Genomic DNA, 127393 nt, shown 5'->3' with positions numbered 1-127393 from the left:
GCTGTAATATTAACGTTAGTGGAACAAATGCTTACATAAACATTTAAGAACCTAATTAACTAACAAAATTGATTATACGCAGTCCATAATATAAATTCAGTAAACTGAATAATCTCCTAAAACGCAATCAATTTATTTGTGCAAATTTGCAGCAAGTGTTAATATATAAAACGATTTAGCAGGACAATAAAAATTATATTACTAGCTAAAAAAAATTTAAATCTGTTAAATTCCGAAATGATTCGGAAAACAGCTTTTTTCACCGAGAATTTTCTTAATTCTCTATGTGTGTGAAGCCTGCCAATCCGCATTGAGCCAGCATGGTTGACTAATTAGCCTAGCCCCTGTTATTCTGATAGGAGACTCGTGATCAATAGGGAGCCGAACATGGGTTGTCAATGTGATGAAAATGTAATGTTAAAATCACTATAAGCGCACCATGACAGTAAAAATCACCTCGAATGCTAGTAAACGATATGATGCCATCATGCCGTGATGCCTTTGGGCTTTGCAACGTTGCCGATAGACTTTTTACTATGAACTTTTGAAAAACATCCCTACATTTTAATTTCTGTTATTCCACATATATTATTCTTCACACTACAATAAGATATAATACAAAGTGTTTATATAAACTAATGCAGAGGTCTTACTGCTTAAAATACCTTTTGCAAACATCATTTAAAATATATTAATTAAAATATATAAGCTAACTTATCCTAATAGGTAACTATACAAATCATGCCCACGTGGAATGGTGGCAAGAGTACTGGCTGCATTTTCGGGACATCCAAGCCTTTGCGCAAAAAATGAGCCAGCCATGTCACCAGTCAAGGCGACTAGCCGCGGTGACATGATTCGCTAAAATATTTTGGCACTGCGACTCCATGGCCCAAGGGTCTCCACGGCAAAAAGTACAAATATGTAATCTCTGTCAGAGAGGCATACTTGAGCCACTTACCGGTTATAATAAAAATATACGAAATTAAATATAATTATTATATTATATTTAATTACGTATCCAAAATGAATTTTATGCTACACTAGAAAATATTTATCCTAAATACGTAACGCAGCATTTGGTTACCCTAACCATTACTGAACAGAACTAGAAATAAACTGGCAACGAAGTAATTATTCACATAAATCACGTGAATCCAATCACTATATTATCAGTGATATAGATTATTGTAATAAGTAGCACAAACTTCGTTATCAACCCATAATCGGGTACTGCTGAGCTCGAGTCTCCTCTCACAATGAGAAAGGTTAGAAGCCTTAGTCCACCACGCTGGCCAATGCGGATTGGCAGACTTCACACACGTAGAATTCTCAGGTATGCAGGTTTCCTCACGATATTTTCCTCCACCGTTTGAGACACGTGAAATTTAATTTTTTTAAATGCACATTACTGAAAAGTTGGAGATGGAGCGAGGTTCGAGGAGAACCCAGAGCGGATTCGAACCTGCGCTCTCTGTAACGTAGACAGATGTTATATCCATTGGGCTATCATGTCACTAAACTCAATAGACATAAATTTAATGATCTACCACTGTTATCTATTGAATTTAGTGGTAGAGTACATATATGTAGATAAAAATAAATGTAATTGGAAAAGAAAATGATTGTATACTAGACAAATACAGTAAACTATGTATTTCTATTTGTCAAATATTGAACAATTTGTGTTGTGTACGCAAAGATTCTCTTCAGTAATCCGATTTGGCTTGTTAGGCTGGCGATACTTATTCACACCTGTTTTGAAATTTATATATGTGCAAATGCTATATTTCCCTTGCTATATTTCTCGTATATACCTAGCCGTGATATCCCAGTGGTGGTGTGGGTTCGAATCCGGCCCGGGGCGTGCACCTCCAACTTTTCAGTTATGTGCATTTTAAGAAATTAAATATCACGTGTCTCAATCGGTGAAGTAAAACATCGTGAGGAAACCTGCATACCAGAGAATTATCTTAATTCTCTGCGTGTGTGAAGTCTGCCAATCCGCATTGGGCCAGCGTGGTGGACTATTTGGCCTAACCCCTCTCATTCTGAGAGGAGACTCGAGCTCAGCAGTGAGCCGAATATGGGTTGATGACGAACGAAATGCTATATTTATATATGTTATATGATAAATTTTAAGAGGGTTGAAATAGGGGTAAGCCCTTGTAAAATCCTGACTTTTGTAATTAGAAGTTTCATGGATTTTTTGGTTGACGTTTACCTAAAAATCGCTGATTTTAATAAATTAGATACATAAAAGTTTACCTACTGTTATTAAAAAAGTAAGTCCGAAATGCAAACTGAAATAACAATTTATAATTTTAATAAGAAATAGTGATTGAAATACGGTTAAAAAGGCTCAAGGTAAATAAAAATGGAAGGCTAACATGATGCTCTAGTCAGCAAGCAAACTGTATAAAAAGGGCAAGATACTCATAGTAAGGATGTATTTCAATTAACCGGGACTGTGGACCAGGACTGAGCGGATGCTCACCCTGCGCGGACCCTGCCCCTAATTCCGGAGGGTGTGGGTTCGAATCCGGTCCGGGGAATGCATCTCCAACTTTTCAGTTGTGTGCATTTTAAGAAATAAAATATTATGTTTCTCAAACGGTGAAGGAAATCATCGTAAGGAAACCATGCATGCCAGAGAATTTTGTTAATTCTCTGCGTGTGTGAAGTCTGCCAATCCGCATTGGGCTAGTGCGGTGGATTATTGGCCTCACCCCTCTCATGTTGAGAGGATACTCGAGCTCAACACTGAGTCGAATATGGGTTGATAGTGGTGTGCTATAACACCGAATACTGTTAAATTGTTTCACTGTATAAATCGTGAACTGAAATTGACTCGAACCTAAGTTAAGATTTTATTTTAAGGTAAAGTAAAGTACCTGTAAATAAAATCAAGATTAATGAAGCCTTACCTTTTGAACTCGGAGTAGATAATTTATATTGACTTCTTTTAACTTAAAGTAACTTTTAGTTCGAGCCCGCAACACCTTTTCAAAGCGAAAAGATTTAAGAAGAAAGGTAATTATAAGTTACGTATTTTAAAAGAAATAACATCAACACCTTAACGTATATTGGAATCCAAAAAGACCTGAGTACCACTCTGGCCTGCTGGCCTATTCACTAATTTGGTCTTTATTAACAACCTATTGAAAAAAAAAGAATTTTCAAAATCGGTCCATAAATGACGGAAATATCGCTGGACAAACATAACAAATTTTAGCTGAGTCAGGTCCATTTTTTTGGCACAACATATTTTTTATATTTATATATATATATTAGTTTTAAGTTATTATGTAGTTATGTGTTGTGCTGACAAATAAATGATTTCTATTCTATTCTAATAATTATTCGAAAACTTAAAATTAAAGTTACGAGGGTTCCAAACGCGCCAACTAACATACGTCAAAGTTAGTGAATTAGCCTACTGATGTTAAGTGCAAGTAAGTAATATACATCATTACAAAGCAAGTTATCAAATGCGTAGCAGTGAGAAAACTTTCAGGAAAATTACTATGGCCAAGAGGCATTCCTCTATTCCAGTCTGAAGGAAAATTATTGTCGATAAAATTACGGGCTTATGAGGCTTAACATCCGTGCTTTAGTTTGGCTGGCGTTTTTTGCGTTTACTGTGAAGTTTTCTCTGTTAAAGGAAATGATTTTCCACTTAACATCAGGTGAATCATTAGCATAGCTGGGCACCGTTAACCAAATAGTTAACTTCGTTAATCGTTAATCCGCTACAAAAAGTTAGCTTCGTTAAACGTTAAAGCGTTACATTCCATAAGAATTAACGCAAGTTAACGTTAATCGTTAATTCGTTAATATGACTGTGTAATATTACATTTTTATATCATTGTGTGAGATCACCATTGGAAAAATAAGGATGAGCACTGGGGAAAAGTGCCATAATTTGTTTTTTGTTGATTTTATCTATATTTAACATAAATATAGCAAATTTGTTGATTTCTTTGAAAAAAAAATCATTCATCATTTCTTACTTGTCTGAACCTGTTTTTCGCGTCGCGCGGTAAATAGTAGGCATTGGATTAACGATTAACGGACTTCTGCATATTAACGGAAGTTAACGTGTCCGCTAATATTTTTAAAAGTTAATCCGTTAATCAAAATGTTAACTTCGTTAATTAACGATTAACGGATTAACGAGTTAATGCCCAGCTATGATCATTAGTTCCTTCAACTCTTATTATAAAAAGATAATATAATACTAATTTATATTTATTCTTATTTTCATTTTATTCTTAATCTTTTCTTTTCTTTAATTTAAAACTAATTTATTGTAAAAAAACACGGCTAAAATTCATGTGACACAACGTCGGAGTTTGTTTGAGTTTGTAAAGGGCCCCGTATGAGTCTCTTACTCATACGGGCCCTTTATCATTAAGGACCCGTATATACTAAAAATAGGGTGTACCCTCACGATATGTAACGTGAATTTTACCCATGTTTTATAATAAATACGATAGTTTAAATAATAAAAAGGCAAAAGAGCCTCAATAGCTCAAAGGTAAGGGCTGCAACAGTCGGACTCATCATCGAGGGGTGGTAGTTCAATCTCCGCCCTGTTGGTCTATTGTCGTACCCACTCCTAGCACAGTATTTCCCGACTAGTTGGAGGGGAATGGGAATATTGGTCAAATTTAAAAGATATGGCAAATATTCTTTAAAAATAAAAGTAAATGTACAAGTAGTTATCCACATTCACATCCAATACCCATATAAATTAATGAAAGGCGAATCAAAATCCACGAGTACGATGTCAAAGTCACTAATGTGAACGAAAACAGAAACTTGCCTAGTTTGGCTCACTTTATGTGTGAAACCAGGTCACGGCAAATCCAGTTTCGGGTAAAGCATTTCACAGAATGTACCGTTTGCAACGGTCTTTTAAATTCTGATTTTGGTGACTAATTGGATTCAGAGCATCGTAAATATGTAGCAACATTTACTTATTTATTATATAAATTCATCATCACCATCATTATTAACACGTCCGCTTCGGTACAAGGTCAATTGACCTCGTAAGTATAGCATCTTCAAGAGTTACGAGGTCGACGGACCTCGTACCACACCACATAAAGTTTTATTATGAGGTCAAAAAACCTCGAAAAATCAGTGCCGCAGCGAACGTGTTAACCCATATTCGGCTTACTCAGTGGCGTAGCGTGTCTTAGAGGGGCCCTGTATCAAAATTAGTTGCGGGGCCCAAAAGACGAACGGCAAATCACTATTATTTATTTACACTACCCCAACTTTTTCAACACAACGTATTGCTTTTTTTACTTTGTCATTTCTGCAGTTTTTTTTTGTTTTTTTTTTACGGGGAAGCACCACTAGATCAGGTGATATTCTAGATTATTTTTTACAAATATTTGCTTTTACAAGTCTGCTGTATGGTCCTGTAGTACGTAAGGGGCCCGGGTAGTTCGGGGACCCCGTATCATTGCCATACGGCAGATACGGTAGCTACGCCCCTGGGCTTACTGCTGAGTTCGAGTCTCCGCTCAGAATGAGAGGGGTTAGGCCAATCCACCACGGTGGCCTAATGCGGATCGGCAGACTTCAGACGCGCAGAAAATAGTAATAATAAAATACTATTATTTTTTATCTTTTAGCATCAATTAAATTATTAACATACTAAAATATTGTCAGCGCGGTAGTACAGAGGGCCTATACTGCATGGTACAAAAGTGAGGACGAGATCACTTCACACAATTGGGGATCGGACGTCACTAGGTAAGCTAGTCCGATCTTTTAAATTAAATACAATTTTTTTTTTAGCATCATTTAAATTATTAACATACTAAAATGTTGTGTCTAGTTTTCAATATAATTCTTATTTTAGTACCTAGGTACTGATTTTACCAATAAATTGTAAAAATTTGCACATTAAACACATAAAAATTATTTGTTACAAAAAGTATTGAATGAACAAAGCACTATGTTGATTGTTTGATTAATTTATCATAATGTCGTATGGTAGATTTAATGCACATATAGGTACATGTAATATTGTGTATGTTTAGCTATAGTATATAAATTTATATTTATGACACTCGCAAATAACGTGGCTTTCCTTTAGTAAAATATATTTCAAGTAGATTACAGTAGATTTAACTACCTAAATAGTGTAACTTTTTTGATAAATAGTGAACTATGTATAATAGTGACTAGGTATATCAGTATTTTCCTAATCAGTCGTTATAAAATTAAAACGTTTTATTAAACCACCAATATCAATTTCAAATGATACCGTCTCTATCAAAGCTGGTCGCTAGACCCATTCGAAACTTTCAAAGAACTTTTCAGGGAAGTCAATCTAAGTTGGCTACTTCTTGAAAGTAGAATATCATGAAACTTAATTTACAACTTGGGAGTCTTGTTTAATTTAAGGGGTGGCTAGTATTTAATTTGGAGCGCTGTCCAAGAAAAGAAAATATTGGCATGTTATTGGCAAGAAAGGTTTATTATTTTATTCATTGATTGATAAATTAACCCTTCAATCTTAATATATCTGTAATCTCACCTAATATTAAGGGACGATAAAGTCTGTCCACAGATACCCCTTAATTAAATTTAAATCTCCTAAATTAAAATCACCTCATGCCATATATATATATGCGTTGATAGGTTTGAAAAACCAAACTGCTCGCAATTTCTTTCGCTGGATGTGTAGTAAAACATGTTATTCAGTGTGCATAGTGGGAGTTTTCAATATTTTCATACTGTTATCGCGTTGACGTAAACGCGATTTTATATGGAATTGAAACAGTTGTGCATTAGTGCCACTAGATGGCGCTGATTCCTTAGAAATTCGCGTTTACGTTAACTAGAAATTGTGGATTACTTATATTTTGCTTTCACACGTAAGGGATCCCTGTAGTCCGGGGACCCCGTATTGATACGGCTGATACAGCGGTAGCTACGCCCCTGCTCAGTAGGTATCTCATATAGACTGACCTAGGATTCGAACCCAGTATCTGAAATCACAAACTTACCACTGGACCAACAAGTCTAAACGCATAATGCATACTCTGAATAAAAACTAATGTACGAAAAGTACTGCCCCTGTAGCCAAGTGGCACGTCGATTCTCTTTCTACGATCGCTAACGCTTCGAAAACTAGAAAAATGTATGGAAATGACATTTGTTATCGATAGGTCACGTGATCAAGATCTGTCAGTCCCATACATTTTTCTAGTTTTGAAGCGTTTGCGATCGTAGAAAGAGAATCGACGTGCCACTTGGTTACAGGCGCTGTAGATCGCACGTAGTACCGTAGACTACCAACCTACGCCGTAGCACTCTCTACGGAAGAATTGCCTCTATGATTTTTATGGTAATAAACAAAATGCTTGGCGGCGACCCAACCTCGGCCGCAGTAGTGTTGTACTCAACAGCTCGGAATGCCTCTTAAGCGAAAAGCGAGCTATTCTTAAGGACATTAGGAATATTTCCAGGAATATTTTCCCACGTCCGCTGTTTGGGTGCCAAGTCGTTTTTCGATTGAACAGTAAAGATTTATTTTCTGAGTATTTACAATATTGCCTCTATTGTAAAATCATTGCAATTGTTTTTAACCCGTAACTAAATAAGAGGGGTGTTATAAATTTATGCCGCTATGTATATGTATGTATGTCTACCACTAGCACCGTAGTCCGTAGCTCTTCAACGGGTGAGTCCATTTAGATGTGAGTTTTTTTTTTATTTGAAAACTATTCCAGCAATGTTTTTTTAAATAAAGATTTCATCACAATTGATTCAGCCCTTGGAATTTGAATATTTTCAAATATATCTAAGTAGAAACGTGTACTGTACAAAACTGAATAATGTAGGTATATGTTAAATTAAAATCGATCAAATTAACAAAAAGTCACTTAAAAACGGACAAATGCGAGTCGCTTTCGCATACCAAGGGTTCTGTACGTAGAATTATTTATAAATAGTTCAGGAATCGAATTGCGTTTTTCCCGAATTTCAGACTCCCACTTTCTTAAGATTTAAAGTTGATTCTATCAAAATTTAATGGAACCGTAGACTTGATTACCCATTCGTGAAATAAAGGGTCTTGATAGACAGGCCGACGGACAACTAAGTGATCTTAAAGGGTTCCGATTTTTCCTTCTGAGGTACGGACTCCTAAAAACTATTTTTATTTCCACATTTCGTATTTTTTATAACCTTTAGTCCAGCTTACATATTGCAACACCATTTAAACAGTTATTATAAAAAGTAAAAACGAATAGTTACAAACTTAAATAAAAAAAAACTCATACATAAAACTTATATCACAAACCTGTAATTAGAGTGAAAAAAGATATCTAAGCGGCACTAAGCGATGGCAACATTTAAAATCGCTTACAATTTTCATAAAAGGAAACCGTCGTATCACGTAGATATGTGGGGGTGAAATTCATTGTAATTACTATGTGGGTACGTTCGGAGTTCCGCGATGCATGAATGCTTTTATTTTTATGAACATCATTACCATTTCATATCAATTTCGACTCCATTTTCGGATGTAACTTTCGTCGTCGTTATCAACCCATATTCGGCTCACTGTTGAGCTCGAGTCTCCTCTCAGAATTAGAGAGGTTAGGCCAATAATCCATCACGCTGGCCCAATGCGGATTGGCAGACTTCACACACGCAGAGAATTAAGAAAATTCTCTGGTGTGCAGGTTTCCTCACGATGGTTTTCCTTCACCGTTTGAGACACGTAATATTTAATTTCTTAAAATGCACACAACTGAAAAGTTGCACCGGCAAAGCGGTCTCCCGTCTCAAGTCCGGACTCAAAGAAGTCTCCCTTTACGGAGCACCCATCCCCTGGCAACGTACTGCCAAGTACCTAGGCGTTACCTTCGATAACCGCATGAGCTTCTCCATGCACGTTAACAAAGCGAGAAAAAAGGCCGCATACGTAATGCACCGCCTTTACGCTATGATAAATAAGAAAAGTAAATTGTCCCTCCGCTCAAAGCTAACGCTTTATAAAACTACGATCCGTCCGATCTTAACCTACGCTAGTGTAGTGTTTGCCCACCGTCCCAAAGCGACCCTTAGGCCGCTTCAAACCCTACAGAATCGTTTTCTGCGTCAAATCACGGGCGCGCCGTGGTTTTTACGCAATAATGACCTCCATCGAGATCTAGAATTACCGACAATAGCTAAGTACATGAAACAGCTCTCTCAAAACTATTTTGACAGAGCTGCCATCCATCCCAACCAACTAGTGGTTGAGGCCTGCAATTACACTCCCAACCTAAACGCTAACTGCAAGCAGAGGCGTCCCAAGAACGTCCTTTACGATCCAGACGATGACATAACAACCGACAATGCTTCCCAGGTAACACAATCACAAGCTACACAGCGTCTTCGCCGGCGAAGACGAGGTCCCCGATATCTAACGTCACCCGGACGTGGGTTTTCTAACTCACGATCTTGGGGGCGTCCGGACTGATTCACTCAGGTCACGGTTACCTCCTCCAGAATGGCCTTCTAAGCCGAGATCCGAGTCTCATAGGAGACGCCCTTAGAGAGCCGTCCTCTATCTTTCTTTCAGCCTTCGGGTCACATCAGGCGATGCTTCTGCGCTCGCCCAACCCCCCCGGTGACGCCGTAGTGGTTCCGCAGGGAGCTATCGGCACCTACTCAGACAGAAAAAAAAAAAAAAAAAAGAAAAGTTGGAGGTGCATGCCCCGGTCTGGATTCGAATCTATGCCCTCCAGAATCGGAGACAGAGGTCGTATTATTATGATGCAGAGAATTAAATTGGCTACAAAGCCGATTAACGCAATGTATATTTTTTCTTCAATGTAACACGAAACTACTCACACTGTCGAGTTATAAGAATATCTTTACATAATAGAGATACTGATAGTGATGTTTTCATTCGTCGGTTCCTCGTGACGACGCAAAAGATTTAATTAAGATTCGCGTCCCGTATAAAGGTCGCGCAGATTTACTTTAACCGTGCATAAAGCTAAATTAAAACAGTTTTGCGCTTCATTATATGTGACAAATTAGTTTTGGGAATAATGAGAGGAATTCAATTAAATTATAATTTAAAATTATTATGTCGGTCTAGTGGTAAGCCTATGTGGCTGGCTCAGAATCCGGATATCGGATATTTACATTAACACTATGAAATTAAGCCTAACCAATGTTCAATATAAACCACAGTTGGTTTTAGTACTGGTAAACATAAAATAGGTAAAAAACTAATATTATAGCACTACCGGATACCCGCGACTTCGTCTACGTGAAATCGATGTACAACACCCCAATTTCACCCCGTTCTATTTATCATCGTCATCATCAAATCAGCCGATGGACGTCTACTGCAGGACTATACTGAGCCGCCTGCATCCAGCGAATCCCTGCGACTTGCTTGATGTCGTCAGTCCACCTGGTGGGGGGTCCGCCAATACTGCGCTTACTAGTGCGGGCCGCGGGGTCGCCATTCCAGCACTTTGGGACCCCAACGTCCATCGGCTCTTCGAACTATGTGCCCCGCCCATTGCCACTTCAGCTTCCCAACTGGTTGAGCTATGTCGGTGACTTTGGTTCTTCTGCGAATCTCCTCATTTCTGATTCGATCAATTCGGTCACGCAGAGATACTCCTAAACCAAGTCTCGGACCATAGGTCATCACTGGCAACACGCACTGTTTCTTCAGGTTCTATTTATATTTTATAAATATTTATACGGAACCCTCGGTGTACGAGTCAAACTAGCACTTGTCCGGTTTTTCTGTTTTATTAGTAAAATAACGCATCAATATTGCTGGTTTACAGTGCTGAAACTAAGCACTAATCTTCTACACCCTAATCTCATTAGATCGCAGATCAAAGACAAAGTTTGTGCTTTTACTCGCTGTGGCACCTTAGGGCAAAAGTTGGGGGACTGTGGACAGGGCGCTTCGTTAAAGTGAGGGTACTTTTGCAACTACGTTAATAAGGAAACCTTCTATACCTAACTATATGCTGACTATTTCCTAACTGGACTTCGTTACTAAAACCATAGCTTTACTGTATATTATAGGACTCAAAGGTGATTACAAATATAAGAAAACTAATGTCGAACAAAGGTTATGATTCACAACACTTGTCAGGACAACTTAATTAACAAATCAAACTGTAACCAAAATAAGACCCTAGAATGGCAGAGAATGACCTTGAGTGGAGTCACGCACTTGTGAACGATGTATGTAGGGTTAAAGGATCCTTTGACTGATATCAAACACTCCCCTTTTCCACTCAAGTCACTCTCCCCGCCTATTCCAAGTAAGCCATAAAGAATTAGACAACAATAGATGTGGACGGTTCGAACGCCACGAGCACACTGAAGCCAACACCCAACACGAGATTGTGCGACGTCATATCCGTCACAGACTACTATTTCCAACACTAAACGGTGATAACATGTACTTATGCTTTAATGGTAGGTGTCCACATATCCGCGTCGTACGTGTCGTACGATTCTTATCGAACTGATTTTACAAACTGTTTAATTTTACGGTATATTCGTGCGATTCGTACGATGCGGATCAGTGGACGCACTTGTACGACTTTCTATTTATATTATAACTAGCAGACGCCCGCGACTTCGTCCGCGTGGAATTTAGTTTTTCACAAATCCCTCGTGGATTTTTCCGGGATAAAAAGTAGTCTATGTTTTAATCCAGGCTATAATATATCTTAATTCAGCTAATCCAACCAAACTTCAGCTAATTCGGTTCAGTAGTTGAGGCGTGAAAGAGTAACAAACATTCATATCATCAAAATCATCAGTTTTCGCAAATTTCGGGAAACCATGGATTTTTTCGGGATGAAAGGTAGATTAGGATGTGTTAATTTAGAGTAAAATCTATTTCCATTCCAAATTTCAGCTCAATCGCTTCAGTAGTAGCGGCGTTATAAAGTAACAAACATTTAAACATCCATACAATTTTTCAGGCAACACTTATCATCCATTAAACGGTGAAGCGTGAAGATCGTTTCTAATACGAATCTTTAACTTTAACTTGCAGGCCTAAACTCAGAGATTCGATAGAAATAAGCATGGCGGTAATGCATCCCCAGACAAGTTCTATTATAGGTTTTCATGTTTGTAAACTCTGATTATGGCTTATGGAATATATAATGTCCTTTTTATTATTTTAGAGGTCATCATTTTTTTCAATATGGAATGACTTTTAATAAAATACTCGCAATATTATATTCAAGCTAAGCGCGATAAGCCTCGAAAGTTCCCGCAATATTCCGGCTAGGTGTCTGCTGAAAATAATAGCATTATATTCTTTAAGAAATGGGACATTGTTATCCATCCATCATGGATATTTTTATATCCTTATGTAGTGGTAAGTGACTACTCGAATAAGGTACCTACATCTATACTAATATTAAAAAGCTAAAGAGTTTGTTTGTTTGTTTGATTGATTGAACGCGCTAATCTCAGGAACTACTGGTCCGATTTGAAAAATTCTTTCAGCGTTAGATAGCCCATTTATCGAGGAAGGCTATAGGCTATATTTTATCCCCGTATTCCTACGGGAACGGAAACCACGCGGATGAAACCTCGCGGCGTCTGCTAATATTATATAATATACAAAATATTGTAGTAGCTATAGTAGTTCCTCAGCCCCAAACTCATTCAAAACTTAATAAAGGAATTTATTTTTATTCTAAAAATAATAAGCAGAGATCGAACTACTGCCAGTTACCTTGAAGGATTAGGCGGTAATGCCATCTAGCATCGACGGACTAAATTACGTTGAAAAACGAAAAAGCAAAAAGCGGCAAAGTTTAAAAAGTCACCCATATAGTAATCAGTATGTTGTTTATACCTATTGTATTTCGTCCTCTAAGAGGCTGAGGATTAATGTTTTTTTTTAGGTTTTGAAGCTAAGTTCTAGCTATTTTAAAGACAATAACATTAAGATCAAATACCGCTGTGTTTGATCTTAAGGTTATGACGAGTAGCAGTAGTACGTGTACAACAGGAATCGTTTTCAGACAAACTCTATCATAAAGAACGCGAGCACTACTACATACTAATTACCTGAAATACATTCAATATTTTTTTTTTTATTTTTATAACAATAAAACACGTGATATATAATCAAAAGAATTTAATGAGGACAAGTTTACAAATGTAAACAGAATGTCAATTTATATCAACTTATAAGTGCTGTAATGAAATTTTATTTGACGTTACCCAGATAATTTTATATTTTTCTAATCAAGTTATGAAAGTACAACCAATTTAAACAAAATTTATATATACGAGTATAGTAATATAAGTACAAGTATAGTCTAAAATAAAAGAACTTCGTCAAGTTGTGAAAACGTAGAAAAGAATCAACTTTTGATACTAACACGCTAAATAAGTAGGTTTGCAATAAAATCATTTTGGACAAGGTGCTTATATTTTCTGTTTGCCAATACACTAACTTTGACGTATGCTAGCTACCAAATATAATTAACATAAAATCAATTACAAAGGCTTTTTCCGTATTCTGTAAAGCCCATTGTTAACTTTAATCACAATATGTATTCCACGAAAGGTTGTCACCACTGGATGACATTTTTTACCTATAATCTCGGTTTTGATCAGTAATTAGCATTAAATTAATTGATTATTAATAATTACAGTTCTAAATATTGTGATAATGATATTTCAAGGTGGGAGGCGGAATTTGGCGTTTAATTCAATAATATCTGACTAAAACCTGTTTTTGCAATAAATATATTTTGATTTGATTTAATTTGTAAAGTGAATACGAAATCACGTGACTTAAGAATTACTAACAATCAGTAGTCGCTAAATTTCGTATATATCCACTGTTCACTAACACCTATAAGTCAAAGTTAGTAAATTGGCCAGCTGGTCCGGCTTTAGGATTTTAACCAATTCAAATAATTTAAAAAGTGCAAGTAAATAAGTAATACAAAATATCTATTTGAAAACTAGAACTTCTACACCATATTCTTTGCAAAGTTTGGCGACATGATGCGCCGCGACTGCTGCACGGCGGGGTAAAGTCGCGACGTCGTCGCCTGTCGCGAGACGAACGTTGAATGCTTGGAAGCGATTTGTTCCTGGCATCATGCGACCTATAACCCTGCAAGTAATCCATAAAGAATAAACCATAAAAAATTGATTAAAAATTCAAAGGTAGTTATAAAATAAGGCTCTTAATAAAGAAATCATCCCTTGTGATTATTGTTGGAATATGCCTAAATAGTTTCTAGCTAATGATTAAGGCATTGATTAAGGCATTGTAAGGCATACAATAAGAAACCTTACAATAATGCCTTAGTCTACTACCACTTTTATTATAAAAATGAAAAAAGGAAAGTTAAATAAAACTGGAAATTGCGACGAAATCTGATTCAATGTCAGTTTATTGGCAAATGGCAAATCTGGTAGAAACCTTGCTTTCCTGGCATTCAAAACGGCGACTTATATAAGGTAAAAGAAAATCTAAAAATTGGTTCCAGTATAAAATGCATTATTGATTATTTGAATTGTTCCCCCGAGGTACCCTAAGGTAAGGTTAGAAAAGATGATGTGAGGTCATAGATTTAATGGGTGAGGTAAAGTGACGTACACATTAAATGCAATTTCATCTCGTAAATATCAATTTACCTGACTGTACACGGCGGCTTCAGTTCTGGTAGAAAGAAATCGATTTCATAGTAAACTACCTGGATAGCTGGACCGTTGTCGTCCCTTACTACTAAGTTCTTAGCACAGGCTTCACCTGCTCTCACATTCACGCATTTACCTACAAAACAAAGAAGTCTTCAACAATAAGTAGGTACACTAAGTACGCCGCAACTAACGCAACAAACGCGTTTGTCTTGGCGTCTGCTCTTTACCATCTACGACGAACGGCTATACGCAAGTATTTTTTTATTCAATGACAAATTAGCCCTTGACTGCGATCTCATCTGATTTTAAGTGGCTTAACTATAGGCAGTTTGTAGACAATTATAATTGTTTAATTGGTTTCTTACCAACAATTTCATACATCACCATGATGCCTATATCTTGAAGGGATTTATGCCATTTGAGAATTTTCTCAACAGGCCCTGAGAAAACCCTTCCACCAGATTTCTGCAATTCCTGTTTTGACAAGAAAAATGCATACAATGAAACAATAACAAACAATAAATCTAATAATTTAGGTAGATACAATGACGAGTTTATAGTAATGATAAGTTTTAAAAAATATTTTAGACTATAGGACAATATGATAACATTATTTAATGTTTTCAATGGTAATGATATGTTTAAAATTAAAATTAAAAGCAGTTAGATAAAACTTTAATATTTTGTAAAGGAATATGACGTTATAACCTTTACATAGTAAGGTATATCCAATCTCAAGTCATTGAAATGCTATCCGTTTGTGGCGATATTATTTTTAATCTTTAGGGCTGCGGATCGTTCGACGGAAGCTTATAGTTTTTTAAAGAGAAAACGACGAACCGGATATTGCGAGCGCCACCCTACTTTCGACTTCCCCAATGAACTTTATTTACTGGGACAAAATCACTCGCTATTACCAAGAACGACAAAGGAAAAGTGCTGCATTCACTTTTATGACGGGCAATTTCTTTAAGTTTTCATTTTATGAGTGGATCACAACGATAACATGGACCGTCACGACGCAAAGATTTCATTAAGATCCAAGTGAATGCCGCGCAGATATTATTTATTATTTTATACTCAATAACATTAGCCCTTGACTGAAATCTCACCAGTGACGATGCAGTCTAAGAGAAAAGTGGAAGAGGTACAGGTTTTACAAGTTCCTCGAATACACGATTACAAGGGGTATTAACATTCATTAGTTATTTTATTGCAGAGGGGGGGGGGGGGCAAATGAGTTTTGGTATGAATTCTAAGAGGATATTTGATGACTTGAGCTAAGTCCTTTGTTAGGCAGCGTAGACACCGTCACGCTGCCAGTCGCATTAGTGATTTTGTGCAATAATGTTTTGTGTTGTAATTATTGCTTAACATAAATTGTTTAGTGTGGGCATGGAGAGCATATCGGGCAGGGAAAGTGAGTGATGCATTCTAAAGAGATTCCTTAAACCTACTCTCAAGGTCACAAGTCCTGGGACCTACTCGAGGTGTTTCCTCTACCACAAAATAATGGTACAATCACTGTCACTGCTACCCGTCACGTCACACAGGTTTATTCTACCCATACCTCTGAAGATTTTTACGCGGTATTGTACTGGAACGCTAAATTGGTTGGCGACTGATTGGTACGACTAGCTGGTAGGGTGGTAACTAGCTACGGCCGAAAATAGAGGAAAAGTATTGCATCCACTTTTATGACGGGCAATTTCTTTAAGTTTTCATTTTATGAGTGGATCACAGCGATAAACATGGACCGTCACGACGCAAAAGATTTAATTAAGATCCAAGTGAAGGCCGCCCAGATTTTAATTTAATTTATCGCGCATAAAACTAAATTGAAGCAGTTTCCCATACAACTCAACGCGGCTAATTACTTTCAATAGACAAGAGGGGAATTAATTAAATTTTAGTGCTTTATAAACTTTGGAACTCGTTTCTTTCGTGGATGTAATAAGCTGAAGTTATTTCATATTGCGAAATGTAAGAGAATATTTTTGGTCCAAACTAAATTTTGTATCTCACAAAGTAGAAGCGTCTAAGGTCAACTTTTTTCTGACTTCAACTTAACTTATTTCGTGTTTCATGTTTATTTATCTTGAGGAAATCTGCATATCTAAGAATTTTCTTAATTCTCTACGTGTGTGAAGTCAGGCCAGCGTGGTGGACTAAGGCCTAACCCATTCTGAGAGGAAACTCGTGCTCAGCAATGAGCCGAATATGGGTTAAAAATTATGAATCACCGTTCCGTAGATCCAGAGTTTACTATAGGGTGTAGAATAACTGGGTGTTATTTGTGATATTTTGGCCAGGAGTTTTTTACTCATCGATATTTTTTTTAATAATTCAGTTTTACTGAATTTGATTTATAAGACCATTTCTAATTCGGATCTTCAGCTATTTACTATATTCTATTTTATTTATGTTTTCTACCCACAGCATGATAAAGTTGGTGATATACAATGACACTTGCCTTAAGTTTCTCCGCACGAGTTTTAACTTGGTTTGGTTGTTCGGACTTTAATAAATCATTATCTATTTTCTTCTTGATATCCACTGAAATACAAAGAATGGGAATGGATGATATAAATATAAAGATATATATTTATTTGTATAACAATGTTATTCTAATACGTTATTGCCTGCATTTGAAAATCCACCACCACGGTGGATTTTCAAGTGGATTTTCAACAATCACTTTAGTTCAGCTTTTTACTATAAAACCAAATTTATCTGTCTTCTATACTTATAATAAATCTGTAGAGAGGAATTCTGTACATTTAATATATTTCCAAAATAACTATCAGGGGGTGATTAGTGATCGATACTGATGCCAAAAATGCAATCAGTAAGATTTTTGTGTCTGTCTGTATGTATGTTATTTATAGAAACAAAAACTATTCGACGGATTTTAACGAAACTTGGTACAATTATTCTACATACTCCTCGGCAGGTTATAGTATACTTTTCATCACGCTACAATCAATAGGAGCAGAGCAGTGAAGGGAAATTTTGGGAAAACGGGAGAAGTTACTCCATTTTTTAAGCTTCCGTCGCGTGTACAGCCTTAATGGTTAAAGCTACAAAGAAATCATTTATTACGGAAATGTTCTCCTTAAAATTATATAAAAAAACACAATAGCATATATATGTCTATATTTTATCGCGGGCGTCCGCTAGTACTTATAATATAACTGGTCGAATTCTATACATTTATTCGCAATTTGAGATTTTACTTATACCATTTGTAACACCAAACGTTACCGTGGCATAACTGACGCCAAGAATCTATACTTTTAATACGAATTCTGTACATTTTGTACATTCTGTTTTTTAAAATTGAAGATATTTTTAAAATTTTTGTTGGGGGCATTATTAGCTAAAAATATTTTTTTCCATTTTGTGTCTGTCTGTCTGTCCGTGTTTTTTTGTTATTCGGGCATCACGCTGAAACTACTGAATGAATTCAAATGAAATAGCACGGTTTAAAACCATAATGAATTAGTTACCTCAAACTCTCTGACGTATTTATAAACAAAAACCCTTTGTCATCCAGATATAAGTAAGTAAGTCCTAAAACTAATTTATATAACTTACCCTTAGGTATCACTTGCGAAGTTTGCAACTTATTAGTTATTGTTTCGTTTTCTTTCATATTTTTGTAATTAGCTTCAGCTGCGTTGAAATTGCGAATATTAGTATCAGTTTTATTAAAATGTTGGTTAGTAAATTGAGCTTTATTAAAGGTTTGTTTTTCTTCAGCTGCATTGTAAAACTGGTTAGTCGTTTCAGTTTTATTGAAATGGCGGTTATTCAAATCCGTTGCATTGAAATTCTGACCAGGCGCTTGAGGTATTTTGAAATGGTCATTATTTTGAGCTCCGTTGAAATTATTATTATTTGCATTTACTACATTGAAATTATGATCATTCTGATTGGCTTTATTGAAATTATTGTGATTGTTAAAATTTCCTTTATTAGTTTGAGGTCCAATGAAACTGCGATTTTGGTAGTCACTACCAAATGTATTGAAAGCCATAGGTTGAGGTGTTGAATGCTGTGCATATGCAGGAATATTATCGTCACTATATGCTGCTAAATATCTAGGATCAATGCCAGATGCAATTTGACCTTGAGGTTGTATAACCTGAAAATATTTAATCTATTATGTGCTAATTAAATATCTCTTTTTTAGAATATTGATCTATATATTTTAAATTTTCAATAGACAAACAGACTTTTTTCTAGAAATGCACTTTTGGGGGCTATTTTACTATAGTGGAGAATTAGCGGCAACTCGACATTACGAATTTCGGATTCGTATCTATCGGTCTAATACGAATCTATACTCCATGATTATCAACCCGTATTCGGCTCACTGTTGAGCTCGAGTCTCTTCTCAAAATGAGAGGGGTTAGACCAAATTGTCCACCACGCTGGCCCAATGCGGATTGGCAGAATTCACACACGCAGACAATTAAGAAAACTCTCTGGTATACAGGTTTCCTCACGATGTTTACCTTCACCGTTAGAAACATGTGATATTTAATTTTTTTTAATGTGTTTGGTTGACTATTGTGATTGAGTAACAGTTAAATTCCATTTTTTTTTATTCTTTACAAGTCTAAGATGGAAGCGGGCTAACTTTTTTTTTTTTTTTATATTCTTTACAAGTTAGCCCTTGACTACAATCTCACCTGATGGTAAGTGATGATGCAGTCTAAGATGGAAGCGGGCTAACTTGTTAGGAGGAGGATGAAAATCCACACCCCTTTCGGTTTCTACACGACATCGTACCGGATACACGCTAAATCGCTTGGCGGTACGCCTTTGCCGGTAGGGTGGTAACTGGTAGCCACGGCCGAAGCCTCCCACCAGCCAGACCTGGACAAATTAAGAAAATCTCAATCTGCCCAGCCGGGGATCGAACCCAGGACCTCCGTTTTGTAAATCCACCGCGCATACCACTGCGCCACGGAGGCCGTCAAAAACTTGTTAGGATCTAAATGCTCGTGGGATAATGATAAAAACAAATATACTTACACAATACACACATAATTACTTAGCTCTAATATAAGCGTAGATGTGTAGCCTATGGGTACTAATATAGCAGATTTTATCATATATATTCTTACACCACACATAAATACTTTTTTCTATACTTATTTTATAGAGCTATAAGCTGAAGAGTTTGTTTGATGCGCTAATCTCAGGAACTACTGATCCGATTTGAAAAATGTATTCAATATGAGATAGCCCATTTATAGAGGAAGTCTATATTTTATCCCCGTATTCATACGGGAACGGCTACCACGCGGGTGAAACCGCGCGTTGTCATGTAGTAATATATAAATACACACAGACACTGGAAAACAACATGCTCATCACACAAATATTTTCCAATTGTGGGAATCGAACCCACGGCCACCATTGCCACGCGGCTGTCATGAACCTTACATTTGGCGAATATGGCTGCACTTGAGTCGTCATCAGTCTTTGATGCCCTAATACTTGCATGTTTACATTTGGTACATCACCAACGTTGGCTCCGTAGAATACATTTTGAGGTCTGAAAATTAGGTTTCATATAAATAACAAAAAATTGAAAATTTTTAAAAACCCCCGATTGTCATGAAATTATTAATTACACTCTCAAGTCGTCAACATTCTCTTTCATTTGAGACCGCACTCGAGTATATTTGCCGATATTCCGTTATTTCCCCAATTTCACCCTCCACAACTTTTAAACGGCTCAACCGATTATCATCAAATATGTCGGAGAATACTCGTCACCTTTAATGCAAAAACAACTAAATTGAAATTGGGAGCTATAATGCCACAGACAGACTGACAAACAGACAGACAGACAGACATGTCAAACTTTTAACAGCCCTCTTTTTGCGTAATGGGTTAATAAGCTCATCACGATATTATTTGCATTAATTTTCGTATAATAAAATCAAAAGGTTGGAGGGGAATGGGAATATTGGTCATATTTAAAAGATATGACAAATATTCTTCAGAAAAAAATATGTATACATAATATATTAACAGTAAATCAAACAATACATTTAAAAAATTTAAGTGTCTATCTGTGATTTCAAAATAACTGTCTTATCAAGTGCTTAAATAGTTACTGACCCAATAGAAAAACACCGTCTGTCTGTCTATCTATTTTTTCGCGCTAATCTCTGGAACGGTATTTTTTATCCTCTACAAATTACTTGACTGCCCTTGACTACAATCTCACCTCATGGTAAGTGGTGATGTAAACTAAGACGGAAGCGAGCTAACTTGTTAGAAGTAGGATGAAAATCCACACCCCTTTCGGTTTTTACACGACATCGTACCGGAACTTTAAGTGTCATTTACAACTTTTCTCCAGGCTAAGAATTTAAACTGAAATTTTTTTTGAAGAAAGAAAAACTCAGCATCTCTTAAAGCCCGACACAGGATTCGAGCCCAAGTCGTCGTGATCCGAAACCACAGTGGCTAACCACTGGATCAACGAGGCAGAGGAGAGGAGGTATATTTAAAAAAAATTACCATATCTTTTTTCAATATGAAAAATACTCCAATGCTTCTCTAACTAGTCGGGAAAGACTGTATTAGGAGTGGGAACGACAATAGTCTAGCTAGCGGGGATTGAACCACTACCCCTTTGTGATGTGTGAATCCGGCCGCTTTACATTTGACCTATTGCAACATAAGACTACCTTTTCCCAGAAAAATCACGCAGGATTTGTGAAAAACTGAATTATACGCAGACGAAGTCGCAGGCGTCTGATAGTTCTAAAAAATATCTAATGGACTCAAGAGCCTGTGAAACACAGACAAATTATATACTCAGAGGCACAATTATCCGCCCACTTTATTATAACGCGAGTATATTAAAGTGGGCGGATAATTGTGCCTCTGAGTATATTTAATCTTATTTTACTGAGGCTGAAACATTGTCAGCCTATGCCCTTACCATGTATAGATAAGAATGGCAACCAGTTTGGACTGTGGTCACTTTCAAAGGTCAAAGTTCAATCTATCCGTTAACTTGCATTGGAATAGCAGTAAGATGTCCCGTAATGTTTCATTAAAACAAGCAACGATTTAAATTAATTAGGTATATTGCACCTACTAGTAGGTATACGTTGTTGAATATAATAAGCCGATGGAGCAAAAAAGTCGTCTTTTGTTTTTTTGCTTACTACTAGAATTTGAATTTGGAATTCTTACACGTGCGACTAATAAATTCCGATCAAATTACAAGATTCCCGTTTGGATGTGACCGCAATCCGACAAATCCTCAGTACAAAAATAATAGCGGTAGATAATAAATGGGAGATAATGTCAAGAACAAAATCCTTAGAGGGATTCCGAGTCCGCAATCTTCCGGCTACTTACATAGTAATATTATTTCCTGTACTAGTCGTAGTTGCTGAAAACGCAATCATTTGATTTCCCTCGGGGTACTCTGAAAAACGTTGATTTTACGATACAAAATATATACAGTGGATTGTGGATTACGACTGTGTTATTCATCCGTGAACTTTTCCTTTTCAGGCAAACTTTTAGCTAACACGTAACAAGAATAATTCAATTGATAATTTTACCCAAAAAAAAATTGTACCTTTCTCTCCACCCCTTTGCACTCTTGTTACATAACGATCCATTGCTGTATAATTTTGTTATGTAAGATTAATATTTAAACTTAAAATTTAAATGTAAACTTATTAATTTATTAGTTTTTCACGCTTGACGAATGGCGGCAAAAATTTATTTTTTTCCTTTTTTTTAATCTCGACCTCCAGAGAGGCAAAGATCTATAACCATACAGATTTCAAATTGTTTTCGAGAGCGCAAATAAATCTTTTGAATAAAACATGATGTAATGTATTAATGGCGTTGGCGCTTTTGTATTTTATTGTTAATTTATATACAGTCGTAGACTCCGAACTTTAAATGAAGTCACTGGTTCCTGAAGTAGAGATCAAAGAGGATTCAAATTAAACTAAAATACGGAGCTCTATGTGGAAGTCATACTCTATGGTTGATCAATCATAGACTCTAACTCTAACTCTATTTTACATCTGTGGTAAAGATATAGGGATGCTTATTAGAAGAAAAATATCGATTCAATAATATCGATTTATCCTAAATATCAAATGATAACAATTTTTTAACCGACTTCCAAAAAGGAGGAGGTTCTACGTTCGGCTGTATGTATGTTTTTTTTTTTTTTTATGTATGTCCAGCGATAATTCCGTCATTTGTGGACCGATTTTGAAAATTCTTTTTTGTTTGAAAGGGTTTGATTCCAGGGTGGTCCCATTTTTTTCATGTCAGGATCTGATGATGGCATCCTGGAGAAATCGAGGAGAACTTTCGAAAATCGTAGAGACGGCTAGTACGTTTGTTAGTGTTTCCATACGGTATTTTAAACCACTACAATTTTATGAAGGTCTGGAGTTGGTCTGATGATGGAGCCGATACACAGACGATGGAACTCGTCAACGATTCACAGCAGGTACCTTTTGTTTGGGCTTGATTTATTTGTATTGATGAGAACTTTCCACCTAGATGGGTTGTGACTGTATTAAGGGTCTGATGATGAAGACGAAGGACAGTTAAGAGAACTACTCAACGGTTCACAGTAGCTACCTTGTGTTTGGACTTGATAAATTTGTATTGATTGACTTTCCACCTAGATGGGTTGTGACTGTATTAGGGGTCTGGTGATGAAGATGAAGGAGAGTTAAGGGAACTCCTCAACGGTTCACAGTAGCTACCTTGTGTTTGGACTTGATAAATTTTATATTAATGAGAACTTTCCACCCATATGGATAGTTCGTGTGGATAAAGGGGGAGTGAAGTTTTGTATACGAGTTAAGGTAGTATTTTTAAAATTGGGATTGTAGAACTTAGATACTTATCATAAGAAAATAACGTTTTAACTAATTGCTCTTTAATTTTTGTTCACACTTAGTAGGTGTGCTAACACTAAAAATTAAAAATTTTAATAAAAAAAATTCAACCGACTTCAAACTCAAAAGTTTACCTAAACTAAAAAGCAAAAAATAACATCTTACCTATGTGCTACCTTCTGATCAGTTTGAAGGCGGTGCCAATCCAGTGTCATGTTTTAATTAAAGCCGTTTTTGAAAGAACCACAGAAATTTTGTAATTTAAACGGCTTGAATTAAAACATCACTGGCTTGGCACCGCCTTCAAACTGATCAGAAGGTAGCACATAGGTAAGATGTTATTTTTTGCTTTTTAGTTTAGGTAAACTTTTGAGTTTGAAGTCAGTTGAATTTTTTTTATTAAAATTTTTATTTATTGTTTTGTTTGTTTTTTAAAGCTCTACGGGCTTTGTTATACGTACCTTTTGACACGTGTTATTGCATGGTAACAATAATAAAGTGCGGTGGTTATATTGATATTTTATACTAAATAAATAATTGTTAAGGTATTCTTTATTAATCTAAACGTGCTTCAGATTATATACTTACCTTGCTTACACATTTGGATAATCTGAGATAGATTTTTATCATTAATTGAACTATTGAAGACGATTCAGTTTTTCAAATGATTGATTGATTTCGTTCAATCAATGACGTTTTGACTTTCTACTTTAGCTGCGTGCCTTTGAATTGGAATTCTTTTAATAATTGTCGACTGTTGAATGTCAATTCAATTAAATTTTTGATTCCAGGGCTTGCTGTTTTACACACCAATTGGGTACAATTTACTTCGCTAGAGTATTTTTATGTTGTCACTAGGGATGATCGATATTTGAAAAACATCAATTTTGGAAATCATCAAAATTTTAATGTTAATCGAAGATTGATTTTGGGTAACATCGATTATTTACACAATAGTTCCTTTCAACATCGATGATCATCGAGCATCCCTATTTGTCATTTGTCAAATTGTCAATGTCATATTTCATATTTTTTGTAAAATAAAAATGCGTGTGATTGTGACTGTAAATCATACAAATTTATAAATAAAATGTAAAACTTGTAGATCACAAATACAAATACCAAATCCGCATAAATTTAAAATAATTGAAAGAATTCCCATCATTTTATATAATAAAATACAAGCGAATACACTCAACGCTTAAAGTTCTTTCACTCGCTTGTTTAAGTTATAAAATAATTCATTTACTGTATGAGTCAAAGCACTTTCAGTATTTATTAACATATATAACTATGGAACTACAAGATACGTATTACAATAAATCTGAATATGTAGAAACTGTAAGTAAACACAATCAGCCTATAGTAACCCTGTTAAGTAGTAGTGTTGGTAATTGGTATTTTTATTATACTGGTATTGGTGTCTATTTATTTAATTCATATCACATGAACTAATACATTCATTGCCTTGATGATCTCAGCCTTGATTGTGAAGTTGGTAGTGTTATACTCATCAGCATATAAGATGTTCCATTTACATTTAATAGTAGTCATTAAAATCATTTAACTTCGTCTAATGTGAGTTGTCAGATGTCACTAACCCACATTAGAGCTGTGTGGTGGATTTCAGCTCCTTAAAGGTACCCTGATAATAATGGCTATGTAATTTGTAGGCATCTGGAAACAAAGTAAGCAGACAAACTGTTCTATGTGGATCCCAAAACATAGTGTTACATGGTAAAGTCATTGTACAGAGTGATGCAATCATCAGGGGAGACCTCGCTAATGTCAAAACTGGAAGATTTTGTATTATAAGCAAGGGCTCAGTCATCAGACCGCCATTTAAGAAGTTTAGTAAAGGGTGAGACAGCTAAGTTGTGTTATTTATACTGATATAAAGACTAGCTGACACCGCGCGTTTTCACCCGCATGGTTCCCGTTCCCGTAGGAAATATGGGGATAATATATAGCCTATAGCCTTGCTCAATAAATGGGCTACCTAACACTTATAGAATTTTCCAAATCAGACCAGAAGTTCCTAAGAATTGTGCGTTTAAACAAAGAACTCTTCAGCTTTATAATATTAGTATAGATGTAAAGTTTGTTAGGTTGTAGGGGGTAATCACTGGATCTCCTGAAATAATTTTAAAAATTCTGTTACCAATAGAAAGCCACATTGTTTCTGAGTGTGATGTTTTATCCACATATTACTACAGGAATGGGAACTGCACTGGTAAAACTGGGGTATCTGCTGGTAGTGTATAAGTAAAGCTAATACAGAAAAGAAATGTCTTATCATAGATGGCTTAACTTGAGACAAGAAAAAGACATGACAACCCATAGCTGCAGAATCGAAAATATTGCTCATTCCTCCAATGAAAGAGAAAATATTCTAATTCTGCCCCTATTTTTCAACAATTTGTCTCCACAAGATATGTAAACAGTATGTTAGGCCTCCTGAACTCTTAACACTTAAGTTTGTGTTACTTAATATTGTTGCTCAAAATTGAGCAACAGTTACTTTATCTAAAGTATATAAATCTTACCATTTAACTGTTTGTTAATTATAAATATGCTCCAAAAATTCTGGGCCGAATAAAGAAATTTAAAGCTACAATATCAACAAGTTACTTATGCTGTATTTTATCCCTGTATTCCTATAGTAATGGGAACTATGCAGGTGAAACTGCAAAGGTTTTGCTAGCTGCCATTATGACACTATAATAAGATATTTAAAGTGGTTTTTCAGATAGCATGGGTACGGTGACAGTCGCCTGTATGAAGTTCATAATATGTACTATGAATCGTGGCAAACTTTCAAGAGTGAAACGAACTGTCATCTGCACCATCCTACATGAAACAAACTAATATCATTTTATAAAATCTAAAAAGATCATATTAGATTTTTTTATGTTTCCTGCTTTCTTTTCAGAGTAGCCTTCTTCCCTTTACAAATGGGTGATCATGTGTTTGTTGGTGAGAACACTGTTGTAAATGCAGCAGTTGTTGGCTCATATGTGTATATTGGGAAAAATGTTGTTATAGTAAGTATGACTGTTACTTGTTCAACTTTATTTTTGTTGTTTCTGAAATGAAAGATAAGTGTTGGTATTACAGTACAGGCAAGTATAACACTGCTTATAGGTTAGTTTTTCTCAGCATCTGATCTTTATATCCCAATTTGTAGATCAACGTTAATCTTCTTTCTTTAAAGAAATTTTTTGTAGTAGCAGTAATAGGGAAAGTGGTTGTATTACACACATATTATGCCTCAAAGAAAAATTAAGCCCTGCTCATTATCATAAACATATTTATTCTGATAATGGTTTGATTTATTGTATCAGTATAGAGTCAAATATTAAATTTTGTTTATATTTATTTGTTTATACACTTGTACATCACAGAACAAGAAAACAAACAAATACAGAAAAAAGTAGGATGCAAAAAGGCAGCCTTATCACTTCATAGCTAAAATATTAGAATAATATTTTTAATATCTCAAACTCAAGATAGATGTATGTTCTTAAACAAGAGTGTTTTGTAGTGTAAATACACCACCATACATATATATGACTTGTACAAGTGAATGTTTTATAATTAATAATATTAAAATTTCAATTTCAGGGTCGGAGATGTGTTTTAAAAGATTGTTGCATGATTGAAGATAATTCAGTGTTGCCAGCTGAAACAGTTGTGCCATCATTTGCAAGATATTCTGGCAACCCTGCCAGACTAATCACCACACTACCCGAAGCTATGCCTGATCTCATGACAGAGTTTACGAAGAGCTATTACCAACATTTCTTACCTACCACTGTTAATTAAAATACAATCATAGATTATTATTAATTATTAACACAGAGAATTATACATAGAATAAGGCTTATGTAATATTTAATTGCTATAAACTTCTAATTATGTATATAAATACATAATAATTTTTAAAGATAATGTTTTTTTTTAATGTAAGTATGAGTAAGAAGGAATCCTATTCATATGTCAGTAATACATATATAATGTGTTACAGAGACCTCGTGAAGACATGCACAGCTGCTACATCTAAGAGTTGAATTATTATCTATCCATATTCATACGTAATATTAGTTGTGACAGTGTGTGTGTGTCTGTTTGTTTGTCCGTCTTTTACGGCAATACTGAGCGACGAATTGGTGTGATTTTTTAAGTGGAGACAGTTAAAAGGCTGGAGAGTACAATTTCATATAGCTCCATCAAAGATTCGAACCCAGGACCTCGTGATCCGAAACTACATAGGCTCACTACTGTTCCAGTGAGGCAGACTTATGCCTATGTAGGTACCACAGATCCTAAACGAAACTAAGAAACACTTAGTACTTGATTGCCGTAACTGCCTGTTAACTAGTTTAATTTAAAGACTATTATATATTTTATAAAATAGAGAGGTCACAATTTTTTCTGCGGGTAGGAAGTGTAGGGAGCTACACTCGTAGACAGAGAAGTAATTAGATAGCTACCATTACATTCCTCCAAGAAAGAATAAATAGGTAATTCAAGCGTGAACCCTGGACTCTGGATGTTAGATCGTGATCATGTACTTTTGACAGAGGGGTAACGTCTTGCGAGGCAGATTATTTTATATAAAAATTAACCCTTGATCATGCCATCACGCGTGAACGGCTGAATCGATTTCACTATTTATTTTTGTCATGTCAGGAGAAGGTTCTTATAACAGAAAAAAATTAATAAGTTAAGGGGTAGGCGTAGGGTAGGGGTAATTGAAAGTCTATAATTATCTAGTTTCACGCGGACGAATTCGCGGGCGTCCGCTAGTAGGTCTATATGTAATAACTATACCTACTCTCAGATCTCTGGTAATTGGTCCGAGAGCACAACAAAAGAAACCAAATGATATATCTATGGAAACCACGGTAATAGTAACAGTAAGGGATTTATTATGAGATTAGGTGGTGATGATGGTGATAATAGTATTTATCATAGATAAAACCATGATAAAACACACATAGCTTAGAGCCAGAATCAGAACCCGGAATTAGAAAAAAAATCAAAATGTCATCCGAGTTGACAAAATGTGTTTTGTGTTGTTTTCTGTGAAATGGAAATGTCAAATTTTAAAAAAAAGTTTGTAGGATTTCTTTAGATTTCGGATATTTATTTTCGTTTTAATTGTTAGATTAATTGAAAACGAACAGTTAAATTCGATTCAATGCAGCCCCGACATTGAAGTAACGCGTCAATTGACATGGCATTCCATTATTCCGAGCTCTCTATGCCAACGGAACACGTCCTATTGCCTGGTAAAAGCTTTGTGCTGATTTTATTGGAAAAAAATAACTTATTACCGACTGCCTTTATATGCAATTTACTTTAGTTCTATTACTTAACACAGTAAAAGAGAAGGACCGGCCTCAAACAGCTTACGACACTACTTGATAACACGTAACCGTGCAAAACATCTTAATGTTAGAGGTTTCAGAATTGCTGACACCGCATTTTCGGAACTGTTTAAAAATTTTAAATTTTTAAATTGTTTTTCGTCTTAACAGTTAACATTAGCGAACCCACCCCTATTTCTTTTGTTTACCCTCAGGAGAGTAAACAATAAAAAAAACATTAAACTTAGATATGTGATGATTTTTTTATTTTCTTTATGAAGTTTTGCCCAAACCTAGTGCAGTTATGCGTGTATTGAATATAGTTCTGGGTTCATGTGTGTAATTTACAGCTTGAGGCAAATGAGGGATTTAAGTTTATGTTGTTGTAAAATTGGGACAGATCTGGTCTGGTTGTGCTTATGGCTTTGGCTAGTTATTGCATAACCTTGCCATTAAAATATTTACTGCAATGCCTCAGGACTACCAGTCAAAGGTTGATAAAATTAGTAAAAGATCAGAGACAGTTACTCCTATCTTCCATTGTATTGTTACTTAAAATCAGGTGAAATGCCAGGGAAATGTCAAGTATATTAAATAATAATAAAGATTAAAGTTAAACTTCTGGTAAAACCTCAGAGTTGAGAGGTTTTTAAGTCTCAAAACACTGGTTATTAAAATTCACGACTGCTTAATATCTATGGGTTTGTAAAGATCAGTGCCATAACTATAGGATGACAGGACATGCAAAATGCCACAGGTCCTCTGTAGGGGCTCTTAGTGTGACTTAGTATTTCTGGGTCCCAAGCCAATGAATTTAAATTTAATCAGAAGGTAAAGTTACTCCACTTACTGTTAGACTATTATATAGAATTAACAAACCAGTTATAGTAAGAATCAATGCTTATTTTAAAATATAGAGCTAAGGGAATAAGACGTACTTTAAGCCTTCACAAAGGTATTAAAATAGTATTTTTTTTTAACTTTCATATTACCTATATTTGACTGTCAAAAATTTATTAAGGTGAAGAATATTTTTAGTCTTAGATTATTCTCGACCAAAATTAATACAGTCACTGGTGCAACAATGGATAAAAAGCAAAATAACTACATTTGCATAAGCTGTGCATCATGCAGTGATCCCGGGATCATGCAGAAAAAATAAGAGCAGAGCGGAACCTGTTATTTTTCTCTATAAGATGGTTCTGGTACCTGTACTGTGTGAATGAAAGAAATGCTAAAATATTTGTTGGAGACATACAACCTTATATTTAAAATCAAAAATACCAGTTAATCTCTAATACTACTACTATGTAACTTGTCTCTCTTTTACAGAATTCCCTCAACCGTTTATGGTAAAAAAAGAAGCAGATTATGAGCTGAGAGCTGGTGTGTTAGTGGATGGCGGGAACCGATTTGGTGTTTCATCTGTGATATTTGATAAGTATGAAGAGTTGATATGGATGGGGAACCAAGGGGTAAGTACTGTCACTTTTCTATGTAGTTTTTAAGGTCTTTGTCTCTTCATTAACATTTCAAAAATGCAATTATTTAATTATTATTATTCTAATATCTTTCATTAGATCAGTGCACATCTGGAATTCTTATGTAGACATTAAAAACTATCAATTGCTGACAAACATGTGAAGATCGGTTGATTTATTACAAACATACCAAATTTAAAAATTTTCAAAGAAGTTATTTGTCAATAATTACCAAATTAGGTTATACTTAGATTTTCTATACAATTTTTACCAATTTGGACCATCAGATTTAAGTAGAGATATTTCAAAAATTGTGTTTTATTTTAAAGTTATGGAGTCAAAGAGATGCAATACTCAATCATTCCAAATATTAATAACTAGTTGACGCCGCGTGGTTTCCGTTCCCGTAGGAATACGGGTATGATTAATAGAGCCTTCCTTGATAAATGGGCTATCTAACACTGAAATAATTTTGCAAATCTTACCAGTAGTTCCTGAGGTTAGCACGTTCAACCAAACAAACAAACTCTTCAGCTTTATAATATTAGTATAGATATTATTTTAAGTAAAACAAAAAAAAAGATATTATTTTAACATCAAAATTTTATTTTAGGGCCATGTCACATCCTACTATGGGCCCCAATTGCAAAGATATACATCATTCCAAATACATGTGTGTGAGGAAGTGAGAGACATTTTAACATTAGAAGAAGGCATATATTGTCTTACTAAAACGTCATTGAGACACCAAATACGCAGGGGACTGCCGAGGCATACGCACAAGTAAGATTTTAAGTAGATTGGATTGTGAAAAATATTCTTTTTTTCCTGGAACTTCTCTATTCTTTGACACTGAGGTTGGCCATTGTACGTAGGTCCACTAGGTGCTGGTCCCCACTTGAGTCACTCTAGTCAACCGAACTCACACCAGAAGCTTAGCAGACTACCCAGGTCACCGAATGCCTCATGGAGTGTTGTTGGGGAACTAATGTGTGCTGCGCTTTGTTCAGATATACAATACCTCTGCATCTAAGCATAATCTTATCTCCATGCATGTACACCTACACCAGAGGTTCCCAAACTTTATTTTCTCATAGACCACTTTCTAATTAAACTTGTTCAGATGGACCCCCTGCTAATTTTCTATATGAAACTCGACAAAAATGTGATTCGATTTACCTATGGAAATTTTCGTTGCAGCTGAATCAACAGCCACCAAGAAATGATAAATTATTAAATTGATTGTGCTGTCAGTGGATGACAAAAAGTTAAATTGTTCAGGAAAAATTTATTTCAGCCAACTTTTGATAATTACTCACAGCAAAAAAATCACAAATTATTTAATTTAAAAAACATTTGGTGCGTTTCTTTTTTTTTTGTACCGTTTTTCTCATGCAATCAGAGTCAGGAGACGCTGAGCAGGGCTGTTGTAGGAAAATTTGGTACGAAACTAGATAAATTTTCGTGGACCCCAACTTAAGAATCGTGAACTTCCATTTTATGTTATGTCAACATAGCCCCCGCCGTGTCTTCCGTAGACTCCTGAGGGTCCACCTAGGGAATCAATGGCCTACACAGAGGACCGTTATACCTAGAACTGAAACCACACACTTAAGACAGCAATGCTACTTAGCCGCAGAAATAAGCATGGCGGCAATACTTTCCTGAACAAGTCCTATTTCAAAAAGTTTTGCTATTAACTAAATTCTTCTTGTTTCTGTAGGTCACCTAACATGCAGGATATGCAATGTTTGTTCCAAGTTGACACACACAAGGTACTGATGGGTGGCCATCAAGACAAACTCCTGGAGCTTGATCTCAATAAATGGGTGGAAGGTGTTATTGTAAGTAAATTACAAAATGGTTTTTTTAATAATAATAATAATATTTCTTGCCACAAATAGTTGAAGTAGATCAATTTATATTAAGCTAAATTTACGTTAGAGTGCCTTTTTTTTAAATTACAAAATTAAAAAAATTATAAAATTGAATTGAATGTGTATTAACTTTGTAATTTGTAAAAAAATTAACTGTCATTTTCTGATCTGCCTATCCACGACTTACGTGGCTTTATCCAACTACAGTACACTAAATACCATACATAACGATACTTTACACTGCATTGCAGTTATTACTGCTCATCTCAGTAGTATTTTTTGAAAGAACATTTGCCATATCTTTTAAATATGACCAATATTCCCTTTCCCCTCCAACTAATCGGGAAACACTGTACGACAATAGACCAACGGGGTGATGATAAGTCTGACCGCTCTTACCGTTGAGCTATTGAGGCTTTATAAAGTTCCACAGTTAGCTAAAACCTAAGTGTGGAATTTTCCAGAATGTTCCAGAAGAGGGTTGTGCGGTACTACGTAGCGGTGGCGGGTCGGTGGTCGCGTGCGGCAGCGCTAACGGCATGATAACGCTGAGGGATATCAGATGCTTGAGCAGTGTGGAGCAGTCCTTCAGGGCACACACCGCTTGCCTGTCTGACTTGGACATGCAGGGAGATATGCTGATCACTTGCGGATTTACTCAATCGTAAGGATGCTTATTATTGTAATAAATATCATCATCATCATCATCATATCAGCCAATGGACGTCCACTGCAGGACATAGGCCTTTTGTAAGGACTTCCAAACATCACGATACTGAGCCACCTGCATCCAGCGAATCCCTGCGACTCGCTTGATGTCGTCAGTCCACCTGGTGGGGGGTCGGCCAACACTGCGCTTACTAGTGCGGGGTCGCCATTCCAGCACTTTGGGACCCCAACGTCCATCGGCTCTTCGAACTATGTGCCCCGCCCATTGCCACTTCAGCTTCGCAACTCGTTGAGCTATGTCGGTGACTTTGGTTCTTCTGCGGATCTCCTCATTTCTGATTCGATCACGCAGAGATACTCCTAACATAGCTCGTTCCATCGCCCGCTGTGTGACTCTGAGCCTTCTTATGAGGCCCATAGTTAGCGACCAAGTCTCGGAACCATAGGTCATCACTGGCAACACGCACTGTTCTAAGACTTTTGTCTTCAGGCACTGAGGAATTTCGGACGAAAAGATGTCGCGAAGTTTCCCGAATGCAGCCCAGCCGAGTTGGATTCGACGGTTCACCTCTTTCTCGAAATTGGACCTACCTAACTGGATCATATGTCCTAGGTATACGTATTCGTCTACCATTTCGAGTGCAGCGTTCTCAACTATAACTGGGTGGAGCGATACATGAGCATTACACATTATTTTTGTTTTGCCCATGTTCATTTTCAGGCCCACCTGTTGAGAAACGCTGCTGAGGTCATTGAGCATGGTACTAAGGTCATCCAGAGTCTGTGCCATGATGACTACATCATCCGCGAACCGCAGTTGAGTGATGTACTCGCCATTGATGTTGATGCCAAGTCCGCCCCAGTCCAGAAGCTTAAAGACGTCTTCCAGTGCGGCGGTAAATAGCTTCGGAGAGATCACATCTCCCTGACGCACTCCTCGCTGCAACTGGATTGGCCTCGTAGTCTGATCCTGAATACGGACTGACATTGTGGCGTTTTCGTACAAGCACTTCAACGCTTGGATATACCTGTAATCAATTCGGCATCTCTGCAATGACCTTAGCACAGCCCAGGTTTCCACCGAATCGAAGGCTTTTTCATAGTCCACAAACGCTAAGCATAGTGGCTGGTTATACTCGTGAGTCTTCTGTATAACCTGCCGCAGCGTATGGATGTGGTCTATGGTACTGAAGCCTTTTTGGAAACCGGCTTGTTCGGGAGGCTGGAAGTCGTCAAACCTATTAGCGAGACGATTCGTAATGACTCTCGAGAACAATTTGTAAACATGGCTTAACAGCGAGATGGGTCTGTAATTCTTCAGCAAGGTGTTATCACCTTTTTTGATCACCGTCGTCGTCGTCTTTTTTGACCACCGGGCACCGTCGTGCCCTCGTGAATGACGGAATTGAACAATCGCTGAAGGACTTTAAGTATCGGTTTTCCACCCGCTTTCAGGAGTTCTGCTGTGATTCCGTCCTCACCTGGCGCCTTATTGTTCTTCAGGTGTTTGAGAGCCACACTAATCTCATATAGGCTGACGTCCGGGATATCTTCGGTATAGTGTCGGGTCAACTTGGCTCTGGGGTCTTTAGCCAAGTTGTCAACAGGCTGCTGAGTAGTCGTGTATAGCTGTCCATAGAACTTCTCGACCTCACTTAATAACTCGGGCTTGGAAGAAATCAGATTACCGTGCTCGGTCTTCAAACGCGTCAGCTGCCTCTGTCCAATAGACAGATCTCTGGCGTAAACTGTAATAAATATACGCTACTTATATACATACAGGGTGTCCCGTAATTAATGGATAAAACGCAAATAGATGCACCAACTTATTATCTAAAACTAATTTGAATATCTTTCCAAAAATCCCTAGGGTGACCAAGTTATATTTTTTTTAGGATGTTTCGAATTTTTTATAAGCTACTAGCGGACCCGGTCAAGCTTCGTTTTGACATAAGTGCACTTATTCTCTACCCCTATCCTACCCCTGCCGCTTGACTCTTAAACGTTTGTATGGGAAATAGAAAAGGGCAGTTTTTAGGGTTTTCCCGGAAATTATTTGATTTTTTCTCACCTTTTAAACCTTTCCTATACCTCCACGAACGTTTCAAGACAAAGATAAGATAAATCCGTTAAGCCGTTCTTGAGTTTTAGCGAGACTAACGAACAGCAATTCATTTTTATATATATAGATAATTGAAAAACTGATTCAAGATGGAAAAAATTCAAAAATCCGAGCTTTAGAGCTTTATTGCTTAAAATAGAATGCATTTTATTAAACACTAGCGGACGCCCGCGACTTCGTTCGCGTGAAACTCGATGTAAATTTTCAACTACCCCTACCCTACCTCTTCCTGAAGGTTGAACAAGTGTGTTATGAGTGATTAATTCGATTTTCTCGGTGGACTGTAGCAAAACTTTTATTAAGGTTGCTTTCGTTTTACTAAAGCATGACGTGACTTGTCTATGACTGAATGACCAACGATGAACTATATTTGACCACTTTCGCCCTAACAGGGCAAATCACTTGTATGTTTTTGTTCACTTTTTGATGGCCTCCGTGGCGCAGTGGTATGCGCGGTAGATTTACAAAACGGAGGTTCTGGGTTTGCTCCCCGGCAGGGCAGATTGAGATTTTCTTAATTTGTCCAGGTCTGGCTGGTGGGAGGCTTCAGCCGTGGCTAGTTACCACCCTATAGGCAAAGACGTACCGTCAAGCGATTTAGCGTTCCGGTACGATGCCGAGTAGAAACCGAAAGGGGTTTAGATTTTCATCTTCCTCCTAACAAGTTAGCCCGCTTCCATTTTAGACTGCATCATCACTTACCATCAGGTGAGATTGTAGTCAAGGGCTAACTTGAGAAGAATAAAAAAAAAATGTGATATAAATGATTACTTGATGACTGGCTGAATGTATTGCAAAACCATATTGAAATTGAAAAAAAAAACTTGTCATTGAATAAAAAAAAAAGTCCTCTTATGTCATCCCAGTTCGTCATCTCCTGTCGCCGAGCCGTACGTAGTGGTGTGGGACGTGCGCTGTCTGCGCGGCTCCTCGCTGCGGCAGATACCCACCATGTCACCGCCGCAACTGCTGCACTTTGTGCCCGCCGTGTCGGGACGCGCGGTCGCTATGGCCAGCGATGGGCATGTCACGGTGTTGGACGTCAACGATTCGCTTAAACCAGAGTCACAATCTGTGTTTCAGGTTAGTTGTTTGTTATTAATAGCAGTTAATGATTAAATGATGATAGGTTTTCCCCATTTATTGACATCATCTATACTAATATTATAAAGAAGAAGAGTTTGTTTCTTTGTTTGATTGAACGCGATAATTTCAGGAACTACTGATAATGATGCTAAGATAGCCCATATATCGAGCAAGGCTATATATTACCCTCGTATTCGTACGGGAACGGGAACCACACGGGTAAAACCGCGCGGCGACAGCTAGTTGACAAATAACGGAGATGGTCCAAAATTGCATGCCCAGGATTAGTCACTGTACACTGTCGGAAATAAAAGAAAATTATTTCTTTAACTATTTTTGATTATACAAATCTACAAATTTACATTAATTCTTTCGAAATAATTCATTTTCTCCAAAAAAAATACAACACTTTAAGGGTAATAATGGCGGATTAATGACGTATTCAATGCAGTAGTAGATTTGACGTTTGCTGTCAATTGTCATTTCATAGTTGCTCTATGGGCGCCATCTTTTTAAAACTCAAAAATTTGGGTTTTAATTTTATTTATTTCTTATTTAGGTAAACCTATTCACTTATATATACTTTAATAAAATCTTTGTATTTTTTAAATTTTAATGATATGGGGTAAAAATTTAAAAAATACAAAGATCTGAAATGGACATCTTCTTTACAGTAAATATCATAAAAAGGAAAGATTTTTGTTTATTGCTTTGTAGTGAGTATTAGGCTTCACAATTAATAGACCGATATAAAAAATGTAAACGCAGTTACAAGACGGTCCTGGGTTCGATCCCAAGCTGGACCGATTAAAACTTTCTAGATCTGGCTGGTGAAAGCCTTCGGCTGTGGCTAGTTACCATACTTACGTGTGTACTTGCTAGTCTAAAATTAATAAGAACTAGCTGTGCCCCGCAGGTTCACTCGCGGATATGTTTCCCTTTAAAATATAGAAGCGTTTGCCTTATAACCCAAAAAAAAATGTTAAGATACAAAAATGCCATATATTGTTCCAGGTAGAAACTCACAGTTCCCAATGCAGTGTGATGGACGTCTCATCGACGAGTCAGGCTCTCGCGTTTGGTGACCTCGGCGGGCACATCCATATGTTCTCAGCTAAACACAACCACGAGCCTATGTATAATAGCTTCTCTAGGTATGCTATAATTGTACCCTATTTTATTCTACTAAAATTTGGAATAATTTGCATATGATTTGAATTAAGGTTAACAATGTTAATAAAATTTAGGTTATAATATATATGATTTACCAAAAGGATGGAGGAGGTTAGCTTGAGACAGAGATGAGTGGAAAAAAGCGGGGGATATTTTATTTTATTTTTAGTTAAATTTAAAATTTGTATTATTTATAAGTCAAAATCTAAAAGGTCAGCGACTAAAGGCTTTTATTATTATTATTATATATGAATTTGGGTTATTTATTTTCTTTGCATTACCTATTGGTATGTGTTAATCAGTAGCGCAGTATGCGGTAGAGGGACCCTGTATTAAAACCAGCAATATACGAGCGGCGAATTTGGAATCAATTTAGTTTTTGATTTACTCTAATCTATTTAGTTTCAAATTAAATAGTGTTTTTCGAAGGTTTGCCGCAAAGCAATGTGACTGGCGACGGTGAATATAATTTCTCACGGTTCAAGGGCTCTTAAGTTATAGGAGGAAGAAACATTTACTTAGTCGAGGGTACTACAACATTGATGAGTTCCTTAATGATAAAGATGCTTGGAGGCCGCTGGATCAGCTTCCACCTTCACACAGGAAGTAAAACTATAAGAAATGTAAACAGTAATTGTTATCAATTGTAAATTATAATACTGTATGACTTTTTCAAAAGAGCAACTGTTGAGTTTCTTGCCGGTATCTTCTCAGCAGAACCTGCCTTCCGAACCGGTGGTAGAATCTTTACAAATAGTCAACTGACGTGTCAAAAGTGCTTGTAAACTGAGCTTATTTGAAATAAATGATTTTTGATTTGATTTGATTTGATTTGGAGGTGATTAAATTTTTATTTGGGGCGCATGAAAGTCAAAAGTAGACTAGAAAGTTTTGTTTCAATGTTGATAATTTATAATTGCTTGTAGCTATATTATTACAACCAAAAATTACTATTAGACCTACAGAGTTCGGTGATCCGCTGCCATCACTGCCCAGAGTGAGTTTCAAGGACGAAACCTTTAGTTTCTCGTCCATCCCTCGGCCGCCGCTCACGACTGGCACCAAATGGCTCAGTGACATGCCTCCAGAGTTCTATCACAAGACTTACAGGTACCTATAACGCGCTGTAGTCTAGGATCCGGCATTAGAAATATATACCCTCATCTGTTCTAGGAAATAAATAACAGATAATGTTCACAGTGACACATTGCAAATAGGTTTGCGGCCAAACACATATTTTTTCATACAAAATCTAGGAAACCATGAACTTGATCAAAGACAACCTAATACAGTTAAACTAAGCATAAAATAAGCTTTCATTTAACATATTAGACTACTAAGTAATTGATGAAGGTATATGAATAACATTACTAAACTCTTTATATCTGGCAACCCTACAGTTGCAGGGTGAAAGCAGGCAACCTTTACTTTTTTAATTCTTTTGGGAATATTCTATTAAATGTACGGTATTTTTTTTTATAATAAAATCAATGAGGTTATGAAATGAATTTAAAAAAAATAATCATTTTAAACTTACTGTTCGGCCGCAATTTAACTAGGCAATTTATGTGCAATATGTCAATGTAAATATTTTCTATCATTTATTTCTTATCCCAATTAAATAACAGATGAGGGTATATATTTCTTATGCCGAATCTCGTATTACTAAGAGATAATGAGATATATATCTATAGTCCCAAGATGCACTTCACGATATATTAAGACGGGAGAATGACAAAAATGTCAATCTATAGCGGCACAATCCAAGTTATCGTTCTCTCTTCTTTCGGTGCGTTTGGAAAGAGAAAGTGATATCAACCCCGTCGCTATTGGTTGAAAATGTGTCAGTGACGCATGCGAGATCTGTAAGGAGAAGGGGCTAAAATATAGCCTACTCGTATGTCAATTATTTCAATTGGTGATTTTTTTTTATTCAGTCCAGTAGTGTCAGATCCTAGGGCCTGTTTGTAACAAACAAACAAATAATAAAATCTTATCTCTCTTTCTCTTTCGTCCCAAGGCAACAAATGAGAGAGGAGATAAGAAACTTTCTGTCGATTCGAGATATGTCATGGCCCATATTAAGCCTACCGACATGTTTAATATTAATAATTTAATATTTAATATATTTAATGCTTCCAAAACTTGTATTATTTTAGGAAACTGAAACCCGTTGACCCTGAAATCCTGAGAACAATGAAAATGCAGGGCCCTATTGGATACGCACCCAACCCTAAAACTGTTAGAAGAAATCAGGTAAAATATTGAGTTAATGTATTCGATTATGGCGATGACGTTGACTGATAGTAAGCAAACTATGTATTAGACAATTTCTTGCAGATTCAAGTTCCAACCAATTGCTTTTTTTAACAAAATCGTAAAAAGTATTTTATGGTATTTTTTGTAGTTGATTTATTTTCTGAACCTAATTAAGTTTCTAATTCAATAGATTTTATTAATCGGATACATTATTATAAATGCGTTTTTTTTATTATAACTACTTTGTTGTCTAGTTGTTATGTGGCTTAATAATGTACTAGGATTGTATCCTGGGTCGGGGTATGAAATATTGAGCTTATCTTACTTCTAAGAAATTTTGAGTTAAAATTGCTTGTCCTGTATTGCAAAATTGGTGGTTGTTACACGTGCTTTGGTCGTTATCAATAACATCCGATATAGTCTAAGATCAGTATTAGAAACGACCTTCACCCATCTGTTAAACGGATGAAAAATATTTCATATCAAAATTAGTATGTTAATCGGATTAATTCGGATTAATACATAGGTTACGTTTCATCCCGGAAAATCTAGGGTTTCCGAGGGATTTTCGAAAAACTAAATTTTACGCGGACGAAGTCGCGGTTGTCCGCTAGTAGGCTGATAATGATGAAATATTATCAAACAGTCTTTCTAAACAGATGCCGTATATTGAAGAAACCCTGCAGGATGTGATCGTAAAGCCTAAGGAAACCCGAACGGTTGTTGCAGAACCAATACCCAAACATTATCTTAAGGTAAGAAGCATATTTGTTGGCACAAATATTTAAAACTTTCTCACGTTTCTCACTAGGGCGATTAAAAGTTCTCGGCCTGACAATGAAAGACTGCGAATATCAGAGAAAAAATAGTTTAATATTATTACATAAACTCCCTTGACTTCAATACACTTAGTCTTGTGTTTCTCCAACGTAAGTCTTATTTCCCAGAAGGGAAGAATAACATGGAAGCAACTGCAACATCCCTGCACACAAACTATTTGATAGACCAATTTGACAATTTCCATACTAACAAATAAATAGCCCACATAAGCAGGAACAATACTGGTTAATTGCCTATCTAGATCAATACTATTTACTGGTTATCTGCCTATCTAGATCAATACTATTCACTGGTTAATTGCCTATCTAGATCAATACTATTCACTGGTTAATTGCCTATCTAGATCAATACTATTTACTGGTTAACTGCCAATCTATATCAGTACTATTTATTGGTTAATTGCCTATCTAGATCGATACTATTCACTGGTTAATTGCTTATCTAGATCAATACTATTTTCTGGTTAATTGCCTATCTTGATCAAGAGTATTTACTGGTTAATTGCCTATCTATATCAATACTATTCACTGGTTAACTGCCTACCTAGATCGATATTATTCACTGGTTAATTGGATATCTAGATCACTATTCACTGGTTAATTGCCTATCTTGATCAAGAGTATTTACTGGTTAACTGCCTACCTACATCGATATTATTCACTGGTTAATTGGATATCTAGATCACTATTCACTGGTTAATTGCCTATCTAGATCAATATTATTTACTGGTTAATTGCCTATCTAGATCAATACTATTTACTGTTTATTTGCCTATCTAGTTTAGGCCGTGAACATTTCATCCAGCCCTCGTATATTAATGGCATGTGTAATGATTACAGATGGATTTACGTTTCAAGAAACCAAGATCGAACGACAGTAACGACTCGCTAAACAAGGTTGGATTCCCTGGACTAGAATTCACTTTGCCAAATTCCTACTGCAATTCTATGTTACAGGTTAATTAATACTTTTGTTTTATATAACACCCTGTTGGCGTTAAAACTGCAATATAACTTATAATTGGATATGTGCTTTGCTTTCATAAAACTGCAGCTTCCGCTCCCAAAAAACGAAACAATGGCCTTAAGATCCACAGTTGTGGCGTAACAAATGCAAAACGCCACATAACGGCTCAGTGTGCTTGTGATGAAATTGGTCAGGTCGACGTCATTAAATATCTTGGGATCCAGATCGATAATAAGCTCTCCTTCAGACCACACATTGCTTTCCTTTCTAAACGAGTCAGAAAAATCATCGGTATAATGAAAAAAATACGCGATATAGCGAACGCGTCAACCCTAACATTAGTATACACTTCATTATGCCAGTCGCTTCTTAACTATTGCATTCTATCTTGGGGAAGTGCAGCAAAGACAATTTTAATAGATCTAGAGAGAGCTCAACGATCAGTATTAAAAGTAATGCTAAAAAAACCATACAAATATTCAACCGCACTACTACATAAAGATAGTGGGGTGCTTACAGTTCGTCAACTCTTTATATTAAAAGCAGCTTTGTCAAAACATAGACAATTGCTACAATCCCCAAATGTAAAAAAGGTATTTGGAAAAAGAATAGTCAAGGTCAATCTCCCAATTGCGAAAACTGAGTTCGCTCGACGATTCACACCATATGTCGATGCAAAAGTCTACAACTTTGTTGCAAGGTCCTGTGATCTTTGCAACCTCTCAGTAAATCAGGCAAGTCTAACAATAACTAATTGGTTAAAAAGTTTAACTTATACAGACACTGAAGAATTACTCAATGCAAATATGAAATAAGCTAAAATAATTGTGTACACCATCTAATGTTTCTGCTTACTGTTTTACTTTACTTTTCTTTTTTGTAATGTTTTTCTTTTTGTAATGTAGTCCTATTTATTGTAATTTTTGTAATTAGTCCTAGTCCAACGGAAAGCATTAGAAAATCCTACCTGGTCTCCACGATACAGATCAATCTAGTGTGGAGACCACAGGCAATGTTATGGTTTTATGTATATTTTTTTTTTTTGGTGAATAAAGATTTTATTTTATTTTATTTATAATTGTTTATTGATAAATCACCCTACTCAGCCGATAATCCTTGACTGCTTCTCTTATCAGTAGACGTTTACTTTCTACTCCTCTTCTAGTAAGTGATGACAGTGATCAAGAACCGATAATTAAGATTTTTCTTCTGTTGCTATGGATCGAAGCAGATATTCATGTTTTTTATTGCGATGGAAAGAAAGAGAGTCGATTTCAAAAAAAGGAGGAGGTTATTTTTTAAAAAGTTTGTTACCTCATAACTTTGGCATTTATTAACCAATTTTGAAAAATCTTTTTTTGTTTGAATGAGTATAGTTATCAGACCATATAGTACCAGATAGTTACCAGATTAATCCCATTTCATTTTCATGAAAATCGGTTTCGTAATTTTGTGTTCAAATCAAGATAATTGAAATATGTCTATGAAATTGAATCCATTTTTACGTTTAAAAGATTATTATAATTTTTCCTTTGTTGTGATGGACGGAATGAGAGTATTTTTATGATTTTTCCTTTCTTCCGATGGACCGAATTAGAGTGATTTTTATGATTTTTCCTTTGTTGCGATGGATGGACCGAATAAGAGTGATTTTTTCTTTGTTGCAATGGACTGAAACAGAGAGCGATATGTAGCGCGCATCTTAGGCCTGCTGAAGACATCGACATAGTGATTATTGTGATAATGGTAATGTCTGGTTTTAATTTCAGGTACTTTATCACATTCCGGCTGTGAAAGCAACTTTGTTGGCCCACACGTGTGCGAAGGAGTTTTGTCTGAGCTGCGAACTTGGTATGCTTTTATTGTAGTCGGCTTATTCAATAAACATGTAATTTTTTTTACATGATGTTTATGCTTTGCTTGTAGAAGTAATGTATACTAACAGATGTTTTTTTTTTTTATTATTTTTGACAAGTTGGCCCTTGACTACAATCTCAACTGGTAAGTGATGATGGAGTCTAAGATGGAAGCGGGCTAACTTGTTAGTAGGAGGATGAAAATCCACACTCCTTTCGGTTTCTACACGACATCGTACCGGAACGCTAAATCGCTTGGCGGTACGTGGCGTAGGTGTTTTACAGACGCATTGATGTATGAAAACTGAGTTTCATATTAGGCTGCCAGTCCACCGAAGCGGAGCGCGGCAGCGGAGCCGAGAAACGGAGTAATATTAAACAACTAGTTGACACCGCGCGGTTTCACCTGCGTGGTTCCTGTGGGACGGGGATATATATAGCCTATAGCCTTCCTCGATAAATAGACTATCTAACACTGAAAGATTTTTTGAAATCGGACCAGTAGTTCCTGAGATTAGCGCCTTAAATCAAACAAACTCTTCAGGTTTATAATATTAGTATAGATAGGATTGCACAAAATCTCTCCTCTTAAGTGGACAGGGACTTACGAGCTAGTTTAACTTTAAAATTCATATAAAACCGGTAAGCGGAGCTGGGAAACGGAGCGGGGAATCACGTGCGGGGAAGTGGAGCGACATTTTAAGGCCCTTTTACAAAAAGTGTCAACTAGCCTATTTAATGTATGGATTAACTTTCTTCCAGGATTCCTGTTCCGAATGCTGGACACTTCAGGCGGGGCTCCGTGCCAGGCCGACAACTTCCTACGTGCCTTCCGCACCGTGCCTGAAGCGGCTGCTCTGGGTCTCATCCTGCCGGATGGGGTCATTGACCACAGGGCGGATCTAATCAGTCTTATACAGGTATCATCATCATATCAGCCGATGGCTCAGACCAATTATTGTATAGGACCTGCCTCGCTAGACGTTACTTTACTGTCAAAGTATATGATTAACGATCTAATGTGATTATAAAAATTGTCTCTATAGTATCGATGTTTTTAGTTGTAATCGTGTTCGTCGGTTAAAGAGCTCCTTAAAAATACCTTTTTGTGTGATTGAATTGTGTAAAAAACGGGCAAAAACTTCTAGTTTAGTATAAGATATATACACAATCTAAGCTCGTTTTCCTCAGAAAATGACTGACAATTTTGTTCGTGACTATGAGTGCGATACAGGTCCTTCTATAATTGGTCTGAGGCTGATGGACGTCCACTGCAGGACATAGGCCTTTTGTAGGGACTACCAAACATCACGATACTGAGCCGCCTGCGTCCAGCGAATACTTGCGACTCGTTTGATATCGTCAGTCCACCTGGTGGGGGGTCGACCAACACTGCGCCTAATCTCTGACGGAGATTCTGAACACCCCTTGCCCCGTTCTTACCGTAACCACTGCCAGAGCCAGGAATAGCGGGGCTGCCGGGGACTAGGGGCTGTGTTTTATTTTGTTGGTCCATTTACAAAGTTTTGCCCGAAACTGACCACGCTGGGCATGCGGGTTGGTCAGCGCTGGGCCAGATTTCTATGATGGGGGTATAACACCACAATATTTTTATTAATCGAGATATTATGTTTATGAAGTTAGCAACAAATAACTGCGCAATGAATCATTAACGGTACGAACGGCGCGGGCGGGGAGTGTTCACGTCTGTACTCATTCTGCAGCTAACTTAACAAACATAAAGATCCGTGGCGATCACTGTACGTACACAATATCGGTTAGTTTGAAATCACAGACAGACACTTTAATTTTATTTATATTATTTATTGTATTCTGATAATCCTCTTTTCAGAGCTGGAATCGCTTCATGCTGCAGCAAATACATTCCGAAATACTAGAGGCTCGAAAAAAGGAGAAAGAGTTGACTTTACTGGCTCACACCAAAAGCCCACCGAAGCAAATAAACAAGCAAGTCAATGGATACCAATACCACTACACTGAGTTGAAGTACATGGGACCGCCAGTATGTGAAGACGATGCGCAGGACCTCTTCGAAGGACCAATGGTCAATAATCATGATGGTATGTACCGAGTTCCTCGATTACATTCATTATTTACTTATGTTATTGTGGAGGGGAGGTATTTGTACGAAGTTAGAAGAAGAGGAAACAACAGTGATGGTATAAATAAGATGCTTTAATAAGGTGACATAAGTTCAGTTGTTTGTTAGGCAGCGCAAACGCCGTCACGCTGCCAGTCGCGTTAGTGATTTTGTGCAAAATATTTTGTTGTAATTATTAATAATGTTTTGTGATGTAATTATTGATAATGTTCATGTTGTAATTATTGATCATTAATAGTTTAGTGTTTCCATGGAGACCATGTCAGTCAGAATGTAAGAAGAACTTCGTTCTTGCTAAGAGTTTCACGACCGCACGTTTTTTGAAATATGTATCAATAATAGTTAATTGTTAGAAGTGTTGAGACTTCTTTGAAGTTAGAAGTGTCTGAGGTCCCAGTCGCGTCTGCTAGTAGCTTATAGTATAGATTATGGAATCAAAACGTTTGCAGTTTATTCGTGCTTTAAATAAAACTTGTATCTTCCAGGTTCCATAGTAAGCAATCACGTGCAACCAGAGAAAAATGGACTGAAAAACCATATATCCAAGTCAGATGATGAGGAATCTGAGATATCCAAGTTGTTCGCTATAGGACGCCATCAGGTGAACCGTTGCACTAAATGCAATAAGGAGGTGAGGAATGAATGATTTTTTAAACAATATTATGTCGGTAGTAAGTTTAAGCCTAAAATGACTTGGTCGTAGATAGAGTAGTAAATAGACATCTATCGCATTCCCTTAAAAAGAGAACAACATAATTATGCTAGGATGCAATGTATGGTGCGGACTCTGTAAAAAATTATGGCAAAACAATTCGATATTTGGTGTAATGACGCGTGCTGATTTTTTAGGCTCAACGATGACCCAAACAAGAATAAACGTATTCAAAGCACGATATTACAGCCTCAAATAAACCTTAAATATATATTTGCGAAATACCTTAAATATATATGTGTAATGTTTTAATATAATATATTTGCGGAATAAATAAATTTATGCGTAATGTTTTAGGATGTCAAAATCGTATATATTTTGACTTACAATGGCACGCCAATCAAATTGTCTATTGTCTTCCCTGTCTACGGTCTAGGGCTGGCATTATAGCCTGTATAATAATAACATCAATATTGATTTTGTCCATGAGTAGCGTTATTGAATAGAAGAAAAATATAGAATGTCGTCAAAGTACCATAAAAAGATTACAAGAAATAAGTAAAGGAAAGTATGGCCGAAAACGATGGAACATAAAAATCTGTTTTTTTTTTCAGTTATAGATGGCGTAACAAACCCGCCTTTGTTTCTTTCTAAGTATATATATTTATTTCTACGCTGTGTTGAATTTCAATACGACTATAAGCGCAGATCGTTTATTAAAATAATACCTAACCTAGCATAGTCTGCGTTGCCACTGTACTTACTCAAATAAACCTCCTTTGTTACAACAGAGATTATTGATTACCAGGAAGAACGCGAATCAGTAGTAATGGCGTGCGCGCTACAGTACGTAGTGAGCACGGAGGGTGGGAAGGGGGGTTTCTTAGAGTTAGTCCGCGCATCGCTCGCGGCTCGACGATCTACCCCCGCATGGTGCGAGCACTGCGCTCGGTTTACCCCCACCGTTCAGAGGGGGAGGATACTCAGGTAATTTGAAACTACTCTCACCTCTTAAGTTTTTTTTTTAAACTAAGTCTTTTTTTTAAACTTTGTCTTATAAATGTGATCAATGTTCCCCTTCTCCTGACAATGAAATGAAAATCCAGTTGGTACGGCAAATCATCCAATGAGCAGTTGTCGTGAACTATACTCGTTCAGTTCAGTTAATCATCATATTGACAAGATAGGTCTTGACAATTAATCAATGATATTTTATACTACAGATGGGGCACTAACGCATCAAAACTGAGGCGGACAAATGTGGAAAATTGACTTAATTTCATTTAGTCGTTTATTAAACGAACGTTATTTAAACTAATAATACCTAAATACCATCTACAGTTTCGAGTTGTGTGTTCAGGAAGTGTAAAAACTAGATATACATAAATATATAATGGAATTAAAGACAAAATTGTGCAAGTGTGCGCTCAGTGGAGTCGCTAAATTCGGTTCACTTTTTGCGGTGATTTTGTAGGGACGTAACCTATCTATAGAATAAAATTATCATTGAAATTAATATAGTAGTAGTAGTAGTGTGTATAGTATACACTTTATAAAAATTCTATATTTCTACTGTTGCACGGAATTGTCTAGATATTTGATTATGAACCATCTCCTGACAATAAGTCTAAAATTATATCTGTATAAACAAAACGCATCACTCCGTAATTTTTGCCACCTGCAAAGAAAATAAAAAAAAAAAGTTTAGTATGAAAATAGGTATTGCATGTAGATACAAAATAAATATTTGATACAGTACAAGCGCATGATTTTCTATCACATAGAAAACTTCCTGAATACCGTTCTACTTTCCAGATTGCCACCTATTCTGGCAATAAATTGCGGTGGTGCCACTCCCCACGAGAAGGCCTATTGGACTAAAGGTGTCCAAAAAGACACGGTAAAGAGATTTAATTTACAGAAAACGATTATCTTAAAAATATTAAGTTTTAGTTTTTAATAGATTGCTAAATAGTTATCAAATTACTACCTACTAGATAGGCAAATAGCTGTACAGTCCAGGTCAGAAATACAGCAATTTCATTTATTTAAGTAATACCGAAAGTGCATTTTAATGGTCTAAGATGGGACGTCTATTTACATTTTATTTAAAACTAGATGACGCCGCGCGGTTTCACCCGCGTGGTTCCCGTTCCCGTAGGAAAACGGGGACAATATATAGTCTATAGCCTTCCTCGATAAATGGGCTATCTAACACTGAAAGAATTTTCAAATCGGACCAGTAGTTCCTGAGATTAGCGCGTTCAATCAAACAAACAAACTCTTCAGCTTTATAATATTAGTATAGATTTACGTTATCAAAATTAGATATTTACATTATCAGAAAATACACACTTGTAAAGTTAGGCAAACCCTAAGTGAAATACTTCCGAAGCTATTGTTTGGCATTTTTAAACAGATGTGACCATTGATTGATATTTCAACTGAGGCTTTACTCCCAAATTACAATTTGTTTTTGTAATTCATAATTGTAATTGTAAATATAATAACGTGAACAGCATGACAATCTTGTGGGTATTTCCAAAACATACTCTTTGTATTATGTTTTTCAGCCTGAAACGACGAAAAGAGGCAGCAGCAGTAAACCTTGTCGGTACGGATTGCATTGTGCCAGACCGGGGTGTAGATTCAAGCATCCAGAACGGTAATATTTATATTCAACTACAAATCATCATCATTATCAGCCAACCAGACTTCCCTTCTTTTATGAGGATATCGTGCTTGGACCTACGATGCTCAAATCTGGTTTGGCAGATTTAGGGAGAAGAATATCTTAGCATTTCATTGATTGCGGGTGCCGGGTCCATCGCGTGGCTTAAAGAAAAACTCCGACTTGTGACCAATGAGCGTAGGTTAATTTCTTGAAAATCGATTAACATTCCCCTTCTCTCTGCCTTGCCAAATTTGGTAAGATCTTACTAGACCTGCTTTAGATACCCATTATAATATAGAACTTGCTGCATTTTTAGAGAGGCTAAGGTCTTTAAGCAAGTTATAGAGAGATTTGTTGGGATTCCTCTCGCACCTACTTCTATGGCGTGACTAACCACATAACTATTTTTAGTTATGTAATAATATATATTCACTTTTGTACTGTGGTCCTTCAGAATGATAGTCTCCCACGGCACTGTAAGATCTACAAATACAGAGTTCTGTGCAATGCTATTTGGCTGCATTATTGATACACTCGACCCTAGACGAACGGTCACTAGCAAAGGATAATGATAATGACTGGGACCGAGGGCTTAACGTGCCCTGTAAAGCACGAGCCTGGAGTAAAACCACCATTTTCAAGACAAAAAAATCTAAGAATAAATTTTAGCTCAAGTTTCATAGGTTGATTTTCATGAATTTTACACACCAAGTCACTCTTTGTCAACTGACTGCTGTCAAAATCTTACATCTTACCACTAAATCAAAGCCAAACAGACTATTAGACAAAACCAGACCAGTAGCGTATAACGATGTTTTTAGAACTCGCTAGAGCGAGTTTTTCATAACTAACACGATACTGTGGATTGAGAAAGATAGAGGTGAATTCGAAACTCGCATTTGCGAGTTAAATAAAGGATCGTAACAGAATAAATAGCACTACAGATCTGTGACTATTTAGAGAATACAAATTTGTTGAAGGAATTTTTTTTGGTTGTAGGCCGTCTTCGGCGCCTCAGATGAATTCGCTAAACATTTCGTCACAAGAAAGTAATTGCGTTTTATCTCATCAAATGAACATCCGTTTGCTGTCTGACGGAGAGGTTATTATCGATGATAAGGTAAGTTTGTATATGTTTCTCAATGTCTGGTGTACGTGGTGGTGGTGCATAAATACTTGGTACTACTAGATACTACCTACTAGAAAAATCCATACATATAAAATTAATCTTAAACGAACACAATAAATGGCTGACCCGATTTGATTAAAGTTTTCACTGATGTTTTATGGTAAGCTTGACGAACTATCAAATATTTGTTTTATTAAAATCCATTGACAAACAAAAAAATGTTTTATTGAAAAAATAAGTCCCATTCTAGAAATGCGTATTGGTCGATTGAACTTAATTCAACTAGTTTGTAAAACTAAGTTAGAAAGTCTTTACGAAAACAATTTAGAGAAAGATTTAAAAAAAATGGCCAAGTGCGAGTGTGTGGACAAAGCGGGTTGGTACAGGACGGGGCCGTCACAGGAAAGGACACAATAGTATGTATTAGAAAAACTAAAAGGAAAGATATGTATTTATGATGTAACAAGTAAAGTCAAACACTTTTGGAACATTCTTTCACCTTCAATAGGCTGTATTTAGTCCACGTATTTTCTCACGAATGGAAAATCACGGAAAATCTGATCGAAAGCCGCGACGTTCTGCTAGTAATAAATATTATTAATTGAAGCTATATAAATGCAAGTCGTCCACATATTCGCACCGCACGTATTGGACGCAGCGCATTAAATGGTTTTACCAGATCCGGATCCTTAGGATGCGGATCAGTGGACACACTTTCAATATAAAGAATACTAACTAAAATCCGTTTGATGCGATGCGTCCGATACGTACGATGCGGATCAGTGGACGCCTGCCTTTAAGGTATCAATAATTATTGATAACTCAACTGAACAACAGCTAAATTCTAGACTGATAGTTCACCAATGGAGCCTAGATTCGACTTCAGTTTACCGAGGAAGAAACCACCCAACATTCAACACGAGGAGGAATACTCCCTGTCCTCCGTGGTGTTGTGTGTGGAGGACAACCCGAGGAACCTGGTGGCGTACGTGAGGATACCTGACGAGGAAGACGACTGCCGGTGGTACCTGTTCAACGATTTAAGGTAATTGAACACAATTTACAAGCCCATTTGACCCTCCAGGTCATCCCTGAAACCTCCCATTGTTGCAAAGCATTTGAATTGTTGCGCTCCCAATCACTCACGCACGCACGCTATCACTCACGCAAGCACGCAAGCACACAATCACTCACGCACGCACACAATCACATACACGCACACACGCACGCACGTACACGCACACTGACATACATCAACATAAAAATAGTCAGAATAGCTTCGTAGGACCTCAAAACTTCGGGATTTGATGGAAATTCGCTTCTCAATATCTGGCCTATAATAATGTTTTTTTACATGACAAACCATATATCTTTCGTTATAAACCGATGGATTCCACTGCTGGTTATAAGGCTTTTGGAAGGACATCTAAATACCATTGTTTTGAGACATTTACCAATGACCTAGTGTAGGGTCGACTATCACTCTGCTTTACGGTATGGGGTCACCCTTTCAGCACCTAAAGACCCTAACTTCCATCGGCTCGAACTAGAACCCCATTGCCATTTAAGTTTCGCGATTTAGTGAAGAGAGACGTGATAGCCCAGTGGATATGACCTCTGCCTCCGACTCCGGAGGGGGGGGCGTAGGTTCGAATCCGGCCCAGGGCATGCACCTCCAACTTTTCAGTTGTGTGCATTTTAAGAAATTAAATATCACGTGTCTCAAACGGTGAAGGAAAACATCGTGAGGAAACCGACACATCAAATAATTTTCTTAATTCTCTGAGTGTGTGAAGTCTGCCAATCCGCATTGTGCCAGCGTGGTGGACTATTGGCTTAACCCTTCTCATTCTGAGAGGAGACTCGAGCTCAGCAGTAAGCCGAATATGGGTTGATAATGATGATGATGATTTATTGAATATTTATTCATTAATTTGAAAGTCGCGCGAAAATAGCTGGTCACATCATGTGTAAGCGGTGACGTCACATTTTAACTAACAAAGTAAGTGTCACGTTCTAACTCGTATGCGTCGTATAATTGCCATAGAAGATTTAGACATGCATAAAAATAAAATTCTCCAACAAAATTGTCTGTCGTTTTTTGAGGGGGGCGAGGTAAACTCACACTTCGCAAATATTTAACACCAATAAATATATTCTGTGCATTTATACAGACTAACAATCACACCTGAACGCTAAATCGCTGGGCGGTTCGTCTTTGCCATTATGGTGGTAATGACAACTGCGCCAGAGAGGTCATTAACGTCAAGTTTGTCTCAAAGCATCGTGCCGGTGAGCGCCGACGAGGTGGTGCAGTTCAGCAGCTGGTGGAAGAGTCCGTGCGTGCTGTTCTACATGAACGCGCAGCTGACGGCGGGCGACTCATAGCCGACGTGCCCGTATGGGCCTTGCCAATTGTGAGTTGAATTTCGTTTATCTACCTTCTAAACATGGCAATGATTTTATACTATTAGATATACCTCGACCTTGTTCAGCTGCCTTTAAGGGTAGTTTTAAATATGCCGCCACTCCCTGCTGGAATAATATTCCTCCGCAAATCCGTGATTCCCAAAGCAAATTTGCTTTTCGTAAAAAATTAAGAAACTTTTTACTAGATCGACAAAGGGAATTTAAGGATTGTGCGGTGGAAATATCCATTCTATATAGGGAATCAAGATAATTGGGAAAATATGATACTTCTTTTGAAAATTTTAAAACATTAGTTAATAATTTAGTTATTTATTTTCATTTCAATATAATTTTTATTATATATTAAGAAGTACGTATATTTAAACAACATTGTCATTTTTCATTACATACTCGTATCACATTATATCTATAGTTTAATTAATAATTATTTATTTTAAAATTGTAACACATATTTGCTGCTTATTTTAACTTTGTTTATTTGAATGTATGCATATTAGCTGTGACGTCACACGGGTCTCAGCTGAAAATCAGCGCCGTGTATTATGCTTGTATGTAGTGCACGGCATATGCTGAGCTGTACACCCTTTCTTTTTAAGGGTTACAGACAGACATGCTGTCATAAGGATAAGGTATTTATTGACTGTCTGTAACTTTTAGATATGAATAAATTTATTTTCTTTCTTTCTTTCTTTATATACATTATGTGCCTACAAAATCACCGCAAAAAGTTTTCCAAACTCAGCTGCTACTGGGCGCACATATACACAACTAGCGGACGCCCGCGACTCCGTCCGCCCTTAACTTACCTTACCTTACCTTATCAGCCGATAGACGGCCACTGCTGGACAAAGGCCTCTTGCATGGACCTCCAAGCACAACGATCTCGTGCCGCCAGCATCCAGCGGCTCCCTGCAACCCGCTTGATATGCTCGGTCGACCTAATGGGGGCTCGACCAACACTGCGCTTTCCGGTGCGGGGTCGCCATTCCAGCACCTTGGGACCCCAACGTCCAAGTGACTTTGGTTCGTCTGCGGATCTTCTCATTCCTGATTCGATCATGCAGAGAAACTCCAAGCATAGCTCGCTCCATCGCCCGCTGAGTGACTTTGAGCCTTTTAATGAGGCCCATAGTCAGCGACCAAGTTCTCGGATTCGTAGGTCATCACTGGCAACACGCACTGATTGAAGACTTTCGTCTCCAAGCACTGAAGAATTTCAGACGAAAAGATGTCGTGGAGTTTCCCGAACGCTGCCCAGCCGAGCTGGATTCGGCGATTTACCTCTTTCTCGAAATTGGACCTACCTAACTGGATCATATGCCCTAGGTATACATATTCGTCTACAATTTCGAGCGCAGAGTCCTCAACAATAACTGGGTGGAGCGGCACATGAGCATGGTACTAAGGTCATCCAGAGTCTCTCGTCTCGTCTCGTCCGCCCTTAGACCTCTTTAATCTGGCCCTATCGCAAAATCCGTTCTTAGCGGATACCTTGTAACAATAGACTACCTCCCTGCCAAATTTCTGACGTTGTGAGTACAAGTCAATAATTTATTTTTGAAAATTAAGGCATTTAATGTTCCCACACACGAGTCCGAATTAACGAACAATTTATTGCATATTGTGTAGTATTTTACAACAAATTAGGGGCAATTAAAAAGTAAGCCATTTTCGGCATTTGTCGCTCTCGTCTATAATTAAATCTCTGAAATATTTACTTTTATTCGCAGATGTGAGGGCCCATACGTTCCAAACGGTACCTACTACAGATTGCCGGCCGAAGAACCTTACAGTTTGCGATGAGTATGATAAGTCTGAGAGAGATAAACTAAAGTACGAATGATGTTATGAATTTTCTGCGACATAGTTTTAAGTAAGTCCTTATTTTATATACGTAGCAAAGTGGAGTTGTGATCGAAGTGAGCCTTATTGGTGTGAAACCTTTTTTATAAACCGTAAAGTCAAAACTGTTAGTCATTATTTTTTTTTATTTACGCGTTCTAAGGTTTAATATAGTTTTTTATTTATACTCATTTTCATTTGAACTGAATAGGGAGATGCAAGTGATTTTAATTTAGGCCAGATATTCCTTTTTCTCACAACAATATTTTTTTACCAAGATAAAATTATAAATTTACGTTCGCTATTGGTGGTTCGAAAAGTGACGTAATTTTCCACAATACCAAGTTCAGACAACGAATAGAAAAGTGTCTTTTGACATTTGTGACGTCACAGTCCACGTTAAACGCCAGATATATTGAAATCACAGATAGAAACTTCCATCTTGTTTAGATATGTATTGATTATTTAATAACGACATATTTTTCCCGAAAGTCTCATAAAAACCATTATAGCTTGATACCTAATTAGCCAGCTAATTGGGCGAATGTTCAAACACATAGCACTAGTTTAAATCGCACATAATTTCTCGAACTACCCCCACTTTGCTATAACACACCTTCTGAAGCGAAACGGTCGAGCAAATTAATTCCATCGCGTTTTTTAATAATAATAATAATAATTTCCAGCGTTGCCCGTTGGCTTGGTATATATTTTTATACAAACAAATAAAGACTTTTTTGTAATACATATAGAACAATGATCTTTTATACGAAGCTATGTGCTATATTATTACGCCATTTTATACCCACAACCAAGCGGACGGCATTCGCCAAGAACTACTAAAAGAATAATATTTTTTATTATATTGTCGCTGTTACCACGTGGGTGCGTATAAACCACAGTTCAGTAATCACACAGTTGGGCAATGTTCAATAAAATTATTTGCGGGAAATCTCAAGCGTGTACGCTGGTTCATAATAATATATTGACTTGAAAGTTATAAGCTCTTTGTAAAATAAATTACGTTGAATATTCAAGATATTATCATGGGAATAAATCTATGAACAGTTTCTTAAGGTCATTGAGTAAAGAGTAATCACGCCCATTGGTTTCTTGATAGAGGCTGTGGCCACTGTAAGCATACGGATATGATTAATTCATAATAATGAGTATGTTATAGATTTAAATCTATTTTGGTGGTGTGCGAGGTTAAATCTCGAAAGTTGTCTCGCATATCGCGCGTTTATGATATTAAAACTGAATGAAACCAATTTATGCATAATATTTAATTATAGTTAATAAATATATTATTTCTACAGAGCGTTTGTGTGTGTAGCGGCCAGTTCACAGCCGTTGTTTAGGCGGATTAACTACCTTACTGTACGATTGTTTGACTGTGATATCAACCGTCTTGCTTCAGTTCGGCAAATATGTTCCATTAATATAAGGCACAAAAGCGGAGACATATTTTTAAATTAAATTATTGAGTATAGACAAGCTAGTTTTGCATAGTTTTTGTTGATTGATGAAGGATCATGAAAGTATTATATATATTATGTATATGCCACGCGTTTTTGTAAGTCGAGTACTTAAATTACGTTTTGCTGTTTCAAACAGACTATTTATTAAATCGTGTTCTGAACAAAATATATTTAAAGGTTCTCAAGTTATGTATCACAGCCTAATTAAGCAGCCAACTTACTCATAAACTCATTCTTGATAAGCGCAAAACATGAGGAATTTTCTCTACTGTGCTTAGTTTCCCTGTATATATGTATTATCGTGTATGTAAATACTTTGTTAGTAGTGGCTATGACTACAGTCTCAACGGGCGAGGATCGAATCTATGACCCCTTGTTGTTGAGTCTAGTTGAACCGTATAAATCTGCCAAGTTAATCAGTTTTTATACTACATTCTACAGAGTTAGAAGGGTAGTAAAAATACTTACTTGACCTCCTTATGCTGATCTACTGCCATCACTGATCATCCTCAATTAATTAAAAAAGACATTACCATTATTAGCTATTTTTAATTTAATTATTTTATGAGTAATAATAGACCACGTTTTTTAGGCTGTGTTACATTTCTGTTGTTCTTCGGTTGTGATAATTCGGATTTGGAAGATACACGCTACGATCCGCTGATTGAAAACTAATAGGACGGTCTTGGTCTAAGAGCCGGCGTTAGAAATATATAACCCCATCTGTTATTCATTAGTGCTATGAAATAAATGATAGATAATGTTCACAGTGACACATTGCCAATAGATTGCCTATTTAAATTGCGGCCAAACACATTTTTCATTCACAATCTTGGAAATCTTGACTTTGATCAATGATTGATTGAATTAATACAGTTAAATAAAGCATAAAATAAACTTTCATTTGTCACATTAGACGACTAAATAACTGATGATGATATATAATTAACACTACTAAACTGTTTATATCTGGTAACCCCACAGCTGCAGTATGACAGCAGGATGTATTTTTTCAATTCTTTTGATTTTTTTATTTTTTGATTTTTTCTTAAATTAACCAATGAGGGAAGAAGATTAAATAAAATAAAAAAATCATTTAATACTATTCGGCCGCAATTTAACTAGGGCGACCTATGTGAAATGTAAATATTGTCTTATCATTTATTTCTTATCCCAATTAAATAACAGATGAGGTTATATATTTGTTATGACGGATCTCGTCTTATCTGTCCTGTAGCGCTACACGATGTATTTTGTAACTCGACCGTTTTCCGATTCGTCTCTATCTCTCTCTGTCTAACACTATATAGTTAAAAAGAGATAGAGTCAAATTTGTAACATACGCTATCGAGTTATAGCCACAGCCATAAAAAATGGTGTTACTGGTCATGTTTGTATTCTGTGTACAAGTGCGGGATAGTTTTGTATGAATTAACTTATAATCCATACAAAACTATATGCAATTTTTAGTCGTAGCGTGGATCCTCCATTTTGTTTACCAATCTATGCGCTGTCAACAATTTTAATTTATTTATTCCAATGTTTTCTATGGTGGCTGGTTAATATAAAAAATAAAAAGTCTTAAATTAAATTAAGTTTTTATTTTGCTTTCATATAAAGGAGAAACCCTATCTCCATACAAACTCAGCCCCAAATTATATGAATGATACAGAGCTGAAAATTTGCTCTAAAATAGGACAATTGAGAGGCGGCAGAAAACCATAAATTAGGACAATTAAGGAGAACTCATGAGGCCAATTTTCATAGAAGTCTGTTATCCCCGTATTCTCACCAGAACGGGAACTACGCGGGTGAAACCGCGGGGCGTCGAGTAGTAATAATTTAAAGAGTGTGATTACTTACCAGAAACAACGATGAATACACTAACGACTAACAAGGAATATTACTTACAAGAAATTGGTGTCAAGCAACGACTTTTGGACATCGTAGGAAAGTAAGTATTTTTAACCGACTTCAAAAAGGAGGAGGTTCTCAATTCGGTTGGTATTTTTTTCTTTTTTTTATTATGTATGTACACCGATTACTCAAAGACGCCTGGACCGATTTCAAAAATTCTTTTTTTGTTTGAAACGGTATAGTCCCCATTTGGTCCCATTGCCATCATGTCAAGATCTGATGATGGAATCCTGGAGAAATTGAGGGGAACTTTCGAAAATTATATAGCTGTCTAGTGTGTTCGTATACTTTTCCATTTAGTACTTTTAAGCACTACAATTTTATGAAGGTTTAAAATCGATCTGATGATGGAGCCATAAAACAGACGAGGGAACTCCTCGGCGATTTACAGCAGTTACCTTGTGTTTGGGCTTGATTAATTTGTATTAATGAGAACTTTCCACATAGATAGGTTGTGAATGTCATTTAGGGGTTTGGTGATGAAGACCAAGGACAATTAAGGGAACTCCTTAACAGTTTACAGTAACTACCTTGTGTTTGGTCTTGATTTATTCGTATTGCTGAGAACTTTTGACCTAGATGAGTTGTGTTTGTTATTAGGGGTCTGATGATGAAGACCAAGGTCAATTAAGGGAACCCCTTAACGGTTTACGGTAGCTACCTTGTGCTTGGGCTTGATTAATTTGTATTGCTGATAATTTTATACCAAGATGGGTTGTGACTGGCAGTAGGGGTCTGATGTATTCGTTTGAGATGAAATTTTACACTAAAAATGGAAAAATAATAAAAATTTTAATAAAAAAAATACAACCGACTTCAAAACCTAAAAACGTACCTACTAAACTAAAAAGTGAAAAATAACATCATAATATTTTCTACCTGCTGATCAGTATGAAGGCGGTGCTTAGCCGGTGTTGTCTTAATTTAAGCCATTTCTGACAGGACCACATGGAACAACACTGTCTGCAAAATCTAAATCTATAAGATATTCTCACATGGCTTGAATTAATACATCAATAGGATAGGAGGAGGACAGGACATTAATAGGAGGTTCAATAAAATTTGTACGCTAGTTTTTCAGTTCTATTAAGCTATAGACATATTATCTAAGTTTCATGAAACAAACTCCCATGTGAGGATAGTTTTGCCAATTTTCCATGTATCAGCACAGGATTTAGAACATAATACAGCGTTTAGTATGACATCTTCGGTATTTTCAATTAGGACGATTTTTCTGAAAATCAAATAACTTATTGTAACGGTCTGTTAGAATAAATTTAATCTATACTAACATTATAAAGCTGCAGAGTTTGTTTGTTCAACAGACAGACGTTCAATCAAACAGATTGAACGCACTAATCTCAGGAACTACTGATCCGATTTGAAAAATTCTTTCAGTGTTAGGTAGCCCATTTATCGCGGAAGGTTATATAGGCTATATATTATCTCCGTATTCATACGGGAACGGGAACCACGCGAGTGAAACCGCGCGGCGTCAGCTAGTATTTATATATTATTGACTATGAGTTACTGAATTATACAAACACTCGTCCGCGAGAATATTTGAAATAAAAGTTTTTCTTTTTCGTAGGATTGCAATGCGTGCTAATTTAAGTTATTTAATAAACTAGCAGATGCTATAGTCATCTCTCGCGTGGAATATGCATTGTTTTGTAATATGTAAAGGGACAACGCAACGTTTTCGATGAAAGCTCTCAGAGGGTTTGAATTTTTCGACACCTCCTGACAAATATCAATTATCCGATATATTTCTACCAATATTTACAAATACAAAGTTAAACACGTAACATAAACTGTCCTCATAAACCACTCTATCTATTAGTGAAAAGCGCATGAAAATACGATCAATAGTTTTCGAGATTATCGTTAATACCTCAGAATACAGGTGTTTTTCTGTATTCTGAGGTTAATACATAGGCACACGCGGTGGAGAAGGAAGTTGCTTTATAGTATGTATTTATAGACACAGGAAAATTCACATTGGTAAGGCAAGTTGTCTGTATTCTATAGCAATAAGTATATTGAATCTATAGATAGCAAACTAAGCAAAGTCTGTGGGGCTAAAGCTTCGGTAGCGGGGATCGGTAGCTTTTGGTGCCTCTGATGCATGAATTTAATTGAACCATAGCGTATTCACGGTAAACAGACGACATGGTAAATATTGATAGTCAAATATCATACGTACTCTAAACAGAATTCGGAATACACGTAATCGAAAACAGGCCTCTTGCAGTTCACATTCTCACATTTCGATATTGGTCCATTGCAAAGTTCGTCTTTTAAAAAATTTGGTAAATAGTAAAAATGTTCTTCAACTATGTCAGATGGCACGCAATAGCCTTTCATTTTTGCTTTTATAAACAGTTTGTCCACTTTCGTGTCGCCTTTACATTTTTCATAGTACTCTTCGTTGATGTTCTTTTTCGTACATAATCCATTTTTTAGATGGAATTTTTCAAAGTAACCTTGTAGATCGTTTATATTGTTATTGTTTTCTTCTGTATCATCGTAACTAACATCGGAATATATACTTATTGTTGGCGAAACAGTTAATCTTTTCGAAGCACTGTCAAGCATTTGGTAAAATTTTCTTTTGCATAGTTCCATTAGACTGCATATAGAGGCATTTATATTTAAAATATGTTCATATTTTCTTGAGAATTTTATTTCTTTATTGAACAGTTCTTTGTTGTTTTGTTTCAATCGTAATAGGATTTTATCTTTGTTGGGATCGTTGCTTGAAGTGCCAAAGCATCTGCAATAAAGAATAATATTTGATTAAGAAAAGCTCAAGCATGCGGACGTAATTCGATTGTTATGATCATCAGTTGAAATTTTTGGATGAGACCCAAGTCTTTTATATTTTTAATATCAACTGTATTAATTATTATCTATACCGTAGTACCTGTATATGTTGAATGTGCAAGTGGAAGGACGTAAGAGGAGAAGAAGGCCAAAGAAGAGATTGTTGTAATTGTGTGAAAGTGGACATGTGTGTAAAAGGAGTGGATGATGAGTTGACGAGTAATAGAGACGAATGGAAAAGATTGACATATTTTTCCGACCCCACTTAAGTGGGATAAGGGTAAGGAGATGATGATGTAGTACCCGTATACTTCGTATATAACATAGTAAGCTATTTAGTCACTTGTATCGTATCTACATTTTTGTCATTACTAAACTATACTTCTAATTGTTACCAGACTTTAGCTACATAGTCACTTTTTTTCCAATCAAATAGTTTGTGTAGAATACTTACCTGTTTGGTATGATTGGATAACTTTTCTAGATACGTCCAATCAAAATCAAATAAGCATTAATAAGTAATTTGTGCTCGGAATCTACCTAATAATAATAGGTTTATACCGTTCTAAATCCGTAGTTTACAAGTTTCGGAGAGGGTGAACGGACAGCTAATTTATCTTACCCATCTCAATTTCTGTATTATCCATCTCATTTGTCCCAATTTTGATTAGCACATCACGGTTTTTAAAATTGAAAGAGCACACACTTTGCTTTTCCTTTTTAACCAAACCAAATTATTAGCAGTCTATGTAAGTATTTACATTATATGTTTCTCCATAGCTAAACTCTTTATCCGATTTTGAAATACAAGTTATTACCATTCGATTCATCATCGTGTCTCGGATAACATTTGCTAAATTTTAACTGACTTCAACAATAAGGAGTTGAGTTTATAGCTTCTCTAGTTTTAAGTTACAGTTTTTTTTTATTTTTTCTCATGTTGTTAAAGTATTGATTTAGATGATAGTAGATACTTACCCTATGTTAAGACTTCGAGTTTGTTGCCCTCTAAACATGTGGTACCAAAGAGAATAGGGTATCGCACTCAAATATTGGTTTCGCCAGAATCTGAATTCACAGTGATGGTAGTTATAGACTGGTCTTTGCGGTAGCCATTGTAAATGATTGTCTAAAAGGAAATAAAGAAACGTTTTATAACTTTAAATTTTAATTTTACCTTTTAGGTTTAGGTTGGCGGGCCTAGGTTGACAACTTGGTTTTATATTCTTTACAACTTAGTCTTTGACTACAATCTCACCTGATGGTAAGTGATGATACAATCTAAGATGGAAGCGGGCTATCTTGTTAGGAGGAGGATGAAAATACACACCCCTTTCGGTTTCTACACGATATCGTACCGGAACACTAAATTGCTTGGCGGCACGCCTTTGCCAGTAAGGTGGTAACTAGCCACGGCCGAAGCCTCCAACCACCCAAACTGACAATGCTAGAATCTTTAACGACCAATATCAGATGTTAATGATAATGCTACGGACCACCAACCACCAATTTCCTAACTCCGGGTTGAGAAAGAAAACTCTGTATCTCACAGCCAGACTCAGGTCTCGGAATACAGAACCTTGTGATCCGAAGTCTCATAGGCTAACCACTGGGTCAACGAGGCAGTTAAAAACGAAGCGTATTTTAGCTAGGTTAGTGCTTCTAGAAGGCTAGATACCTAGTCTATGGGCCTCATAAGAAAGCTCAGAGTCACACAACAGCCAATGAAACGAGCTATGCTCGGGGTATCTCTGCATGATCGAATCATAAATAAGGAGATCCGTGGAAGTACGAAAGTCACCGAAATAGCGCAACGAGTCGTGAAGCTGAAGTGACGGGACACATAGTTCAATGAGCCGATGGATTTTGGGATCCCAAGGTGCTGTAATGGCGACCCCTCACAAGAAAGCGCAGGGTTGGTCAACCCCCCACCAGGTGGACTGACGACATCAAGCGAGTTGCAGGGATTCGCTGTATGCAGACGGCTCAGGATCGTAATGTATGGAAGTCCCTTTAAAAGGCCTATGTCCTGCAGTGGACGTCCATCGGCTGACATGATGATGATGATGATGATGTCACTTGGTCTTATTTTGTGTGACTATGCAAACATTAGATAGATAGTTTGTGTAATCTGGTTTCTCGTAGTTACCAGTCCTGGATTAGCCTAAAAGCTATTTAAGCAATCCAAGGCATCCTGTCTATGCACGTTCGAAATTGAAAAGCGATATGATTGAAATAAATGTTAATACATGCAGACGGTAGAATATAACATAATATTCACCATAAAGGGTACGTATGAACATTTTTTTATAATTAATTCTTTGTAGTTTACTTAAGAATAGGGGGATTCACAATCCCACAGACGATCATTCAGACATGAAGTTATCTTAATCCGGCACTGGTAGTTACTGATTTCAAACAATGATTACAAATTTCTTGAGCAGTTTCCGTAAGTCACTAGTTAAATAGGTCAAACAGATCAATAAGGAAGCGCTAAACTTGATTTATAACGGCTAGTTTGTAATCTACTGACATAACTACAACGGCTTCCGTTGCTTTACGAGCGACACTAAATCTACCAGTATTGGGAGCATCCAATGTGGATTGTTTGACTTATTGCAATCAGTTCAATATTGCACCGACGTCCGACAATAAGTTTTACAAGCCTTTATTTAATTTTCTCTGTTAGTAGGTAGGTTTGATAGAGCAGGTAAAAATCCGTTTGATGCGATGCGTCCTACAAGTGCGATGCGGATCTGAGGACGCCTGCCTTTATCGTGCTCTACATAATTTTCTTCTTTAAGAGCGCGCAGTGCGTCGGTACGATATGGATAAAATTCGAAGCGCAAACGAGACGCCGAATCATGACTTTCAGGTGAGTGAAAAGCACGGAGCGATTGACGCGCGACGCAAATTTTATGACGTGAGCGCCAAAACCATTTTTACCTAATTGCAAGTAAATTAAACAACATAACGAAAAACAAAATGGCCATGTTCAAGATATATACCTAATTTTCTATACAAAACAAAAATTTAAGAAAATAAGTTTGCTTTTCCTGAGATTGAAAGCAAAATGTGAGCAAAACATGTATTTTTTAAAAAAATAAACTATCGAGAAAAGTTTTACAAATTGTGTATTTTGTATAGTCATAACGAAGCTAACACTTTGAAATATTATTTACCCAATATCAGGCTTCTAACTTTTCCAGAATCTGAGATCCAGAACCATTTGTAACCACCAAATTACATATTGCACACTCTTAATTTCGTTGTTCAGAGTCTCATGGAAGATAATTGATAAACGATCCAAAAGATTTAAAATATTTTAGACAGGAATGTAAAAAAAATAAATTCCTTACGTTAATAAATTACGAATGATGGAATACGTCAATCTAATATGAAATACTTCTATAATTATGAGGAATACGAATAGGTATTGTGTTTAAAAAATGCTTGTTAAAAAGTCACTCACACTAGTGGAATAACACTGAAACATAGTGACGTGAATTACCACAAACCGATAGGTATCGTAGCGCCCGCAGTTCAGACATCCTCAACGGCAATTCACGTAATTCATTTTCATCTAGAATCAAAAACTTAAGGCTCCTCATATCGCCGATTTCGTCCGGTATATATTGCAATCTATTGCCACTGAGGTCCAAGCACTTAAGGCGAATCAACTTCGATATCTCTCTGGGCAACTTCGTAATGTCATTCCCGCTTAGATATAAGCTCTCTAGGTTGTTCAGTCTACCGATGTCGTTCGGTATACGGGATATTAGGTTTTCCTTTAAATAAATGTCTGTTATTTCGGTTTCGTCGCCTTCTAAACGGTGAAGCGGGAATTCTGTAAAACCTCTGTAGTTCCAATGAAGGACGTTGTTTACAGCTTGTTTGTAATCCATTTTTGTTTCTTTTCTATGTTTTTGTTTCATTAATTATTCATTTATCTTTTCACATTGTCTTTGAAACTGAGTAGTTTTATTCCGTTACTTGTGGTTTGCCTATTTTATTTGTTAAGGCACTATGTTCTTTATTTAATTTAGTCAATCGTTTTCAATTTAGCTATTTTAAATTTGTTAACACGATTAAAGTATCTACTGCTATTTTCACAACAAAGACGCGTCTATCTTGTTCCCGTCCCAGAAACACTGCGTCTACTTCGGAGGTTAGGGAGAATTATTTTTAAATCTGTAGCAAGGTCTTACATTTAAAATTAGACCATCAATTTTATTGAATTTAGCCACCTTACTAGTATATATATTAATTTTTCTTACTATCTTCTTGTACTATTTACTTGAGTTGCGTTGTTGTATATTTTACTTTACCTAGGTTTATCTATTTATAAATAATCAATGAATGTTTCTACATAATCCTGTATCTCTTAAGGCCGAGCAGGTTACTGGTTTAAAAAATAAAGATATTTTTTTAATCTCATGGTGAGATTAACCATGTACCTACGCAGGAGATATTATAGTGCACAAGTGTATGCACAAGCACAGGTGCACTCTCTTTTTCCTTATTCTCAGGTAAATAATCAAGCGCAGGACCGATCGCTTTAAGTGCTCTCTGAGGCACGGGGTTGTACCAACACCGCCCACTTCCCAGGCTGCAATTAAGTATTTTGTTGTAAGAAAAATCCCTATAATCAATTTTGGCCCGACCCGGGATTCGAACCCTGGACCTTTGTAGCTGAATTAGCTTGGCAATGTGGCAGTTGTTAGAGCAGAGCAGTCTCATTGTAAAATAACAAAATAAAAGGCTGTAAGGCATATGAAATATAACCTAAACAAAAATGGGAATGTAATAAACAGTGAAATGTATTCGATATTGTGTAGGTATAGTGTTTGGCTTGTATCCAAAAATCGTGAATATGCCGGTCGAGGACGCGCCCATAGACATAAACAATGCGTAAATGGGCGCGTTACTTTTGATATCATCTCTTGGCTTATATTTTATACTAGCTGACGCCGCGCGGTTTTACCCGCGTGGTTCACGTTCCCGTAGAAATACGGGGATAATATTAAGCCTATAGCCTTCCTCGATAAATGGGCTATCTAACACTGAAAGAATTTCTCAAATCGGACCAGTAGTTCTTGAGATTAGCGCGTTCAACCAAACAATCAAACAAACTCTTCAGGTTTATAATATTAGTATAGACTAGCGGACGCGAGTGATTTGGTCCGAACAAAATTCAGTTTTATACAAAAACCACGGCAACCATGGATTTTTCTGGAGAAAAAGTAGTCTACTGTTGCTCAATAACCTCTTCTCATCCTGATGCATGATGTCATGCAGATAGCGACCAACACACTATCAGTTCTGCCGTTAAAGCTGCAGGCACGTGGACTTATTGGATGGTGAGTGGCTAGCATTATGGAATTACGATTCAGATGTTATTGATAATGATCGAAACCTACTGCATATCCTTCTTCCAGTTATTGTTAAATGGGAGAATTTCTTGAAAGTAAGTAAAGCTCAATGTCTCATAGCCCAATCGAGGTTGGAACCCAGGACCTCAAACTTCGAAGCCATATAGGCTAATCACTGAACTAACGGGGAAGGTAACAAAATATACAAAATTTAATAAAATAGTAAATTATTATTAGGTAAATATCCAAGTTTTATTTAAATACAAGTATTGACTAATTACAATCAGACTTTGAAGAATATTTTAGGTAGGTACATGTATAGATAGATATAGGTACATTGGTAAAAGTTAGGTATCTAAGTATGTACATATTTTAATATAATTAAGTCAGGACTTTAAGTTCAAGTAAATATAAGACATTTTCATGTGCCTATAATTAATACTATAATTTTCCAAATAAGTACCTAATATTATAAATACAAAAATATTTGTGATAGAGCCGTTACAGAAGTTCTTAATCAAAAATTTAGCATTAAATTTTTCAAAGAACTTTTATTTTTAAATATGATATGTAGATAGAATACGTTGCCGCAGCTGCTCTGCTAGTAAAACCGCGCGGTTTCTACGTTAATGGTTTTTATTGGTACGCATCTTGGATTTACTAATCGATGAATGAAATCCTCGTATGGAAGACAGTTTTTAAATATTTACCTATCTTATAGTATACATAAGTCTGTTTAATATTTGAAACAAAAGCGAAAAGAGATTCGTCTTCGAAAAACAAACAACTCTTGTAACTTACGAGTATTTAGTGCAACAATGGTTGTACACATTTATGAAACTTGTACGTAAGTATGTATAGTTGTATTTTAACTATAGCTTGTCAACTTCGTAACACTCCCGACCGGGGGGCGTGTAACTATGAATGAAAACTCACGACTGATGCACCTCACTTCCCCGCACGCACGATTTTACACTCACGCAGTCTTTCCCCCCATCGCCCGCATATCATGGGAGTGTCATCAACGAACTTGCCAGACTAGGATAGGTAGGTACTGTACGTACAAAATGTACAAATTAGAAAATTTCGTCTTCAATACAGTTTCGAGATGAGTTCTTAGGGTAGTCAGTGCATTGTATCCATGAAGTGCACGTCTCTGTATGTGAGTAAGTACTTATATAAAACTAATGAAGGATTTTTTTGATTCGAAATTTAAAATCGATTGATCAAGAAATCGATCAGTTTAACGTTCTGTCGTCATCTGCGTTTTGCTGCGGCTATGTATTCTATGTGTCTTTATCCTAAACTCTAGTAATAAATCTCTATAGAATAATAGTTTATAGTATAAAATACGTTTAATATTGTGCTCTAATAAACTCTAATCTGAGAAATGTATCTTGGTCTTTTTAACGCGAAAATTGATAATAATAATGTAGATAGGTAAACGAATTGTAGTCGAGAAAGAGCAGCTGAAAAGGTTACATTAAGGAGCATAAGTAAAATAGAAAACTACTTTTAAAAGTCTTTTGGTTAATCTATAAACGTATAAACGAACACCACAACAAGACGTCCAAATACTCGTATGCTATGGACGTAGCAACCATTACCCAGGGTGCTACGTCCAAAACATGGGAAGACGGGGATAAAAAGTAGTTTATATTTATCGGTGATGATGATGAGATGTAGCTTTCTATTACCCCGACAACCTTGCCAAACCTCTTTAATATTAGTTAGATATAAGCAACTATAAGTGTCGCCGCACATGGGCCACACGCGACATCCACAAACGCCGCTACAAGAAGCAAGAAGGGGCCACAAAAGTAGCTGAAGCGCGCGACAGCCACTTGTGGTCGGTGGCTGTAACTTTTTTAACCCATACATGCAGTATCATAATCGCGCGAGTGCTGTTTTGCGGCGTTTTGTGTCGGCGCCACAAGAAGCGAGCAGCGACGATTGTAGCGTGTGGCGGCCACCGGCGTCAACCGTGTGCGGCGAGTCCATATAAAATGTATGAAAACTACAGGAAATATGCCGGTACCGGCGTTGTGGTTGTGGCCGGTGGCCTGTGAGTGGGAGCCCTTAGACTGCATTTAGCATTAAGTCATATCTATTGCAGTAATCTCTCGCCGAATAAAAGAAAGATACTCCTAAGATTCAGACGTCAAGTTTGGTCACCATTTTAACGTTATCTAGGTCACAGTCTGAAGTCCAAAACGCCTAATTTTAGGCGTTTTTTTTAATGTCAGGCATGTATGTCTGTTCTCCTCCAATTAAACGAAAAGCCTCTGTTTAGTGACTTTCAGATTTGAGACCGCCCTCCATAACCGCTGAGTTTTTGATGTTTCAATAATTATTTCGTTGATTTGAGTTAAACGCTTAGAATCTACGCAGGATCCTGATACGTCGGGGTTTCTTGGTACATTCTTCGTCGCTGTCGAATGAGGATTGTCTGCTGCTCATCATCAGTGCTTGGACCTCAGGGCTCAGAGGTAGGACTGGGGTTGACGAACGGCGTACCATGGGGGCTGGTCTGGCACCTAAAATGAAATTTTCGAGTACATTTGTAAGATACTGTTTATTGTTTGTGTTATTTACGATAAAGCTGCTCATAAAAAACACAAACAGTAATGTCGACTGGTGGGAGGCTTCGGCCGTGGCTAGTTACCCTATCGGTACAGACGTACCGACAAGCGATTTAGCGTTCTCGGACGATATCGTGTAGAACTGAAAGGGGTGTCGGTTTTCATCCTCCTCGTAACAAATTAGGCCGCTTCCATTTTAGATTGCACCATCACTTACCATAAGGTGAGATTGTAGTTAAAAGCTAACTTGTAAACAATAAAAAAAAAGTTTTCTTTGGCACACGAGGGATGATCATCAATATATTAATACTAACTGAACCTGCAAACGTTGTTTTGCCTTATAAAAAATATAAAAAAAGGGTGAACCACCCTTATCATTTAGGGGTATAAAAATAGATGTTGGCCAATTCTTAGAGCTGTTTCCCAACGCTGACTTTCCTACCACTGCTGAGTTTATTAAAATTTAAAATAATAATAAATAATAAGGTAATAAGGCTTCGAACTACGAGTAGGTATATTGCCGGTACCTGCTATCCTACTTCCAGATCATGACTTTTAAAAGTTAGCAGATAAGTGAAAATGTAGCAATTATGGAGTAAATCTAATTACTATACAATATAATCAGCTTAACCTATAAAGACTAGTTAATTAAATTAAATTATAGGTACCTAGTCAATACCCACAGAAAATAGAAAACGCTGAAGCTACTACTACTAAGTAGCGCTCAATATCTACTTACCTACATACTTTTTTACACTCATAAGTATCGACTGAAATGGTTGATACCTTTGATTATTCATTTAGAAACATGTCCATTCCACAGAGGCGTACCTACTTATCATCATATCAGCCGATGGACGTCCACTGCAGGACATAGGCCTTTTGTAGGGACTTCCAAACATCACGATACTGAACCATCTGCATCCAGCGAATCCCTGCGACTCGCTTGATGTCGTCAGTCCACCTGGTGGGGGGTCGGCCAACACTGCGCTTACTAGTGCGGGGTCGCCATTCCAGCACTTTGGGACCCCAACGTCCATCGGCTCTTCGAACTATGTGCCCCGCCCATTGCCACTTCAACTTCGCAACTCGTTGAGCTATGTCTGTGACTTTGGTTCTTCTGCGGATCTCCTCATTTCTGATTCGATCACGCAGAGATACTCCTAACATAGCTCGTTCCATCGCCCGCTGTGACTCTGAGCCTTCTTATCAGGCCCATAGTTAGCGACCAAGTACCTACTTATCTACCTGCATAAATATAAACTTGTATATCTATGGTCAATGGTGATAGCCAAAGATACATCTGCGGTAGGTAAACAATTTCTTTGGATCATGGCTCTAAGCCATTATATTTAGTAGACCATCAAAATACGTTGCTGACGTTTGCTGCGTACTTATATGCATATTTTTTTTGGAAATAGACTGATGTCCTCCTTGACATATTCTTCTGTTTTGACATCTTGGCTGCAATGTCTAGAGTGCACCCGGATGTGACTGGCAAAACCTAACTCAGTTTTAGAAGCGCGGTTGCACCACTGGCAAAATAGCTGACCACTACTATTGTAATTATAGGTAACTAAGTAGACGTTTGCCTAGTCTTTCGCAGGTGCCTTTTTGCATCTAGACTGTGGTCTAGATCTTCTAAACGTGTTGCTTCAGGTTCAGAGGATTAACAATTTTCGTTTATAGACTTACGCCACGTGACCTTTTGCAACGCAAACTGTATCTAATTGTCCGAAGGTATACCTACATTTAATATATTTTTTTGGAATATTGTAATTAGTGTATAGGAAGAAAAAGTAGAGAATTAGAAAGCCCAATCATCGTTAATATTGAGTGACATAAGCGTAATAACACCTACTACATGCAAAAAAAGCAGTAATCGTTATATTACCTGATAATATTTCAGTCGTCTGACAGACCTTGTAAGAAATTAAATAAATATAAACAGCAGGTAGAGGTGACAAAAAGTTCAACATCGATAACAAACTTAATGACAGGAACATTCATGTAGCAAAGGTATATTATATAACTTATGTTATCGGTGAATTTATTAGAGAATTCCGAAAGATTAAATATTCTATTTGTTAATGACAATCATTTTGAGAATAATTAATGTTACTTTCATACTAATCTAAGTCATTGGTCTCGTTAAAAATTTTTTGGGATTTTTTTTGTGCAATACTTGAATACTAATAAATGTGACTCCATAACTTACCGAAATCTTTTATTCGCCTGTAACACGTTAAAATTGCTATTGTCACGGGTAAGGTAGTACTTTATTACTGGGTAATAGCAAATAGGTAAACTTAGGTAACGTAAAAATATGAATATGTAGGACATTAGCTGGCTTACAGAATAATTTCGCATTTCTCTAATAAATTCGAGCGTAATATCAAAAGGTATTTGCATACAATTATAAATCGAAATCTTGTGTAAAATGGAATGAAAATTGCAAAATAAAATAATAAATAACAGACTTACCAATCAGCTTTGCAACTGACTCCCTTTTAACTAACTTGTGTTCCGCGGGAGTCACTCCGATAGACGCTGGTGCTGAGTTTTTAGTTTGAGTCTTTTCAACAAGGTATGAATTGGTAGACTCCGCTCGAGTATACGGTCTGCTTTCTCGAGGGCTTTTCTTCTCTTCATTGTCAGTCGCCACGGATTCTGCAATCTGGAACAGCTGAAGGCTGAACTTGCTGGATTCCCTTCGCAACATCTTCTTATTCGCAAACTCGGCCAACGATTGCCTTCTTTCTCCGTCAGGATTGAGTTTCCTTCTTGCACGTTCCTCCTCTTTCACTTTCAGCACATCAAACAAAGCGCTGAGGAGCAGTATAAATAAAAACACAGTTATGCCTAGAACTGTGATGGTATTGTTTCCAAGATCCATGTCTTTGAATTTGGACCTTTTTATCTTGACCAACTGAGGTTTTTGCGTGAAAACTTCCAATGCACTGCATGCGTTTTTCAGAAATAAAGGTATCATTTTCGGCTTCACAACATTCTGCTGTGAGTTGTTTGCTCTAACTCCCGCCTTTCTGTCTGTGTTTACATCAGATTCCAGCGGTTTTTCTTCGTTTACATGCGTCGTAAACCACAAATGTACATTGTAGAAGCAATAAAAAATAACGCACAGTATGAAGAGTAATATCTTACGCTCGTTCATGTTTACATCGCAAAAACGCTGGTTTGTTTTGACAGGGCCTCGTGCGTGCGTTTCTTACGTTTGCTGTAATGTGATTGTTTAAAAAAAAACGCTAAAAGCTCACACCGATTTGTGCTTCGTTCTGGCTTTTAATGATTGTTTATGAGTATTTTGATGCACTGAACACAACTGGGAGCCACGTCGGGCTTTGTTTTGTATTAGGTGGTTACTACGCTTTGCGCATGTGCGGTTTTCTATTAGCCGAAGCGCAGGGGTCGTCTTGCTTGTAGTGGAATCCATTTGTACGAAAGCACACGAGGACATTGTACAAACTATCCATCGATATGGCTTGCTACTCGCTCATTTCACACAAAATATTATGTTTCATTAGCGTTATCAGATTTCCTCCTCGGTTGTTCGTGTCTTATCAGTTTTGTTTTTATCAATTTCGTTTGGGAGCTTCGTTATCAGTGCATCCTATTGACATTGATAAATCGATCAAGTTTAATCAATTTTATTAATTGAATGTTGAGGGCGCTTCTGTTAACATTTGCAATGTAATGTTGAATCTTTTTGCATCCGTGCGAAGCCGGGGCGGGTCGCTAGTTATACATATAAACCTTCCTCTGCAATCACTTTATCTATTACAATAACCGCATCAGAATCCGTTTCCTAGATTTAAGGATACATAGGGACATAGGGACATAGGGACATAGGGACATAGGGACATAGGGACATAGGGACATAGGGACATAGGGACATAGGGACATAGGGACATAGGGACATAGGGACATAGGGACATAGGGACATAGGGACATAGGGACATAGGGACATAGGGACATAGGGACATAGGGACATAGGGACATAGGGACATAGGGACATAGGGACATAGGGACATAGGGACATAGGGACATAGGGACATAGGGACATAGGGACATAGGGACATAGGGACATAGGGACATAGGGACATAGGGACATAGGGACATAGGGACATAGGGACATAGGGACATAGGGACATAGGGACATAGGGACATAGGGACATAGGGACATAGGGACATAGGGACATAGGGACATAGGGACATAGGGACATAGGGACATAGGGACATAGGGACATAGGGACATAGGGACATAGGGACATAGGGACATAGGGACATAGGGACATAGGGACATAGGGACATAGGGACATAGGGACATAGGGACATAGGGACATAGGGACATAGGGACATAGGGACATAGGGACATAGGGACATAGGGACATAGGGACATAGGGACATAGGGACATAGGGACATAGGGACATAGGGACATAGGGACATAGGGACATAGGGACATAGGGACATAGGGACATAGGGACATAGGGACATAGGGACATAGGGACATAGGGACATAGGGACATAGGGACATAGGGACATAGGGACATAGGGACATAGGGACATAGGGACATAGGGACATAGGGACATAGGGACATAGGGACATAGGGACATAGGGACATAGGGACATAGGGACATAGGGACATAGGGACATAGGGACATAGGGACATAGGGACATAGGGACATAGGGACATAGGGACATAGGGACATAGGGACATAGGGACATAGGGACATAGGGACATAGGGACATAGGGACATAGGGACATAGGGGCATAGGGGCATAGGGGCATAGGGGCATAGGGGCATAGGGGCATAGGGGCATAGGGGCATAGGGGCATAGGGGCATAGGGGCATAGGGGCATAGGGGCATAGGGGCATAGGGGCATAGGGGCATAGGGGCATAGGGGCATAGGGGCATAGGGGCATAGGGGCATAGGGGCATAGGGGCATAGGGGCATAGGGACATAGGGACATAGGGACATAGGGACATAGGGACATAGGGACATAGGGACATAGCGATATAGGGACAGAGAAAGCGACTTTGTTTATACTATGTAGGGTGCTAAAGTGTTTACATAAGTATTTTATTCAATCTCAAGATGCCTTTGGCTTTAAATAAAGCAATTCCGCCGCGCCGAGCTATGATTAGAAGTGTGATTCGATTATGCATTTCCGTTAGGCGGCAATTTCTAGTGGAGCTTTATTGTACTTAAGCCTAGCGCCCCAAATTCGTATAAAAAAAATCAGTGTAGGTTTACCTACCCCCTGGTGCCACCGTTGCACTACGCTAGCTCGTGCTAAGCTAGTGTTCGTCTAAGAGTAAGATTTTTTTTATATACCTACCTATTTTTTTATTTTTTACAAGTTAGCCTTTGACTACAATCTCACCTGATGGTAAGTGATGATGCAGTCTAAGATGGAAGCGGGCTAACTTGTTAGGAGAAAGATGAAAATCCACACCCCTTTCGGTTTCTACACGGCACCGTACCGGAACGCTAAATCGCTTGGCGGTACGTCTTTGCCGGTAGGGTGGTAACTAGCCACGGTCGAATCCTCCCACCAGCCACACCTGGACAAATTAAGAAAATCTCAATCTGCCCAGCCGGGGATCGAACCCAGGACCTCCGTTTTGTAATTCCACCGCGCAAACCACTGCGCCACGGAGGCCGTCATAATTACCTATACCTACTTACCACGTTGTATAGCAGCTTGTGCCACTCTAAGCTGCTATCTGCTCTGTGTTTACTCTATTTTAAAGTTTAAAAAAATATTAAAAAGTTTTATTTGAACAACTTAAAAATAGGATACATAAAAAAATTCAAAATCAGAAAATAAACTAAAAAAAAGCGAAAAATAATGTACGTTTAGTTTTACTTTCTGATTTTGAAGTCGGTTATTTCTTTTTATTCTTACATATTTAGTGATAGGTACTCCTTGTGTGGAGTAGGGTAGATACCTTTCTTTGTATATTATTTTTTTAGTACAATAAACAATAAATATGATGAAATATTGCCCAAAAAGTTATCGCAGTGTAAAAGTGTTTATTAAATGCACATCTAAGCACCTTAGCTGTAAGGAAAGCAATATCGCCGAGCTACGATTAAAAAAGTGTGTTTCGATATTGCATTCCGGTTAGGCGGCGAGAAATCCAAAAAGATTTCCAGATTTCCATTTCGCGCTCCGCTGCATCCGGCTGCGCATTAAAATCTACGAATGTACAATTTTTGAATCAATTTCGATTTTGCCGCTAAAAGCAAACAGTAATGCGAAAAATAATTTTTACTTATTTTTGGATTTACTCCCTATGGAACAATTTCCGTACAAGGCGCCCGAGGTATCAGTTTCAAGGATTCAAATCATCAAATCTTAAGGATCTCTAGCAAAGGGTTGCCATGAAGCAAACTCTCTAGCGAATAGAAATTTCTCGTGATATCCGGTAGACGATGACAAAAAAGTACTTTTATTGATTACTTCGACGGTTCAGACGCTATACCTTTGAAGCCAGTTTCCACCATTACGGTCCAAAATCAATAGTGGCCTACTTACTTAAAGTAGGATCATGAGCTGACAAAGTTTTAGGTTTTATAAATCTACGAATGTCTGGTTATGACAGGCCCTCAATCTATGAGACAAGTCTAATATTGTGTTTCGCATGCAACGAGCACCACGGAAACGGCACTGGTTACTATCATTATCATCATATCATGATATCAGCCGATGGACGTCCACTGCAAGGACTTCCAAACATCACGATCCTGAGCCGCCTGCATCCAGCGATTCCCTGCTTCATGTCGTCAGTCCACCTGCCAAGGGGTCTACCAACACTGCGCTTTCTAGTGCGGGGTCGCCATTCCAGCACCATGGGTCCATCGGCTCTTCGAATTACGTGCCCCGCTTATTACCGCAGTTATTTTTCATTTTGGTAACCATATTAAGCAGTACTAAGTACGAATAGGTAGTAGGCATAACCCGTGGCTAGTTACCACCGTACCGGCAAAGGCGTAGCGCCAAGCGATTTAGCGTACCGGTACAATGCCGATAGATACCGTCAGATGTAGGGACAGACTTAGCCATATTCCAGGTAAGCCTGCTTCCATCTTAGACTGCATAGTCACTTAATATCAGTTGAGATCGCAGTCAAGGGTTAACTTTTCATTGCATAAAAATGTAGGTACATACTCGTATATTTTACTTACAGCTTTATTTGTCTGAACTTTTTTATCAGTGATTCTCTTCGGATAGATCCTTTGAACATTGAAGTCATAAATTGATAGGAAAGTCTTATTTCGTGCGCAAAGATAGGGTTGTCAATTTTGAGTAAAGTATTAATCTAAGTCAAGCATGAAATATTATTAAGGTTCTTTTTTTTTCAAAGTAAATAGGCTGGTGGGAGGCTTCCGTAGCTAGTGGCTCCCTACCGGCAAAAACGTACCGCCAAGAGATTTAGCGTTCCGGTACGATGTCGTGTAGAAACCGAAAGAGTTTTAATTCGACTATTAACAAGTTATCCCGCTTCCATCTTAGATTGCATCATCACTTACCATCAGGTGAGATTGTTTTCAAGGGCTAACTAATTGTAGAGAAAAAAAAGAAATATTAGTATAAATAGGCTCATAATAGTCCATTAGATAGAAAATAGATATTTGCTATACATATCCATGAGCGAAAATATTCATTGAAATGACTATTGCTTCTCTTACTTATCTAAAAATGGTGATTCTTTATGTCTACTTACTTAAAATTAAAACTACTAAAGTTTTAATTTTATTGTCCTCACTTGTGACAAACACGATTGTTTTGAAGACAAGTCGAATGTCAATGCATTGTACGAATTAAAAGCAATTAAATATAGATACCCAATGATATTAGAAGAAAAAAGAGGTAGATAGGTTACATAAACCACATTCGATGCTTACAACTGGCACAGAAAATAAATTTCAGCGGCATTGTCAACGGCGTGCGGCGACTTAGCTCAAGTTTGCTAATTAGCATAGTTTTAACGTGCCATATGTTGAATAGGGTCGGAAGTGGATCGCTAGATTCAAGTTGATACGTAGCCCTTCTGAATATAGTTATTTATTTTTTTCTATACAAGTTAGCCTTTGACCACAATCTCAATTCTCACCTGATGGTAAGATGCAATCTAAGATGGAAGCGAGTTAACTTTCTAGGAGTATGATTAAAATCCACACCCCTTTCGGTTTCTATACAAATTCGTGCCGGAACGTTAAATCGCATGGCGATACGTCTTTGCCGGTCGGGTGGTAACTAGCCAAAGCCGAAGCCTCCCACCAGCCAGATCTGGAACAATTCAGAAAACCTCAATCGGCCCAGGACCTCCGTCTTGCGCATCCACCGCGCATACCACTGAAGAAGTTCAACCTCGTTGTTTTTTGATTTTGATCGAGTCAGATGATTGATTTTTTTCTATGCGAGTTTTTTTTATTCGAATAAGAGTGCCAACCCTACGCTCAGACAACAATTTTGTTCGAGATAAGAAACTTTATTGCCGCGTTCTAAGGTTTAAAATGCAAACGGAGCGCAGAAAGGCGGCTCTATCTCGTAACAAAGCCATTCAAGTTCATTAGGCATGCGTTGGGGGATCGTTCGGCAACCGTCCCCGGAGCGTATATAAAACTGCTTATTGAGCGAAATAATTGCCGTAATCAGTTTAAGCGGAATTCGGGTACTTGATTTTTGTTTTAAGCTTTTTTTTGGCAAAAGATTTTTTTTTAATTCGATGCTTTGACTGGATTATCACAACCACACAGAAGTTAAGCTAGTTTTTATCCCAAAAAAATCCATAGTCCGCGCGTTTGTAAGAAACAGAATTTCACGCGAGTGGAGTCGCGGGCGACCGCTAGCTTCTTATATTATATCTTCTAATATTATATTCTTTTAAGTTATACTGATTAGGGTACGATAGGGCTGACATATTTTTTGAAAAATAAAAGTCCTTAAAAATTCGAGATTAAAAAAAAAAAAAATATTATATCGAGGAAATTAGAAAAAATACACAATACTTGCGAGAGCCGTGATAGCCCAGTGGATATGACCTCTGTCTCCGATCATCTCCAACTTTTCAGTTGTGTGCATTTTAAGAAATTAAATATCACGTATCTCAAACGGTGAAGGAAAACATATTGAGGAAACCTGCATACCAGAGAATTTTCTGAATTCTCTGCGTGTGTGAAGTCTGCCAATCCGGATTGGGCCAGCTTGGTGGACTATTGGTTTAACCCCTCTCATTCTGAAAGGAGACTCAAGCTCAACAGTGAGCCGAATATGGGTTGATAACGATGACGTCGATGATACAATACTTGGGCAACTTTTACATAACGGAGATTCTGGGTTCGATCATCAATCAGATGAGACTCTCACGGGTCTAAATATCAATAAATCAGGTACTTATACCTACGATCTTTGGCTAGGCCGATTGAGGTTTTCTTAATTGGTCCAAGTCTCGCTGGTAGGAGGCTTCGGCCGTGGCTAGTTACCACTCTACCAACAAAGACGTACCGCCAAGCGATTTAGCGCTCCGATTCGTGTAGAATTTGACAAAGAGGGTTGTGGATTTTTCAACCTTCTTCTAACAATCCGCTTTAATCTTAGATTGCATCATCACTTACTATCAGGTGAGATTGTAGTTAAGGGCTGACTTGTGAAGAATAAAAAAAAGATTGGTAAAAAACAGAATTTCACCCAAAATACACCCTTTCAAAATAAACCCTATGCAACAGCATCATAATCTACTATTTTCGAAATCAAAAGCATTATTAGTCCCAATAGTCAGTTGATCAATTCCTGTTCAATTCGACGTTTGAAACGGATATCGTATCAAAAAGCCAATCGTCAGTCTTTGTAGCGGGAATTTTCCTCCAATTTGAATGCGAACGCGTCCTTAATGACCGATTTCAGATTTGATAGCACCCCCTCCCAGTTCCGCTCTTATTGAATTTGTCTCCGGCACAGATATGATAATATCGTACAATTATTTTTTTTGATATATTTCTTTTACGAAATATATCAAAATATAGCAGCTGTGCTTTAAAATATTCCTTCTCTGTGATGTAAGATTATTATTATACTTATATTGTGAATAGTAGACGTCCCGCGTATTTACCTACCTTTTCCGTGGAAATCCTACAAATATTATAAATGCAAAAGTTTGTATGGTTGTTTATTTGGATGTTTGTTACTCTTTAACGTCGTAACTACTGAACCGATTTGTCTGAAATTTAGAATGAAAATAGATTTTACTCTGGATAAACACATAGGTTTTTTGATCCCGGAAAAATCCATGGTTTCCGAGGGTTTTGTGAAAAACTAAATTTCACGAGTCACGCACACGCGGGCGTCCGCTAGTATAGGTAAAAATATTGTGTATTTTGTGCTTTCTATTGGTAAAAGAGTTTTTAAATCCAGTAGGTACATCCAAAGATTACCTCACAAACTGCACCTCTTTATAATATTAGTACTTAAAGATGAAGATTGTAACTCAAACAGAATATTGAAGACGAATACAATGTCCTTGAATGACGTCACTTTATGTCTTGTCCTTTGATTATATATTAGTATAGTCTATAATCAAAGGTCTTGTCCTTTATCCACCTAAGCCATGCGATGGACTATAGATTTAATTTCTTTAAACACTAAAATTTGACTCTAATATTCCAAGATTAACATTGTATTAGTACCTAGAACTTAGAATTTGATACAGACGTTACCCAATGGTATGATATTTAGACAACAATGAAAACTCACTCCAGTCAGAGCGAGTTTAATCTCAATGTAGATTGCAGAGAGCTGACACCGCCCAATCTTCTAATTTAAAGTTTGTTTGTTTGTATTGAACCAGTCACAAGTTCTTGTGCTATTTGTTTTAGAATTAAATTGTGTGTTTTTCAGAATAATGAAATACTAGCTGACGCGCGGTTTCACCCACGTGGTTCCCGTTCCCGTAGGAATATGGGGATAATATATAGCCTTCCCCGATAAATGGGCTTTCGTAAATCCGCCACTGCAGTGGTGGATCTCATAACCGAGAGGTCGTGGGTTCGATCCCCACCCGCTGGAGTATTATCGTACCCACTCCTAACAGTCTTTCAGACTAGTTGGATGGATACGGGAAAATTGGATATCTTTAAAAGATGTAGGTATTTTAGCCCATGTTTGCCTAATCCTAGGTTACCTGGCTGAGATCGCTATCTAGTGTCTATAAGCGACAAGGCCGTTTTTTGTATCCTAGGTTATATATTTTTTTAGTTTTTAATGTTCTTGGTGCAAAATATTCGATGAACTTTTTAAATGACTTGAACAGGTAAGGTTTTTAAACATAATATCATGAAGTATGAATACGGCATCACAATAAGGTTAGACTGAAAATAACAGTTTTTTTTTTATCAAAACTTACGAGATATTACGAAGAGAGAAATACACGGTTATTTTTTACCATGGTATCTATACTATATGTGTACCTACCATCCTACTAATATTATAATCGCGAAAGTTTGTATGGATGTTTGGATGTTTGGATGTTTGTTACTCTATAACGCCGCTACTACTGAAGCGATTTAGCTGAAATTTGGAATGGAAATAGATTTTACTTTGGATTAACACTAGGCTACTTTTTATCCCGAAAAAATCCATGGTTTCCCGAGATTTGTGAAAAGTGATGATTTTGAAGATATGAATGTTTGTTACTCTTTCACGCCTCAACTACTGAACCGAATTAACAGAAAATTGGTATTAAGATATATTATAGCCTGGATTAACACATAGACTACTTTTTATCCCGGAAAAATCCATGGTTCCCGAGGGATCTGTAAAAAACTAAATTCCACGCGGGCGAAGTCACGGGCGTCCGCTAGTAATATCATAAAGAGGTAAAGTTGGTGATGATGATGAAGGTTTGAAATTTCTTTTACCAATAGAAAGCTAGTTTTGTGAGTGCTTTAAGCTATATTTTATCCTCGTAATCTCAAGGGAACGCGAACTACGCGTAAACCGCGGGGCGTCCGTTAGTTTATAAATAAAGCGCATTTTTATGTTTTATGTTTTTTTACGCCAATTTTAAAATACGCAGCCACGTTTTTAATATACCGCGATATGGAATGAAGTAAGTAGAGAGTAAAATATGTGTTTTAATATTTCGTACTAATGCGGAGCAGTTCATGAATTATTCGCTAAATAAGCCGCTCCCTCGGCTAAGTGTGTTCATAAATTGTCCTTTTTGGGGGCGCGTAATATGTTTCTTCTTATAAATATGTATAAAATTTCATTTTTAACCAACATTATTAAGCAATTTTTGACTCCGTTCATCGCTATATCCATGAAATTATATTACAAGTACGAGTTGGTCAATTGAAGGTTCCGTACAAAGTAGTAGCGTATTTTCTTAACGTCGATCATTTATTAGGTACTAGGTGCAATAAACTAAGATTACTCGGACCAAGCTGCGTTTGGAACCTCGTAACTTTAATTTTAAGTTTTCGACTTTACTTACGACCATTAAATCATGACATGACGTTGACGTTTCAAAAGTGCTTGTAAACTAAGCCTAACTGAAAAAATAATTTTTCGATTTAGAATTTTTTACAAATATCCAGTTCTTAGATTTTTCCCTATACTTACTTGTATAAGACATTACATGCTTTGCATAGATATGGATACCCTTGGGAGTGTAATATTGCTATACACGTTTTCTGTGACATAAACGGCCGTTTTTTATTAGAAGACTAGCGGACACCCGCGACTTCGTCCGCGTGAAACTTGATGTAAACTTTCAACTACCCCTATCCTACCCGTACCCTACCCTAACTAATCAAAATTTTTAAATAAAAAAATGGTTGTTGTGCCTCACTCGACATAGATAGGTATAGTGTGTCGCGGACTTTTATTTAGATGTTTATAAGATCTACAATTAATTAGAACATTTTATGGTTCTATCTTTTATAGTTTAGGCAGCGTACGCAAAATAAGTAACTTTTCTGGTTGATTTTTTACACCTTGTGTCCAAAAAATCCAAATATCCTACGGAACCCTAATTTTTCCTAAATAAAATTTAGCCTATGTTACTTGTGGATAATGTAGCTTTCGAATGGTGAAAGAATTTTTAAAATCGGTCCAGTAGTTTTCGAGCCTATTCATTACAAACAAACATACAAACAAAGTTTTCCTCTTTATAATATTATTAGTGTAGATATAGACAATTCGATACCTGCAAATATTCCCAAGACAAAAGGTTTTGACAATCTCACAGACGGAAAACAAGGGTTCCGTTTTTCTTACTTTTTAGGCACGCAACCCTAAAAAATAAAACAACCAAGAAAACCATGTAATTCTATTTTATACAGATAATATGCAGCTTTAGTACAAGGTACAGCCGACAAACCGATTGCTTTCGACCCAAGCTTCGTGCTGTAATGGTCAGATGATCAGGTCGCGGTGCCGACCCCGGATTTGACATAATAATGGCCCCTCAACGATCATTCTGACCCGTAATACCTACTAGATAATTATAATATAATATAATATTGTGGGTTACCTTGAGAAGACTCACTTTCGTTGCCACCAGGGCTGACAAAAACAAAACTAATATATACTCGTATATATAAATGTTTATTGAACAGTGTAAGCCACTCTGGTAAATAATTTATTAACTATGTAATATTAAAAATTGCAGATCCTATGGGAATCCCATGTCTATCTAGCCAATGCAACCTTCCTGCAGTCCTATCATGCGAATCACGAGCATTTTTTTCAAGATTTTGAGAAAATAAACAAAATTTTTCTCTCTTTCGTCCAACCGCAACGCGTAACGACAGATAAATCAGTATTTTTTGATTCTGCCGCTATTGGTTGACAAATATGCTTTTTCTCTTCACCAAATGTCTTGTTGACGCATGCTTAGCCTTCATGACTAAGTCGCGGTCCTTAAATATAGTAGCAATGTTCTTTGCAGGCTTGTTTTTTTGTATTTGCACAGTTTAACGGTATTTTATTGATATACATTCTATAATACAGTACATTCTATAAACAGTACAAATACTTCAGAAAAAAGCAATTCGAGCAATATATAAATTAAAATCACGCGAGTCCCTTCGTCAAAATTTTAGAGAGTTTATTATTAGCCTGTCAATATTAACGGTATAGTCTATGTAACACAAAATATTAATTACAAACGAAAAGGAGATTTTAAACCACGTCTTACTAGATACGGGTTTAAGTTATTTATATCTGCATATCGTCTCCAAAGAGTAAACAATTCTTTCGTAGGGTTAGGTGTGCTCTTTGATCCCCAAGACTGTTATGGACCTGCCAATACATAATTTCATGCATTGTCACGCATTGTGTTAAAAAAATATTTACTTAGTCGAGTTTACTACACAGTCGATGATTTCCTTAATGATAAAGATGCTTGGAAGCCATAGGATTAGCTTCCACCTTCACACAGGACGTAAAAGTATAAAAAATTGTAATGAAGTTATAAATTGTAAATTATAATTAAAAATTGATCAATTTTTTTTAAAAGCAATTGTTAATTGATTTTTTAAAAGAGCAACTGTTGAGTTTTTTGCCGGCTGCGGACCTGCCTTCCGAACCGGTGGTAAAGTCTTTACAAATAGTCAACTGACGTTTCAAAAATGTTTGTGAATTGGGTCTTGAAATAATTGAATTTTGCTTTTGAGGTATCCAAATGATGATTCTTCATTTTATTTCATAGAGATTTATTTAGATGTGTTTAATTAATAAAAAATGCTATCAGGTTGTGATAGTCTATTTTATTTAGTTAGTTTAGTTGTTGGCAACCCTACATCTTTGGCGCTCGATGTTGCTCCTAGTGGACTCAGTTTTTTAACGATTATGGATATTAACTCCATTAGGAAATAATATTAATACAAAATTGTGCCATGCGATTTTGAATTAAACTAGTAAAACTTTAGAAACTAGTGTTAGTTAAATTCTTTCAACAATTTACTAAAATCAACATAAAAGGAGAAAATACTCAAAACACATTTGAGTATTTTAATTTAATTAACATAATATCATGTAAGACATTCATTTTATTTTTTTGGATGATTATCATTATTAGTCGAAAAGTAATATACATTTTTGACGGCCTCCGTGGCGCAGTGGTAAGCGCGATGGATTTACACCGTGGTGGATTCGGACGGAGGTCCTAGGTTCCATTTGATTTGATTGATTAAGGTTTTCTTAAGGTCCAGGTCTGGCTGGTGGGAGCAAACTACCGGCAAAGACGTACCGCCAAGTAATCTAGCGTTCCGGTAAGATGTCATGTAGAAACCGAAAGGATTTTCATTTTACTCCTAACAAGTTAACCCCGCTTCTATCTTAGATTGCATTATCACTTACTATTAGGTGAGGTTGTAGTCAAGGGCTAACTTGTAAAAAATACAAAACATTATACTCGTATTTGAGAGAAAGTTAACCGATCAGTCCTGAACACTAAGATTCGACAGTGGTTAAATAATTTAAACCCAGATTAAAATAGTGAGCAGTTAAAAATAGGCTGGCGATGAGGGAAGTTGATTAAATTGTTATACCTAGAAAAATATAAATAAAAATTCTTAAAAGATAAAAGATAGATAGTAAGTAATGTTAATTGATCGCAGGTTTCAATAATTCATAAATATGAAGATGATGAATAAGTTTTAGCCTAATGAATGCATATAATGAGGGCCTTGACATATTTAAAGGCCGTGACATATCGGAATTTATGTTCTGATCTAATTTCCAACATTTTTAATGCAATTCAATCACGTTTCCGCTACATTGTTGTTTTTAATGTTGAATGTGACTTTTATTTTGACCGATTTCCAAAAATGAGGTTGATTTAAAATATTTTAGTACATACGTCATATTTAAATTAACATTAACATTTTATAATCTAACATTCATCTTAGAAACGTTCAAAATCAATTTTTGTTTAGGTACCTACCTATAGTTTGGGATTTATTTATTTTTATTAGTTTGAGATTTTTTAATTGGTCCAGGTCTGGTGGGAGGCTTCGGCCGTGGCTAGTGACCACCCTACCGACAAAGACGTACCGCCAATACCACCACCTTCGCCGTTCGACCTTTTCGATTCGTTCGATATGATAATCCATCTCAATACCTAATTACAGCTATTTCGGTTCAGTAGTCAAGGCGTGAAAGAGTAACAAACGTTTATACCATCAAAATCATCAGTTTTCGCAAATCTCGGGAAACCATGCATTTTTTCGGGATAAAAAGCAGCTGTTTTAATCCAGAGAAAAACCTACTTCCATTCCAAATTACAGCCAAATCGCTTTAGTAGTAGTTAAAGAGTAACAAACCAAACAAACATCCATACAAACTTTCACATTTATAGTATTAGTAGGAGGTCCTGTTTTTCACCTTACCCTTTCTTTAGCAGTAGCTTGCGATTTCACTCTATTCACTCTATTTCATCTGCCCATCTAGCAGCTGGGAGGCCTCTCGCTCTTGTACCTATTGGACCTGCCCATTTCGGCATTCTTTCGGTCCATCTTCTGTCGGTACATCTGGGCATGTGCTCAGACTAATTAGATAAAGACCTGCCTCGCAAGACATTATTTTTCTGTCAAGGATCAACGATCTTATGCGATTATAAACACTATCTCTATAGAATCGATGTTTCATAGTTTACAATCGTGTCAGTCGGTTAAAAACCTTCGTAAAAATACCTTCTTGTGTAGTTAAATAGTGTAAAAACTAACAAAAACTGCTAGTTTAGTATAAGATATGTATGAAATCTAAGCTCGTTTTCCTTAGAAAATGGCAGAAAATTTTGTTTGTGAATTTGGGTGCGATACTAGTCCTTATGTATTTAGTCTGAGGTTCATGTGGCATGTTTTAGGCAGTAAGTAAAGGTTTTATCACCTATGTTATAATATTAATGCCTGACGTTTCGAAAGTGCTTGTAAACTAAGCCTTATTGAAATAAATGAATATTATACCTGTATATTATATACTAGCGGACGCCCGCGACTTCGTCCGCTTGGAATTCAGTTTTTAACAAAACCCGCGGGAACCATGGATTTTTCCGGGATGAAAAGTAGCCTATGTGTTAATCCAGAGCAAAATCTATTTCCATTCCAAATTTCAGACATATCGCTTTAGTAGCTGCAGCTTACAAGAGGAACAAACATACTTACACACTTTCACACTTACACACAAACTTTCGCATTTATAATATTAGTGTGATGTGATACCTGTCCATAAAACTAAATACTATAAGCAGTCGTTTGCCATGCGTGCCACTAAATTATGGAATACACTTCCAACACACATTCGACAATCAAAATCACTGGATATATTTAAAAAAGCTGTCAAATTACATTATCTTTTTTAGTAACTTTTAAAGTATGTATAAATTTACTGTCATGGCATACTATAGTATATATTAGTTTATTAAGTTAAGTATTTTTATTATTTCATTTTTATCTATGTAATCTGGTTTATGTATTAGTGTGTTATTATTTGAATGTATGTATTTTATTTTATCTAAACAACCTGCACTCTCGTGTTTTTGTATTTTCCTAAACCCAAGGTTGCCTGGAAGAAATCGCTACGTAGCGATAAGGCCGCCTTTTGTATCATACTTCTGTGCGATACTTTTTCTATATTGTTATTTGTTTTTTCTTTGTTGTGGTGTACAAATAAAGTATAAATAAATAATAAATAATATTGACTATTGATATTATCACTGGCAACACGCACTGTGTTGCCTGACCTTTGGACTTGGTCGCTAACTATGGGCCTCATAAGTCAGAGTCACACAGCGGGCGATGGAACGAGCTATGTTAGGAGTATCTCTGCGTGATCGAATCAGAAATGAGGAGATTCGCAGAAGAACCAAAGTCACCGACATAGCTCAACGAGTTGCGAAGCTGAAGTGGCAATGGGCGGGGCACATAGTTCGAAGAGCCGATGGACGTTGGGGTCCCAAAGTGCTGATATGGCGATCTCGCACTATTAAGCGCAGTGTTGGTCGACCCCCCACCATGTGGACTGACGACATCAAGCGAGTCGCAGGGCTTCGCTGGATGCAGGTGGCTCAGTATCGTGATGTTTGGAAGTCCCTACAAAAGGCCTATGTCCTGCAGTGGACGTCCATCGGCTGAAATGATGATGATGATGATGATGATGATGATGATGATTGATATTATGAGGCTATATTTTATACCCCCTTTTACTACGCGGACTACGCAAACTACGCGACTACGCGAACTACGCGGGTAAAACCACGGTGCGACCTGTACTGAACATTAAAATTACAGCATTTGCCCTTTTCGGACGTTAACAAAATAGTTCAGATATTTCTATTCGAAAATGTCAAATGTGTATGTCCCCATTATTGCTTATTCCTTGCGATAATGGCGACATGCTAAACCTGTATGGATGTACAATAATAATTAAGCATACCTATCTTCAGAAAATGTTTTTTTCTAGTGTTTTTTGTCTATCAGTTTTTGTAGACAAGCGGGCAGGTTGTTTTACCTACGCTGCCAATGTTGGAGTCAAGTTAGGAATACTTTGAAACTTTTTTATATGAAGGTCATTTTTGGGGGGCAAGGTGGAAAATATAAAAAAAAAACTGCATCGTGTGACAGATAAAATATCGACGGTCCCATATCCATACCATATTTATACATATAATAATCCCAGTTTTTATCTCTTTCGTCCCAACGCAATGAAAGAGATTTCAGTATTTCCAGTTGCGCCGCTCTTGGTTGACGTTTAGTCTATTTCTCCAAATTTCTTTACAAGATACATCGTTGGCCGCATGTTAGGCCTACAGTCAAGGCGTTAAATGTACGCAACAACCGATGACAAAAGCTAGTATACTCACAAAAATTTGAATTACAAACATACAGAACACTTGTGAAAATCTCTAACGTTATAAAGGTCAGGACGTTCAAACATTTTGCTCGTTTTATTCTAATGCCTTACATACGTGCAGGACCATTTGACCTTGAACCATCGAACACAGCCTGGGAGCACGCTCGCCGACTCGTCTTGCATACATTTAGACAAATATCACACATTCTGATAATAATACTAATTTTTTTTCGGCTCAAAGACTATAAAACCAGTCTTACAAATAAAAATATTTTATACATTCATACCTATACGCGTTTGTCTCTGTGAGGCCTTTGGTTATAATTTTTTTGTAGGTTACTTGAGACGCGGATTGTTTTAAGAGATTTCTGTAAAAACCTAATATCTTAATCCTAACTAATATTATAAACGCGAAAGTTTGAAGTATGTTTGGATGTTTATTACTCTATAACGCCGCAACTACCTACTGAATTGATTTGGTTGAAATTTGAAACCTAGATAGACTATAGCCTACCAAAGGCTACTCTTATCCCGAAAAATCCATGACACTTGTGAGATTTGTGAAAAACTGATGGTTATAATAATTAAATTTTAATTAATAAAAAAAAATAAGTGTGAATGTTTGTTACTCTTTTACGTCGTGATTACTATACCGAATCAGCTGAAATTTGGAATTGAGATATACCTACTATAGCCTGGATTAACACATAGGCACAGAAAACATATGTACAAGTACAGAGGATTCACTCCGCAACGTACGACACAATACAGTGCAATTCAGTTCGAGCAAGCCATTTTATTTACCTACAATTTTTATCTTTATCAAATCTACTAAAACAACGTCAGGGTTGTCTTCAAATAAAAAAATACTTACTACTAGGTTTAATGCGCAGTGATATTTGCGTACCTTGTTAACATAATAAAAAAGTAGTGCGTTCGTCATTGATTGGACTAACAATACACCAACACATAACTTTTTAAATATCCAGCCACATTACGTAATGCAAAAATACTATTTAAATAAAGAAAATCAATCTTATAGAGTAGCAATATTTTCTTTTTCTTATTCTTTAACAGCAAACCCATACTTTCGATACATGCATCATGAGGGTATTTAAAAATTAACTGTCTACCATCTTTGAGACGCGGACATATTGGATTTATAATGTAGCTACTATCTAGCCACTCATAGTCATCCAACGTGTAGAAACAATTAATGTAAGAAAATATGAGCTGAAACAATTGGATATAACTGTTTTGAATATTAAATAAAATTATAAATAATATATTGTCCACTGTACAAATTAACGTATCTGTATCATTTTAGGTATTAAAGTGAACGTGTCTAGTAAATTAATTATTCTTTGCCCATACAACACTTATTCACACAAAGCAAGAAGATAATTAATTCAAAGCTCGATTTTGGACATTACCTATATAAAGCCAGTGTCGATATCACTCAACCAGACTGACACTTTATCAGCTCCGATAACCCACTTACAAAATGGTAAGAGAGCTTTTATTTTAATAAAATAAATTAATTAATTAAATTAAAATTATGTAATTGTTAATAAGGAATTTAGAAAGCATTTCTTGAATTTGAACAAATAGTAAAACTTGTTTTGAATTGTTAATTGGTTAGAATTTTTTTAAGTATTTGAAAGGGTACTTTGGTTTCCTTAAAATATTATAATTAGTAGATTTGCAAGTCGGTTAAATTAGACGCAAAATCAGGTGAAAAAAGCATTTAACCACTTTTCTTGATCAAAGTTTTAAAGATTTGAAATTAAAATTAATTTACCCTAAATAAGGTTTTTAAACTTAATTGTTTATTTATATGCAACAAACCGACAATATAACAAATTTATACTAATATTATAAAGTCGAAGAGTTTGTTTGCTTGAACACGCTAAACTCAAGAACTACTGGTCCGATTTGAGAAATTCTTTCAGTGTTAGATAGCCTATTTATCGAGGAAGGCTATAGGCTATATATTATCCCCGTAATCCTACGGAAACAGGAACCACGCGGGTGAAACCGCGCGGCGTTGGCTAGTATAATATAATGAACACAAAAATAATTATTTTTTTCAGAAATTCCTAATTGTTCTCGCCGTCGTGGCCTTCGCCGCCGCTGACGTGTCCCACGTCGTCAACCCCGACTACCAGGTCCCCATCGTCAAGTCCACCTACGACATCAGCCCCGAGGGACAAGCTTTCCAATACGCGTACGAAACTGGCAACAACATCTACGCCCAGGTTGAGGGTGATGTGAAGAACTTCAACTCTGTAAGTAAACAAAAGCCATCATCATCATCGAACGATATGGGCACCAATATCAAATCTCTGTGATTAGTTTGATTGTAACTGTAAATTTTGTATTTGTAGTTAATAAATAAAGGTGCAATAGCGACACCGCACTACAAAGCGCAGGGTTGGTCGACCTCCTATCAGATGGACTGACGACGTCAAGCGAGTCGCAGGCATTTGCTGGATGCAGGCGGCTCAGGATCTTGATGTTTGGAAGTCCCTAAAGAAGGCCTATGTCCTGCAGTGGACGTCCATCGGCTGATATGATGATGATGATAATGAAATGAATAAATAAAAAACTAAATTGCATTCATTTCAAAATCCAGTACAAAACATGTAATTTTACTTAAATAGTTTTTTTTGTTAAAGCTTTCGTAAAAGATTTATTCTGGTGGTTATAATTGTTTTCATTCAATTTACAAATAATTATTATTAACAAATAAGTGTTGTGTTGTATTTAGTCGAAAAATAGTATTTGATGATGTATTTCTAACCGACTTCAAAAAAAGGTGAAGTAAAGGAGGTTTCTCAATTTTTTTACAAGTGATATTAATTTAATTTCAATGGTTAATATGTTTATCGTAATCAAATAATATTACTGTATTAAAAAGTTGTAATGATTACAAGTTTTAAATTTAATAAGCTGAATATAAATTAGTATATATTATTTTCATCATAATACTGTATAACTATTATAGAAGGGCGTGGTTCGAATCCGGTCTGGGGCATGCACCTCCAACTTTTCAGTTGTGTGCATTTTAAGAAATTAAATATCACGTGTCTCAAACGGCGAAGGAAAAACATCGTGAGGAAATCTGCACACCAGAGGATTTTCTTAATTCTCTGCGTGTATAAAGTCTGCCAATCCGCATAGGGTCAGCGTGGTGGACTATTGGCCTCACCCCTCTCATTCTGAGAGGAGACTCGAGCTCAGCAGTGAGCCGAATATGGGTTGATAATGATGATGATGATGATTATACAAGGCTAATCAAATACTCCAAAACATTCTTACCGTGTGTTATCTGAAAATGTCTTACCTATTTAAGATTGTTTAATTCTTTATCTCAGGACCAGCCCACTCTCCAAGTTAGGGGATCCTACAAATACACCGCTCCCGACGGTACCCCAGTCGAGACCGTGTACACCGCTGACGAGAACGGTTTCCTGGCCCAAGTGAGTAATACTCTTCAATATCAACTTCATTTTAAGCCGTATGTGTGACATACGCCTCCTGTAAGGATATCTAAACATCATGGTGACCCGTCTGCATAATTTCCCTCGAACCGTATGACATCATGGATGCACCCAGTGGGAGGTAATCTTAAATTGTGCATGATGATGAGCCCGTCAACCCGTATTGGAAAAGCGTGGTGTGTCTAAGCTCAATATCGCTCTGATAACTGCCTCGTCAGTCCAGTGGTTAGTCTATGTGGTTTTGGATCACGTAGTCATGGTTTCGTGCGTCGGGCTATATGAGCAGCACTGAGTTTTTCTTTCTTCTAATTTTTCCACCGTGCCTAAGAGGTCGGTCTAAGACGTCGGTCGGTCTAAGACGTCGGTCGGTCGTCGGTTTTTACATATGCGGTGTCATTGAGTTCGTCAGAACTGTGATAGTGACATAAGCTACAAAATGGCGCCCGTAAAATTAAAAAATGGGTATTTTTTTACCTTATTCTAATTTATTTATGTGTTATTTTTCTGTCTACAGGGTAGCCACATCCCAGTAGCACCCCCCATCCCAGAACTGATCCAGCGCAGTCTCGACTACATCGCAGCTCACCCACCAGTAGTTGAGAAGGTCTACAAGCCCTAAGCGGTCAACACCTAGACTTGTCGATAAAACACCTGGACTTAGACGAATTGGCTCTGAATCATTGGACTTGTTGATTTGCCCCGCGTTATGTTTTGTTTTTATGTTTAGCGTCGTAAAATGTAAGTTGTAATAAAGTGTGACATACAAACAAGGTTTTCGTTTTAATTTTGATACAGGTGTATTCATAAAACAATACCTACAACCGAACATAGGACCTCCTCCTTTTTGAAAGTTGGTGATACCAAGTTTTAGTCCATTAAAATGTTACATTTCTTTTCGATATCGGTATATTTATATAAACATAACTACCGAACATAAAACCTCTCCCTTTCTCAAAGTTGGTCATATCAAGTTTTAGTCCATTAAAATGTTAATTTTTTTCAAAAATCCAAGTTTTCGAAATCATAACCCAGCATCAACTGCCATGTTGGAGATGGGGGCGGAAAGCGTTTTTTTCACCCTAGTGTTCAAAATATCAACAATTGCTGTCTTAAATATACTAAAAAAACATATGAAGTCGTTTTTGTTGGAAATCTAATTTTCTATATTTTTGAATAACGTTTTGTTCCAGAACCAAAAAAAAACTTATTAACTAAAAACCGTGTCATAAGCAGAATATAAATATCCTCAGTCAGGTTCTGAACTGCAATCTTTTATGCTTCACCAAGTATGATCATTACAAGCAATGATGTTAGAAGAAAAAAGAAGTAGATAGGTTACATAAGTCACATTTGACGTTTACAACTGGCGCACAAAAATTTCAGCGACATTGTCAACAGCGCGATGACAGTGCGGCGACTGAGCTCAGATTTGCTAATTAGCAAAGTTTTAACGTGCCACTTGCGGTCCACGTATAACCTATCTACCTCTTTTTTCTTTTAACATCATTGATTACAAGTAAAAACGATATTGATGGTGAGATGTTTAGAGCAGCCAAAAAAAACTTCAGAATTATTCAACCAGCACGTCAGATACTGTTCTCTTAGTAAGGGTATCGACGTGTAAGGTAAGGTGGGTCAGTCAATAACTAATAAACATGCATTTCGAAAATTTGACAATTTGAGCGTAAGCTAAGGGAATGAGAAGGTTACTAAGTTGCAAACGAAAACCATTTCTGTTCGCGGTCATATTTTTTAATCCAAAATAATAAATTTTGTCTTAAAAGTTTGTAGTTTTCATCATCGAACGTAGATCGTTAGATGGGCCCAATACGTCGCGGAATTGTCATTGGTATCGCAAATACTTACGAATGAAAAGTGACAACTTTCTCATTATTCATGTTGCGGCTTGTGTTTTTACACTTCCAAAATGAACACGAAGGCATAATTAAGGGATTAAACAAGAAAAAAACAGTAAAATATTTTTTTAGTCACAGCATGCGCTTGTTGCATACTAAGTTAAGATGTGCGTGCACGTCTTTGAGTTATGACATAACATTGTGCGTTCTTTAATATGGAGGGGCTCATCTAACATTTTATATCGATGGTTTTCATATTTTAAATATGACCGTTATTTCTGTTTCAATTAGTCGGAAAAGACTGTATTAAAAGTAAGTAGGTACGAGAATAGTAAGGCGGGCAGGCATCGAACCAACACCTCTCGATCATTAGTCCCCTTTACCACTGTGATATTGAGGCTTTTAAACATAGATAACAGTTATTTATTATAGTTATTGAAAGCATGAAGGCAAATCCTCACGTATGACTTGGGAAACAATCATTTGGATAAGATGTGCATTACTAACGCATGTTGCTTAGTAAAATGTAGGTACAAAAAAAAATGGGGCTACGAGTTCTCAAAGCATCTCGAATTCACAAACAGATTATTAAAACATAGACCGTCGGTAGTAGGTATCAATTTCGACAAGGGTGATGGGCAGAGTGTTACCACAGTATACAAAGTGTTACGCAGATTTAAATACCAGTGGACAGCAGACTAGTGGCAGGAATGGTAGCTACCACCGGCAGCGCGCTAAGCCAGAAGTTTGCTTACACCTCCGAGTAAGGTGTAAGTCGTTAAGAAACTAAGGGTGTTTTTCCACGAGTGATGTGCTATGCAGCAATGCTGCGAAAATGTGAAATCTGCGCTACAAATCACAAATCCCTCGGGAACCTTAGATTTTTTCGGGATAAAAAGTAGCCCATGTGCTTATCCATGCTATAATACATATATCTCAATGCCAAATTTCAGCTAATTTGGTTCCATAGCACGCATCCTTCCTTATAAAAAACTTAGTTGAATCCGTTTCTACCAGTGCTAAGCTATGTGCATCAATGAATATCAAACATCAAAAAGTGGATATCAAACGCATCCAAAGCAACGTAGCGTAGCACATCTCAGGTGGAAAAGCACCCTTATATTGCCACTATTCTTTCTGGCCCGATGGCCAAAACTGGAGCTAACGTCACGGAGGTCACCATTTTGCAAAACATTATAAGCGCATAACATAACAGCGACACTCTCACCGGGCCAGATAAGTTTACGGCACTACTAACGCGCCCGCGACTTCGTCCGCGTGGAATTTAGTTTTTCACAAATCCCTCGAGAACCATGGATTTTTTTCGGGATAAAAAGTAGCCCATGTGTTAATCCATGCAATAATATATCTCAATACCAAATTTCAGCTAATTCGGTTCAGTAGTCGAGGCGTGAAAGAGTAACAAACATTCATATCATCAAAATCATCAGTTTTCGCAAATCTCGAGAAACCATGGACTTTTTCGGGATAAAAAGTGGCCTTTGTGTTAATCCAGAGTAAAATCTATTTCCATTCCAAATTTCAGCCAAATCGCTTCAGTACTAGCGGCGTTGAAGAGTAACAAACATCCATACAAACTTTCCCGTTTATAATATTATAGTATGCGCATTATCATCTGAGTCGTCCGGTCATAAAAGTCAAAAAAGATAGGAATGTGCAGCGCGCCTACCTGCGCACCCTAATTATCGATAAACGGCTACCTGCGCACGTGCTAATGATGAGTCAATAATGATTTGGACGATTCTGATTGGTCGGTTTCTAATGTAATTGCATTGCGTATTTTTTTTGCTATAAATGTGTTTACTGCAATTAAATAAATACATTCATGTGTTACTCGTTGCGCACTATGGATACTAATATATAATAAATTTGGCAGAAGACGAAGATTCTGATGATGAAGACTCAGATGAAGATTAATTTTATTTAGTTAATAATTATATAATATGAAATATGTATTATATTAAATCAAATATTGTTAATTTTTTTAATTTTGTGAACAAGATACGATAATAAACTTTACTTATCGATAATATGTCTTTCATTGTTACACCCTTCACTAGACGGCTCCATAAGACCCATAAGTGCAAGCGAGATAGATATAGAGAAATGATTTATGGCCCTAAGACTCAGTTGTTAATGCTATTAGTATAGTAGGATAGTAGGATACGATGCTACAGGTAGATATATAACATACCGATACATAGACAGATGTCAAACTTCGTCGTCAAAGGCTAAGTAACATTAACGCCTAATATAACGAATAAGATGGCTTGCGCTATCTCAAACAGACCAAGTTAACGAATGCAAGTCATGATGATTTTATGATAAACAGAAATCGATTTTAATGAATGAGGAGTCAATTGATTTTTTATTGTGACTGGTCTACTGCACCGATTTTGCTGTAACTTGGAATGGAAATGGATTTTACTCTGGTTTAAAACTGCTGCTTTTCCTCCCGGAATAATTCATGGTCCCCGAGAGATTTGCGAAAAACTAAATTCCGCGCGGACGAAGTTGCGGGCGTTTGCTAGTATAATCATAATTTTGAAGGCCTCCGTGGCGCAGTGGTATGCGCGGTGGATTTACCAGACGGAGGTCCTGAGTTCGATCCCCGACTGGGCCGATTGAGGTTTTCTTAATTGGGCCAGGTCTGGCTGGTGGGAGGCTTCGGCCGCAGCTAGTTACCACCCAACCGGCAAACACGTACTTACCGCCAAGCAATTTAGCGTTCCGGTACGATGTCGTGTAGAAACCGAAAGGGGTGTGGATTTTCATCCTACTCCTAACAAGTTAGCGCGCTTCCATCTTAGATATTGCATCATCATTTACCATCAGGTGAGATTTTAATCGGCTAACTTGTAAAGAAATAAAAAACTTGAGAGGTGTCAAGGGACACCCGGATGGATCGCTATAGCTATAATAGATGTCGCTATAGATATCGTTATCGCTATCGCTATCCCATCCCATCCCCCGCTAACCCGTATAGTAGCAGCATGGTGGGCTTAAACTCCATATTCCCTTTCCAATAACGAGAAAGGCCTAGCTTTGTGGTGACTAATAATAATGGTGACAGTGCCTACCCCAGTTAAACGCCGTGTGCACGCCACTGAATAGATGCAAGTAGGTACACAAGTAAGAGATGTCTCCAATATACTGTGAGAAAGTCACGGCCACAGCGCGTGAGCTGAGCGCCTCCAGCCGCGTGTCATTAGAGTAAAAATAAACATATACGATCAGATAATAATATGTACTATTATTTTTCATATCAAAGATTACATCGATTTCAGAAATGTCTGTAGGTATCAGACATTTTGCACCTATTCTTGTGTTAATTTTCAAAAAGTCAGAGACTCACCACGCACCAGTCATTTGTTTGCTGTGTAACTTTATATTCTCAAAAGATTATACTTTCGATTCTACTTTTCATGTAAAGAAAAGTGCTTGTTGGGAGAAAAATTGAATTAAATTAAACTTTAATTAGGTACTTAACAAACTAGTAATTACTCATGAAACTGATTTCAATGAAATAAATTGTAAACGTTATTTGCATTAAGTGGTGAATTTTAACGACATTATTATTCTTATATAAATGAAACCTGAAATTAAAGAAAATTCTAAGTTATTATTAATTAAGGCTAAAAAGATTTTTTGTTATCGTTTAAGGTAACCTACGTTACCTAATTATTTATTTTATTTAAATTTTTTCTGTCTGTCTATACGTGTTTTTGTTAACTTAACATCACGCTGAAACTACTGAAGGAATTTAAATTAAAATCAGCATGATTTGAGACTATAATACGAAATAGGTTATAGAAAACTTAATGTTGCGAAAATAAAATCAGATGGTGAAATAGGGGTTGAAATTTTGTATAGAAAATCTTTCACTTTTTTCAAGTTTCCGTTGTAAAAATTTATAAGTGTGCTGTGTGTATGTACCAGACAAATACTAAGAATAATGTAATTAAAATTTTTCAAAATTAATTCCCTAAAGGGTTAAAAAGAGGATGAAGTATTTTTATCGAGTTTATTCATGTTTTGAGTGATTTTACATATAATATACACGTATAAAACATGCGGAAATATAAATAGAAAGTGAGATAGGGGTTGTAAGTTAACATTGATGTTCACGCGGACGAAGTAGCGGCCGACCAGTAGTTATAAATATAATATAAAAATAAAATAAATAAATATATACTAAATAAAATATATACATCTAAATATATACATCTAATAAGACAAGTAATATTTCAATAAACGACTTTTAAAAATTAAGTTAAATATGTAAACAACCATTGTAAAAACGTGTGCGTCCCGGGATACCCGAAAGTGATAACTCAACGCAGCCGTTATGCGTGAGGGAAAGGGAAGCCAGAGTGACGCCGTAACGCGTTACGTTGTGAAGCGGTTTACCCTAAGAAGTTACCACTTCAACATTATACAGTCTGTACGTTGAAAAATCCATAAACATCATTTGGCATTAAGGTACTAATGACACGTCTGCTAACATATTCTTTGCAGGTAAAGATGCGAGAACTGTGTACAAAAAAATTAAATAATTAATTCTGTCGGGTCCTGAACATTTGGAAGATACCTATATAAAGGCTGAGGCGAAAATTATATGCCAGACAGATATTAGCTGCCCAAATAACCCACACAATATGGTAAGCTAGAATTTTATTATGTACCTATATAAAAACCAAATAACTGATGTTAACGGCACTTGGAACGAGGTCCCAGCTGAAAATCAGCATATAGTAATATGCTGAGCTGCACCTTTTTCTTGGTTATGCCACATATCGCAGGGTATTTTATTCTAAATTAATTATTTTGATGTTTGGCATAATGTAGCAATAAAGATAATATTTTCTTTCTTTGTAACAAGTACAATTGTTTTTAAGGGTTCAAGTTGTTATTACCGAAATTTAGGTTCGGGGGCTAAAACACAAAGATAATAATATTTTGTTTTAAATAACTTGTTTGTATGTGAAGTATTAGTAACCCCATTTACAAATTGTTAAAGCCTACAATAATCATCTATCATTCGTCTTCCCAGGCTATACATACATTATAATAACAGATAATTACAAACAAAATTACAAACTATAACAAAAATAACATAAAAATTAAATGCCCGAAAAAACATCAATTCTTACTCCATTAATAATAATTTAATGGTTTTTATAAGCATCTGCGGTGGAGAGTGAAAAACTTGTATCGTTATTATCACTAGCAGACGCCCCGTGGTTTTATCCGCGTAGTTCTTGTTTCCATGCGAATACGGGAATAAATTACAGCCTTTAACACTCAGAAAAAATATTGTATTAGTTTTCAAATTACATTTTTAAAATCAGTTCAGTAGATCCAGAGATTATTCCCTACAATATGTCAGACTCAGAAACTTTACTTCTATATTAGTGTTCACGAGATAGTTAACAATCCGGTGAACATTTTATAAAGCTTATTCGTTCATAATCATTTTTTTTTAAATTTAAGAAAATATTTCAAGTATGGTATCTAGTCAACAGGGGTGCACAACTATGATTTTTTTTGATGTCAAACATCTATAGCCGCACGTAAAACCGATTTCTGGCACCGCATGCCGTGGCGACGCATAGCCACGCTATATGATGGTATATATATATATATATACAATCTATATGCAGTAGTGTGTACGGTGTGGCGACGCGTCGCCATGCGCAATCGACTGTGCGATTCTCTCCCACTCGATCCGACGTTAAGCTATCTCTCTCGCTACACTGAGGTACACCCATAGTGTATACTCCGTAGTGTATACACTATGGGTGTACTTGGGCCATGGAGCCGCAGTGCCAAAAAAATTTTCCGTATCATTTCACCGCGGCTAGTTGCCTCGACTGGTGACCGAAGGGCTGGCTCATTGTTTGCGCAAAGGATCAGCCTGGCTGTCCAGCGCGGAAATGCAGCCAGTATTCTTGCCACCATTCCACGTGGGCATGATTTGTATAGTTATTAGGATAAGTTCCTTATTGTATTCTTTCTCAATAAAAAAAAAAAAGTGTATACAGTGTTGTTTAACTTTTACAAAATAATGCCGATGTTTCACATCTGCCAGGCGTCCCATGACAGCTCACATTTTTGTACTATTATTAAGACTTTTTTTGCATTTTTTTTTCAGAAATTCCTAGTCGTACTCGCCCTCGTGGCCTGCGCCGCAGCCGACGTACCCCACGTCCTCTCCCCCGACTACGAGTCCCCCATCGTCAAGTCGACCTACGAGATCAGTCCCGATGGAAATGCGTTCCAGTACGCGTATGAAACCGGCAACCAAATCTCCGCCCAGGCTGCTGGTGCTTTCATTAACACTGTAAGTAATTAAATTCAGAAATATTAGAAAAAAACATTTTGGGCCTATGTGTAAGGACGTCTTGTGAGTCACGGACCTCTTGAGGGACTTAGAGAGAAGAGTTATTCCCTCCGTTCTTCCCTAGGACTCTTGACGGAACTTCTGTGCACAAGCTTCGCACAATCAACATAGGTTAAAGGATTAGCATACTTCAGTAGCAATGGCCGAGCCATATTTGTGGCAGAACAGCTAGCCGTTAGCACTCATTCGCACGAGAGTTTTTTAACGGACTTAAAAAAAGCGTTTAAATACAACAAATGCATTCCCAAGTATATGTTTACATGACAGCGTTTTTAAAACACGACGTTTTTTTTCGAACAGTGCTGCATTTTCAATTTTGGGCATTGGAAATAGACCTTCATTTAACTTAAAAAACGTTCTAATATAGTGATATTAGAACGTTTTTTAACGTCCATTAATAAAACTCCTGTGCGAATGGGGGCTTAGGGCAGACGTATTGATAATTATAATATAATACAAGAAGAAACCTGCAGGGCACCGCATGGTACTTAGTAGGATTAATAGGACTAGTCAACGCAATAGTTGGTATTTTGACATCAAGTTCGTCACGTGTCACAGACTGTATCCGGCTGTCAGGTATATTAACTTCCGGTAACAATACTGAATTCTTTCATGTCAACAGTGTGTAGGCTGTTGACATGTAGTCCTATATACTACAATATAGATATATATTGTTGATTTTAGGCAGAGGGACCCGCTTTGGAAGTGAAGGGAGCGTACGACTACATCGCTCCCGACGGCACTCCCGTGCACACCACATACGTCGCTAACGATCAGGGATACGTTGCAACTGTAAGTAAGCAAATTATACAACTAACTTCCATAGGATACCTTTATGTGGATTAATGACTCGCCATTCACTACACGCCGCCGTGGTGACAACTTGGAAAGAAATATTGTAGTTAGAAATGCAGACGGCCACGAGGTAGATATCCATTCTGATGGTCGGGTCTTCTTAAGGAAACAGGAGCCCACACCTTTTACAGTGCCGTCCAAATGGCTATAGTTGGCAAATTCGTTCGTTACACTCTCAATGGTCCGCGCAGGCCGGGGGGCGTGTAGCCATGAAAAAAACCCACGACTGATGACCTTACTTCCCCGCACGCATTATTTCATACCCGCGCAGTCTTTCCCCCCGTCGCCTGCTTATCATGGGAGTGTTATCAACGAATTTGCCAAGCTATAGATAGTACTCGATGGATTAACGTTGTCTATCAAACGATGACTCGCCAAGGTGGTCACGATCCTTAGTCTGGAAGGGAGAGGTTACAAAAATTTAGTTAAAAACATGCCTAAGTTTGGTTCTTGGCTCGAGTAAGGGCTATGAAATACTGAACATTACTTTCAAGAAGTTTTCTGTAAGGATTCTCAAACCGGAGTTGGAAAGTTGGGTTGGGTGTCCCGTGCCTCGCAGAGCACGTTAAACCGCCTATCCCGGTTATTAGTACTAAGATCTGATAGCAATCGTTAAATAATTTAACGAACCCATCAGATCTTGGGTTCCCAAAGTGCTGGAATGGCGACCCCGCACTAGTAAGCGCAGTGTTGGCCGACCCCCCACCAGGTGAACTGACGACATCAAGCGAGTCGCAGGGATTCGTTGGATGCAGGTGGCTCAGTATCGTGATGTTTGGAAGTCCCTACAAAAGGCCTATGTCCTGCAGTGGACGTAAACTCTACCGCTAATACATAAAATTCATGGTTACATGTAATTACATTGTTTGATTAAGTAAATGAAACTATTAAACTATTAAAATATTAATATAATTAATAATATTAAAATAAAAACTATTAAAAGATGTTCACAACATTCACAATTTTTACAGAGTATGTATATATTATTGCCATTACATTTCTAGCTAAGAAATGTAATGGCAATAATATAGATGTACCTACTCATATCCATAAATTCCAATATATGTAGATAAATCGCTTAAAATTATACGAATATATAAAAAAAATCATTGTAGATATTGTCTCCTCTTCTAGGTTTATCAAAACAGGTTATTTTTAAAAATAACCTAACATGATTGGAATGTTAATACCTAATAAAAAGAATCACCTTAATGAAGGAAACCTTGATCTTTAACTCATTCGATGTTACAACGACTTAAGGACGTATAGTTAACGTTGATTGCAGTTGTTTTTAATCGTTATCAACCCATGTAAGCCTCACTGCTGAGCTCGAGTCTCCTCTCAGAACGAGAGGGGTTAGGCCAATATTCCACCACGCTGGCCCAATGCGGATTGGCAGACTTCATACACGCAGATAATTAAGAAGATTCTCTGGTATGCAGGTTTCCTCACGATGTTTTTCTTCACCGATTGAGACACGTGATATTTAATTACTGAAAATGCACACGACTGAAAAGTTGGAAGTGCATGCCCCGGACCGGATTCGAACCCACAGTCTCCGGAATTGGAGGCAGAGGTCATATCCACTGGGCTATCACGGCTCTATATTTAATATAATACATTAAATCTCCTGAGTTATTTCAAATCAATTAAATAATAGATATCCTACTTATTATCAAAATAAAAACGTAGCACCCTCTTTTTTCTTAGTAATAGACTGAATTTACCTAATTATACATACTAATAGAGTTTGTATGCATTCACGCTTTTATAGTTTCATTATATTCTTTTTATTTCATCACTAGCTTACGCCACGGTTTCACCCGCGTGGTTCTCGTTCCCGTAGAAGTATCTCGGGCATAATATATAGCTCAATGAATAGGCTATCTTACACTGATAGGAGATGGGGAATCTAGCTTAGAACCACCACACTACTCCAATGCGGTTTGACGGGCTACTTTTGGGTGTTTTACTTATTACTGTTATTTTTTTAATCAACAGGGTAGCCACATCCCCTCCGTGCCAGAAGCGATCGTCCGTTCTCTTGAATACATCAGGGCCCACGCTCCAGTCCCAGAACGCGTCTACAAACCCTAAGTAACCCTTAGACAACTGACTCTAGACCCTAGACCCTGGACCCTTTTTTTAAGTAAACAAACGTAATATTGGCATTAACCTAAAACTGTCACTTCTAAAGGACCTTGCACATTATGAAGTCAAATCGACCAATGAAAATCAAGATGGATTTGTGCGTTTATTCAATGTTACGTTTGATTAAAAACTAAGCTTTATTCTTGAATTTCCTGTTGCATATAACGTTCGATGGACTAGCGATTTTATGTTTTTGTTTTTATTTTGGTTTTGTGTTTAGTGTTGACAAATGTAAGATAACTAGTTGCAATAAATTGTGATATCAATTGGTTTTCGTTTTAATTGTGGACGTTGAAAGATGTTTTGATTCCTCATATCTGATTGGTTCTACCTTCGCCTAACATCAAGCTTCGTTTTCGCCAAGCACTAGATTTGTTTATAATTAAAAAAAAACAAACTATTCGAGCTATTATAAAGAAGCATTAGCAGTATTGGAAAGTAGATAGGTATACATATTAAGAGACTAGCTGACGCCGCGCGGTTTCACCCGTGTGATTCCTGTTCCCGTAGGAATACGGGGATATTATATAGCCTATAGCCTTCCTCGATAAATGGGCTATCTAACACTGAAAGGAGTTTTCAAATCGGACCAGTAGTTCCTGAAATTATCGCGTTCAATCAAACAAACAAACTCTTGAGCTTTATAATATTAGTATAGATAAAAAGTAAGTATTAGATAGGCACTTACCAGTTCAGTCATCATAAATCACTGCATTGATCATGCTCTAAAATAAAATCATGTTTGTGAGGCATTGCGTAGTCTGAGTAAATATATAAAATGTAAATGATCCTTTAGTGATGTCATACCATGATAGCTATAGTATGAGATCCGGTACAGAAATATATACCCTCGTCGGTTATACAGTTGAGATAAGAAATAAATGATAAAAAATAGTTAAATTAACATTGCTTTAGGTTGCATAAATAAATTGTGGCCGAACAGTACTTATTAAATGATTATTTTTTATTAATTCATTTAATCTCCTTCTCTCATTGGTTAATTAAAAAAAGCGTACACTAGTTAATAGAATAGAAAAAGAATTGAAAAAGTAAAGGTTGCCTGCCTTCACACTGCAACTGGGTTGCCAGATAAAACTGTTATTAGTTATTTAGTCATCTAATATGTCAAATGAAAGTTTATTTTATGCTGCATTGGATTGCCTTTAATCTTGTTCATGGTTTCCTAGATTTTGTATAGCTGCAATTTAACTAGGCAACCTATTTGCAATGTGTCACTGTGAACATTATCAATCATTTATTTCTCATCACTAATGAATACCAGATGAGGGTATATATTTCTAATGTCGGATATTAGACAACTACGGCGTGGAAAATTATTTTTAGTAGGTACATTTTGAACAAATAATTAAGCATGGATTAGTTATAATGATGATGTAAGAAGACTCTTTATTGGTTTCTTCTCAAGTACATTTTTGTCGGTAAAATTAGATCCAATTCGGATAAACCAAAATCTTATAACCAATAGATAGCAATAGACTCAGCAAGAATTCGCTCTATTGTATGCCATGGCTTTACTAGAGTGGTCACCTTGAAAAAACATGAACGAAGTTGCGGGAAATTGCTTGTGTATTTATGTGTATGGGTCTAGTTATATAGTATTATCGAATCCATGAGAATTAAGTTAGCTTCGACTCTTGATGATTATGGTCACAGCTCATTAGAGCCATTCGGCACTTAATCTGCTCCGCTTCCCTGTGTGCTCTGTTAGTACTCATTATGTGGACATTCGTAGCTTCTACACAAAATCCGTAGTCTCACCGTCTGCTTGATTACCTTCCGATAAGGGTATCGAACACGGGCGTGTTTTGTTGTGTTAATACACAAGTGTATTAACTAGTAGTGTATTAACACAACAAAACACGGGTCCTGAATTAATCGCGCGCTGTGCGTGTGCTTACACACGTGGAATATTTATACGTAGGTACATTAAAAATAAATTTGTGGACGCAAAGCTGACCACGCGACGGTCAGTGCTGACAATATCGCGCCATCGTAGTCCACCTGTCGACAAACTAGTGAACGCCGTTAAGTTAGCGCTAGTCTAGCGTCGGATGTAATGAGTTAATACCCTAAAACTCCTTAGTACTTACTTTTAAATAAAATCTTTATACTACAAAAAACCAGAAACAAGGTTCGATTTGCATATAAATAAATGGATGTTAAAACTAGTTTATTGTATAAAGGTTACAGTTTTTATAACGATCGTGATAAATATGTTATAAAATGACAAAGATTACATATTTTTATTGGATGCGACTCATTTCCGCATCCAATAAAAAAGGATTGAACAATTAATACACACCTTGTTAATCTATTATACCTACTTACCTGTGACACAGAATACATAGGTAATTATGTACAAGTAAGTTAGTCAAAGGGGCCCAGGGAACCCAGATACACCCCCGTATTTTTATTTTTTTATCCTTTACAAGTTAGGCCTTGACTACAATCTCACCTGATGGTAAGTGATGATGCAGTCTAAGATGGAAGCAAGCTAACTTTTTAGGAGGAGGATGTAAATCCACACCCCTTTTCGGTTTCTACACGACATCGTACCGGAACGCTACATCGCTTGGCGGTACGTCTTTGCCGGTACGGTGGTAACTAGCCACGGCCGAAGCCTCCCACCAGCCAGACCTGGACCAATTAAGAAAACCTCAATCGGCCCAGCCAGGGATCGAACCCAGGACCTCCGTCTTGTAAATCCACCACACATACCACTGCGCCACGGAGGTCGTCATACCCCCGTATAAATATGTATATGAAGATGATAATAAGATGTACCTATAAATAAGGATCTGGTTAAATAGTTCTCTTTATAAAAGTATCCTTCTTTTGACTTCTTTGATACAGCGGCTTAATGCAGATCTGGGTTTGATTCATCATCATCAACCCATATTCGGCTCACTGTTGAGTTCGAGTCTCCTCTCAGAATGAGAGGGGTTAGGCCAATAGTTCACCACGCTGGCCCAATGCAGAATGGCAGACTCTGGTATACAGTTTTCACGATGTTTTTCCTTCACCGTTTGAGACACGTGATATTTAATTTCTTAAAATGCACACAATTGAAAATTTGGAGGTGCATGCCTCGGATCAGATTCGAACCAACGCTATTTGAAAAGGTAATTTAATCTAATCTTTCTTATCTGCAGTTAAAAATTTGAAGACATTTAATTCAAAAGGTAATTTGAAGCGATCAGTCTATTTTTATTCCCGCTTATTTAAAAATACATTGACAAACATAATTATTTCGTTACTTATTGTAGTGGCTCCGTACGTTATTTTATTTGACAATTTTTATTGTTTTATGACATCCTTGACCAAAATCTCTGGCCCACAGTCCACCCACGAGAGTAATTTTGTTGTAACTTATTATTAAATAAAATAAATAAATAAATAAATGAATTTTTATTTCAGTTCAAGAACCATATAAATAATAATCTAGATGAGTTAGTAAGATTAATAACAATTTTTTACCTTAAACTATGTTAGTATTGTTAGTGAACCTAAAAATTAAAATTAAAAATAAAAATAAAAGTAACATCTATCTATGTAACATCTATCTACAAAAACGGCCTGTAGCCATAGCTATCCATCGTGCCACTATTGGGCAGCTCAACCTCTCCAATATTGAGCCCAGGATGCTGTTGTGGCCATCGCGAAGACGTTGTAGGAGTGAAGCTGCCTTTTTGCGCATGATAGCATGGAAACCATCAGTGCGAGCATCGAAGAACATGCCACTTGCACTACAATACCTTGGCAACCCCAACAACATCCTAAACCCATTATTGTATTGAACTCTAAGGGTATTTAGTGATCTAAGTGAATATGTCACCCACAAACCACTCGAGTAGAACGATTGACAGTAGGCTTTGAAAAGCGTTATTTTAACTTCTTTGGTACATCGAGCAAATCTGCGGGCAAGCATATTACACCTAACTGACAAAGCCCTTCGTTCTCTTTCTATGTCATCATCATCCCTTAAGTTCTCTTTTATGACGTGTCCTAAATACCTGAATTGCTTCACGACCCTAAGCTTCACACCTCCTAAGCATACCGGCGGCACATACTATTATTGACGTGATGTCTCCGTACATCACAGCTTTCGTAATGCAATCGAACCTTATGCAATACATGGTGATATAGACATCTTCAAATACCTTTTGTGATTCGATTTTATCGATGATTGACATGATTTCTTTTGCGTTTGTAAGCGAATTTTCATAATCTTTTGTTAAACGTAAAATTAAAAAATTCTGTATTTTTTTACATTAGATAAAATGGATTCTCTTCCTCTTCTTTCATCGTCCTTTTTTTTTGGTAGGTATCTTTTTCAATACACAGATAATTTTCTACCTAAGTAGAAGTTTCGGTGTTTGTAAGCGAATTTTCATAATCTTTTGTTAAACGTAAAATTAAAAAATTCGATAATTTTGTACATTAGATAAAATGGTTTCTCTTCCTCTTCTTTCATCGTCCTTTTTTTTTGGTAGGTATCTTTTTCAATACACAGATAATTTTCTACCTAAGTAGAAGTTTCGGTGTTTGTAAGCGAATTTTTATAATCTTTTGTTAAACGTAAAATTAAAAAATTCGATAATTTTGTACATTAGATAAAATGGTTTCTCTTCCTCTTCTTTCATCGTCCTATTTTTTTGGTAGGTATCTTTTTTCAATACACAGATACTTTTCCACCTAAGTAGAAGTTTCGGTGTATGGCGGTATCTGTGAATGACCGAAATCTGAAAGGTGCCTTGAGCCATGGAAATTATAATCTTAACTGAAAATGAAACTCAGGAGTACAACATACATACATACATAAGATCAGCCTTAAGACAAAGATCATGTATTTAAACTTTTACGATCCTTGAATATCTCCCCTGATTCTTCCATTTTTACCAATCTTTTCAATCAAGTTCATCGGATTAAGGTACTCTTGATCTTGACTCAAGAGTAACTTATAATGAGAATATCCTGGATTTGACCAGATTTGGTCATTTCTAATTTATGATATTCTCTTTTTATCCTCTCTTCATGCCTAAACCTGATCACTTTTTACAATATCATAGATAATTTATTTACAAACTACAAACAGTATAGTGTATGTACAGTAAGATTTCATCATTATCAACCCATATTCGGCACACTGATGAGCACGATGTCACCTCTTTTTTTTTTATTCTTTTCAAGTTAGCCCTTGACTACAATCTCACCTGATGGTAAGTGATGATGCAGGATGGAAGCGGGCTAACTTGTTAGGAGGAGGATGAAAATCCACACTCGTTTCGGTTTCTACAAGACATCGTACCGGAACGCTAAATCGCTTGGCGGTACGTCTTTGTCGGTAGGGTGGTAACTAGCCACGGCCAAAGCCTCCCACCAGCCTCTTAGAATGAGAGAGCCAATTAAGTCCAATTAGTCCATCACGCTGGCCCAATGCAGATTGGCAGACTTCACACACTTAATTAAGAAAATTCTCAGGTATGTAGGTTTCCTCACGATGTTTTCCTTCACCGTTTGAGACAAATGATATTTAATTTCTTAAAATGCACACAACTGAAAAGTTGGAGGTGCATGCCCTGGATCGGATTTGAACCCACACCCTCTGGAATCAAAGGCAGAGGTCACATCCACTGGGCTATCACGGCTCTTACATTCCTAAACTTAATCATACTTTTCTTGATTTTTACATTACGATAGATATTTACACATAAATACAGTAAAATTAAAAACACATTGAGTAAGATTTATACCCTCTCATTTACTTTGTAGTAGGTCAAATACCACCACATGTAGGCTATTTACTTCCTTAATAGATTTCCTGAAGCTGGCCTAGGCAATTTGCAAATGTCAGCAGTGTAATACTAGAATTAACATACATATTAAATGGAGATCAGTGTTGCATTACATGGAATGAATTATTACAAAACAGTGACCTCACTTTGGTGCAGTAATGTATTTTTAATTTTTTTTTTTTTATTGTATACAATGGGGTGTGGGATACAATCAATACATAAAGAAAAACAAAGTCTAAGATGGAAGCGGACTAACTTAGAAGAGGTACAAGTTTGTTCTACGTCGTACTGGAACGCTAAATCGCTTGGCGGTCTTTGTCGGTAGAGTACTAGCTAACATGGCTGAAACCTACCGTCAGACCACACCTGAGCCAATTCAATTCTTTTTTGTTTTTTTTTTATTGAAAGAAAAGAATACAATGAGGAACTTAAACTAATTTATCATAATAACTATTTAAAAAATATGAAATTCTAAACTGACCCGTGTTGGGAATCGAACCCAGGACCTCTCTGTTGAGAACCATAGCACTTTGTGGTAGGCAAATATACTTAAGTATCTATTATTAGGTATTGGTTAGTTAGAAAACATTAATTTCATTGAAAGCCATAATAAATAATGATGCCATTGGAATGCCAAACGCAAGGTCCTTGACAATAAACTTTACTAGAATTAATAATTTTATACAAGTTCAAATATGGATGTTATTTTAATAAGGCTATTTTAATCATCAAGTTGATAATGTCGATCTCAGACCAATTACATATGGACTTTTACCGCACCCAAATTCACCAAACTCACACATCGAAAATATTTTAGACCAATAAATATATTTTGTGTCCTTACACTACACACTACTATAAATTTGATTCGCACACGTGTAATTTTTATACTGAAACAAACACATCGCATCAATTCATTACACAGAATTGCACATTGTTCCGGCTGAAGAGTCGATTCTTTTTAGATATTGTTTTTATTACAGATTCGATATAATTAAGTTCGAAATACTTACAAATGAAACACATCTTTATATTTTAGTACTAGTTTACTAAAATATAAAGATGTGTTTCATTTGTTTTTTAACGTTTTTTACGCCATTTAAGTATATACCGGTGTTTTTAGGGAGCTCTTTACATGGCGAAAACAATTACAACAATGGAACATCGATTATGTACAAACAGTTACACGCGATACATTGTGATCTTTGATCTTTGACAGAGGGGTAAAGTCTTGCGAGGTAGGTCCCTATATAATTCGTCTAAGATGTCGGCCGACTTTCGACTAGGGCCGCCCAATTCGTATTGAGACTACAGCCATACAGCCTTCTACACAGGATACAGCAGTGGCGTGCGCAATATTTTAACTAGGGCATGCATTTACGTAGAAATTGTACAAAAAGAAAATTCCTTCTCCAATACAGGTTGCAGCAGGAGCGTAGCTAGAGTATTTGTATATAAATAGCTCAATCCGTATATACAGGGTGTCCCGTAATTAATGGATAAAACGAAAATGAATACACCACCTAATTATCGAAAACTAATTTGAATAGTTTTGAATTTTGTTTTGGGTGACGTAGTTATATTTTTTTTCGGATTTTTCAAATTTTGTAAAACTTGTATCTACACGTTGTGGTTACAAAGTTGCAAGTAAAAATGCATGTGAGGTGCTGAATTTTCAATACAACAAAAATTTAAAAAGAGAGCACATTCGAACTGTTTCCTTCAAAATGTTTTACAATATCTGCCCTAAATTTACTAATGCAGTCGTTTGTATTGAACTGTCATTAAAAAAAACTAAGTAAAAATTCTCTTACTTAACAGATCTGTAGTATGTCAAAATGCTTGTGTATTGAATGAATGAGCATTTCATGAAATGAAAATTTTTCATAATCATTATCTGTCTATATAGACCATTTAAGGTCTAGGTATGGATTTGCCAATGCACAACTTTAAGCAATGTGTTAAAAAACATTTACTTAGTCGAGGTTACTACACTATTGATGAGTTCCTTAACGATAAAAGTGCTTGGAGGCCATTTAATCAGCTTCCACCTTCACACAGGAAGTAAAACTATAAGAAATTGTAATTGTTATCAATTGTAAATTATAGTACTGTCATTTTTTTTATTTCAAAAGAGCAACTGTTGAGTTTCTTGCCGGTATCTTCTCAGCAGAACCTGCCTTCCGAACCGGTGGTAGAATCTTTACAAATTGTCAACTGACGTGTCAAATGTGCTTGTAAATTGAGCCTACTTGAAATAAATGAATTTTGATTTGATTTGATTTGTATATCAAGGAGACATTCTTTGTAGGAGAGGAGATTTGGAAGTACCTACTATGCTACTTCAATTCGGGTTGGTGGGCTAAATATGATAATGTTTGGCCAAATAACGATAATTTTCAGATGTTAATGATGACCGGAATCAACGCATTAACGTGAGTCTCATAAAAAGACACCTCATTAATGCTAAGTGGATGAGCCACTGTCATGTAGGTAATGGGGGGCATTCGTAGGGGGCTAATCGCTAATTACGTGCAGTGGCATACAATACTTTTTGTGCGATCATGATAAAATAAATAAAATATTGAAAAAAACTTGGTAAATAATGAATATACAATTGGCGATGGGCATGACCTACATTTAGTCTCGGCGTGACCTTCGAGATTTATCTCATATAAGGAAGCCTTATTTTTTGTAGCCAATGACATGGAACTACTTAAACATTAAAAAAAATATATGCTCTGAGGTTTTATATTGAGTAGATTACGCAATGGAAGTAGAAAGATACATTTATAGAATGAGGAATGTCTAGCCATCGCAGCCTCTCGCGCTAGTATGTCGTCAGCTAATCATTATAATCATATTATATTTTATTCTTAAAACTAGACACCTGTGTGGCATCAAACAGGTTTTTTAAGAAAGGAAGGATTTTTTCAAGTCCGCCTAAACTAGTGGTGCCCAAAGTTTTTAACGGCCTTATAGGGGGGAGATGGAACTTAGACTACCACGCTGTTCCAATGCGGATTGGTGATTTTAGCGTTATAATGTTAAATTCATTAAAGACCACTTTTAAATGTAATTGGTAATGGCTTAACATGCTCTACGAATTACGGGGTGTTACTGAGAATTTTAACTGAAAATTCTCATTGGCTGACCTAGTATTCGAACCTAGGATCGGAAACCAAATAGGTAAAACCGAAAACTGGCCAAGGAGGCAGTTGACACAAAACACAAATAACATTAAATTGTTTTAAAACTAATAATTTCACTCCAACTTTGTCGGCAGAAAATTTTCCCATACATGTTTTTCCAATGCGTTAATACAATAGGGTAGTTGAAAATTCATTATAAATAATATTAATTTCGTGTAGTACATGGAATAAGGGTCCGAAATACATCGATATCAATTAAAAATAGTTAAGGATTTCTTTTAAACCTTAATTTAAAAATCATGTATTTTATAAAATTTTCCAAACGTTTAAAACGCTATCGTCCATTTTGTGACGTCACAATGTTACTTGATTAAAGTCAAACTAATTTGTTAACTAATATTTTTGTCAAACGCTCCGAGGGATTTGTTCAAGTAATGAAACAGTAGAAATATAGACCATCATGGCTGACAGGCGTTTTGGCTCGTATTGTTAAAAAAATATTGAAAAATTTAAATTTTCATGTAAAAACATAAACAAAACATATGATTTTTTTTTTAATCGAACGATAATTATGTATTTAAGACCATTTAAAAATAGTGTGAGCTAGCCTGTTACGCACGCTTGACTTGGGGTATTTGGCTGGTGAAAAAAAAAAAAATATATAAAAATACAGTTTACCATTTTCCTGTTTTTAGCTTTTGCCTTAATATATTTTATAACTTTGGGAATTACTGGTTAAACCTGACCTTATGACATTATAAAAAATCATTTAAATTTATACCCGTTGTACAAAAAATATTTTTCCTACAATGCGTTTATAATGCCTTATAAACTACTAAGGAATGAAAAAACGGGAAAAATAAATTATTTTGTCAAATTGAGAATGGAATGCTGTGTTAAATTAATATTTAATTAAAGGAAAAATATAAGAAGAGGAAGGAAAAACGATATTTCTTTTTCAGGATTTTTGAAAACATTTATAACGTGAATATTCTATTCTATTCAATTATTATTAACTATGGCAAAATACCATTTTTATTAGTTTAGGTTAGGGTAAGCAAACATTTCAGGTCCCTAGGAAGTAGATATCTAATAGATTATAGTCGATTTTCCATTTTTGATCTCCTTAAAATAAACATTAAAAAACCAATTTACCTAATAACCTTTAACCGGATCACATAGGTAAAAAAATATCAAATCGCGCTCACCTTGTGAAAAAAATCCTGGTCAACCGTAAGTCGGAATCGGGCATAAGCGGTTCCGTATACTGTCATCTTCAACGATCGGATCTACGAGTATATCTTATTGTATATTTCACGTCCATATGCGAAGCTTTGAGGTAGTTTTTACTCTTACTTCGTAACGCACATTAAAAAATTAAAAATACTTGATTTGATTGTTTGATGCAATATTTAAGAAATTTATAATAAATTATTGTAGGACCTAAAAAATAGATGCTTTTATGATGCATGTTTAAGTGAAGCTTAGGTCATTGAAAAGTTGGGACATGCACCTCAAACTTTTCAGTTGAGTGCATTTTAAGAAATTAATATATCACGTGTCTCAAACGGTGAAGGAAAACGTCATGAGGAAACCTGCACACCAGAGAGTTTTCTTAATTCTCTGCGTATGTGAAGTCTGCCAATCCGCATTGGGCTAGCGTGGAGGACTATAATTGGCCTAACCCCTCTCATTCTGAGAGGAGACTCAGCTCAGCAGTAAACCGAATATATGGGTTGATAATGATGATGATGAATGTGAAATATCCCTGTTTTATTATTATAAAAATGTGTATACAAAATACAGATACCTATCGTCTTTTTAAAACTACTAAATCATAAAAAACATGAATGAGATCTCACAAGAAATTTTAAAATCAGAAACTTGTTAATTAATTCAGTTTTATATGCGGAACCCTAATATATCAAACCACATTGGATATCGGAGCTTCTTTGTTGCAAAATAATGCAAATGTCGATACATAGAACTATAATCGAATGAGTCGTCAGAGTATATAACGCGGAGCGATTATCTGTTTATTCACAGTTATACATCGTCTGTTAACTTAGCACATCATGGTGAGTGCATTTACGCGATTTGTCTTAATCATCAAAAAATAATAATAATCAAAAAATTCAAAATTATTTTTTTTAACAAGGCTTGCCACTATTCCACGTGGGCATGATTTGTATAGTTATTAGGATAAGTTAGCTTAAGTTCCTTATTGTATTTTTTCTAATTTTTTTAATTGTTCTTAAAGCTGTGCATATTAAAAAAAATAGGCTTACTTTACAAGCACTTTTGAAACGTCGAAAATTAAAACTTATAATTAAAGAGGGTTTCAAACGCGCCTTGGTCCAAGAAGATCTCCAACGAACTCACCCAAGGTTTATTTTAAATCATGATCAATTAATCATCAGTTTTACGGATATAATAAAATCATTCAAGTTGATCTTAATAATTTTATTTATAGTAGCTATAAAGTAGCAGTATAAAAGTATTTCTACTTTTATAGCCCTGTCTATCTTTATTAATCTGCCTCGTTAGTCCAGTGGTTAGACTATATGGCTTTGGATCACAATGTCCTGGGTTTAAACCCTGGGTTGGGCTATATGAGATACTGGGTTTTACTTTCTTTTAAGAACTTTCAGGATATCTGCGATCATTACTTTCGGAGCTACAGGGATTTAAATGCCGCGGATCCCTGAAAAACGCCCCATACAAAATAGTACGAATCAATGATGTCCTTGATTCGCTGATTGTTAGACTTGTATGGGCGTTCAAACAAAATTACAAATATCTTTTGTTTGCGTTTATGTCTATAGTTCACATATTGAAAAATGTGATGTTTAATGAAAGGAAGCTAAAAAATTATGAATTTTCATCTAATTACGATTAATTTTAGCAGATTTTGAAATTTTTATAATCTTATTTATTTTGCAAACACCCAGCCAATCTTTGTTTTTTACGTATTAATTAGTTAATATTACCCGAATGCCTCTTGATTTGTATAGTTATTAGGATAAGTTAGCTTAAGTTCCATATTGTATTCTTTCTCAATAAAAAAAAAACCCATAAAAATCAATATATTCTACTCTCGGTGACGTCGCTGTGGTCAGTCAGTCAGAAAAAAAGTAACCAACTTTGTGCTTTCAGAAATCCTTCGTCGCAATCCTCGCCCTCGTGGCCGTCGCCGCCGCCGACGTGGCCCACATCCTCCGCTCCCCCGAAGCAGACGCCTCCATTGTCCAGCAGGACGCCGACGTGTTCCCCGACCAGTACCAGTACAGTTACGGCACCAGCAACGGCATCAGCGGCCAAGAGGCCGGCGTTCTTCAGAACCCTGGCAGGGTACGGAACTTTTTAAAATTTTTAAACACCCTATTTTCGGAGGATAGAATATTTTTTTTTTTTTTTTTATTCTTTACAAGTTAGCCCTTGACTTCAATCTCACCTGATGGTAAGTGATGATGCAGTCTAAGATGGAAGCGGGCTAACTTGTTAGGAGGAGGATGAAAATCCACACCCCTTTCGGTTTCTACACGGCATCGTACCGGGACGCTAAATCGCTTGGCGGTACGTCTTAGCCGGTAGGGTGGTAACTAGCCACGGCCGAAGTCTCCCACCAGCCAGACCTGGACAAATTAAGAAAGTCTCAATCTGCCCAGCCGGGGATCGAACCCAGCACCTCCGTCTTGTATATCCACCACGCATACCACTGCGCCACGGAGGCCGTCAAATAATACATACAAGTACCTACATACATGCTGAGTAGGTACTATTTTGTAACCAGCCTCATTGGTCCCGTGGTTAGCTGGTTCAGCTACGGTCCAGGGTTCGAATCCCAGGTCAGGCCAACAAAAAAAAAAATAGAGGTTATTGGGATTTTTCTTACAAGAAAAATCTTAATAGCAGCCTGGAGTTGGAAAGTCGGCGGTGTTAGTACACCCCCGTGCCTCGGAGAGCACGTAAAGCCGTCGGTCCTGCGCCTAATCTCTTGCCGGTCGAGTCGGTCTGACGTCCCATTGGATTTCGAGAGTGAGGGAGGAGATAGTGCACCTGTGCCTGCGCACACACTTGTGCACTATAATATCTCCTGCGTACATGGCTAATCTCACCATGAGATTAGCCGCCGTGACCGGAAGTCGGTCGGGAGCATATTATTATTATTATTTTGTGACCACACGTGCCATTTTGTTATCTATGGTTGAGGCATGGACACACTTTGGACTTTTATAAAATGAAGTCAGTCTGATGTCTGGTTAACAAAGGTTAGGCTAGCTCATTTCACAGAAAAAGTTCGCTATTGAATGCGACGTTCAATGACAGTGGAATTCATTGACGTTGCAGGACCCCCAAGGGACCATTCACGCGCTGAGTGTCGAATTCTTAAACGTATAGAATTGAACATTCAGCGGGTGAACGATCTCCTGGGGGCGCCCCCACAACGCTAACGTTAAAATCGGTGTAAACCTTCTTTTTCCATAATGTTTTATATTTTCTTATTAACCCTTAAAAATATAACTTACAGTGTAAGTCGTTTACACTGTAAGTTACCGCAGACAAAGTCGCAGGCGTGCACTAGTCACGCATAAAAGTAAAAAGAAAAAAAGTGGACAAGGAAACACTTATCTTTACAAGAAATCTCTCATATTTTACCGTTTAGATACGAAGCCAGTAGACATGTAGGTACTTTAAAGATAAATACATATACAATGCGATAATTTAAATAATATTCTAATTTGGGTAGGTATGTTATATTGATGCGCAAAAGCAAACTAATAAATTATTAATAAATCAGTAATCATTACTACATATTCAAGGTTAGTTTGGACTACATTTAAGGAAATAAGATGGTCACCAAAATATGTACATAAATTAATATGTATGGATAACCTTGATATTTTCCCAAGACATTTAATATTTTTAACGAATAATTAAATGATTTGACTATGGATTACTACGGAGTTATTCTATTTTAAGGATAAAAATTATTTATCTTTATCAATAGGTTTACATTTTACTTTGTATGGTTTCTTGATCCTAGCTTTTATTTATTGTATTGCATCACACTTCACACTAATATTATAAAGGCGAAAGTTTGTGTGTAAATGTGTAAGTATGTTTGTTCCTCCTTTACGCTGCGGCTACTGAAGCGATTTTGCTGAAATTTGGAATGGAAATATATTTTACTCTGGATTAACACATAGGCTACTTTTCATCCCAGAATAATCCATGTTTCCCGCGGGATTCGTGAAAAACTGAATTCCACGCAGACGAAGTAGCGGGCGTCCGCTAGTTTACAATAGTTTTAAATAAAATCAATTAGCTTCGTCAAACTTTTGGCGTCTCCATTTTAGTTCTTTTTGCTGTTAATTTAAATTATTAACGGATTTTCCCTTACTTTGTATTCCTCACTAGAACTGCAGCAGAGACCCAGTTGCTCAACTGGGTATATTTTGGATATTATGGGTATATTTTGGATACTGCAGCACTGGTATCCAAAACTGCTCTACTAGGTCTCGGCAGATAAAAAAACATGAATGGAGAAGGGGAGTGTTAAATAGTTCTTAAAGAATTTCATTCTGAAATTCTCTATAACCCGTGGGCATTAACTATGTCACTTGGCTACCAAACAACACAGTACAAACGTCATTCGAGACGGGCGTCAAGTTTTTCCGCACGACCTATACATTTAAACTGCCGATAGCTGTAACCTATCTGTAAGCAGAGAAAATGTTAATTTGGACTCTCGACAGATAATTTCCGAATATATATTTTTGGGTTTTTGACTTTTCGATAGACCTAATTTAATGTTTACTTTATTTAATTTCAGGAGGACGAAGGTATCGAAGTCCAAGGCTCCAACTCTTGGACTGCCCCTGATGGTCAGGTCATCAAGACTGTCTACACCGCTGGCAAGGACGGATACCGCGCCGAGGTATGATATTGTTTAAATCAAAATGAATGACTATACTGAAGAAGATAAATAGAACGAGAAAGAGAAATTCTAGCCAAGCCAAGCCATAGCTAAGAGTCGGCAATTTGGTGGTGTTAGCCGTGCTTGGGAGAGTAAGTTAAGTTTTCGGTCCCGGCCATTAAGTATCATTAACATCTAATAGCGGTCGTTACTGAATTTAACATTGTAGTTGTGTGATGGCGCCATATATCCTCTCCTATCAGGAGGGAGGAATGGCCCTTTAGTTTTAAGATATTTTTTGATTCCACCTCTAAATTAATTGTTTGAAAACAAAATAATTAGAAAATGTAAGAAATTCAGAAATTTCAACTAAAAACAGTTAATTATATATGATCGATTGTGTTACCAAACGCATATTGATGCGTAATTAAATTCTAGAACATTATGAAATGTTCGTAAACACATTTCGATAAGTTAAGCCCACATCTTGCATAAACAGAGCCAGCACCACGTCTAGGTCAAATGAAGCATAATGTAGCGTAATCATTAAGAATGTATTACGTAGGATTTAAAGGTGCGTGGACCCCAAAAGTTACAGTGTCTTGCGAAACTTTAATGTCTATTGTATCTCGTTCATACAAAACATGATTCTTAATAATTATGCAGTAATTATTATCGTTCGGTCCCAGAAGAGCAATTACTGGGACCGAACGATTATCACTGACAGGTATATTGCAGCCAATAGACCTGATATAGTGCTAGTCGATCGGTCAGTGCGTCGTGCAGTAATTGTTGATATTACTGTTCCACATGACGATAATCTGGTTAAAGCGGAAAAGGAAAAAGTATCAAAATACTTGGACCTTGCTCACGAGATTACCGCCATGTGGAATGTTGAGTCAACTATTATTATTATTCCGATAGTGTTGCTTCAGTCAATGGTCTTATAGCGAAAAGCTTCGACCAATACCATAAGAAGCTTTCGCTTAACCGTTGGATCAAGAGTCCGATACAAATGGCAGTGATTCTTGAGACGGCGCGTATTGTGAGGAGGTTCCTCACTCTGGAGCCCTGACCACCGGTTGCTTGGGCACTCAAAATGACCCGCAGCGGGAGGGTTGATTTTTTTTTTGTTGAATTTTCTGCGTATGTGAAGCCTGCCAATCCGCATTGGGTGGTGGACTATTGGCCTAACCCCTCTCATTTTGAGAAGAGAGAGCTCAGCGGTGAGCCGAATAAGGGTTGATAATGATGATGATGATGATGATGATGAAGCATAAAATGGCTAATATGTCAAATGAAGTTTATCTATCTCGCTGTGGTGTAATAGAAAATTCCTTAGATTATTAAAGCTGAATAATTTAATAAAAATATTAAGTCAGAAGAGCTGAGTAATTTTTTGCGCAAAGGCCAGTCAAGTCAAATGCAGCCAGTATTCTTGCCACCATTCTACGTGTGCATGATTTGTATAGTCAATAGGATATGTTAGCTTAAGCTCTTTATAGTTTTAGCTTATTTTTTTTTAATGTTTGTAAATTTTAAAAACTATTTTTTTTCCAGGGTGCCCATATCCCCGTCGCTCCCCCGGTACCAGAGTACATCCTTAGAGCACTCGCCTTCATCGAATCTCGCCCACCCCAACCCCAAAAGAATTAAATTTAGTACTTAAGGTTATCGCTTAATCACTGCCATTTATTATTATTGTTACCTCTAGTCGCGTAATTGTGATGGAGCAATAAAATTTTTAGTTGACCGTTACAATTTTTGCATTTTATTTACTGTTAACTCTATGTGATTTATGATTATGTGAATTACTTTAACCCTTTAAATTTAAATTTTAAGTTTTGAATAAGGTTTTGCAATGTTGGTTTTGATAAAAATGAATAAAAGAAAAATTTAAAAAACAATGTGGGAAACCATAATTCAAATTAATTAATTTTAAATAAAAAGCGAAAAATAACATCGTACTAAGTTCTATATATCATATTAGGTTCTAACTGATGATCAGTTTGAAGGTAGAATTGGAAATGAGGAGATCCGCAGAAGAACCAAAGTCACTGACGAGTTGCGAAGCTGAAGTGGCAATGGGCGGGGCACATAGTTTGAAGAGCCGATGGACGTTGGGGTCCCAAAGTGCTGGAATGGCGACCCCGCACTAGAAAGCGCAGTATCAGTAGACCCCCCACCAGGTGGATGCAGGCGGCTCAGTATCGTGATTTTTGGAAGTCCCTAGCCACTGCTAGGCCTATGTCTTGCAGTGGACGTCCATCGGCTGATATGATGATGATCCTTTCTCATTGGATCTGAGAGTATCAGACTGTCGAATATGGGTTGTTACTTATGAAACATCTGCTAAGAACGGGTTTTTTGAAAGGGTCGCATTAAGAGGGTCTAAAGGCGGACGAAGTCGCAGGCGTATATATGTAACTTGGTGCATAAAAACATACAGTCGAATTAAGAACCTCCTCCTTTTTTGAAGTCGGTTAAAAAGAACACCAAGGTAGCTACAGGTATTCATATAGGTACGGACAGAGCTTAAACACGCTAATAAATAATTAAATATTCAATACAATATTGAATATTTAATTAACACTAATAATTATTATTAAAACAGGTAATGAGAAAGTAAACACTGCATTCATAATGGCTCCATTGAAACCCGCACAAAAGCGTGTTTACCTGCGGGGTCTGGGAAAGGGTTAAAAGCAAACATTGTCTCGCCGCGAATGAGCGGTGGTATCTACTAATGAATAATGGTATTAAAATAACAAAATGCCGTGAAGGCCTAGTTGGTTTTGTAGGTATTAAACAATTCTAGTCATGTTCTATAGACTATATATAGATGTTTGGCTATCTAGTTATCGTCAATCAAATAAATCTTCATTGATCAGTTTCTTCTTAGAATTAAACGGGTTATGCTAGCCACCCACATGACTGCAGCGCTAATGCCTAGTAGTTATTTTAGTCGAGTACGAAATTTTTGGCCAGTAAATTCAAAAATTGTTCGTAGTTGACTATAATACTAAAGTAGTCCGAACTAGGCCTAACGGCTTGACATCCGATGAAACTGACAGTGTTTTGGTCGCGATCCGCAAGATGTCATGCACATCGCCAACACACGATCAGTTTCATCGGATGTCAAGCGCTGCAGGCATGTCGGATATCCTGGTTGATAGCCTTTTGCTAATAGTCCACCACGCTGGCCCAATGTGGAGTGGCAGACTTCACACACGTAGAGAATTAATAAAAGTCTCAGGTATGCAGGTATGTTTTCCTTCACCGTGTTAGACACGTGATATTTCATTTCTTAAAATGCACATAACTGGAAAGTTGGAGAAGCATGCCCCGGCGCGGATTCGAACCTACGACCTCCTATGAAATCATCCGATGATTTGAAACCTACAAGTCCAGCCGTGGTTCAAACAGAACAATTACTCGTAGCTGGCGTATATACACAGGATGGTGTTGTATGAACATGGGCTGAGAAGCTTTCAGCCTTCATAAAATGAGGTAAGTCTGGCTATCGCAGTCTCTCGTTCTATTATTCTACAAAGACGATATTTTGTAAAACAAAAATTGTTGATTATACAATATGTAGGTAGGTTAAAATAACATATATGCAAAGGCGTCGGTAGAGGAAATGTATGTAAATGAAAATCTTCAGGCTCCCGTCGGATTCATTTCCGCCGCTTCCCTCCGCTACACATCAAGGAAACAGGGGACACGGCAGTGCCTTCACCAAGTCTAGCAGAACGACAGAGACTTTTCTCGAAGTCATTCAGGACATTTACCTGATTTTTTTGTGGGTGAACTAGACGCCTCAATTGTTAGCGATCAAGACAAAATAACGTAATAAATAGGAGGGGTGGTCCAAACTCAGTGGAATGGAGATGAAGGAATGAGAGTAGAAATCATTTTTATTATCGTCTTATACGTGAACTCCCTTTATCTGCAGCTTAAATAGCAAAAGTATAACAGAAGCTTTATGTTACATTAGCGGAAGCCTGCGACTTCGTACGTCTTAGAACCTCCTTAATCCGGCCATCTCGCAAAATTTGTTCTTAGCGGACGTCTACTAATATTAAGCTACCACTCTCCCAAATTTCAACTTTGTACGTTGAGTACTCCAACTCATGGTTATAATTAAGATAAATTTTCATTTTAATTAAGATTAGAAATGTTAATTTGTTTTTTTTATATATTATGTAATATCAACTGAAGATTGTTTTAATTAATTTAAGTAGCTTTGTTTTTATCATTGTCATTGTTAATTAGGGTACGATGGGACTGACATGTTATTTATAATAAAAGTCCCTTAAAATTTATAGATTAAAAAAAAAAAAAAACTTTGTACGTCAAGCGGATTTCGATATCTTGTGATAATTACATGAATTGTTTGCCGACTATTTCAGGACAGTCAGCAGAAGATTGTGTAGTGTCCAGCTTCACCCGACACTTGAGGTGGTAGGGACAACCGAAATAATAAACATAAAAGCATTATTATTGTATTCTTATGTCTCGTTCACATGTGCCATTTAGGTCAAAAAGTTCTCCGACTCCTATAAAAACGGTTGAGGTGTCATTCGATTCGGAATTGTTTTTCAAAAAAATTTGGAGGCCCGCTCGCAAAAATTGCAAAAGTTATAAACAATTAACTAAAAATAAAAGAAGGGGTTCGGTTTTTGACTCATAGCTCAAAAACTATTTAAGATATTTCTAATCTGACAAGAAGAGGAAATTTCCTAAAAAAAATCTAGTGTTTGTAAATATAGGACCAATATTTATACTTTTTACCGAGGGTTGAAAATACGTCCGAAAATGGGTACTCCGGTTTGAGCTAATCAACTTCCCTCTTCAACCTTCTTCTTACATTTCAACAAAAAATATTATTTAACCATGTTAAATATTAAAATTTAAAAAAAAATCAGGCACTTACAGGATATATGAACAAATAATAATCTGAATGCGAAAACTTTTCATCGCGATTATTCAAAAAGTTATGCGTCAGTTAACAAACTATTTCAGTTTGCTAGAATATTAACATTGCAATTGCAATAACTGTTAAACTACAAACCTCGGATTTTTTTCCTTTAGTGGAGCTGATCGTCAAGGGCTGCAGAACAGGTTTTCATTAGGAAAATCAAAAAATTGTAAATCTTATATAATATTAAAAAAATATATTAAGCAAAAAAAAATGCCTGGTTGTCTAAGCAGCCAGTATTCTTGCCACTTTTCCACATGGCCATGATTTGTATAGTTCTCAGACCAATTATAGAAGGACCTGTATCGCGCTCATAGTCGCGAACAAAATTGTCTGTCATTTTCTGAAGAAAACGAGCTTAGATTTGGTATATTTCTCTACTAAACTAGAAGTTTTTGCCCGTTTTTCACACAATTCAATTACACAAAAAGGTATTTTTACGGAGCTCTTTAACCGACGAACACGATTACAACTATTTAACATCGATACAATAATTTGTCTGAGGTATAGTTATTAGGGTAGGTTACCTTAAGTTTGTTATTGTAATAACTTAAATAATTGTATTATTTCTCAAGACATGTTAATTGTCGAATGTCTGTGCTACCCCAAATGTACCTAGAGAATTTTAATTTCTATATAGGTCGGCTCGTACTTCGCATTCAGAATTTTATTGGTTTCGAATTTCGAATTTTTCAATTTCCTTGGAATCTAATTACAGGGGATATTGAAAATATTACCCTGGTAATTTTAATTTTAAAACTAGAATTGAAACCTGTTGGGAAACGGTGAGTGGAGTTACAAGTTACATATTGAGCTTTATTTTTATCTGAAACTATTGAAACGAAACCTTATCTATACTAATATTAGAAAGCTGAAGAGTTTGTTTGTTTAATTGAACGCGCTAATCAGGAACTACTGGTCCGATTTAAAAAATTCTTTCAGTGTAAGATACCCCATTTATCGAGAAAGGCTATAGGCTATATATTATTCCCGTATTCCTACGGGAACGGGAACCACGTGGGTAAAACCGCGCGGCGTCAGCTAGTCTTTCTTTAGTAGTTCTCGTTTTAAGCTTATTGTACAAAATAAAGCCTATGTTACTTGGTAATAATGCAACAATACTTTATACTAGAGATAGGTTACTGGCGCGTCAAAACTGAGGCGAACAAATAATTACTATTGTCTTGAATTCATTTAGTCGCTTTTCGTCGTCTTTTATCAGAACAAAAGTTATTTAAACAAATAATAACTAATTATTGTCTTCAATGTCTAGTTGTAAGGTTAGGAAGTGAAAAACTATATTTCCCTTAAATATTGTAGGTAAGTAGTCTGAGACGGATATGACGTCGCTCGATCTCGTGTTGGCTCGTGCCCTACGCTAGGTGGTGCGACTTGTTTCCGTAAAGAGTAGGGATTTAGAGAGCGGCAGCGATCGGTTGGCGGGAACGACTTGCGATATAAGGGCTCCTCGTATGCTCGTGGCGTTCGAGCCGTCCACATTTCTTGTTGTGTATTTTTTATGGGTTACTAATAGGATAGGCGGGGAGAGTGACTTGAGTGGAAAAGGGGAGTGTTTGTTAACAGTCAAAGGCGCCTTTAACCCTAAATACAACGTTCACAAAAGCGTGACTCCACTCAAGGTCATTCTCTGCCATTGGGGTCTTATTTTGGTTACAGTTTGTTAATTAAGTTGTCCTGACAAAAATTGTGAATCCTAACCTTTGTTTGAAATTTGTTTTCTTATTTTTCAAATCCACTATATATAATGTAAGTAAATATAATTTAAGTAAATACAAAATTGTGCATGTGTTGTAATAATGTAGCTTCCCTTTGGAGAACTTATAATTCCAGTGAAGTGGTATAGGAGTTAAGTGTAACGAACCAACTCGCATTCGTATAATATTAAGAGTGTGCAATATGTAATTTGGTGGTTACAAGTGGTTCTGGATCTCAGATTCTGGAAAAGTTAGAAGCCTGATATGACTATCTACTACTTCGTTATGACTATACAAAATACACAATTTGTAAAACTTTTCTCGATAGTTTATATTTTTGAAAAATACATGTTTTGCTCACATTTTGCTTTCAATCTCAGGAAAAGCAAACTTATTTTCTTAAATTTTTGTTTTGTATAGAAAATTACGTATATATCTTGAACATGGCCATTTTGTTTTCCGTTATGTTGTTTAATTTACTTGCAATTAGGTAAAAACGGTTTTGGCGCTAACGTCATAAAATTTGCGTCGCGCGTCAATCGCTCCGTGCTTTTCACTCACGTGAAAGTCATAATTCGGCGTCTCGTTTGCGCTTCGAATTTTATCCATATCGTACCGACGCACTGCGCGCTCTTAAGATTATATAGATTATAAATTAAATAGATTTATAACCAATTTTCATGTATGTAATAGAAGCTGGAGAAGTCGGCATTGTACGATTTCGCAAGCGCAGACTCATTCTTGAATCTAGATTTCTTGATACAATTCCCGGCCCCTACTATTTGATTCTTGCTAAGTAAAAATCAAAGTTCTACGCCGCGACTGTCTGTATGTTCGGGATAAACCCAAAACTCCTAAACAGATTTCTATGCGATTTTCACCAATAAATAGAATAATCCGTGAGACTTACAAAATAATAATAATTCACTGAAATATGTTAAATGATTAAATTAAAATAAATTATAACAGTAGGTACAGTTTCCGGTTTATGCCGGAAACTCCTCTGAGATTGGGATTTATGTGAGAAAAGTTCGAGCCCCTGTTTTTAATCGCGATTTTAGTAATATTTTAAAAAAGAAATTTTAACGACTGTTAGCAGTTTAGGTCAGCTAGTCTATACTCTATACTAATATTATAAAGAGGTAAAGTTTGTAAGTTTGTAACATTCTTTAAATGGGGTAATCTTCGGAAGTACTGGTCCGATTTCAAAAATTCTTTCACCAGTAGAATGCTACATTATCGGGGAGTGCTATAGGCTATATTTTATATTGGTATCATATATATATTAGCCGAGGTAACACAGTTTTTGTCATACAGGTCGGACCGAAAATCCTCTTAACCAGACTTCTTCGCATGCATTGTGTAAAATTGAAATCAATGTATGGAGGCTTTATGTACCTTTAAAAGTTCTACAAAAAAGTCCGCGACACCATATATCTACCTTTTATATATTACCACACAAGGATATTATGGAGATAAGATTTGCCCTTTATAGTATGTTAATTACTTAAATAGTTTCGGAGATAATACAAAATTTCTCAGGACGCAGAAATTCCGCTATATGACGCCCCGCGCTTTCATTTACGTAGTTCCCGTTCCCGTGTGAATATGGGGATCAAACATAGCCTATGACACCCGCAAATAACGTAGGTTTCTATTGGTAAAACAATTTTCTAATTCGGTCTAGTAGATCCAGAGATTACCTCCTACAACCACACAAACTTTACCTCTTTATATTATTAGCATAGAAGTCTCTATTTCCCTTGGTCATCACACCACTCTCGAAGGGCTGGACCGATATTGCTAAGGGTAGGAGTAAGATAGAGAATTTATAGAGTAGGGTAGGGTACGGGTAGGGAAGCGTAGGGGTAGTGTAGGGGTAGGGTAGGGGTAGGGTAGGGGTAGAGGTAGGGTAGGGGTAGGGTAGGGGTAGGTTTGGGGTAGGGTAGGGGTAGGGTAGGGTAGGAGTAGGGTAGAGGTAGGGGTTGAGAAGGGTAGGGGTAGGGTTGGGGTAGTGTAGTGTAGGGGTAGGGCAGGGTAGGGGTAGTAGTAAAGTCGACATCGAATTTTACGCGGACGAAGTCGCGGGCGTCCGCTAGTCTAAAAGGTTTAAAGCTTTAAAGGCCCATTTAAAAATTCTTTCATGAATGGGAAGCTACATAATCAGCGAGTAATAAAAATTATACTTTATTCCCTTATTCCTATGGTATTAGGAATTTTGCGGGTGGAATTGCGTGTGCTCATGCGCATTATCATCTGAGTCGTCCGGTCATAAAAGTCAAAAAAGATAGGAATGTGCAGCGCGCCTACCTGCGCACCCTAATTATCGATAAACGGCTACCTGCGCACGTGCTAATGATGAGTCAATAATGATTTGGACGATTCTGATTGGTCGGTTTCTAATGTAATTGCATTGCGTATTTTTTTTGCTATAAATGTGTTTACTGCAATTAAATAAATACATTCATGTGTTACTCGTTGCGCACTATGGATACTAATATATAATAAATTTGGCAGAAGACGAAGATTCTGATGATGAAGACTCAGATGAAGATTAATTTTATTTAGTTAATAATTATATAATATGAAATATGTATTATATTAAATCAAATATTGTTAATTTTTTTAATTTTGTGAACAAGATACGATAATAAACTTTACTTATCGATAAACTGTCTTTCATTGTTACACCCTTCACTAGACGGCTCCATAAGACCCATAAGTGCAAGCGAGATAGATATAGAGAAATGATTTATGGCCCTAAGACTCAGTTGTTAATGCTATTAGTATAATAAGCAGTGATGAAAATATAGTTCGGAAACAAATGGTAAGGTCTTGTGTTCAGTGCAACCAACATACATTTGTGCGCGGCAATATAACACGTGACTACTCAAAAGCGATGTAATTTATGTGTATCTGAGCAGGAAATCGAAAACCATGTTTGTGATGTGCTTGGCGTCAAAGGCGTTTCAAATTAATAGCAACATACTGGCATACATTCTATATTCATCTATACTAATAATAGAAAGCTCAAGAGTTTGTTTGTTTGTTTGGTTGAACGCGCTAATCTCAGGAACTACTGGACCGATTTGAAAAATTATTTTAGTCTTGGATAGCCCATTTATCGAGGAAGGCTATAGGCTATATTTTATCCCCGTATTCCTATGGGAACGAGAACCACGCGGGTGAAACCACGCGGCGTCAGCTAGTTCATATCATAAAATCGTAAGAAAGGTCGTTGTTTTTGCGGAGAAAGTATGCCAATGTAGACTTTGTTTCATTAGGTTGTAATTAAAGAAATTATCTAATAAGCCTGCAAAATCAAATTCAGTTATGTTTATAATAATAGTAGATAAAGTACTACGCCCATGCTGGGATAAGTACATACATTCTTTGATATTTCTGTCGAAACGAAAAGATCTAGGGGCTTTATGGGCTCAATGCAACGGTTGAGGCTGAACCAAAATACTATTTGGATTTCTATTCACCTTTTAATCTTTGAGATGGAGACTCAAAAAACCATGTTTTAATAAGTACTTTAAATATTCTATCTTAAAACGAGGCCATTAGTTACAAATTTAATTTAACTTTTAGTAGTATATCGTCACTTAGTATGACCAAACTTCCACCATAAGTCATCCCCCATGATTACCTTGGGGCGATAAACTTTAGTTATGATTTCATTAAAAATTACGCAGATACTAGATCCTCTTCCCTGCACAGCAGTATAGCAATCGTACAGATATTTGTGGCATTTCATCTCTAATTTTTGTAAATGCGTAAGTATAATATGT

At 36.7% G+C, this 127393-nt stretch overlaps 7 protein-coding genes across 11 annotated transcripts; 5 read left to right on the top strand and 2 right to left on the bottom strand.

The window, feature by feature from the left end:
* Positions 1-13927: 13927 nt before the first annotated feature.
* On the bottom strand, positions 13928-20949 carry LOC112050598 (uncharacterized). Its single transcript, XM_052885551.1, has 7 exons — positions 20945-20949; positions 20152-20263; positions 18715-18841; positions 17168-17250; positions 15060-15168; positions 14689-14827; positions 13928-14161 (listed from the first exon to the last, which is right to left on the bottom strand). The coding sequence occupies exons 1-7, from the start codon at positions 20947-20949 to the stop codon at positions 13996-13998; spliced, it is 741 nt and encodes a 246-aa protein (XP_052741511.1). The 3' UTR covers positions 13928-13995.
* Positions 20950-24630: 3681 nt separating this feature from the next.
* LOC112050600 (dynactin subunit 5) lies at positions 24631-27563 on the top strand. The gene is made up of 4 exons (XM_024088896.2): positions 24631-24953; positions 25286-25473; positions 26545-26656; positions 27237-27563. Exons 1-4 carry the CDS (start codon positions 24906-24908, stop codon positions 27435-27437), a joined length of 549 nt encoding a protein of 182 aa, XP_023944664.1. The 5' UTR covers positions 24631-24905; the 3' UTR covers positions 27438-27563.
* A 1106-nt stretch (positions 27564-28669) lies between these two features.
* LOC112050597 (PAN2-PAN3 deadenylation complex catalytic subunit PAN2) lies at positions 28670-57236 on the top strand. Of its 2 annotated transcripts, XM_024088892.2 has the most exons (22): positions 28672-28906; positions 30317-30459; positions 31079-31248; positions 32189-32309; positions 32807-33006; positions 36000-36216; positions 37234-37373; positions 38350-38502; positions 39552-39648; positions 40311-40406; positions 41331-41447; positions 43227-43308; positions 44076-44233; positions 45166-45394; positions 45921-46066; positions 46896-47074; positions 47903-47987; positions 48661-48752; positions 49761-49881; positions 50739-50935; positions 52173-52307; positions 54051-57236. In XM_024088892.2, the coding sequence occupies exons 1-21, from the start codon at positions 28852-28854 to the stop codon at positions 52276-52278; spliced, it is 2904 nt and encodes a 967-aa protein (XP_023944660.2). In that variant the 5' UTR covers positions 28672-28851; the 3' UTR covers positions 52279-52307; positions 54051-57236. The 2 variants fall into 2 exon arrangements, 1 of the variants encoding a protein (XP_023944660.2); XR_002887167.2 differs by lacking the exon at positions 54051-57236 and having other exon boundaries at positions 28670-28906; positions 50728-50935.
* A 1393-nt stretch (positions 57237-58629) lies between these two features.
* On the bottom strand, positions 58630-71837 carry LOC112050599 (leucine-rich repeat-containing protein 28-like). 2 transcript variants are annotated; one of them, XM_052885437.1, is made up of 4 exons: positions 70825-71837; positions 61365-61515; positions 59767-60336; positions 58630-58794 (listed from the first exon to the last, which is right to left on the bottom strand). In XM_052885437.1, the coding sequence occupies exons 1-4, from the start codon at positions 71510-71512 to the stop codon at positions 58674-58676; spliced, it is 1530 nt and encodes a 509-aa protein (XP_052741397.1). In that variant the 5' UTR covers positions 71513-71837; the 3' UTR covers positions 58630-58673. The 2 variants fall into 2 exon arrangements, with proteins under 2 accessions (XP_052741397.1, XP_052741396.1); XM_052885436.1 differs by lacking the exon at positions 70825-71837 and adding an exon at positions 63898-64569.
* Positions 63199-91499, top strand: LOC128198728 (larval cuticle protein LCP-17-like). 2 transcript variants are annotated; one of them, XM_052885438.1, is made up of 4 exons: positions 63199-63261; positions 89320-89514; positions 90604-90708; positions 91244-91499. In XM_052885438.1, the coding sequence occupies exons 1-4, from the start codon at positions 63214-63216 to the stop codon at positions 91346-91348; spliced, it is 453 nt and encodes a 150-aa protein (XP_052741398.1). In that variant the 5' UTR covers positions 63199-63213; the 3' UTR covers positions 91349-91499. The 2 variants fall into 2 exon arrangements, with proteins under 2 accessions (XP_052741398.1, XP_052741399.1); XM_052885439.1 differs by lacking the exon at positions 63199-63261 and adding an exon at positions 88583-88733.
* A 5634-nt stretch (positions 91500-97133) lies between these two features.
* LOC112050589 (larval cuticle protein LCP-17-like) lies at positions 97134-102284 on the top strand. 2 transcript variants are annotated; one of them, XM_052885441.1, is made up of 4 exons: positions 97134-97267; positions 98761-98949; positions 99694-99801; positions 101866-102284. In XM_052885441.1, exons 1-4 carry the CDS (start codon positions 97265-97267, stop codon positions 101959-101961), a joined length of 396 nt encoding a protein of 131 aa, XP_052741401.1. In that variant the 5' UTR covers positions 97134-97264; the 3' UTR covers positions 101962-102284. The 2 variants fall into 2 exon arrangements, with proteins under 2 accessions (XP_052741401.1, XP_052741400.1); XM_052885440.1 differs by lacking the exon at positions 97134-97267 and adding an exon at positions 98528-98572.
* A 10741-nt stretch (positions 102285-113025) lies between these two features.
* Positions 113026-118664, top strand: LOC112050601 (flexible cuticle protein 12-like). The gene is made up of 4 exons (XM_024088898.2): positions 113026-113061; positions 114140-114334; positions 116820-116924; positions 118464-118664. The coding sequence occupies exons 1-4, from the start codon at positions 113059-113061 to the stop codon at positions 118557-118559; spliced, it is 399 nt and encodes a 132-aa protein (XP_023944666.2). The 5' UTR covers positions 113026-113058; the 3' UTR covers positions 118560-118664.
* Positions 118665-127393: the final 8729 nt, after the last annotated feature.

Source organism: Bicyclus anynana, chromosome 14, assembly GCF_947172395.1.
Source record: "Bicyclus anynana chromosome 14, ilBicAnyn1.1, whole genome shotgun sequence".
NCBI lineage: Eukaryota > Metazoa > Arthropoda > Insecta > Lepidoptera > Nymphalidae > Bicyclus > Bicyclus anynana.
Note: the sequence above shows the minus strand (reverse complement) of the source record. Positions and strands in the feature narration are given on the sequence as shown.

Coding starts and splice junctions, on each gene's coding strand:
- LOC112050598 (XM_052885551.1), bottom strand. Junction 18,842..20,151: donor TGCAGCCATATTCGCCAAAT/GTAAGGTTCATG, acceptor AAATATTTTCAG/GTTATACAACCTCAAGGTCA. Junction 14,162..14,688: donor AAGCCGCCGTGTACAGTCAG/GTAAATTGATAT, acceptor GATTACTTGCAG/GGTTATAGGTCGCATGATGC.
- LOC112050600 (XM_024088896.2), top strand. CDS start 24,906: ATGGAACTACAAGATACGTATTACAATAAATCTGAATATGTAGAAACT. Junction 24,954..25,285: donor AATCTGAATATGTAGAAACT/GTAAGTAAACAC, acceptor TGTAATTTGTAG/GCATCTGGAAACAAAGTAAG. Junction 25,474..26,544: donor TTTAAGAAGTTTAGTAAAGG/GTGAGACAGCTA, acceptor CTTTCTTTTCAG/AGTAGCCTTCTTCCCTTTAC.
- LOC112050597 (XM_024088892.2), top strand. CDS start 28,852: ATGGCATTCCATTATTCCGAGCTCTCTATGCCAACGGAACACGTCCTA. Junction 36,217..37,233: donor AGTCACAATCTGTGTTTCAG/GTTAGTTGTTTG, acceptor ATATTGTTCCAG/GTAGAAACTCACAGTTCCCA. Junction 41,448..43,226: donor ACTGCAATTCTATGTTACAG/GTTAATTAATAC, acceptor TTTTAATTTCAG/GTACTTTATCACATTCCGGC.
- LOC128198728 (XM_052885438.1), top strand. CDS start 63,214: ATGGATAAAATTCGAAGCGCAAACGAGACGCCGAATCATGACTTTCAG. Junction 89,515..90,603: donor ATGTGAAGAACTTCAACTCT/GTAAGTAAACAA, acceptor TCTTTATCTCAG/GACCAGCCCACTCTCCAAGT. Junction 90,709..91,243: donor AGAACGGTTTCCTGGCCCAA/GTGAGTAATACT, acceptor TTCTGTCTACAG/GGTAGCCACATCCCAGTAGC.
- LOC112050599 (XM_052885437.1), bottom strand. CDS start 71,512: ATGAACGAGCGTAAGATATTACTCTTCATACTGTGCGTTATTTTTTAT. Junction 60,337..61,364: donor ACTCGAAGTCTTAACATAGG/GTAAGTATCTAC, acceptor TCTTTATTGCAG/ATGCTTTGGCACTTCAAGCA. Junction 58,795..59,766: donor TATTCCGAATTCTGTTTAGA/GTACGTATGATA, acceptor TTTGATTTTCAG/AAAAATCGTCCTAATTGAAA.
- LOC112050589 (XM_052885440.1), top strand. CDS start 98,543: ATGCAGCCAGTATTCTTGCCACCATTCCAC. Junction 98,573..98,760: donor TATTCTTGCCACCATTCCAC/GTGGGCATGATT, acceptor TTTTTTTTTCAG/AAATTCCTAGTCGTACTCGC. Junction 99,802..101,865: donor ATCAGGGATACGTTGCAACT/GTAAGTAAGCAA, acceptor TTTAATCAACAG/GGTAGCCACATCCCCTCCGT.
- LOC112050601 (XM_024088898.2), top strand. Junction 114,335..116,819: donor TTCTTCAGAACCCTGGCAGG/GTACGGAACTTT, acceptor ATTTAATTTCAG/GAGGACGAAGGTATCGAAGT. Junction 116,925..118,463: donor AGGACGGATACCGCGCCGAG/GTATGATATTGT, acceptor TTTTTTTTCCAG/GGTGCCCATATCCCCGTCGC.